This window comes from Thunnus thynnus, chromosome 21 (genome assembly GCF_963924715.1).
Source record: "Thunnus thynnus chromosome 21, fThuThy2.1, whole genome shotgun sequence".
Taxonomy (NCBI): domain Eukaryota; kingdom Metazoa; phylum Chordata; class Actinopteri; order Scombriformes; family Scombridae; genus Thunnus; species Thunnus thynnus.
In genome coordinates this window covers 22,156,541-22,290,291 of record NC_089537.1, presented here as the reverse complement: position 1 = coordinate 22,290,291, position 133,751 = coordinate 22,156,541, and the positions used below count along the sequence as shown (strand labels likewise).

At 40.7% G+C, this 133,751-nt stretch overlaps 1 protein-coding gene, 1 long non-coding RNA gene and 10 other non-coding genes across 37 annotated transcripts in view; 10 read left to right on the top strand and 2 right to left on the bottom strand.

Annotated features, from left to right (window-relative positions):
* The window catches only part of LOC137173411 (uncharacterized), a 6,530-nt gene extending 3,420 nt beyond the window's left edge, over positions 1–3,110 (bottom strand). For 3 of the 4 annotated variants that reach the window (XR_010925178.1, XR_010925180.1, XR_010925179.1), the window contains exon 1: positions 89–2,578. This is a non-coding gene — a long non-coding RNA (uncharacterized lncRNA). Of the gene's footprint in view, positions 1–88; positions 2,579–2,638 lie in introns of those variants that run through there. The other variant, XR_010925181.1, reaches the window with a different exon arrangement.
* Positions 3,111–16,630: 13,520 nt separating this feature from the next.
* Positions 16,631–102,141, bottom strand: svila (supervillin a). Of its 23 annotated transcripts, none has more exons than XM_067578323.1 (45): positions 101,989–102,141; positions 94,981–95,042; positions 62,133–62,196; positions 60,126–60,217; positions 58,462–58,525; positions 58,194–58,336; positions 57,363–58,092; positions 54,173–54,256; positions 51,720–52,610; positions 51,076–51,243; positions 50,296–50,330; positions 48,259–48,323; positions 47,450–47,586; positions 46,089–46,184; positions 45,303–45,621; positions 43,853–43,918; positions 42,497–43,022; positions 40,578–40,761; positions 38,119–38,251; positions 35,386–35,439; positions 33,697–33,777; positions 33,158–33,214; positions 32,114–32,273; positions 30,886–30,969; positions 30,211–30,237; positions 29,687–29,773; positions 28,815–28,992; positions 28,535–28,707; positions 27,491–27,646; positions 25,505–25,641; positions 24,852–24,999; positions 24,617–24,762; positions 24,336–24,511; positions 23,605–23,758; positions 23,228–23,507; positions 22,167–22,321; positions 21,962–22,067; positions 21,526–21,733; positions 21,272–21,405; positions 20,808–20,963; positions 19,906–20,049; positions 19,530–19,651; positions 19,096–19,251; positions 18,032–18,052; positions 16,631–17,626 (listed from the first exon to the last, which is right to left on the bottom strand). In XM_067578323.1, exons 5-45 carry the CDS (start codon positions 58,467–58,469, stop codon positions 17,540–17,542), a joined length of 6,972 nt encoding a protein of 2,323 aa, XP_067434424.1. In that variant the 5' UTR covers positions 58,470–58,525; positions 60,126–60,217; positions 62,133–62,196; positions 94,981–95,042; positions 101,989–102,141; the 3' UTR covers positions 16,631–17,539. The 23 variants fall into 23 exon arrangements, with proteins under 23 accessions (XP_067434424.1, XP_067434425.1, XP_067434426.1 ...); XM_067578324.1 differs by lacking the exons at positions 94,981–95,042; positions 101,989–102,141 and adding exons at positions 82,752–82,818; positions 83,104–83,276; XM_067578325.1 differs by lacking the exons at positions 94,981–95,042; positions 101,989–102,141 and adding an exon at positions 83,104–83,276.
* A 17,981-nt stretch (positions 102,142–120,122) lies between these two features.
* trnaa-ugc (transfer RNA alanine (anticodon UGC)) lies at positions 120,123–120,194 on the top strand. The gene has a single exon. It is a non-coding gene; the product is annotated as a tRNA-Ala (tRNA).
* A 353-nt stretch (positions 120,195–120,547) lies between these two features.
* On the top strand, positions 120,548–120,629 carry trnas-aga (transfer RNA serine (anticodon AGA)). Its single transcript has one exon. It is a non-coding gene; the product is annotated as a tRNA-Ser (tRNA).
* Positions 120,630–121,558: 929 nt separating this feature from the next.
* On the top strand, positions 121,559–121,630 carry trnaa-ugc (transfer RNA alanine (anticodon UGC)). Its single transcript has one exon. It is a non-coding gene; the product is annotated as a tRNA-Ala (tRNA).
* A 466-nt stretch (positions 121,631–122,096) lies between these two features.
* Positions 122,097–122,178, top strand: trnas-aga (transfer RNA serine (anticodon AGA)). The gene has a single exon. It is a non-coding gene; the product is annotated as a tRNA-Ser (tRNA).
* Positions 122,179–122,982: 804 nt separating this feature from the next.
* Positions 122,983–123,064, top strand: trnas-aga (transfer RNA serine (anticodon AGA)). Its single transcript has one exon. It is a non-coding gene; the product is annotated as a tRNA-Ser (tRNA).
* Positions 123,065–126,359: 3,295 nt separating this feature from the next.
* trnag-ucc (transfer RNA glycine (anticodon UCC)) lies at positions 126,360–126,431 on the top strand. Its single transcript has one exon. It is a non-coding gene; the product is annotated as a tRNA-Gly (tRNA).
* Positions 126,432–127,955: 1,524 nt separating this feature from the next.
* Positions 127,956–128,027, top strand: trnaa-ugc (transfer RNA alanine (anticodon UGC)). Its single transcript has one exon. It is a non-coding gene; the product is annotated as a tRNA-Ala (tRNA).
* A 2,792-nt stretch (positions 128,028–130,819) lies between these two features.
* On the top strand, positions 130,820–130,891 carry trnag-ucc (transfer RNA glycine (anticodon UCC)). Its single transcript has one exon. It is a non-coding gene; the product is annotated as a tRNA-Gly (tRNA).
* Positions 130,892–132,915: 2,024 nt separating this feature from the next.
* On the top strand, positions 132,916–132,997 carry trnas-aga (transfer RNA serine (anticodon AGA)). The gene has a single exon. It is a non-coding gene; the product is annotated as a tRNA-Ser (tRNA).
* A 683-nt stretch (positions 132,998–133,680) lies between these two features.
* trnas-cga (transfer RNA serine (anticodon CGA)) overlaps positions 133,681–133,751 on the top strand; it is an 82-nt gene continuing 11 nt past the window's right edge. Inside the window, exon 1 of the tRNA in view lies at positions 133,681–133,751. This exon is cut by the window's right edge and continues 11 nt beyond it. This is a non-coding gene — a tRNA (tRNA-Ser).

Sequence of the window (133,751 nt, the reverse complement as noted above, 5' to 3'; positions counted from 1 at the left end):
GTGAAAGACAGCACACACCTGGGCATGCATCTCTCTTTGAGTATGGTTGAATAAGATCTGTGCTGTGTATAATGGATTTTGGGGCTACCTGTGTGTGCTGATAAACAGCAGCAGACACAGGAAACGCAGCAGCGGCGGACCGTCAACTCCAACCTGCTCACAACGCCGACCGGCCTCCATCTGTTGCCACTTTTGAAAAGACCGGCTGAAAACACGTTTGTGTAATTTGGCATGTTCTTTCAAATGGAAATAATCCGCCTGTTTTTCTTTCCGAGGGGAGGCTCCCCTCTGTCGTGGCTTTCAAGGTAAGATTAAGAGGACGTTTTTATCGCGCGGGGTTTAGCTCTCTCTTCCTCTGGTGATTTCTCTGCCTTCAATCTGGCTGTTTGAAATACACAGAAGGCTTCTCTGAGCAGCACTCTTTTGCCCACTATCAACCTGTGAATGTAAAAACTGTTTTATCTACAAAGAAATAAATGAATAAAAGTAGATTACAAAGATGTTGCATAAAAATCAAAAGAAAATAAAAGACCTCCTTCACTATTCCTGCATCCAATTTTCTCTATCATGTGAATGGACAAAAAAATCTGCCTCCAGTCTTTTGAAGTATGGTACGCATGAATGGAAACATCTGAGCTGCAGCATTACAACTTAAATTCATCATTTTTAGGTGAATTTAGAGATATTAGTATAATTTTCATAACCAGACCATCACTGAAGACTGTTGTTCTATTGTATAATCTGGGATAGATTTAGAAGAAAAATGCAAGATTTCTTTAGGGCACAAAAGGACATTGTTTTACATAGTGTTTTTCCAGCTCCACTTTTAGTTTACTGATAGCATATCATTTAATATCAAATCTGTTACTGCTCTTAACCTTAATTTTGAGGAACACAAAATGCCACAAGTTGCACCTTCAGAACAAGAAATGTCGACCTGGAGACATTTTTTTTCCACCTCCTGGCTTGAAAAGAGGCTGAACAGATTGGAGCTCTGTTCCTCTGGCCAACATAACCAGCAGTGCAAACAAGTGTGACTCAGATAGGACCATATGATAAACAGTCTGATCCCACTGATGAGGAAAGTGGAGGTCAAACTCTGTGTATGTGTGTGTGTGCTGTCCTCACAGCTATGCTTTAAACGCTGTGTAAGGAAATATTTTCATTGAACACACAAGCACAGAAAGCGTCATGTCTGCAGTAAGTGAACATGACTCTTTTGCATCCCATTAGAGGCTCTCAGTGTCAGCACTGAGCCTCCATCACATTAGCATTTTGTTTCCAGGGCAGCTGAATACAACAGCACGCAATGTGATGTTACACCATATTCTGTGACCTGTCAGATTCTGTGACTAAACTGAATTTAATTTTAATTATAATAGCACAGTAATTAGATTGGGCAACAAATTGTGATAGCTGCAATAGCAGGAAGTTACAGTAGTGTATAAGTGTATGTACTCTATAGAGCTGTAACTACTCACCTATCAATATTAGATCAACCAGTCTTTTTTCCATCGTTGACCCTCCAATGTCAGAGAATCTGAAAGGTCATAGATGATCTTAGTGAAACACCACCTTTGTTTAAACCACTATTTTTTAAACTGGGGACATTTTCACAGAAGAATTTCCCAAATTTGATCATTAAAATAGCGAGTCTTTCTAGACCTCAACCAACATATTGACTGTATTAATTTATTGCAGGTACGTCATTATCAACATATATAGTGGCCATACTGTAAGTAACAAGAAATGTCAGAAATAAAGATATGTAGATTGAGGTTGTATAGTGCAGTGACTAGTTTGTTGTTGTTTTCTTAGCTTAAAATGTCCTGTTTGGAACTTATCTTGGTAGCAACTCTTTAGAAACAAATTGAAATGATCCTTATCAAAATGTTCCTGTGTGTTATTTATTATATTAAGTTTAAAAGAATGTATATCGGCCAATAAATAGTGGATTTTTTTTAAAACTATCAAATATCTGTGTTGGTATCTACTTTACAAAATCTGTATTGGTCAGGCTGTAATTCCCTCTTACAAGTGTAATGCTGGAAAAACATACAATCCTTTGCCACTAATGCTTCTGATTAGCACACTCTTATGAAAGTACTCCAGTGTGCAAACACTGGAGTACTTTCCTAAAGTTAAAAGAATGATCAGAATTAAAGCAGCAGAGGCCTGAGTTTTTCTCCCTTGTATGGTTAAAGTTAAAAAAACAAATGTGGTGCAACTGCGTCTTCCATTACAGGCTGCCTACTAAGTTTCACCCACGTTTTTACTTGTTTGTTTCACACCTGCCTAACGGAACAGATACGCCTCATTTTTAATCAATACATCTGTCTAGACAGACGTGTAATAGTTCACTCACGCTTCATGGGGTTACGTGTAACAAAAATGTTTGTGGATATTGTAGGTTTGTGAGCACACTGTAGCTACTGTGGCTGCACACATTTGTACATATATTATTCTGAATGAAGCTATAAGTGGGCCTGCTAGCAGCTACAGTCACATTTCTGCTACAACAGTGTAAGTTTAATCCCTATTTTAACATAATATCTGAACATTCCAGAAGTCAGATGTAAAATCATTGCCCAACTGTATCTTTTCTAACTAAATGGTTTGGAATGCAGGAGGTTCTCACCGCCGGTCATTCATGTCCAGGATGTGCAGCTGCTGACACGTAGCGGCAAACATCACAGCTTACAGTATTCAGGAACACACACAAGCATTCACACATGGACAAACACTCAAATCTCAGACAGCTGAGTCTGTGTGGGAAAACGCCAGCGTGTTCTACCTCTGTATCACAACCACATCACACACCGGACCCACGATAACACTACAGCAAGACTCTGGCGGAACGACACACACTCACGCTACGCTTCTCAGGGGTTTGGAAGAGAACCTGGGCTCCAGTCTAACCCAGTCAGCCGGTTCTGACCACGCTGCTGGAGCAGATGGGAAACAGCAACACTCAAAGTTCAAAATATAACTTTTCCAAATCAGTGCCTGTGTTTGCCTGTACCAATGGGATGCTGAGGTTTACTTTCTGAACTAATACGACGCTTCCATTCATTGATTGAGTTGCAAAAGTGCCTTTCAAGTACATTTCTGGTTTATTCAGGACACAACCTTGTCATTTTTTGTTCTTTAACCAAGGAAAAAAAGATATTGTTACCATTTAGTGATGGTCATGTTCACACTGTCTTATTACAAATGATGTGAGAGGAGTAAACATGAAGTCATGTGAACCAACAGGTAAATCATTAATTGGACAGTTTTGTCATCCTGCATCATCAGCACCACATGACATTTCACTTTCTGTTTATTGAGGCTTTGCTAATTGCAATGACTCTGACCTCCTTGCTATGACTTTATATATAAGGATATCAATCACACTTTCTGGAGAAAAAACAGCAATTACATTTCCCTCAAAACCTAAAACAAAAGCAAGGTAGTAGTTTATAAGCATATTTTAAAGGAGACAGCTGCAGTAGTGCCACTGTAGTTTGCCTGGGTGCCCTTCTTTCAGTTTGGCCCTTTGCCCCTTACAAACTTTGTGTACACCACTGGACTTGACAATGATGAACTGAGATGTTTTGTAGAATGCTGTTTACTGTGGCCATGACCAGTGTTGAGGTTGTGGCTAGCAAACAGACTATGAACGTCTTAGCAACAGCGATGACAGAAACAAAACAAACCTGTTCAAAACCACACTGACCATCAGTCTTGCTTTTTAGAATGTTTCTGTTGTGCAGATTGTCTGTGTTTTCCATCTGTTTCTAGAAAATCTACAGAGGCTTTTGCCTCAGCCTCATGTCAGATGACAGCTTGTCAAGTTGAGTGACAGGTGCAGGGGTGCTTTAACATGTGGACGCATGCACAGAATATGTAAACAAGCTGTTAACACACATTCTCATGCACGCACACAAACACACACACGCATGCTCCTGCACCTCTATTACTCCTCACCTTCTGGTCCCTGCAGGACAGTTGGATATGAGCCTTCATCTTCACCTAGTAAACACACACTCTCACTGTCAGGGTAACATGCTTTCCAAAATCCATGCTGAGCCTGAACTAATGCACACGGCCTCACAAACGAACACTCACAACACCCTACAGACAGGCGTACAAGTGCACACACGTTGTGAACCCCACAGAGGAAGTGAGATTAGCTTTTTGCTGCTACTGTAATTCAGTTATCCCTCACTGCTGGAGGCCAAATGGTGGGCAGGGAGTAGGATTCTGCTGTGTCTGTACTTTGTGTTGCTGGCGGCTTGCTTATCCCTCCTGTACACAGGTGAATGCCTTTTTGCCTGCCTGTCTACTATACACCTCATCCCCCACTGTCTTCCCACAAACCTTGGGACACCACGGGTGCCCCCTCACTGTTAAGCTGCCATCTTTAATCCACTGTTGTGACGGGGAATTTCTGACATGGTTTCCCCTCAGGAATTTTACCATCGGCAGGGTGTGTTCTCTCATGCCACCTCTGCTTCCAAACAAGCGCCACAAATGCTGAAACATAAGTCTAACTTGGCAGAAGGGGGGATTTTTTCAACCAAGACGGTGGTGGCGACACTGTGACAAGGCCCACCAATGCTTCACAGTAAAATAAAAGGAGCCAGAGAGTGCTTGCCATGCCATAACCAGCGTCATTAAGCTGCAAACTTGCACGCAAAAGCTCACATACCATCCGAGTAGTGAGTCACACATATGCATGCATGCAGACAGTGGGAGGCAGCTTTCTGGCGCAGGTTAGCCACAATCCGGGGATTTTCCTCCCCCCACTGTGGACCCCTTGCCAGGCCAGGCTTGGAAAGAGGTCACATTCTCCAAGGTGTGTCTAAACAGAGATGACATGTGGATGTGCTGGCACGAGACACCGCTCTCGGCTCCCTACCACCGCATCAAACACCACTGCCAGAAAAGCAGCCGCGGTTGTTTTCTTTCCCCCTTCTTTTTTCTTCTCTATTTCTTCTCTTTCCCCCCGAACAGCAGCTCTCTGCCAGAGAAAACAGAATCATTGTTTGCTTTAATGGTTGTTCCATTCCTCAGGTTTATCCTGATTTAAAAATACCAATAAAGTGGAGGACGGGCTTGACAACTGGAATGATGCTTATGTTAATTCGGGTACGCTATTGCTTCTATTGCCTGAGGAGTTCTCTCTGTCATTTTTCATTAAACAGTTTTTCTACTGACTGACATGTTTGTGGAAGGCGTTCGCCTCAGAACATGACAGCGTAGTATTTACAGCATATGATGTATCTGATCTTTCTCAGGGCAAACATCTAATTACACATTGACAGACAGATATAATAACACATGCATGAATTAGTAAAATGTGTCAAGAAAACACAAACTGTTCTTCACAAAAAAAAAAAAAAGGATTTTAAAAATGATCTGAATGGGTGGATGTTGATACTGGCCAGATTCCCGATTCATGAGAGCAGTGTGATTTGCGAGTGGCACCTTTCTGTGAAACAGGATGTCTCAATTTAGACTGACTAAAAACACAAGATGAGCAGCACATATCACAGCTAAGATGCTCCTTACAAGCGCCTACATTCAGGGCACAAAATTACCATCAACCACCAGACAAATGCTGGTAAAATATGCAAGTGGCTGGTAGATTTGCTTCACTCACCAGCCAAAAAACAATGATAATCTATTGAGTGGCTGGTAAAATTTGAACATTCACTAGCCATTTGGCTGGTGGCATCCTGCCTACATTTTTCTAAATTGTATTTACTTCTTTGATCTCAAGTACATTTCTGAAGTCTTTTATCATTGGCACATTTTGCTACTAAACCAGCTCTTATGTGGGTAAATATCACTTATCGTCTCCTTTTCTTATCACTCTCATCAGCATTAGACTTTTAAAGGTTGAATTATCTTAAAGCAGCATTAATAGATTTTGTTTTTGGTCAAGTGGGGGCATCTCAACAAGCTGTAAACTCAGACGTGACACCTTATTAAGTTGATGTTGTGAACATCTTATAGCATGTGGCTGCAGTTGGTACTCACTAGCAGACATGGAGCTACATTAGCATTCATTTGGAGTTGTGGTTCTGCCCAACTGGCAAATATCCAATATCCACTCTACTTTTATCTCTGGTTATCTCCATCAACTCATGAGTGAATAAAGGGCTCTTTAGCTGCTAAATGTTCTTATGTTCATTAGGTAGTTGCTAACTTTGACTGTGTGCCATTTGGTGCTGGGCAGGTAATGTACAGTGGATTTATGTATATGGTATATATGGTATATATATTTTTTTTTCTGCTGGTTGCTGCTGTTGTTGAAAACAGGGTAGATGAGAGCAGTAAGACTCAACCAAAACAGTAAAGTTTCACACCATAAAACCAAAACAATGAGCTGAAAGATACTAAAACACAAGAAAGCTGAGATGAACTGCAGAGTTAGGTGATAATTCTCTGAGGCTTCATCACTATGAGGGACGCCATTCATATTACACATAGATCCATTGTTAATATAAATATATTGATTAGTTCAGCTTTAAAGGTAAAAATAAAACAGCTATTCTCTCTCTATCCCTGATATTTCAATCAGGCAAAGAATGACAGGGACATCAACATATACACAATTCTGGATGCTAAAAGAAAGCATCCTCAAAAACTACAACATTAAACACTATTAAAATAAGTAATAAGTATCTTAATTTTTTGAGTCTCAAGCCCAACACTGCTCCTGTACCTTCCTTGCTGATAAGCTTTATAAAGCTGACAAGGCAGGATCACAGCTATCTGGTAAATGGAAATGTGACAAACACTACCCACACTCAGCGGATTGCTTTGGCTTGCATCATTTTGCGTCTCTGGCTGAATTAGTGCTTACTGGGTGGTAATAAAGCAACTGCGAGCTGTAACATTGACTTCAGGATGAAGACAGCACAGCGTGGACTCCAGGGAACCTATAGCCCTAAGCCCACAGGTATGTCTACAGGTCCTGGCCAAGACCTGAGTGGGTGTCAGGTTCGTCGCAGATCTCATCAGATTCAGCCCTGTCCTGGTTTTGATTTACTATATCCCTGGAAGAGAGCACGAAACTTCACCTGCATTTGGTTTACACTGACAAATCAAACCCAGTTGTGGTGGGAGGGCACGGAGTTAACCAAAATAGGGACTTTAATCATTTTTATGGATGGTAGGAGTTTACAGGTTTTAAATATATATTTATGTGTTCTGGCCCTCAGGCACTGAGGATAAATCACAGCAGTGATCAGGCTGTGAGGAGGCCGGAGCTACAGTGAGCACACCAGGCTAGGTAGCACACAGAGCTGAACACACAGAGTAGAGATGCGGTGTGGCTGAGATGAGGTCACTGATGATAGCATGGCAGTGGACAGGATCAGGTTTAACTGTATATACTGTATTTCATAGAACTGCAATAGATGCAGAAACTGAAAGATGAGATGTAATTTGATATCTTAATAGTCAATAACTTGGATTTTATTTTACGGACAATGACGAACAAAAAGCAGCTTTAGTTGAAGTGTTTGTGAGGCTGGGACTGTGGCCATATAGTCGCAGAGAATAGGACACTGTAGTGTACTGCAATTAATATAAGTGACTCATACTGATACACAGATAAGAGAAATCTTAAATCAGTGTGAACATGTCCACAAAAAAACCCAAAAAACAGCAAGGAGTATCACAAAAATGAAGCTGAGATGAAAGACTGTGTAGATTTATATCATAGTGACTAAAATAAGTACATAAGTACAGATCACAATATGTTAAAAATAACAGCCATGTGCTGACATTGTGACACGAGGGGGATTTCAGTCTTATGGTTTTTAATAATTATTTGCTTTATAAATAAGAATCACTGATTTTACTTGAATGCTTACTGTACTTTACAGACCCAGAACCATATTACACCCAGTCTTATTCCTTCATTTAATTCAGTTAAGCCCTCAACTCCCCTTTATTACTCAAACTGTTCATTTTTTGTTAGAAGTGTTTTTGTGTCAATGTCAAAATCTTTATTTCTCAAAAAAGTTTATAGCACCTACCTCAACTCCTGAGCTATGTGGGAGTGTCGTGATTTTCGTGAACATTATGCAGTTAGCAGGTGATAGCAAATGATGTGTTTTCCTCTTTGAAGCAATTGATCAAGAGCATTATGTTTTGTGACAAGTGATCAGTGAGATAATTCAGAGGCAGATTTGGACAGTGAGTATATCATGCCAGCTCAGAGATCGTCAGTTTGATTGCAGTGCACACATCCATGTTGCAATGATTACAAGACAGTGATTGTATTTTGCAGTTACTGTACTTTTGTGTTTGGTAAATGCAAGTCATTGAGCAGTTACAGTGGTCTACATGTATGTGTGACACAAGAATATATGTAGAGAAACATCAAGTACAAAAAACTCTGGAAGATATCAATACGTTTACAATAAGTTTTGAAAACGACAAATCATCAAAGTTATTACAATTCATCCTGAGGGAACATGTATTTGTGCACAAAATTTCATGACAAGCCATCCAATAACATGTTGAGATATTTCAATCACAATTGCAAAACTCATGGTGGTGCTAGAGGAGCCAAAGCCACTAGAATTCACCCTCTGGGCACCAAGAATGTCTGTATAAGATTTCAATCCATCCAGTAACTGTTGAGTACAAAGTGATGGTCAGACTGAGAAGCCATGCTGGTAGTATGAATAAAAAGTATTACGGAGAATGAAATGAACCCTGTGTTTGAATAACGTGATTTTACTTTCTTACATTGTATGTTGCATTATAGTGCAACTCCACAGAAATTACATTCAACGTTCTGTCAGAACATTTAATTTCCACTTCTTTAACACAAAAAGTTTCCTCCTGTCCTCCAACTGCTTTGGAGGACAAGTGGAGGTCACACATTTTATCAGTCCAATCAACCTCCCAGACACTGCTGATCCTCTCCTCTTCTCTGATTAATTTCATTTAGCTATTGACTATTGAAGGTAAGTCCTTATTAGCCTCTTTTATTAACCACTAATTATGCTTCAGACAGCAGCCAGCTGTTTGCACACTGCAGCATTCCCTCCAGTTAGCATGCGAGTGTGTTGATGTGTATGTGTGGGTCGGAGGTGGGGGGGGGGATTAAATGAGCCTGTTTGTCACCTGAGGGTGAACTGTGCTGTAACAGTGATGGAAATGTGGGCCCAAGAGTTTTCACCTTGTCTCCTCATCACTCTAAGCAGTTGGAACAGGATAACAGGCGTCCATTTGGAGTTGAAATAAAGAGAGGAGCAGTGTTTTTGTTTCCCCGGCTTTGGGTTTTTGGAGAGCACGACAGCAAGGAAAGCGAGTCTTGAGGCACTGAGTCACTCTCTCCTCTTGGTTACGCCGCTTTGTGTTTTTGTTTGGATCTCTCAAATTATACACCTGATCCTCCTCTTTTCCTTGCAAATACACACCAAAAACGTTTGATGTCGAACTCATTTGAGTTCTGACCGGCAAACTCCACATGTGCATGTTTTCTACATGACACAAGCAACCTCTTCCTGCTTCACAAATCCAAACCTCTGGCTTACTAGTCTAGCAGAAAATAACCTCTGGAGTAAGCTTGTGAACGGAAAACAACCACACATGTCACGTATGCCAGTGGAGAAGCAATTTTAGTCAACTGCTCCCCTTCTGTAAATCTTCTCCAAATCCCCACCACCACCCAGCATGCTGTCTGCAGAAGAGCAGCCCAGTCCACTCTCATCATCACCCACCTGGTTAGCAGCCCATAACCCCACCCTCCCCCATCCCCAAAATAACCATCAACTAGTCTGCTCTCCACAGCAGGCTGCCAGACCCGGGGGCTGGGCCACAGGATGGAGAGGTGGAGGAGAGGATGGATGGAGGGGCAAGAGGAGGGAGGGGAGTGTGTTTGTTGGGGTTGATTAGAGGATCAGAGGCTCTAATGATGCCAGGTGGCGGAGGGAGGGCAGTCTCTTGACTCCGGTCCAAAGGCTTCGATTTGGAGGTGTGGTGCGCACTTGGAAGTGCACACACACACAAACACACAGCACCTCTCACTGTAAAAGGCCGAGGTACTTTTGATTGATTCTGTGATTGGCAGAATCTTCAAGAACAGCAGTTACACTTCATCAGTCTGGATGGAGGAAATAATATAACCCAGACTGCTGCCTCCCAACTTTCATCCAAATTTCATAGTAAATGCTCTAACCAGGATGTGTGCTCACACTGGAACAACAAAACAGGAAATGAATGCCAACACGCTCAGCTTTTGAGAGTGCCTACGCATGGACAGTAAAACTCTTGCCAAGAGTTTGTCAACACTAAGACGGTTAATAACAATTTTAAAATGATTAATTTATAAAATAATAACTTTATTTGTATAGCGCTTTTTAAAACAATAGTTACAAGTGCTGCACAGAGCAACGGAGCACAGAGAGATAATGAATAAAAGATAAAATATTAAATTGAACATAAGAGGAAAACACTAAAATGAATATTTAAAAAAGCATTTAAGTTAAATAAAGGATAAATAAAGCACTCAGTATTAAGTATTTAGTCATTTGACAGTAAATTATTTGCCAAATATTTTGAATGTTCCAGCTCCTCAAATGTGAGTATTATTGTTTTACATTTTTGTAAACTGAATGTCTTTCGATTTTGTTGGATAAAGCCAGCAATTTGGTGATGTTACACATGTTCACAAATGTCTGACATTTTATAGACTAAATGATTTGATTCATCATTTAAAAAAACAAATTAACTGATCAACATGAAAATAATCCTTAATCATTAAGTGTAAAGTAAGAATCAAGAACATTGGAAATAGTAGTTTGACAAAGTGATCGTACAACTCAAAGTTCACTTACTAGGTTTGTGCTTTTGAGCTTTGTCTTCATCAGTAGATTGATCATCATGGTCTTCAGTAATTGAAGGTTTATGGTATTTTTTGGGTCCACAATGTTGTGATAACTTTTCTGGAAAGACTATGTAATATGGTACTAATTATGGGAAAAAGAGACAGTGCTGAGTTGGTACACTTCCAGGTAATTAACTACAATTAGTTGCTAACATAGCCAATAATAAATGAATCATGAATGAAAATGTACTTTACATGGTTCTCTTGGAATCTTCCTAAAAGATTATTAGGATTATTATTGTCCGTGGTGGACATCTCATTTAGGTTTATATACATAGGGATAGAACCAGTTTAGAAGACATGTATTCATGAAAAAAATAATCTGTGTATTTAGCAGCAGCTGCCAAGATTGTATATAAAAAATAATCATTGACTGCAGTTCTACCCTTGTCTACTGTATTATTTTCCATGTAGATGTCACAAGTGGCTGCAGAGACAGAAGGTTAATTCCATCATAAACCTGTAGAGTGAATCTAAACTTCAGTAGAGCTCAAACTGTAGTGTGTGGTCCCTTTCTCCTTCAGCTGAGGAGCCTCAGGTGGTGCAGAGACTCCATCCAGCTTTAAAAGGGTCCGTCCAGGTCTAAATTGGACAGGAGACAGGAGAGAAAAAGCAAGCGAGGGGACCTGAGGCACGTGGCTGTGCTCCACATTATATAAATCCACACCACTTTTATGGGCTCCATCAGGGTAGAGATCTAAATCTGGGTTAACAAGCAGAGCTTACCACTAAGAGCCCAGGGCACCAGAAAAGAAAAAAAAAAGTAAAATTCATTTCCCATAAATCATCTCGGTCCAGAGTCCTTGAAGTGGCTTTCTTAGACTTTGGACAGGAAGTGTGAGGCTTAGAGTTTTTTTCCAACCTAAAGAGGGAGAGAGGAGAGGAGGGGGGGCAGGGGGTTAGAGGAGGGGAGAGGTGTGGAGAGGAGAGAAGAGGAGAGGAGAGAAGAGGAGAGGAGAGAAGAGAGGAGGAACCCATGGCCCTATTGTGATATTGTGATGCTGAGAGCAAGTGATAATCTTCACATAAATAGAAACTCTGAACAAAACTGAAACACAGCATGCAGAAGAATATGTGCTAAGCCTTATTTGGACTCTCATTGTTCGCTGCTTGTCATATTCTGTGGATTGAGGAGAGCAGGAGAGGGGAGGAGTGTTGTTGGGCAGGCACACTGCCAAATGCAAATACTGCAGACTAAATGATGCTAAAGCTCAACTGTGCCACTTCGCACCTAAGCCTGTGTTGAATTAACACTGTTATCATAAACAAAACATTATGTTACAGTGGAAGTAGGCTGAGCGTCGACAGATGGTTAAGAGCATTAGGGAGATACCTGCCAAAGGGCGCTTTTCACCCCCTGTTTGGGCTATTAGAATTCACAGGCGAGCCACGGCTGCAAAAGCGCCCGTGGCATATGGCCCAGTAAATATTGACTGATATTTTAATTACCCTTTGCATAATCTAATAATTAATCTCAAACATTACAGTTTCACCTTTACCCAGCGCTGCTGCATAGGTGCAGAGCTCCACTCTGAGAGTCTCAGTATGAATGGCTGTCACATACTATCAAGGATGTTTTTGTCCAGCTTCCATTTACTTTGATAGTATGCTCCAGTATTCAGATCATTCACTTCAGTACAAGGTGCAATACTACAGTATAAACATTCAAAAATGTACTTATATGTACTTAAATATTATCATAAAAAAGGCATGAGAGCGAATAAGCTTATTGCCCAAAACGTTGAACTATTGCTTTAAATCAAATTAAAAGAAGTATCATATTACAACTGATTAAGGAAGAGACAATTTTACAACTATTTTATATAATGTTATATAATGTGTAGTTAAGGCTATAGTATTGCATCATATTTTATAAACTCGTCACATATTTTGTATGTAACTAGAAACTATACGGAAGTTATGAAACTCAGAGTTATTTTGGTCTCTTGTCATAAATTAGAAACTAAAGTTAGGATTTATATCTCAACCATGCTGGACTACTGTAATGCTATCTTTTCTGGGTTACCCAAACAAAACACTAATACAATACAGAATCAACTTCAAAATCCCACCTAAGGTGGATGTGCACGTGGTTTTCTAATCGGACCAAGAATACTGGAAGCTCCAGATGTTGTGAAGGGGCTTTTGTTTACTTTGGTCGTGTTCTCTAACCAACTGCATGATGAACTCATATCTGTGTTCTCAGGCTCTTGAGAGTTACAGTTCATGCGTACACTACCTGTGTCTGTGGGTTTTTGCAGATGTATTTTAATGTAAAGTGATATGTAATGGATAATATTTCCCCCCAAAATGTAGTGGAGTAAACGTATGAACTACCATGGGAAACACTCAAATACTTAAAGTACAAGTATCTCAGAACTATACTGGGGCTGGTTCATCCAATTTAGAAAAACATATTTACACGAGACAATGGAGGAGGTGTTGCATAACCAAGTCATAAAATTTCACATCTTAGAGGAATATGATGAAATTATTTAACTGGTTACTACCAAAGAAGTAATCCCTTTAACAACTGTTGACAGTGTGTTCTGTGCTGATCCAGAGAATCCAGGACATTGTTTAGAGAAAAACATGAGCAGAACAAATGGAGGCAGAAATCTCAAAAACCTGAGCAACTAAAACCAAAACTATCCGCATGGTTAGATATCACATGAGGTACAGTGAGAAAAGTGAGAAAATATGTTTTTTTTGTAATTTGGGTGAACTGACCCTGTAAGTAGAGCACTTACAATAAATGTTCTTGATTACTTTCCACCACTGATGACAAGATTACAATTTCCCTGTTTTTCAAGTTTTCTTTGTGATTCTTATCAGACATGTACCTCGTAAAGTAATACTAACTTAAAAAACTCAGCCAATCAGCAGACGACAACTGCAATACAAAGAGCAATTTTCAGTCAGTGATATAAAAAAGTCAAAATGTGCTCTTTGTTTTTCATGATTAACATTTACTTTGCACTGTATTCTATTATTATTATTCATATTAATATGTCTACTATATACATACCGCACTGTAGGAATATAACAGCAGGAATTGTGTGTATGTATTTACATATTGTACTGTACATGTGTGTTTGTTTTATAGTGTTTTGCATTCATGTATTTGCCTCATGTAAAGGGATTGTATCAAAGGAAAAGCTGGTTGGAGCTGAGCGCAGAAACTGGGATCCGAGTCAAAATGGGCTCACAGATACTACACACACCTGGCAGAGTGTGTGTGTGTGTGTATATGTGTGTGTGTGTGTGTGTGTGCGTGTGCAGCAACGTACTGTACATCCCACTGTCTTCCTGGAGACAGAGAGGGGAGGGATGGAGAGAGCAGGGGAGGGGGGGTTGGTTGGTTGGGGGGTTGTAGCATGTTGCACTGAGTGGGTGGGGAGGAGTGGGTGGGCGGATACGCACCGTGTCGCACATCAAACTCCTCGCAGGCCAGAGGAGTTCAGAGGAGGCATGTGTAACAGAATAATCCAGCACAGGCTCAGCATCCAACAATTTAGCATGCAAGAGAGGGCGAGCAGATGAAAAACAGCGAGAACCACGCAGTGCCTTGCCAACCTTTTTGGAAAAAAAAGGCAACAGCTTCTTCTTTCTCTTGTTGCTGTTTCGGGACAGGCTTTCAGTGAGGCTGTTAAGATATTGAGCAACACTGGAGCAACAGTTGGATGAACAGAGCAGTGCTCGATCGACAGAAACCTGCTGTGTATATTGTTCTACTGTGATTGCATGAAATTCCCCTCTAATTGCTCTTGTTCCTTGACACAGGCCAACGGCTGATATTGAGAACATCTGAGAGCTTTCAGCATGTGTGTGTGTGTGTGTGTGAGTGTGAGTGTGTGTGTGTGTGTGGAGTTGGAGGACGGCCTGGAAAATGAGGCCGTGAGCTTTGACAGGTTGGACGGCTGATTGTAGCTTTCACCTGTGTGTATGTGACTTCACATAAGGTAATTGAGCTTTTACATCCTTTCAACTGAATCCATAATGCAGCCATATGGGGCCCATACACATCAAATGGTAGGTTGTTACTGCATATAAAAACCCATAGCAGCAGTGGTGATCACAGCCACTTACAGAGGTGTTAATAAGAGAATAACATGAACTCATAGTGACTCAGTATTACTGCTGCAGCAGCACAGAGAAAATGAGTAAAGGCCTGCACTGACTTGGTAAATGGACTGTATTTATAAAACCATCGTAACATTGAGTAATTTGGGGTTCAACGTCTTGCCCGTGGACACTTCCATATGTGGACAGAGGGCAGCCGATGGATGACCGGCTCTACCTGCTCAGCTCATTTATACAGATAGGTATGACTTTCTCTTCTCATCATGTTCCAAAGTCACTGGAAGAAATAATAGACCAGTGGTTTTCTTACATGGAAGAGGAAAAAATGTTAAGCCTCCTCCATTCCTCTTCCCTCCCCAATTGAATTTTTATCAACTGGTAATGAAACTGGAGTAAAAAAAACAAACAACTTGAATTCTATTTAAAGTCAAAACATTACCAGAAAAGTGAAATGTTTCTTTTTTGTGCATGTTCCTTATTTATTGAAAAGTTAAAGTTTGCAAAAAAAGCTGGAGTTTTTAAAAGCAAACGACACAAAGCTCTTCCTCCATACTGACAGCAAACATATTTTGGATTTGACTGTTGTGCTTGATCTATGAATATGACTGCTTTTCCATTTTGTACATTTGGTAACTGCATGTTGATTGCTAGCATCAGAACACTTTTGTTTCTTTATCGTTCTGAAGCAGTCCTTTTCCCCAGAAGACCTTTTGACATGTCACAGTAAGCAAAGGTGTAATAACAGAACAAACGATGGCTGAATTCTATTTAGCTGCTTATAGAGCAGAGTCCTTGTTACACCTGTGCTTTCCCTACTATGACAAGTAGAATTGTCTGCTGTGAATCAGTTTCATTCTCATTTTGTTCTGCTCTGCGTCTTTCCTCTCTGCTCATGTGAGTGCTACAATGGCTCAGTACCCTGCGGTTTGGGAAGCAGTGACCCAGACGGTAGTTTTAAAGGAGTGGACAGAAAAATACATTTTCCCCATACAGTGTGTTCTACACTGACAAACATGAGCCGCACCAGTAGTTTCCAACCTACAGTATTTGGCTCGCAACCCCTAAGAATGAAGTGATGTCTATTTTCCCCCCGCTCTGACCATGGAGTGACTTTTTTTCCTTGTTTCGTTTAAATGATGTTGAGGTAAAGTCAATTTCATAACCCCTCAAATTTGTCTTGCGACCCTGACCTCCTGGTTACTGTTACTATATATCTTATATTGTATATTCCTATTAATACTATATATATCATGTGTAATATGAGCTCTATTTAGTCAATCTTCAATGGTGAACCACAGAAAAAGATTAGTCTACATCATGCATGCGGTATTTGACTATAGAATACCGGTGCAAATACAGTGTGTTCAGTGTTGTTGAGTAATATAGTTACGTTATGTAAACCTGACTCACTATGAATCTATCTCACCATCTGAGTTTCTGTATCAGTCCACAGAAATTAGTGCTATACTGCCCTCTACTGGTGCTCACTGCTACCAGACAGTAGTAGCAGTGAATCTAAAGACTATAAACCATAATAATGCATAGAAGAGTGATGCATGAAATGAATTTTGTACAGTGAGGAGATTGTCAGTACTATGTAGAATAGCTAACTGTATGACAGATAAAGATGACGAAATGCAACAAGTATTCTGATATCCAACTTGCAGGGTTTATTCCTCTAATAGTTATTTATATCACAAAGAGTCTTCAAAATGCAGACTAGGGTCTGTATATAAACTGTACACAAGCAAGGCACTATACACTGTAGGATTTAAAAATCAAATACATTTCAGAATCACTGCCTATCTTTGCCTTTAATCAAGCCTACGTCCTTTCTTCTATCTGAAACAATGACACTAGCGGCATCCAAATGAAGCTGCATCATGTTGATTTGTAAGTGGCAAATGGTGAACTGTACAGCAAGAGAGGATTACCTTCATATCCAATATTTAACAACATATGACACAAGTTTCCTCAATATTAATTATACAATTTATTTAGCTCAGTGATTATTCAGGAAGCTTTTAAAAAAAAAAACTCCTATATGGATTTGATATAAATATAAATTATTTTTAATGCACAAACCTACATACAGGTATAGCAGAGAGTCTGATGAGGAGTGTGTCAAACAGGCTAGCAGACCTGCTGCAACTCCAACAGATGGCTGCATGACAATGTAAGGGCACTGGCTGTCCTGGGTATGGTACATATGTACAATACATTAATAGTGTAACTTTAAAGAAGCGCTATTAACACATCCACTCAGAGTTGCATCCACTTACATTTGTCTCCAACTTGCAGAACCAAAACACCAACACCAAAAGCAGAGGAGACAGAAACTGAGACGAGAAGCTGGCACACCTCTCGTCTTCTGATCGTCTCCTCCGCGCCTTCGTAACTCCTCTCGTCCCATCCTCAACCCTCCAATACAGGGTCGACTCAGGAGAGGCAGCCCCTGAGCCTTTGTTGTGACCCGTAAACAAAAGAGGAGACAGAACAACATCTTGGTGGCTTTTTTTTCCTGATGTCTTCAGGTCAGCTCTCTGTTTCAAACCTTTAGAAAAGTCCTTTAGCTTTCTTCAAGTTCACCTGCTTCCAGCTGGGCAAACCCCCGTACTCTTCTCTGGTCATGTCCAGGGCTTTCTGTTGGAACAGCCATGCACACAATCAGCATCAAGCATACGACACTGTAAGCAAACAAATCCTGCAGCCTGCATGGTGAGGAATAAGTCATCTCGAGAACACACTCATGCGTCAGTAGGATTAAAAACAAATCCATCATTCTTCAATTCACATCCCCAAAAAATAATAGTCTGTTTCAAGTTTGACTCATATGTCCAGGTCTCAGTATGATGTCCACACCAGCTTATAGATTGTGAGTGAACAGCATGCTGAACAAATCGGAGAAGTTAGATGTTTTATTACTGAGAAAATTTTTAAAAAAGTGATGAAGTAGAGTTGGACAATGGATTATGGTAAAGTTGAGTAAGGATGCTGTACAACATGAGCAATAATTCAGGTCATCCATGCTCATGTCAGACAACTCACCTCTCCATACGCCCCTACACCCTGGAGGGTGGAATGAATCAAACAGATAAGTTTACAAAAAGACAAGAGGATGAAGATAGGATGACAGCACATAATGAAAAACGTCTGCACAAGATGAAGAAAAGAGGAAGGGAGGGATGAAAACGAAGGTAATCGGAGGGCTGAATGATCAATACAAGTTAGAATGAACATACGAGATTTTCCAGAAAGCGACGGAGAAACACCATAAAGTCTGACACTGTTTCACTGGGTGACTGATGTCTCTTCATTACCATGAGCACACACACTGTAGTTTATTTTGACTTAATCCCACATACACTGTCCTGCTGCAGTAAACACTCACTAGAGCAGTAAATGAGTATTAATCCACTGCTGAAAAGAGTCCCATACAAATGCACTATTTACTCCTGTTTGAGCAACGCTTACTAAAAACTACAGTGCTCACCTGTTTCAGGAAATGATTTAACCTTTTTACGAAATGAAACTATATTCGTGAGCCAATTTTAAAGATGTATGTCTTCAGTAGGAACAAATGGGCTTAGGGCTGGGTGTCAGACAGGATATGGATTATTTGCAATAAGAAAATACAGAATAACACCAGCCTTAACCTTTAAAGGTGCCAAACGTATCATTTTTTAAAATAATATATCACATGTAGAAATGTTTTCTAATATCGAATTACTGAGATGTTGGCGCTAGATCAAAAAACTACTGAAAGTACATAGTGGATCTACATGTGGCAAAAAACACGACTCCAAATAAATGCTAATGTTGCTCCATGTCGGCTTGATGTGTAAATAGGCTAACGCGTAAGCCAAAACAACTTTATTAGATGACAATAATGTCATTTGTGTTTACAACTTAATGGTCAGCTCCAAGTGGACAAAAAAATTGATTTATGCTGCTTTAAAATGCAAATTCCCACATAATCTGTAGTGTCTGGCTGTGTCTGTTCAAAACGTCTCTTCATTTTACTAGCTAAAAACATGTTTGTATGACTATCTGTGTTAAAGAGAAACATGTAGCACCTTTAAAGTCACATTAGAGACACTTCAGCTTCTTACCTCAAAGTCCTCATCAGACAGGTAGACCTCCAGGCGAAGAGGGTCGACACCCTCGGGCAGCGGCCGGGCTACAAGATCTGCCAGAGGGTATGTGGTCTTACACAGCCTGGCCAACACATCCTCCACCAGGATAATCTGGTTACACACCTCTGCCTCCTGACAGCACACACACACACACACAACACGGTTTCAATAGAAAAAGCATGCAGAGAGTTGGATAGTAGATAATAAATCTAATTAGGAAAACCAATAAGAGATAATGGCTTACACCTGGGCAGACCTGTACTTCATGAAAAGAATAAGTCTGCTGTTTTGCACAATACTGTACTGTAAGTGCACGTGTATGAGTGTATACTGATGGCTTCAAGCAGACACTGCTTCATATCAGATTATGGAGCTGGGAGTAATCAGATAATAGAATTTCTACCACACACCCTCTCAGTGATCTCAGCGATGTCCTCTCTGTGCTCCCAGCTGGGGAACATGTTGGTGAAGGTGAGCGGCTCCAGACCAGCGTGGATCAGATACGCTTTGGGAGGCTTTTTGTCATTCTTTTCTGTGGAAACAAAGCAAGAGCAGATCAGTAAATCAGCAATAATTTTGTCTTTTTTTAATTAATTTAAAAAAAAATTCAAGTCTGGTCATTGCTGTAGTTGTTTTGAATGAATGATAGTGTGGTCTGAGAATGTTCCACATCTAACATGAACTGGTAATGGAAGGAATAACTACAATGTTTTATTCATCAGTGACAGAGAGCAACAAAAATAGTGCTTGTGTGTATCAAGTCATATTAAGAATGAAGTGGAATACCTCTACAGTACTGCAGCACTGTCTCCATGGCACACTTCCTGTCTGAGTCCCAGCGGATTTGAGCGGAGCCGGTGCTTTCGCTGTCCTGAGGCCACCAGCCCTGCCACAAGTACACCTCATGGTGGTTGTCCACCAGGAACAGGGCTGAACAGAGGACAGAGAGAACAAGATAATGACGCTGTACATGCAGTAGATTAACATATTTTTAAGGTTTATAGAGATCTCTTTTCTCTTTTTTTTTTTTACACTGTAAAGCTAAGAGACAAACATTATGTGTCTGTGCTCTTGCACTTCTTTCTGTTGGTCTCAGATTTAATTGGCCTCTCATTTGTTTTTTTAAGTGGCTACGTTATGGTTAGAATTTGTTTTGGTTATGGTCGGAGATAATTATGTAGTTCTGAGGGTTTATGGAAAACAAATCCTCCCAAAAGCTTTAATTTCTTTAAGATTAAGATTAGTTTTAAGAAACTGGTTTAGTCAATAGGACATAAGTGTCTTGTTTCATTTTTTGCTTGCTATGAAAAGCATGTTGGAGTATCTTACTCATGGTAACACTTTATTTTATGGGTCCATAGCTTTCCAATAATTTTCAAATAATTTTGCAGGGAGCTTCCTGAAAAGAAATGTGTCATGTGGTAGTAATCACAGGGACAACATGTTTTTCCTTGAAATAAATCCATTTAAACCAAGTAAATATATTCATTATTCTTCCTGGGTTCCTTATAAATTTTAAGTTATAAGTTAGACTAGCAATTAACTGCTTCTAATTAATCAGAAGTGCTGAACACAGTCTCCATTTTCCTTATAATTAGTACCAAATTTTATAGTTCTTTCCAGGAAATGTTTGGAAATTACAGACCCATAAAGTAAAGCGTTACCACACTCACATCTGCACTATGTACCTGGTTGGGAAGCTGCATACAGGTCCTCCTGCAGGAAAGGCATACTGTTGACCTGCCTGGGATCTCTGGCCGGATAGAGAAACTCCACAGCTGCAAACTCTCCAGAGCTGCTGCTCAGCTGGTACAGACGAGGTGTGAAGTTAAACCTGCCTGGGTCTGAGGGTCAAACACATAACCAAGGACACTAGTTAATTACATCATCCACAGCCTTTACAGAACAGATACACAGCTGAGGTGTCTGTGACTGAAGTTAGACGTAAGAATATTTTGAAGTTAGATTTATGTTTCTCATACAGTGCTACTATTTGTACTCAGTGCCATAAAATGTCATTTGATCATTTGTTGAACCCAAATAACAGATGTCAAACAGAAATTTGTAACTACTGAAAAATAAAGTTTCTGATGTAAAACAGGTCTTTGGTAAAGTTAACTGAGTCGAGTTTGATGCTCTTTGCTTCACCCACCTTGCAGCATGCAGTCATACGCTTTTCTGTCCCTCCTCCCAAGGGCTTCCCAGAATCCTGTGGGCTCTGCTCCCTCATCACATTCCCGGATGGTCACCTTGCTGCTGCTGTGGAGACCTGCTTCCAGAGGACAACTGCACAAAGACAAAGGTGTCACACTGATTGATGATGATGGTGATATGAACACAAAACAAAACAAAAAAAAGAAAACCCTCTTGTACTCACTAAATACTTTTTTGGGATAAAACACTCACTGTTCTTTGATCTTGTTGGCGGCGGTGTGCGCAACCTCCCGTGTGTGAGTCTGAGACTTGCAGCCGTGCCAAAGGTAGATGAGGGCCTGGCTGACACTCAGCAGCACCATTGAGACCCTTGAGCGCAGGCTGCTGCAGTGACAGGCCACCTCCAGCAGGTGGCCCTCCACATCCACCTCCCCCCTCACACAATACAGACGCCAGTCATCTGGAAAGAAGAGGAGATGGGAATTTTTGGGCATTTAGCTGATGCTCAAAAATGTAGAGGAAGAAAACTGCCTAACAGCCTAAGATGTGTTTATCCCTTCAGATGGTTTCTATTCTTCACATCCAATTCCACCATTCTTCATCTAAGCTACACTAAAGAGCAGCAGAGAACACACACAGCCTTTAATTGTCACATTGAGGACATGTTAAAGCAGTACTGTGGACTTACTCGGTGAGTTTTCCTCCTCCTCTTCTCTCTTCCCTGAGTGAACGACCATCCCTCCTTTGAAGCACTGCAGGAAACATGGAGGCTCCTTGCCTTGCTGAACTTGAACCTGGAGGATGATGAAAGAAGCAGGAGGAGATGTGAAGCTTACGGAATTATGTACAGACAAATATGGACACATGAAGAGACGCATTGTGCTTTCATGTACCTGTGCTCCCCGCTCCTCATCCAGCTCCACTGTCATTAATGCCGATGTTCCTTTCTCGCTGATAGTAGCGTTGCGGCCCTGCCAGAAGAAGTAGCAGCACTTCTCCTTCCCAGGCCCCGCCGTCTTCAGCTGATCCGGGTTCTGTCTCCTCCCAACTGATAGAGAGAGATTGGAAGAAAGATAATAAAGTAAGAGACTATAACTCTCGAAAACTTGTTCTGCAGATTTGCATACTCTAGTTATTTTATTGTGTCTATAGTGGCAAAGTACTGGTGTCAAGAAAATTAAAACAATCAATGGTCAATCTAAGTCAATCAACTGCTAAAGCTTGATGAATACAGAGAGGTTTTGTAATTAACCACTCAAACTCTCAACATTTTCCTCAAATTTCCTCTCAAAAGGATAGGACCTGCTGTTACTGACAACAAATCCAATAAAAAGATCAAAACCAACATGTTCCTACTGAAGTCATACATTTTTAAAAATGCGTAACAAATATTAAGTTTCATTTTTTAAAAAGGCTAAATATTATCCTAAAACAGGTGGGCACTGTAGTTTTTAGCAAACATTTCTCAGACGGGAGTAAATGGTATATTTGTTGGGAACTATTTTCAGCTGCGGATTAATACACATTTTGTGTTCCAGTGTTTTAATAGTTTTGGAGCTCCACGGCACAGGGGAATAAGATTTATCAGGCTTTGTTTATACAGACAATACTTTTTAGTAGATCAATTCATTGATGGTTTGGTCATTTCATGGCATTTGTTGACATTAAGAAACATTCCTTAAATATAATATTATATACTGTGCATTATATTTTGTATCTTCTTATTCTTACACTTCACTGCAGCTGGGCTTGAAGTGTGTTTAAAACACAGCCCTATAAAGTTCACAACAGGTGTCATTAAAGACTGAAATAAGCATAAGCAAATAGCATAAGAGGAGACTAAAAACAACATGTAGCAATGGGATCCTCAAATGTGTGTGTTGACAAGAATGTGTATAAGTGACAATGCATACATGAAAATATCCCACGTACAACACAGGAACTCAGGACTGACCTGCAGTGCTGACCATGTACTTCCACTTCACCACGTAGGTGTCGCCCTCGTGGAACTGGCCGATGCTCTGGCGTGGCAGGCGGCTGTAGTCAAACTCCAGGATGTGCCACACCTCCACCGCCAGCGTGCTGACCTCATAGCTCCGCCACTCCTCCCCCTCCACCAGGCCATAGCCTCGCCCCACATTGAACCCGTCCAATATGGTGCAGACTGGTGCTTGATGGAGGGGCAGCATCAGGGAGGCGTCGTATGCACGGGGCTGATCGGAGGTGGACTGCTCCTGAGATGAGGGTTAAAGTGAAGGGCAGAAGTAAGCGACAGCTTTGTGCAAAATACTATAATACCATATTTTATGGTTCTGAAGTACTTTTTGATACCTTCTGATCAGTGACGTGGTCGTTGATGTTTTTTGTGGGGCTGGGTGTTTTCCTGGAGTCGCTCCAGTCCAGGAACTTTTCTTTGAACAGTGTGGTTTCATTGTGTTGAGTCAGTCTGCCGAACACTGCCCAGTCAGGACGACCCTGGCCTTTCCTACAGGTGAAGAAGATACAATAAGTCAACAACACAATAACAGTAACTCAATCCATGACAATGTTCTTGCTGCACTGTTCTAGTTTCAGTGATTATCTGTAGTATTTTCTTGCAAAGGACAAATATCAAAAGAGATCAAAGGTGACTGAAACACTAAAACTAATGACTAATGACATTCTTTTGAGTGGCTTAGTAGCATCTTTACCAGCTTATTCAATTGTAGGGTGAACTATTGCATGCATAACTGCATTTAAGTTAAAGCTAATCAATCAAAATGTGCCAGTGTTGTAAAAATACACTGAATACATTACAGATAATTGCGCTAATTTGTATAGATGTTTGATATTGAGGCTTGTGCAGAGGATGGACCTTTTGTACAGCATATTTTGCCTTGGCATAACAGGAAAAGCACAGGCGTTAAGGAGATTTGTAATAGCAGCATCCCATTTAGTTTTGCCAGTTCCAGGGTGTATGCTGTTTGTGGATGTTGGTTCACCATCATCATTTCCTGGGCCATTTAAATGTAACTGAGATATTGTTAATGTTATTAGTTTAATCTGCGAATGTGCTTCCATACTTAGGAATGAGTGGGTTGCACTCTCCCGGGTCGAGCGGGTTGATGTCACAGTTTGTGTAGTCGAAGGTGCCGTTCCACAGGTGCTTCGCAAGCTGGAAGGCCACCTTCCTCTGTGCCAGCGTCACTTCCTTCCCGTGCCAGATGTACATCTCACTGCCAAAGTCAAAAACCAAAACCTGCACAGAAAAAATTGAAAGTTTTCAACCTACGATGATGAATATTGAATGTCTATTTTGAAATAGACTTTTGTTTAGTGAGAAGTGAGAAGGAGGAATTCTGACCTCCTTTGGGTTGAGCAGGGAGCAGCGGGGCATCTTGGCCCAAAAATCATCATCTGGGACCAGTTTGTCATCCATCAGACGGTAAATGCAGTTCGTCTCCACGATGGCACCTTCATACAGCTCATCTTCATCTGGTGTTCCTGCCGCTACAGTGAGAATGACACAGAGGCAACTACTGTTATACTGGCATTTAGATAGGCATCAGCTTGTTTAGATGTCAGATATTAACCCTTACACTGATAACTCGTCTGGCCTCCCAGGATCTTCCAGAACTCTTTGGCGGTGTGGTTGTGCGTGTTGTTGCCCTCCTCGATGATCTGGACGTAGTTAGAACGGCAACCCAAATCTCTCTTGCTCTGGATGAAATTGGCCAATTCTGAAGCCTGAAAGAACAACATAATACTGATGAATTCTGTTCATCTTATTCCAAAAACACATTAGATTCTTGAAACCTAAATATAATTTTGGGGGAAATAAATTTCTCAGTATCTCTAAAGTAAGAGAATGTCTGCATAAACTTTCTGTCAACCAAGGGACGAAACTTTATAATGAGCTGAACAAACAAGCCCTCATAAGTAATGTGGGTCATGACTCAGAGTTTTTCTTTTTGTCAGATTGAGGTCAGCGCTCTGTTCGGCCAATTAAAGGTCATCAGACCAGTCTGGGCTTTGAACAATAGCTTTGTTTTGTGTCAGTTTCCTGCAGCAACCTCTAGCCACACACACACTCCTTTCCTCTGTATCCTCACACTATTCTTCCTGTGCTGTGCCACTGTTGCTTCCTCCCAACGCTGTGTTTACATCCTGCACGTGAAGCCTGCCCCATGTAACAGCACCCTTACTCCAATCAGCTGTTGTCGAGAACCGGTGCTCCAGAGCCAAGACTCACCTTGTTCTTCTCGATGACGTTGGCAAACTCTCCGGTCCAGATGAAGCAGAAGTGAGGAGTGATGAGCAGGAAACAATCGCCACTGTTCAAGGAGGACGCTCTGGGCTCCACCAGCCTGGTCTGGACGTGCCGTCGGCCTGGTGTCGCACACACGCACACAAACACACAGACAGGTGACTTATCATTGACAGCTCTGATTATCACTATCAGCATGCCTGGATTATCATGCTAGGGGTGTCGGTGGTGACGATGTGCCAGCCATCACCATTTAACCCTGGACATATATGTACATGCATCAGCCCTGTCACGTACCAACATCTTTGAATTAAATATGTCTTAATTTCCAACATCATGAAAGGAGCCGGGACAGCTTAGCAGCAGTTTATCATAAATTTGTCTAAAAACAAACTCAAGGGGCCTTGTTGGCTCAGGATCTCATTGGCTCTTCAGGTGATCCAAGAAGAAACCAGTAGAAGCTATTCTAAAAGCAACACTGTCAGGTTGGAACAGTTAACCTCCTAACAGAGCAGTACCCCTGCTTTAGTGGATTTGGTCTGGATTACACACAGTGGGGTATGGAGGAGAGGATCAGCCCAGGATAGCGTGAGGTGACCTGGGGAGAATGATTTAAAACCACAGCTGTCACCAACAGACGCGTGGAGGAGGTGCAAAGACACCAAAATAGACCGTCTCTCGTCTCCCATTTTAGATATCCTCTGGAAAGGACAACACTGAAGCAGCATCCTCCAAAGCTTTGTGTAAAACGATAGCTATTTGTTTTTACAACCTGTTGCACAACTGAATGTAACTGCTGCTGAAGACACCTGGCAGATTGTATGTCTTCAAAAAACAAACATGATAGTTTAAAAGATTAGAAAAAAGTCGACTGAGGTTTTGTACTTTTCTGCTTGGCTTGGTATCCTAAAGTGTTTGTATTGGAGGAAGGTGCCTTCAGTTTTACTTTCTAAGAACAACACTTTCAGCATCAAGGTATAATATGATAGCCTCAGAATGAACTCTCTGAGAAAAAAGGCTCATCAGCTGCCCACCAGACAGCACGTGTACCACTGTATGTGTTCTGTAAGGTGCCTGTCTGACATCTGGCCGAAGTCTAAACCAGTGGTTCCCAACTGGTGGGTCACAAGCATTTGTTTCAAAAATGACATTTTGAAAAGCAAGAACCTTAAATTACCTGCTGCAGAGTAAGTAGTGAATGTTAAGTCATCCCAAAACATGGCTGCAGTATAACACAGGATGAATTACATGTGGTTTTATTTACACTACAACCGTTTTTAAAAATAATTCAATATCTTTCATGCAGTGAAGTACAGGACGGCTTGAAACCTTCTTAGACAATGACTTCTCTTTTTCAGAAAAGCAGCTGTTCTTTTTATTAGACCAACTGACTTGTTATGTTGTAAAAACTGTTAAAATCTGAATGAGCCTTAATTTATTAACTACTGTATATATGCCTTTAATGTTTTTTGACTGATTTTAAAGTCTCTGGTCTTAATTAGTAGATATATAGATATACTGTCTACTGGAGATAGAGTATTTTATTAATACCAAAGGGAAATCTCAGTGTTACAGCAGCTATTTCATACAAATCATAATAAACAAATGGAGGTAGTTGAGAAACAATTACAATTAAAAGGCCACATTTAAAACCATAACTAAAATAGACTAGATAATATATAATGGTATAAAATAAGAAACAATAAAAAGGAAAAAAACATCCTAATGTAATATTATAGGAGTTTCACACTCAGATAACTTGCTTCATCAGGATTTAAATATTGCCAAATCCTGATAGGCGGTATATGGAGTTACTGTGCGTGACATCATCTTTTTCCCACTGAGCTGAACCCACTTCAAACCAGTGAGACGAGCACAGACAGAATACACAATTCTCTCATAAGACAACAACCACAACTGTTGAACCAACTGTTTGTGTATGGTCAGAGAGGCCCTATTGACTCAACTGACCTTTGATCTGCAAGAGCATGAGTTTCTTGTAAGGCACAGCGCTGTTGTTGGACATGTGCTCGGAGATGTTGACGCTGCGCAGGTTGACATTGCTGAAGTTCTCCTTACTGGCGAGACCAGCCAGGGCCACCTCAGAGAAACCAGAGTTCTTATTCACTGCAGTGAACAGAACAGAGCACAGAGAGAGGGGACGTGAGACAGAAAGAACAGGACATACAGTACTGTAATTCATTACATTTAACCCCTATATGCAGATAAGTAAGGAGACAACAGCCAGACACATTGTGTAAATGACCTTCCAGTTCCGACACTAAAGGTCTCTATATAACCGCAACTAATATAGAACACTCCAGAGATAGTTTAAGTGGTTTCATGCTGTCAGACACCACGAGGGAGGAAGTTAGAGGAGTAACTTCGTTGGTTCTCTGATGTCACTCTCAAAACAAGCTGCAGACTACGTGCAGCTTAAAAACAATGCATAGATTTTGAAGACTACACTGTACAAAGGCAGGAAACTGTCTGCAGTCCCAGATGTAGGTCAGGTAAAGTCCCAAAGTAGCTTGTGTAAGTTAATTCACAGCTGTGTGATATCATTGACAGTTACTTATGTATCTGTGATTAAGACGTATGTTCTTCCTCCCTATTTCACAGTGGAAGTGGAAACCATTAGTTCCAAACACTGGATGTCAGTATGAAGGGTCAATACATCTTTATGCCAGTATCATAAAGACAGAAATTTATTGCACTCAGTGATTACAATGATTCTCATTCTGCTGTCACAAGAAGCTCAAGCTGTTCATCACTGTATTTCTGCAGGGTCACATCCACAGAAGTGTGTACAGCAGTTCAGTGAAAATGTGCAAACTGCTCCATGTGATTGGCCAGATTGGGAGCAACAATTTGAACACTTTTACACAAATTGGACCGAATACACATGGCTTGAAAGCATACAGATTTCACATGAAAGGTTTAATAATATAAAGAGTTGTAACCCTGAGTGTTTTCGTCTCATACACTCTCCAGCTCCTCATCATCCTCACTCACTCTTCTCTGCCTTCATCCTCTTGCTCTCCAGCAGGCCAATGTTGAGCCTCTGCTCTGTGTACTCGTGTCTGATGTCTTCTCTGGCAGCCAGCATCTTCAGAGGGTTCCTGGATGCCTGGACGTTACGCGCCGGGCGCACCGCTCGCTTGTGCTGCACCATCTCTGATGTCAGCCTGAGGGGAGGCCAGAGGTGATGGGTTATAGTTCACACAATCATGACTCAGTCAGGGTTGTTGCTTTAAAAAGAACAAACAAAAAAACTCTGGCAGGGAGAGCTTACTTTGCCACCTGGGGACCAAAGATGGCATCAAAGTTGTCATCTATCTCCACCTTGTTGGTGATGGTGGGCAGCTCCTCCATGTGGCGGTAGAACTTGGAGAAGGTTTCATCTTCGAGGCTCATCACTTCCTTTACCTTCTTCTCTGTCACTGTGATGGTAGCTTCTGGAAGTCCAGGCACTGTAGAGGGACAAGACAGGGTGGTGTCAGGATCAGATATAATCGAGAATACATTCTAGTTACTTCTATGAACTATTTTCCAAAGCCTGTGCAAGTATCACTGGGCTCATGTATTGAAGTCAAAGTACTAAGAACTGCTTATTTATTGCAGCATTAGTGTTCATTTGGAGTCGTGCTTTAGTTAAAGATTCTCTCTCATTTTTGCTCTGGTTGGGTCTCCACCAACTCCTGAAGGAAACATCTGAATTTTTAGCTTCCAAATGTTCCAATAGGTTCACCTTTTGCAGACTTTGCTGTGCTGGGCACATAGCGTACATTGTGTTTATTAGTGTTTTATCACCACAACAGCTGCCAGCTTTGTCTGGAAAGAAGGTTAATGAGAGTGATGAGAGTGAACCCAAAAAAGTAAGCTGTAAGTCGTAAAATGAAAACAGTGAGCTGAGAGACGCTCAAACATTGTGATTATAGCTAATTCTATTTCCCATTACACTTATGAATGTTAATGTAAAATTACTGACCAGTGCAGCTTTAAGGATCAGAACAGAAGCAAACACATCAGTTAAGAAAGAGATGGAAGCATTTTCCTCATCATGTAATCATGTGTGTGAAAGGCCCGTTTCCGCACCCAGTGAGCAACTATAGTGCCAAGCTGAAGTATGGTGAACTTGTAGACAGCGTGCCGAACAAGACTGACCTTTACTGTTGAGCTTGCCCAGGAATGACTCCAGTTTATCCAGCTTCAAGTCTGACTCCAGGTTCAGATCTGGTACGGCCTTGATCTCTGCACAATCGCACACCCACACACCCACACACCCACACACAGCTGTTAGAGGCATAAATTTATACTGTGTTTGATTTTAGCACAGATCCCATCTCTGGACAGGCAGAGCAGCTTGAGGTTCTGTCACACACGTCACCACTGATGCTGTTGTTGACTTTGAACGGCCACAATGAAGCTAACCTGAATATATTTATTCATGACCACAGCTGTCAGTCACAAGCATTCAACAGTTAACAGCCACTAAATATTAATTCTTCTGCACTTCAGACTCATGCATTTGCATCCAAGTAAACACTATCCCATGATTAATATTCTATTAGGCTTTGACCTAATAGAAGAATCACAGCAACATCAGCCACATTAGTGTTGATGATGTTTGTGGTTTTGATGATGATGGACATTGCAGAGTGCAACACCAAAAAAAAAAGGGAATACACCTTCGATATCAGACATCTCGTCCATGTCTTTTGAAAGAGAAGCAAAGACAATCAATTACACAGTGTCCAAATGGACAAACCTTCAGCTCAGTGACTCAGAATCAGATATTATGTTACACAAGAATCCAACTACATTCCTGCCAAAATTTCAGTTATTTAACCATATGTGCAGTTGGTTTTGGAGAATGTTTGTGACAGTTAAAGATGTAAGAAAGTCATGTCATTAAGCAGGGGTGTACTGAGAAAGAACTTCAGCCCTGACTTATTCGCTGGGACCGGCCGTGAGCCCAGTCCAGGGACACGCACGCAGCATGCTCTCATGTGCACCCCGGGCACACAGAAAGGGCTGGTAAGGAGACAGACAGGGCCGGTGAATACTCTATGGATTTTTCTGACGGTCCACTGGCCCACCAATGCGGTGGCCCATCGGGATTTGTCCCGGTACGCCCTATGACCAGTACACCACTGTCATTAAGTCTAAATCAGATTGCTACTGCTGAGCCCTCTAGTCTTCATTACTCCTGCCAAATGAACTTAAGTGCTCCACATGATAGCAGTGTGACATAACAGGTAACAAGAGGATACAAGGGTGTAGTGAGTATAAGGGAGTATAAAAAGTAGATATAGAGGAGTATAAAGCAGAGTAAAGGAATAAGACAGCAGGACAGAACTGACCTTCTTGTGGTTTGGAGATGGCAGGGCTGCTGTTCTTGGGTTTGGACAGCACTGGAGACTGCAGGGCAGTAGGGGAGGCCAAACCTGATGCATGAAAACAGAAAGGCATTAACCACCCATAGCCCAAAAAGCATAACATGGATATTCTGATCTCTATCTGGTACAACATTTACAATATGTGAAATATCCAAATATGTCATTACTGATTCTCCAGTTTCATTTCATTGGTTCAGACAAGTGTTGCAGAACATTTACACCACTGAACAGGTCAATTACTGTCGTTAGGCTTACTAGGCCTGTACAGACAGATGAAGTAGTCATGGAGCATTAGTGGGATGTGCCAATCCAGAGAGCAAGTGTGATAAAATGTTTCAGTAACACTTTATGTTAAAGGTCCTTTCATTTTATTTATTATTTATTATTATTTTCCACTCATTTCTTATCATTTGTACCAAATTACACCACCCTAAAGATTAATCGTTAAATACCTTCATATTACTCAGGAAATTTCCAGGAAATTAATACAAAATTAAAGGACCTGTAAAATAAAGCGGTACCAGTGTTTTCTTCTCTGATACATTGATGTGTGTCGATGATGGTAAAAAGGCCAGTGGCGTGTCTTGATGTCACCTTGTGCGTTTCAACAGGTGTCATATGCTCTATAAATGAGACACTATCTCACTGATAGCACTTCCACAGTAGTAAAGGTCTCCTTATGTTCAATTTTGTAGTTAAGATGTAGTAAAGACTCAGTGGAACTAGTGTCATCATTAGCCTCAAAGGCTGCCAAACCTACAGAGGCACTGTAAGACATCTGTGAAGCTAGTTTAAGGATGCTAATCCTTCCCATGCCACTCTCCATTAGCTATAATCTGGCCCAACCCACCGACTTCACCAAAACACAAAGGAAACCCTCCATCAGCCGCCCCCTCTGGACCAGCTAATAGGGGAAAAACAGCAACCATTAAATCATTTTCTGCCTGAGCAGAGACCTCTGAGCTGCTACTCTGGCCCGATGTGTCTGGGCTTGATGGAGGGAAAAGCAGAGTCATTTTCCCTAAACTGCTCACTGAGAAAGAGGCTTTGGAGGATTTGGGGTACAGAGCTGAGACTGAACTGAAGGCTAAACTCTTATGAGAGATGGAGAAAGAGGACTGTAGAGAATGTGTATATGTTTGTGTTTATGTGTGTGTTTGTGTGTGTGTGTGTACACAGGCTGTCCTCTGACCTTTCTTCACCATGCGTGCAGCCACAGTGAACTGGGTGGAGTCGTTGGCGGCTCCATGGCCTTTACTTTTCCAGGCCTCCTCTTGGGCTACTATCTGCTGTTTCCTCTCCTGGATGGACATGTGAGCATCGATCTGCTGACACTCCATCTCAGCAATTCTCTGGAAAAACAGAAGAGAAGACAGAGAAGTTATGTCAGTCGTTCTGAATTCTTCATTTGGACTGAATGTTAAAGGAACAATCCACTCTAAGGGAACTTGTACACTGTAATATATCATCAGTTTGTGATGTTAGATGCATTCCAGGAATTAATTTGTGAGTAGGCAATGTGATTTAATTTAGAATTTTCCTGAACTAACATTGGCAGGAAGCACAAAAATACATAAAACAAACTTGTCTCTCTGATTTTTGTGTGATTCGTTTTTCTCTACAAGACTATTGAATCTTGAGCTTGCATCATATATGACGTTAGCTCTATCATGGAAATACTTGACCAATTAACCACAGGGAAAAGAAAAATGCACCACCAACATTCACAAAATAGAATCAGGATTGCATGTTACATTGATAACAGTTCTTTTTGAACCGTGTTAAAGTGTTTAAAGTGGACTTTTCCTTTAACAGTGGGATACATTCACAAACAGACAAAGTAGCCAAGCAAAACAAGGACATCAATGGGGGGTAACTAATACACATGAAGCACATTAATCCCTGCCTCACATTGAAAACACACCCATTACTAACAACCAAAGCAAAACTGATTGACTGTGGGTGCACATGACTTCAGAGATGTGTCACCCATGAGGTTAAAATAAAAGAAATATTAGTTAAAGTGAAACCAAAGAAAAAGAACAATAGCAGACGATGACAAATGTTTAGTCAGCAACTATATTGTGACTCATTTGGTGCAAATTCTGAGGAGCAAAATACAGCTGTAAAGTGTGCAAAGGCAGCCACTGGGTGAGGGGGGTTGGAGGGTGGGGGGGGGGGGGGGGGGGGGGGGGGGGGTTTGCATGAGCGCTGTACACAGTATTGACAGGGTCACCTTCCGTCTCCAGGGGTGTCTCTCATCCACCTGCATGGGTCTGGGAGATCTGGTGGCCTTCACAACCAGAGGGAGGGAATGAGGAAAGTAAGACAGGTTGAAGGTGAAGAGATGAGGATTGAATGATGCGACAGTAGAAAACTCTCCACGAGCTGGAAGCTGCAGCGGCTGCTATGCTGGCAGTGACAAACTGACTAAGTGACAAAGCTTTGGGAAAGGGGTGAATATTTTGTGGCATGAAATAGGAGCAGAATGGCTGTTGCTGTAACTGTTTTGGCAGCTAAGAAAGCAGAAAGGCTTGAAGTGAAGGGCTCTTTAACATGAGAGGGTGCAGGATGGGGGATGGGGCTTTGTCAGAGCACTGTACACAGTATTGACAGTGCCGATTAACCACCAGCCATGGCTACAGAGTCTCCATAAACTAGTAATTTAAAATCAATGAATGACTGTGCATGTTCAAAAATAGGGGTTTGTGATTTGTGTGTAGGCGGGCAAAGGGCAAGCAGTGCAGGCAGCAAAGACCTGATGCAACTTCCTACCTGGCTGGCTGACTCATCGGGGGAAGGAGTATGGAAAGGAGGTTCAGGAGGAGGGGAGAAAGTAGAGGAAAAGACTGGCTCCTATAGAGGCACGGCCATGAGCAGAAGAGAGACAGAGGACATAATCAAGTGTACAGCAGCTGTAGGGTCACGGCCAGGATTTTAGAAATAGTGAGGAATATGTCAGCACTTTTAAAGGGTCACTTCACCAATTTTACACATGAAGATCGATGGGCCTCCATTACAAACTGGGGGTGTGGGGCCAGGAGGTTTTAATGAAAGACACTATAGAGTTGCATTATGGGAAGTGTAGGATTCAGTGGTTTTGAAGTTTTATTCATGCTAGGAACTAAATGTCAAAACATCTCCTGCTGCTTTGATTTTGACCTTTCCTCACAATAATAAATCACCACAGAACCCCTTCAAAACAATCACATTTTATTAATTCTTTTAACTGTTAATTTATATTTTATCTAAACTATCACCCTACATTCTGGTTAAACTGGTGCAAATGTGGTTTTTAAAGCCTTGTCTATCCCGCCAGAATACAATGATTTTTTTTCCTGCCATCTTGAGGCAGCGAAACAAGTTGTGAACAGAACATTGACATATTGTAACATATTTGCCATTAACTTGTTATGGTGAATGTGTTAGCAAACAACTGCCTATTGACACATCCAGCAGATGCAGAACAACATTAGCATTCATTTGGAGTCATGCTTCTGTCCACCTGACAAATACAAGTCCAATATTCATGCTCCTATAGCTGTTTTGGTCTCCTAAGAAAAATATCTGGCTCTTTAGCTGCTCTAAGTGTTCCACTATGTTCACCAGCTAGTTACTTACTTTGTCTGTCTGTTGTCTGGGCTTGTCCAGGTAATGTACAGTGGGTTTATGAGAGAGGAACTGCAGAGTCAGGTGATAATTCTCTGGGTTTGTCACTATGAGGAGCTCGCTTTACATTACACATAGTCATTTGATCCATTTTTCATATAAAATATCACTTAGTGCCACTTTAATTTATTTAGTTTTTCTCAAAAAAGGTCAAATTTTATATCACCCTAAATTTCCAGAAATATTACAGAGGATATGACCCAAGTGTCCTCAATAGTAGCTGTGGCCCTGAGCAGCTGGAATGGAGAGGAAACGGGAAGCAGAGTAGAGATGTGTGCCAAATGTCATTAATCAACTACAATTTTAGACCTTGAGATTTCGGAAATGGGATAAGTAGTATAACCCTACTCTGACTTTCAATGACTTCTCACATTACCAATAAATCATTCTGGCAGAGTCTTGTTGATTAAAGACAAATTAAGTTTAAACTTCACAACCAAAAATGAAACTTTAAAAACATATACACATAAAAAAACCACATTCACAGATTGTGAGATCATAAATCTGAAACCCAACGAGCAGAGGTGGGATGGATTAGAGAAGCACACACCATCAGCACACCATCACCATGATCGTAAAATAGACAAACACAGTACCACCACCAATACCACCACATGACACACACACTAACAGTTTACTGCAGGGTGGATTTATCAAGAGGGCGTGTTACTGTAGCAGCCAGAAAACACAGTTAAGGATGTAAAATTTAGATCACTAATCCAATTTAAATGCACTTGATAAATACCACAGCTGAGCGTGTGTGTGTGTGATTCTGGCCTTGCACACTGGCCTTACCCATAGCTGGTCGGAAACAGCAAAGTCATCAATCATCATCAGTGCTTCATCGTCCTGCAGACAAGCAGCCGCAGGAGAGAAGGGACATGTTTTTTTGAAGGCTCAAGTGTTGCGACAATCATATCTTGAAGTTTTGATACACCATTTGGACCTCTCTAAACTTCCCTTCCTTTCAAGACTCCCTCAAGAGACGGTACTTTTCGGATAAATATCAAGTCTACAGCATGGGTGGTGTAACACGAACGGCACTTTCATCAAAAAAACAGTGTCCTTGGGTGGAACAATGGGAGTCTTTATGTGTTCTGCTGCTGGCATTTGCTTGACTGTGCAGTTATGGCTCTGCCTGATCTTTAGTGTTGCACCTCTTTGATCAAAAACAGGAAATTGACTGAATTGTGTCGACGGACTGATGAATGGGAGGATGAAAACATGACGAGCAACATCAACTGTCCTTCCCCCTGACCTCCACTTAGCCAGCCTTTCAACTTGAGTAAAGGAACTTTTGTTTTTCCTGATTTGATATTTTGTGCAAAAAAAATACAGAAAGGGCAATTGAAACACAGCAGATCTGACCATTCAAAATGGTATCAAAGAAATCAAAGCAAAGCTCTTCCTGACCTTAAATAACCTGAAAACCCAAAATGAGAATATGCATGGGCAGAGCTGTGGAGTGAGGCTGAACAAACTCTGATAAGCAGCTGGAAATAAAAACAGCTGGATAGTAGCTGTTGTGAATATGTCTAAACAGAGAGGTATGTGTAGCGTCCCACCCAACCCCTGTTAAAAACACACCCTGGATGCAAACATAGAGACACGTTCCACATGCAGAGGATGAAATGAGGTTTATTTTTTTTTAAGGAAAGGGACATGCAAACAGAGACAAAGGCAAACAGAAGAATGAAAGATTACATGTAACATGCAGTTCAGTGGAAAGAAAGGTTGAAGCCAGACACCAGACAGTTAGTAATTACTGTCACTGACACTTGACAGTTGGTTGAACAGTTGTTGTCTCAAAGGTGCACATACAGTAATTAACTAAACTAAACTTTACATCTCAATGTATGTGTAATTTAGGCAGAATTAGGCTTTAAAGTTTGGCTTAATGTACTTAAATCTTGATTGTCTCAAAACAACCATAACAAATATACATCAGATACTAAAGAGACAAATAAAGCTGCTATGTATGGAAGTTTATGGCTGCCAATATTTAAATGAAATCATTTAAACTCCCCTCAATTTAAAAATATGTTTTGCTTATTGTTACTTTACTTGGATGTTTTACCATGTAGAATGAAATATGTGCAGTTTGTTTTCACATTCATCTACTGAAGGAGAAAAGTTTAAGATGTGTACATACAAGATGATTTTGTCCATTTGTCACGACTAGTTTGGACCAGTATGCAACTTATACAAGTGTTATATGGAAACTTGATACCCCAGCGTACATACATCGATAATGGACTTTACAGTGAAATAGGAGATATCTTGTGTCTAGTAGTTAGTACTCTAGTACTTTCGAAATTTAAAATATTTGCATCTTCATAGATTGTGGATATTTTTTTTATGATGGAGAAGGACAAGAATGGATGTCTAACATGGTAATTCAACTTTTTTTGTGTAAATTATAAAAATGTGTGTAAATGCAATGTGTGCAATGTGTGTGCATTATGAACAAAATGTATAAATAATAAAATTTCAATTTTCATTCTCATGTGTCATGGATGCCACATTATGAATTGAACTGTTATTAGAAATTAGCTTAAAATTGTGAGGTAATTCAAATTCAAAGCAAAAGTCCAGTTTGCCATTTCATTTTCAAGTTTAGGTTGCATGTTGTCCTCCAGTTTTTAAATTAAGTCCATTTCACATTCATATACATTATCATTGTCAGTAACAGAATTTTACATTAATTTTGGCAGTAATTATGCAAATGCAGAAACTGGATTTTAAGTTGTGACCTAAATGTAATTTTTCTGCAGACAGGAATGGAAAACAACTTTTCAGTTTCATTAAATTGTGTCATTTAAATCTTGACAGCCAAAGACTTCCATACAAATGAAAACAGTGTGCACCATAAAAAATGTGCAACTGATCCAGATACTACAGTATTATTCTACAGCCATGACTAGAATAAATGCAGAAAAACTCTTGATAGAGTCCAAGCACAAAACATGCAACAGATGTTTATCAGGCAGAACAGAGAAAAGAGACAAAGAGCTCAAAAGATACAGACATTGACAATACACAACCTCTCTGTTTAGAGATATTCAAAGCTTATTATTTATTGGCTTCTGATTGTCTTCTGATATCCCTCTAGAGTTACATGTCAGCCACAGAAAAGATCAAGAACACCTCCAAAACTTGATACAGGAAATACTTGCTATTATAAAGCCACACTGTCAGTGGCATGTCGCTCCCTCTGTATTAGTGTTGCATTAAAGTCTGATGGGCATAAAATGCTGGTGTGACTTGACCGTTCAAAGCAATTCCTTGGAGGTTCATGTGTTTAAAATTGTTTGAAGATGCAATTATTCGAGTCTAAAGTACAGTTTGGTTGCTCCTGATAAGCAGGGAGTAAATAACATATCTACCATCTTTTCAACATGATCTGAATGCAGCGTAGTGCCATAACTATACATGACGTGAGAAAACATAACCGCCACAGGCAGACGACTGTGTGTCTTGTCTGTTGATGTGTTCAGTCAGCAGTGAGTGTGCAGGTCAGGTGGTTACCTTCTTCTTGAAGCTCTGCTCCACCTCCCAGAGCTGAGCGTGCTGTTCGCCCACAGCAGTCTTCACCACATCCTGCTTCTTATTGATCCTGTTCCTCCAGTCCTCCTCGCCGCTCTTCTTTAACAAGGCCACTCTGAGAGAAAGCGAGGAGGGAAGAGGTTCAAACAAAATAAAAATAAATATAAACACAATTTAAATTAAATAGTGATTAAAAGTAAAATGTATTAATATTAAATTAACCAAATTATTATTATTGTTTTTATTACTGAGCTTAAGTGAGTTAGATTTACAGAAGTGGCAATGTTCAGTGAGTTAATTATTTACATTGTCTGTTTGTATGTGTATAAAACAGAACTGAAACAATTAATTAACCTTATTTTTAGAAAAACATTTACTGGTTCCAGCTTCTCAATGATGAGTTTTTTCTGAGTCCCGCACTCCAGTAAGCCACAGCTTTACTTTTGAGAACAAGGAAGACGTACAATGCAAACCTCATTTTTGCCAAAACATAGTTTTTGTGGCTTTTATCTGACGATGACAATGTAATAACGTGAGCCATTTCTAAATTGAAAAAGAATCTGTTGTTGTTATCTGTTGTTAGTTACACCACCAATCAACTTCTAGAACTCCTATAAAAGATCTTTGGTGTCCATAAAACTCACCAAACTATTAAAATCTCATATACTTAACAGCACCTATAAATCTTAATGTTGTAATTAACAGATTGTTCTTGTTTGTTTGATCTGTACACAAACCAAAACGTAAAATCTTGGGCTACTCAGCAAAAAAGCAAATGAGCGTATTTCCCAAAATGGGCTCTTGTCATCACATTCAGATACTTTGGTGTAGAGCTGATATAACACTGCATGAAATAAGACAGACTGTGCTCGGCACAAGGTTACTGCTAGGTTAGAAAGTGCCTCAGCCTTGCTTCCCTGAAGCTTTTAACACAACCTGTCACAACCCTGAACGACAACAAACAGTATTGTTTCCAAGCCTCCTTTCAGTCTCATCTAGTGTTTGCAGTGAAGACACTAAGCAGAGGCAGCCACTGTGTCATTTAGCAGCCACACTTAGAAATAATGTTCAGTTCTGGATAATGGATAAACAGATTGGTGACAGCCAGAGTACAATTAGACGTAATCATCACTTGGAGATGTCAGTCGGTGTAAATGGAGCTGAGACTGTATTTGACAGGCTTTGGATTAAACAGGGAATTAAAGCAATAGAAAAAGGTGCTGTAACAGTGATGCAAGAGGAATATTTTGATTTATAGTCTTTTAAATGAGTAGTTGTGGAAAACTGTGATTACATATAAAGCACATGGAGGATTATGAAACCACATATTGAAGTGTGGTGCAACAAGAACAGAGATTCAATTATGAATCTCTCATGTCTCAGAGGGCAGCAGATCAGACCCATAGGGGAGGGGTCTGGGTGCCCCTCAGTGCCCTCTGACCCTCTCACAACCACTCCTCTGTGACCCAGTGAGGGAAAGTCCTGTTCTGCCCCGAGGGCTCCATTACAATGCCAACAAACAGGATGAAAATGACACTGAATAGAAGTGGCCAATTGTATCTGCCATACAGATACTGCATCTAGTAAAATCATTTGAAAATGGGAGAGGCTCAAAGACGTCAGCATACACCCTTTAACACAAGTTTACATGTGTTTCCATTATGTCATCAATCAATATAGAATGTCATCACTATCTGGTGTGTTTACCAGTCGAACCAGCAGGCTACAAAATGTGACATAACTTGATTTATGTAACCCTTTCATTGTTGGGAATCCAATACTGAGCTTCGGTTAGAAGTCAAACTTGAATTCCACTGAAATGATGAACAAGCACATTTAAAAAGCGCAGAAAACTGTGCTTTGCTTTGATGTTTATGTGTCATCCCTTGTGTTGGCACACAGGACCACCTGGGAGATGTTATTATATTAAATTTATTATTTATTTAATTATTATATTAAATTAGTTTTTGAACCTCATGCATCAGAGTCCAAAAGCAAATCAAGAGCTTCAGTATGAATGGAAATGTTCGTTCTATCCATCTCTGTGATTTAAGATCCCGAGTACACTGTGCTGCTGTTATGGCTGAAAATAACAAGCCCTAAAAACCCACTAACTCACTCTGTCTCCTCCTCATGATCTCATTTCCTTTTCCCCATTTAACCCACATTTCAAGCCAAGACAATGAAAGTGACTCTCCTTTTCATTCAGCTTTGATTTCGTTGGCTTTATTTACTGACCAGCTGATCCAAAAAGGAGTATATTTTAAGCCAAGCTGATGTAAACTGCATTCAGATCAAATGAGAAGTTGAGTGGTACTTGCACATAGTCATACGTGCGGTAAAACAACATCCTGAATACACAATATGTAAAGAAAACAACAATTCTACCCACTCCAATTAAGCTTCAAATCAATGACTGCTGACCACACCACCAGCCTCACCTCTCTTTGATGGACATGTGTCTGGCCGTCATCATGTCGCTTAGCTCGTCGTCCAACTCAGGCTGAAACAGGCTGGCTGTTTGTCCACCGCCGTCCGCGTATGTGTCCGCTGCCGGAGGCTGACACACACTCCTGGGCGAACCAGATGGTGCTCTGGGTGTCACCACAGTGGGCTCCGGCAGCTCTGCAACAGACAGACACACATAGGACGAGTATGAGTGAGCAAAATCAATAACCGGACAGCAACTGTATAAAAAGGTTCCCACAGTGGCTTAGATGTGAAATTACATTAGGAAGAGCTGAAATGAAGAAAAAAAAAGTGAGACAAATAAATTATGCTATTATTCTGTAAAATGATTCCTCTATCCAGTCTAGGGTAAACCCCTCTAGAAAGAACAATATTCCAGAAATTCCATAACTAAGGGGCTTTGCATAAAAGTACAGTCATTGCTCTCAAAGTGCAAACTAAGCAGCACAAAACGGCGTGGGAGCAAACATCTTTCATGCTTACCAAGAGGCTCTCATCGGCCTGTGAGAAGCAGTTTTCACAGCTTTAAACCTCCCTTCCACAGTTGTAATCAAATAACCCACAGTGGAGCTCTTTGGCTGAAGCACAACTGCCTGTTCTTTGTCTGTTCATCTATTCTGCTCTATCATCACCCACTCCATAAACCAGCAATGACAGATTTGAATTTGTTGTTCATCCGACTAATTTCTGTGCTTTCCCAGACAGGTTGTGCACTGATATAGACACAATCAAAGCGTTTGGTTCAGAGTAACTGCCGCTCAGACGAAAAGGAAGCCTGAAAACCACAAACTGAATGTAACATTTTCACAGACAGGAAATGTGGTTGAATGAGAAATTTTTGACTGTCGACTGAAATTAACTGTGGTGTTTATTAAGTCTTACAGTCGCCTCTTTAAACATATCTCATCAGTTGTTTTTGTTTCGTTTTTTGGGTTGGTTTTTTTTTTTTTAAATTTAAGATTTTGTCCCGTTAAAGAAAGCTAACATCTTGCAACCATTTATCACAAAATTCCTTGTACTTTTTTGTGGAAAAATTACATGAAAAACCTGATATATAAATGCTACATGCTAACATGACAGTAATGATCATGACAACACCAACATGTTGACCATGTTTGTCATCTTAGTATAGCGTGTTAGCATGCTAACATTTGCTATACGTAGCACAAAACATGGTGATTTTCATCAGGTATATGTTCACCATCTTAGTTTAGCATGTTAGCATCCAATATTATGAAAAAAAAAATCCTTGTATTGTTATGTGAATAAAATACATGAGAAATCTGATTTTTAAATGCTAAGCTAAATGCTAACATGAGAATAATGATAATGGCAATGCTAATGTTGCTAAAGTTTAGTGGGTATAATGTTTACCATGTTCACTATCTTAGTGTGTCAGCAAGCCAAAGTTAGTGAATTATCAGACATATTTCAAAAGATTTGTTCTTGCAGATACATGAAAACACAGATTTTTACAAACATCTCCCTATATGCATAAAGCAATAATGCATAATAACAGTAATAATAATGATCTATATTAAAAAAAAGATAATGCTACATTAAAAATAAATGTAGAACTTCTGCAAATACATCAACAATGACTAAATCTGAAAACAGATGAGGTCAGTGTTGTATTTTCTAGTGTCAAAGTCTGATGTTGTAATAGTGACTGTGATTTATAAGTCTGCAAAGTGAGACTGATGTGAGATGATATTGAATAACTAGTGGAAAAGCGGAATATCACTTTCAAATAATGCAATTTGTTAAACTCTCAAAGAGATATCAATAGTTCACAATTGTTCACAGCGAACAAGTAAACTAGAAAAAAGTAAATGAACCTCTAACAAAAAAATAAACTGTTCTATAAGCTGAGTCCCTTCTCTGTCCTCACCTCCACTGATGGTCCTGGCTGGGTAGTGTGCCTCCTCCCTCAGATACTCCCTCTGCTCCTGCCTCTCCTCTACCATGTGGCTCTCTGAGCTCTGCAAGGCTCTGTCTCCCCTCTGTCTGGCCAGCCACTGCTCCACCTCCACCACCTCCTCCTCCTCCTCCTCCTCCTCCCTCCTCTCTCTTCCAGACTGAGGCTGGGGCAGAGCTGCCTGCCTGATTGCTCCCTCAGGAGAGGCCAGCTTCCTCTTCCCTCCTCCCAGATCAGCTCCTTCTTCTTCCTGGGGCACTATCTGGTAAGGCTGCTTCTGCTGCTCCGCGGACTCCTGGGGCCTCCAGGCCAGGCCGTCTGCTTGGGGAGGGGGCAGAGACCTGTCAGAGCTAGGAGGGGCGACCTCAACCCGGGCTGCTGCTCGGGGTATGTGGATGTCTCCGGCGTGGTCAGTAGAGACAGTGCCTCCGGCTCTCAGAGCAGAGGAGGATGATGAAGAGGGGAGATGTCCAAACCGAGAGCCGGCACTGTTTTGAAGCTGTGGAACAGGGAGGTAAAGAGACGCAGACAAGGAAAGAAGTGGGTCAGTCGGCCACAGAGGCTGAGAAACAGCTCGGGCAAAGTGCACACAGACATACACACAAAATTGCAGAGAATCATGCTGACTAATCACCGCCTGCCTGACTCACTGCACTTCCTGAGCATCAAAGGGCAGCCTATCTTGCCGGTCAGCATCAGCCCACATCACAAAGCCATGCCAGCTTACCCCCCTACACACAATGCATCCAGCTGTAGCCTAAAAACACACAGTCTGAAAATGACTTTACATTAAATACACGTGAACTAACCTTACACTCTTGTTGAGTAATGAATGAGAAGCAACATTTAACATCCATGGAAAGCACAAAACTGTTGAGAAAAATCTTGCAATATCTTTTATATAAATACTGTAGAGTCCTTTTACTCCTTTAAACTTTTGCTTCCATCTTCGTCCTCATGCTTGCTCTCCCTCAAACAGTTGCTGGTTTCCAGTAAGCTAATGACAAATAGCTGCTTTCAGTCCATGTAGTGGTGAACAAGAGTTGGACCGCTTTTGTTCTCCTCTCCTCCACCACCACAACCCCCCGCAGCCTCCTCACTGACACAGCGGGATGATGAGCACTGAGTCACAACTCACTCAGAAGCCGGGCCATGCACTGTACATTCATAATGAAATCACACAACGCGGAGATGGGCCCAAACATGAGATGCCATACACACAGCACGTGATGTTCACAGAAATGTATGGCCATTTCTGAGAAGTGCCGCAGCTGCGTCAGCCTCCACTGTCTCAGGCAAGTGCGTGGTGATTGTTCAGAGGAACCTTACTTGTGGGTGTTCTACCGGTCTCTCACATAGCTCCTGTTCATCTCTGATGTCTATGTCTGAGGGCTCCTGGAGCAGAGACACGCACATGCTACAATGCTTGATTCATGTATTTTCTGTCTTGATAAAAGGAACGGATTATTTTGTACCGGCCTGAAATTTAGTACACATTTACTTATCATATGTTCGACACTTTATTTACTTTATATTTTATTCAGTTACCATAGCTACTTCTGTCTAGTCTGTATATATCTATTGCATGTGTCTGTCGTAGAAAAGATATCCCTCTTGTGTTGCTCTTTCCATTCCTCCATTTTTCCCCCCATTAAAGTTTTTTTTGTGAGCTTATCTTATTGTGGACTTTTCTCTTTCTTTTTCTTATTGAACAGTCTAAAGAAAGACGTGGAATACAGTAAGTTGTAAAGCCAAGTGTATACAGCATAAAAAGACATACTGTGGCCACAAAATGTGGCGATATGTTGAAATTACCCTAAAATTTAACAAACAAAAGAAAAAAGAGACATGTTCACATTAGTGCAAAGGTGTCAGTATGCTTCAAATGAAGTGCTAATCGGTTCATGGGACGGCTTTTGAAACCCACTCCCACCAGACCCCTGTGATGGTGCAATTGGGTCAATTGCACTGACCATAGTAGTATATTCAGACCACAATCCACTTGTATTCTTGACTCAGAGACAAACAGTGTAACATGCTAGCATTATCAATTTAATTAACTTAATTAAAAAGATATTTTCTTCTTTTAAAGAAAAATTAACATTCCACAACTACTAATTCACAGCACCACTAAATTCCTTGTAACCTTTTGTGGATAACGTTAATGAGAAGTGCTAAATACCAACAAGACAGAATGATAATACCAGTGCTCATGGTGATGTTAAGCAGGTGTAATGTCAACCACGTTCACTATTTTAGTTAAGCATGCTAAAAATGTCTAATTAGCGGGATTCGATATCTGATGTACTGCTCCCTGATGTTTCAGGGCTTTAATATTGACATTTGTTACAAGAAAAGAGTGAAATGTCGATGCTCTGTCACACTTACGTTGAGTAAACATTTATGCCAGGGAGAACTTCTCAGTGTCATCTTGAGGCTGACTTATGCACACAGCCTTTAATAGACTTTTGCAGTTATCTGCGCTTCTGTGCTACTACTGCATCTGACGATTTTTGCAACTTTCAAAAACTGATAATCAGAAAATCATGACCATTTTACACAGCAATTGGCCATATGTACAGAGGTGAGAGGGTGGAGAGTTATAAACACTTTCCTGTTAGATGTGGTCAGATGATACTGTACAAAGTAGTTTGTTTCAAGCATACCGCAGCCTTAAGGTACACAGAATTACAATGAGTAAGTTTAGATTCAAACTTCAAGTTAACTACATACCTATAGAAAGAAAAGAAAACTGTTAATCATCCTGCTTCTGCCCCACCTGCTCCATATCTCCCAGTGTGATGGGTTGCGTCTGGTAGCGAGCGTTGGCCCTGCGCTGGCGTGTGTCCCCTCTGGTGCGAGTAACCCTGCTGGGAGGCTGAGCCAGCCGGTTAAACAGCGCCATCTTCTCTGCCAGGCTGAGGGTGCAGAGGTCAGGCTCATCTTGACTCTGACCCTGACTCTGACCCTGACTCTGGTCTTTTCCCTCCATTTTGGACACCTGCTTGGAGCCCTGAGCCTCCTGGGGTTCCTGCGCCTGCCGGGCCTCCCGCGCCTGCTCCCTGGCGGCGGCGTTCTGCTGCGAGGATGCCTGCAGGCTGATGGGAGGATGACACCCAGTAGACAAAGAGGTAGAAGAAATGGAGACTTCTGGTAAGCTCATGCAAGCTAGCAAGTGGCATGCTGCATATCAGGCAGCTTTGTGGAGCTAATTATGACAAGGACATCTAACAGAAGTTTAAACCTTCAGCTTAAATGTGTTGTTACACATGCAGGATGAGTCATGCCCACTACAAACAGAACTGTGACATCAAGTGGAGTTGAAGTCATATTGGTGTAAAGGTCATGTAGTTTCCTCCAGTCACACAGGAGGGCACCAAAACGTCAAAAAACTGTGCATTAGGACTCTATTCATTACTTAAAGGAAAACCTCATCATACATCAATACCACTCTGGGATGACAACTATGCTGTGGTGAATGAGCAGCATTCAGGGAAGATCAATCATGTTAGTCACACACTGGTAGCTCGGTGTGAGCGTTCGTGCACACGCATGTGCCGTGTACCTGTTTGGTGGGAGAGTACTGCAAACTAGGGTGGGGCTAGGGACGCGTGCTACAGCAGTGTGAACAGTCACCGTTTGTGGCACGTGAGAGGGGATGCTACAATAGTCAAGGACAGGGACATAATCACACACACACATACAGATAGGTGACAGAGAGAACACAGGTGACAGGGGGAATGAACCAGATGACCTCTAGGTGATGAAGAAAAAGGGTAATTCAAGCAGACACAAGAATATAAAAGGATGTTGAGGTGTTCAGAGAGATGGCTGGAGGCTTTAAACCAAAAATTTCATTTCAGTATTCATGGAGAATTTCACACAAAAATGAAACTTTGAATCACTTCCAGGACAGACAGGGTGATGGATTATGTTTCAGGTTGACAAAGTGAGGAAATGTTGCTACATCAAAGAGCTTGTTCATAAGTTTCAAATACTTAGAGGGTAGGTTCAAGTAATCCAAATTCTAAAAAACATTTTGTCTCCCTTAATCCCACTGGTGTCTAGTCACTGCAGATAGTTTATTAGTCTTAGATTTCTGCCTCCAGAAGCAAGTTGCCAAAAGCAACTTGTCTTTCCACAGTTAGTGTCACCTTTTACTATGAGTAATCTGGGAAAACTAAAAATCAAACCAATCTGGAAGGTTAGATACCAGTTAAGGTAAACTAGAATATCTATGTTTTTCTTTTGGTGAACTGACCCCTTTAAAGCACCATAGGTGTGCTTGATTTAAAAGAATACTTGCCATTTTGGGAAATACACTTGACAAGAGATAGTGATTGGATGAGTTTAGACTGTAAACAGGGAAACAACTAGCCTGACTCTGTCCAAAGATCAAAAATATGCCTACTAGCTCTAAAGCTCACTAGTTCACATGTTATGTCTCATTTGTTTAACTGATACACAACTAGAAATATAAAAAGAAGTACATTTACTCAAGTACTGCACTTAAGTACAAATTTGAGGTACTTTACTTGAGTATTTCCATTTTATGCCATTTCCCACTACAGAGGGAAATATTGTACATTTTACTCCACTACACCTATTTGATAGCTATAGCTACTTCTTTTCAGATTAGGATTTTACATTAAAAACAAATATGTTAAGCTTATAAAATACAGCACTTGGACTTTTACTTGTAAAATTGCAGTATTTTTACATTGTGGTACTTTTACTCAAGCAAAGGATCTGAGTACTTCTTCCACCACTGATCAGGAGTTACGTGCTGTATCTATTTTTTGGCAAGGCCATTGACTTCCAGTTTTCCAGTGTTTATACTAAACTAAGCTAACCAATTTCCAAACATGTCAAATTATTCCTTTAACTTACTTAACTTAACTTAACAGCATTAAATAAAAGACTTACGTGGCAGCGATGACCACCTCCTCAGTGGTGACTGGCTGAGTTCTGGATCGGTCTTGTGTACGTCTTAGCCTCCTGTCCACCGCTGCATTCCTAGACCGCGGTTTAGGAGCTCCACCATCAATGCTCTTCTCCAGCTCCTGGACGGGAATGTTGGGGTAAACATGGAAAATCATTATAAATCACTGTAATATGTAAGTTCACCTTAACCCTAGAATAATCCCGGGGGAGAGTTAACTCAGTTGCTCTGTGGTTGGGTCAATACTGAAACATGAGTACAAACTTTTGACAAGGGAATATTTGCATGCAAAGAGACAGAGGGTTTGATGACTGAATTGGCTACTAGAGGAGATGAATGTGTCATAAAATTTGCATAACTGTGATTAAAGACAGATGACTGAGCACATTAAGATCACATCTGTTACCAAAGCTGTTTGGAAATTTAAGTATCGACTGAATTGAGCTCAAGCAATCAGGACTACAGAGCATGCTTGGGGTCAATTTCACACATGTGCAGAACTGAAATGTGTTCCAATAAAACACTTGTTGTATAGTTTGTGTAGTCTGATCCACGCTTGCGATGAAACTAAATCATTTCCAAGTTTTTAGCTCCTCGCAGTGACGAGAGGGCAGAAAAGAAAAATCAGTCCTTGATTAGAAGCACATTTTTCTGGTGCTTAGTGTCCAGAACCAGCATGTGATCAGCTGACATACTGTATGCGGTGGAAGAGGAATGCTCACTCACCACCTGTATGCATGTGCGTAAAAGGTCAAAGAAATGAGAGGACAACCAGGCTGAAACTGAAGCTCACCCTGAAGAGAGAGCGCTTGGCTGCCACGCTCAGCTTGGCCCGGTCATCTAGCTTCTCTTCATCAGCTACAGAGAGAGAGAGGCAGAGAAGAAAGGAAGCATGAAACCAAAACGCACAGAGCACAAAACAAAAACTCTTGATCTTATAAGTCTTGTGATCTCTTTTTTTTTTTTTTGTCCCTGTTTTATGATTTAATTATGATGCTGAAATGTATGTGCAGAAGTGTGTCCATTCTCCTGTTCTGATTAATCAAAGTTGTAAAAAAAAAAAAAAATCTCAGCCTCCACGGTGTTGATTTTGACAATCTCTTGTGAGTTCCTCAACATTATGGATGGTGCAATACCAAATCTCTGGAGAACTCCTTAAAATACAAATAAAAAAGGTACAGTACATACTCCTTGCTTAAAACACAACTTATTAGAACAAGTAGACACAATACATTTATTAATTTTCTTTTTTTTTTAAGTTTTAACTGTAACACCCTCTTTTGGGCAACTTGAATTATACCAATACATAACAGCAAATGAATTTTGGAGTGTTGCACCTCAACTGTGCAAGAAATGTTTAATCTATTGTGATACAAGAAGACTTTCTTTCCCTTGAGCAACAATTGTTAAGTGTAATGTAGTAAAAAAAACCTCTGATCACCATCATTGTGTTCACTTCATCATTAGACACCATCTGGCTTCATAGCTGGGAGCAAAGATAAACCACCAAACCTGTGACTGGCGTCATTGGGGAGACTATACAGAGCTAGACAGGTGTGAGAGGCACGATTGCACTTGCACTCACGCTCTCACTCACACACACACACACACACACACACACACACACTCACTCTGTGTGTGCAAGACATCTCTGCAAGACATATGACATGACATCATCAAACAACTATTCCCTTTGACTGACGCCGCTGTGCTGAGCTCTGCCCCCTCTAATTCTCAGTACAAAAAGCGGCCCAGCTGAGTGTGTGCTTATAAAAAGCAGATGAGTTGGTTCTGCCCTCTGTGGAGCTGCGCTGTTATGCTACTGTGAGCACCAGTAATGACTCTATAAACACCACTACAAATGTTGTGCTTTCCTGTTAAAAAAAATAATGCTTTAAAAAAGGAGATTTGAGTCATTTGGCCTCAACCCTCAAGTCTATTTGTGGAGCTTTGATATAAGGCTGCTGGAAAGTCACATTTTATTCATTTGTGGTCGACTTTAACTGTGAGGCTCAAGATAATCATGTCAGTCATGTTGTTTTTAATCGGCAAATGTACAATCTAGATATTATTAAGCATAGTTGAAGTACTGACCTTTGAACAGATGATATCCCTGACATACTGCGAGTATGATTCAGAGTAGTAAGTGGTAAGCAACAAAACTGAAGCATAAACTTAATGAGATGCTTTTAACATCACCGTGATCTCATAGACTCGTCCAAAGACAAAAGGCTGATGAAACTCAATTTTCTCAGAGAGCTGTGGTAATATCTGAGAGTTACGAGTCCTCCAGTTGGGTTTTGGTGACATTCTTACCCTTTAAAAGAACTTAAATATAGTGTGAATGTTTGCTTTTGTTAGCATTAGCTCATAAGTCAAAATTATACCATAAAACTAAAAACATACTCCCCATATGATTCACTATCCCCAAACATAACTGTAGCACTTTTCACTGCTATAAATATGCCACCATCCATTACGCAACTGCAATCTGATTGGTCAAACACATAAAACAGTAATGCTAATAATTCCACTAAAGCTAGCTGTACTTAATCCATTACTTAACACACATGTAAGGAGGGAGGCTACAGCAGCTCATGATCTGTACTTCTTACTTGATGTATGTACACTACATGTGTTTGTGGAAAAAGTGTTTAGTGCAATAAATCTAAATGTCTATAACCAAAAAATATGCTTGCATTCTACCTATTTATGTCAATGTGTTAGTGTTTTATGTCCACTTACTGCTACAGCTATATATTCTGAAAATCAAGTTCTATCCTAAAACTGTCAAATCTTTGCGAGTCACAGTAAAAAGAAAACTACTTACCTTCAGTGGAAACAAACTCTGAACTCACACAGGACCTTCAAAAAGTGCAAAAAAAGAAAAAGATAATCAGTAAAACCTGCAAATATCCATGCAACAATACATACCTGATTATTATCAAAGGGTGACGAGTTGTTAGGAACAGGAGCGAGAGAAAGCTAGGGCACAGAGAGAGCTGAAGAGTTTCAGTAAGAAGCAGTCGTTTATGGTTTGGAGTATGGAGTGTTAGGAGAAGAAATGAAAAAAAAAAGGGAAACAGTCGGTAAAGCAGACTAAGCTGGAGAATTAGACAGCATTACAGAAGTCTGTTCAGCTCCATGGTCTCAGGGAGTGATTACCAACAAAGGCCAATTCATGCTTCATTGGTATGGTCACATGTGATGACCACTGCCAAGGCCCAATCAGAGGGACCTTTGGCCTTTAAGCTTCCCTGTTTGCTAATGTTGTTAAAGCGAGGGGCAAAATCAAGGATAAAGTGAGTGTGTCCATGTACATATATGTGTGCATGTTTGTGTGCATGTTTGTGTGAGTGTGTGTGTGTGTGTATGTATGTATGTGTATGTGTGTCACAGCAATCGGCCTGTGTTAAACTATGATCCAGCTTGTGGTATTAATCTGATTACGGACTTAATGCATACTATAGAATTATTTATTGTATACTAAAAAGCAAACATTTATACTAAAATTACCACTGTGTGATGATTTCCTTGACATGCATGATCATATGGACATTTTATAGCATTCTTCACTCTCAGCCATGCATTCCTGAATCCAGAGCAGTACCTATCAGTCTCCTGGCGCTCAGCAGAAGTGATGGGCTGTGTCCTAAACCTCTCTGAAGTCTTTCTACTCTCCCCTGGATAGATATACTGTCGGGGCCTACGCCCCTTGTCCCTCTCCCCTCTCCATGGGGCCTCGTAGCCTGCAAGTGCCCTGTCGCCCTCCATCTCACTGGAGAGCCCACACAGGAGAGAGACCAACAGATAGAGTACCCAAAGGAAAGAGAAAATACAGTGCGGTGAGGGAGAGATAGAGAGAGATGGGTAACAACAATGGAACTGTTAAAAAACAGAGGTGAAAAGTTTGAATATTCAGTCACACCCCTGGTTTTTAAGCCAAGTATGTGAGCATGACCAAGCAAATTTATTAGCGGTTAAGGCATGTGCATGTTCACTGGCCTCCCAGAGAAGTCACAGTGCCAGTAAAGAACAAAAAACAAACATCATAGGAAGCTTAGAGTTAGGCAATTAATGCATGAATGCCATTTCTACTGATTAGCAACTGATAGAATCATTGCGCTTTGATGTTAACGTAACACCAGACTTGGTTGCTTGTTAGTCATTCAGTAGCAGCCCATGTTAGGTAACAAGCATCAGTGTGAGTTCCACAGCAGCCAGCCAGCGAGCATCGGAGGTGCAGTGTCTTACTTTGCAACGTACAGTTCAGACCTGCGGCTGGTTGGGGGGGTGGTGGTGCTCTCCATGTAGGAATGTCTGAGCTGGGCCACAGACACTCGTGCGTCCTGGTGACTCTCTCCATTACTGAAACCTTCACCCTCCTTGACCTCTCGGGGATCCTGGGTCTGCTGGTGCAGGTTCCTCTGACTGGGCGCTCGTGGACCTCCAGCATCTGACAAAGAGCGGTTCAACACTGTGCTGGAGGTGGAGCTTCCTTGGCCTGCATGTGCCGCTCTGGGTTGGATGTGGGTGGTGGTGACCCCTTTGTGGATATAAATGGCATTTTCCCGCTCTCTTGGCCTGTTCTCCGCTGGTTGCAGATGGGTGGTGTGCTCCGTGTGCCTGGGCGGCTCAGCTGTTTCCTCCCACCTGCCTCTGCGTCCTCCTCTTACAGGGTCTTCCGTCTCAGCCTGCAGCCTGGACATCCCCAACTCCTCTTCACCCCTTCCTCTCCGTGGGTCGTCAATGCTCCTCTCCCTGCGGCGGATCTCTGAGGGCAGCACTGCTTTCCTACTCTTCAGAAGGCCCTCTGTCTTCACACCCTCTGACTCCTCAGTCTCTTCCTCCTGCTGCTGCCCGGTTCTGGTTGGAGCTCCAGAGGTCATGGACAGGTAACTGGGATAACCGCCAACTTCTTGTCCTCCTGGTGGCCCAGATCGGGTGATCTGAGACTGGGGGTGATGGTGGGGTTGGTGGTGAGAGTAGACCTGCTGGGGGCTTGGAGGGTCTGTGTGGTAGCGTGCAGAAGTCTGGGACGGGTGTTGAAATTGTCTGCGGTACACTGGGGCTTCTGTAACGTTTCCCAGCTCTGGGCTCCTCTGGCGACCTTCCTCCCTCACAAACCTCTCCCTAACTCTGATTCTTCAGGGAGACAAAGTGTGGGTTAACATTTGTACTACATAAACATACACAGCTTAATTGTCTTCAACTCAAAATGATTACAATCAAAATTGGCTTACAAAACAAAAAAAGAGCAAAACACAGCACTCAACTCGTACTCTTGACCATCTCTTGTTATTATGCCTATTAGCATGAAGAGGGGAACTGATTCTGTGCTTTGTTTGATATTAGAGCTGGGTATTGAACCTCAATACGTTTTGAGTAAGATCAGTAATGCATCTGTAGAACAGAGTATCAAGAACTGTCAAGTCAAGTCAATTTTATTTATTCAGCCCAAAACCACAATTCTGCCTCAAAGGGGAAATACTGAAAGTTTTCATTGAATGCTTGGTCAGATTTTTAGCCTTGTTTGATCAAACAATGATTTAAATCCTAACTTTTCTGAGTCCAAACTAAGTGTTTACAAGAAAACTCCACAGGGCATCTTTAAATGCTGATGCACTGCAAAAATTGGTAGAAAAACATGTTTTTATTTTCATTGTCAATTAACCCTTTGGATCCTAGGCTTTTTTGAGGCTACAAAAGCCTCAGTACAGTCCATTAAAAACAACTAATTTTAATGAATTTTGTTATTCCTGTTAATTATTCCTTTGCTTACTTCTATTTGGGATACTCATACTCTAGTTTTGGAACTACAGTCTATTTAGCCCATATTTGTTCAAGTTTTGAAAAATTTTCACCCTGAAAACTCTGCTGAATTAGCTATTGGCAGTTCCTGTTTGTACTTTAACCATGGATGTACAGATAACTATAACTGCATTACTTTTGATATTGAAAAAAACTGCCAAACATGATGAGTTTCAGCTATAATTGAAACAAGTGAATTTCAGCCTAGGTATCAAAAGCTCATTGTGTATTAGCACTAGTACTGAACATATTTAAATGACACCCAGCCGTATTTGAGATAGCATCTACCTCACCTGATTCTTGATAAATAAATAGAGTGGCAGAGAAAGAAAGAAGAGAATCAAAGAAGAGAACAGAGTGGAAGATGCATACTTTAAGCATAAGCCCCAAAACTACAGTCAATGATATGAAGCCACTGTTAATCTTGGAAAAGAAACAACACAGCAACTTTACTATTTGTTTTATCCTGCGTTTATTACATTATGTTTAATATGATATGCTGCTTAAATTAAATTTTAACACAGGGATTAAATTGAACACAGCAACATGTGCATGGGAAATTAAGTTATGGTCTGAAGCCAAGGGAAGTTGAGCTTGTGACAATGAGGATGAGGATAATGTCAGCTGACTGCCAAAGCTTAAAAGCAGAGGTTCTTAAACACGCATGTCTTTCAATCAGCTCAGGACCCCCGACTCAGTAAATGTATTTTCACCCTAAAAGATAAGGTAATTAAAAGAGAGAAAATATGGTGGTGTTGTGGGGAATAGTACTGGGTCCTGTCCTGATCTGTGGTTTAAGAAGCACTGCTCATAAGGCTTGACAGGTTTTGCGAAATCCAGCCGAATGGGAACATGGCAAGTGATTTTGGGGTGAGACACGACCAGCCTGGTTGTACCTCGATGGCCAGTTGATGAGAGAGTGGGTGTCGCCCTCAGCATCAGTCTGGAGGAACCAATCAGTGTTCATTTTCGCTCTGGCACTGTACCAATGGAAACCCGGTGGGAGATGTGAGTGAGTGACTATGTGAGTGAGTGAGTGAGTGAGTGTGTGTAATAGTTTAGATTCAGCTTTTTTTTTTCTTGGTGCACACACACAGACACATAACTGCATTACACACACCACTGACTTCACATTGAGCTTGACCAGAATGAGAATAGGCTTGGCCACCAGCAGGATCCTGCTAAGAATACAAGTTCAACTCTCTGGTGAGACATTTCATTGTTATTGTGGTGTTGGGAGAGGCATCACATGCAATGAAATATGAATAATAAATCTCTTGTTTAATGTTTATTAAATGAAGAGAAATGGCTACAAAAACACAATATCTCAGTTACTTATATTACGTCAGATTTGGCAACAGACTGCACTTATGTTATCAGTGCATCGTTATATCTAGAAAAAATGTTCACTAAAGTCAGAGTGAGGTCTTATCCACTGAAGCAGATATTCAGAGGAAATGCCATCTAACACCACCAGAGCCAAAAGACAGATGGGTCATGCTGGGCCTCTGATGCTGTATAAAGACAAATAGCTGGAGTTGTTCTGCACAAGCCTGGGTTCAACAAAATCAAGGAGAAACGTCCTCTGCCATAAATACAGAAAGAGGCTGCTGGGAGGAAGCAACATATCTGCATTTCACAATGGCAAATATAGGACTTTAAATTTAAGACCAAATTAAAATCAAACAACACCAAAAGGTATGCATCATGTGAGCATAACTGAATAAAGCAATAAAAAGGTTTTGTTTACTCTTTTCTATGACTAGTTTCTACCAGTAATTTTAAAATGCATGCTACATGCTGTCTTTTGTTATGCTTTTAAAATATCAGGGTAGCGATAATGAACTACAGTCTCCAGGCGGAGAGCTTTTCTTTTCCTAGAAACTCTTAATTCTGTGCATGCAAGCTGCTTCTAAAAAAAGCCTGGATCTCCCAACTACACTACACACAGCTAATAAATGGACTTTGAGGTGAGATTGTTTTGTCAACTGCTGTTTCTAAGGTCAAGATTGAGCTTAGGAACTCGAGGGCAAAAGTGTGACTTTTGTTCATGACATTTTATTATTGCTCAAATATAACCATTCATGTCAGACTTGTCAGACTGAAAATTGTTAAGGACCAGGAGATACCCTCAAAAGACGGAACTCTCTCCTATTTGTTTCTTCCCCTCAGGCCTCACTGGGCTTGATCAGGCCCAGCTGTGGGTCAGAGATGTGACCGTGGAGTCACACTGAGCCACCCTTCCTGCACCACCGACACACACCCAGCCAAGTTTTGAAACCTGAGAGAGGGACTGAGGAAGAGAGAGTGGGGGTGATGCATACAGGAACAGAGGCCGATAGGGAATGACAGCCTGGTCGGGTGTAGAGTCGAGAACACATCTTATCTGTTCGTTAGCAACAGCAGACCACAAGGCCATAGCCTGTAGCTGACCTGGGCTCGACCAGCTGGTTGATGCATTAAAAATAAGGAAGAGAGATATACAGTAAAGAGGTGCATGTGCTGATACTATGTATTATCAGCACTGGAGCCAAAACACTTCTTAGTACTCATCCTCTGCAGCAGATAACTTCACTTACTTTTTCATACAATCCCTTTACAGTTATAAACATCTGCTGCTGTCTGTCTTTCCGATGCCACAATCAGATGCTACTAAGTATGAAGCAAGGGCTCTTTGTCAGCGTGAGCTAAGTATAATTTAGATTTAATCTCTCATTGCTCAGGAAACTGTGTGGCTTTTGCCAGAGCCAAAGTTGAACCAGGGTAATAAAAACTACACAAACAGGACTAAACTTGTAATAAACTAAAACTACTCTCTAAGGTAGCACTTAGTGCTCTGATCAGCCCTGGTGAACTTCAAGGAGTCTGTAGGTGTTGTAAGACCTGTGTTGTTTAGTCCGGTTGCATTGGACTCTTGTTCATTTTCCTTCTTGGTGTGATTTGTTTGGCCAGATCTGGACACCGCAATCATACTTGGGTGCGGACCAAAACAAACACAAGCCCCTTTTGAGGAAGTGGTCTCAGTCCGGATACAAACAAATTCTGGAGTGGTTTGTCTGTAGGGAGAACATGATCCAACCTCAATCTGACCCAACTAAAAGGCCTTCTCTGTAAGTTTGAGCTAAAAGGCTCATGCAGCCAGATTCAAATGAGCTGGGATATGGATGAGCGAAATTTGTAGTCGCTAGCAGCTAGCCAGAGAGTGAATCGAAATCCGAACTGGACTAACAACCAAGTACGTTACCTTGATAGGACCTTCTTCAGAACCTTCTTCCAGTGTTTACATTCTCATTCCCACCCCAGATACAACTAACCAATAACCCGAGTGAACATTCTCATGTGGAATTTAGTCCTGCATTTTGCTTTGCTTGAATATTTTAATTTACTCATCCACTGATTCAGACCACAGCAAACCACTTATAGGTTTGAAAACTCCTGAGGAGCAATTCTGTTTCAGAATGTGGGATTAACTACATAGCCAGTTACTTCATCCAAACAGCCTCTGAGATAGCTCTTAGCAAAGAGTTCCTTTTATTTTTTATTTATTTTATTTTATTTATAAACACAAATATTTTGTATTAATCTCCCTGTTTTCTGCAAGCCCAGCTGTAGGTCTCAGTGGGACTTGGCCTAACTCAAGGATAGTTCCAGAACAAGCTCAGGTTGCCTGACCTGGTATGAAACCACAGTCCTGCCAACAGGTTGACCTTGGACATGCATGACCGAGAAAAGGGACAGAGACAGAGATAGAGCATGGGAGGGTGAGTCAGTCAGACGCATAACGCTGTCACAGCGAGTCAATCTTTTAAAAGACAATGATACAGCAGTGTTCTGGTCCACGTGGAAACCATGTTTGAACCCTGTGTATATGAATTTGAAGGGAAGCTGGGGCCTGGACCCTAGAACAAAAATGATCTGCTAATGAGATATCAAATACACAAATTGAGGACTGACCATTTTTCCATAAAGACTTAATATGTACTCTACTATGTTTGAGATTTTGTAAAGCCAGACAGAGAAAACTACTTGGGGGACAATTATAGATCAAAAAAGGCCAAAAAGGAAAAAAGCATCAAGACCACTTACCCCTGTCTGCTGAGGATGTTGTGAGCCTGTTGCTCGATGAATAGGTCCCCAGGAGACACACCATGTTTAGGTGAGGAGAGGGAAGCATGCCTGCTCAGCTTCGGTGAACTGGGTGGCACCCCTGTGACTGAATAGTCCTTAGCAGGCACCCTAGCAGTGGAGGACTGTGATGTCACATCCATGTATGAGGAAGAGGCTGGCAGCTCAGGAGGAGCAGCCCTGCGTTGATTTTCCAGGTTCATCAACCTCTCTCTCTCTGAGAATGAGTCCACTCTTACTCTACCCATCTCATAGCCTGGGTCAAAGTGGCCTTGCTGGGGCACTGTGCGTCCTGCCCTTGGGCTAGTGGCAGAGGTGCTGTTGTAGGAACTCAGGGTGATGTCTCTCCCTTCCTCCTCAACTGACTCCCCTCTATTACGTCTCTCTGAGCCTTCAAACTCTTTTTGGGTGCGAGTGTAGCGGGAGGGAATATCCACATCTGGTTCGTGATCCAAAGAGATGCCATAGCGCTCAGCTAGCTGCCGGCGCCGCTCCGCCTTGTAGCGGGCAATGCGTTCGGCCTTGGACTCCAGCTCCGGGGCACTGTTGGTGGAGCCTGAACGGTAGACCGGCTCTGTGTGGATGGAGGACTGAGGATCGGGCCTGCATCGAGCTCTGGACTGACGCTCTGGAGCAGTCACCTGCATTTCTGGGCTTTCAAATCCCTCCATGCCATACCGCTGGACTGTGACTATACGGCAGACAAAAGAACAGAAAGTAGTTATTTGGTTATTCCCATACAAGCACACAAAATAAATAAAAAATACTGCCTCAGTACTCTACGAGTCTCACCACCACAGGGCTCAAAGGGGTCAGAGGCCCTGGTGTATCGTGGTGTATCCTCCTCCAGAAGCCGGTTGGCCACCAAGCTAGGCAGCAAAGATGGATGCACCTCGCCTTCTATGCCCTCCAGGCGTCGAGCAATACGCTCCTTTCTACACACACACACACACACAGGCAGGAAGGAAGAAGTAGTCAGCCTCAGACATGTTATTATCCTCCTTAACATTATCATTATCAAGAACGCTTGCAGCCTTTTTATACACAATCATCACCTCACCTGTTCATTTCCCAGTCACTTGCGCTTGTGGTAATGCCTTCAAATCGTTTCCTCAACTCAGAGACTAAAGGGAGAATACATAAAATACTTCTATCAGTAAAACAAAAAAAACAATCTCTCAGCTGTGCTGTCTTATGAAAATAAAAATACTGTTCCATAAAAGACAATTATGAGTATTCACAGGTGACAAGCACAGGCATTCTCACAATAATGCAGGTTGTAAAACAGCCAGCAGTTTAGCCAGATTTTGTAACCACCTTATTTTTAGGTAAACCTGAAGGTGAGCACAACTGTAACAACGCTAATAATCCTTCATTGCTCAGTAAAACCATGAGTGTGCACAACTATAGAGAGTATGGTAGATTAAAGTTGAACCACAAAGTCGGTCCCCAGGAACAACACTGGGGTATAGTTTTGGTGAAGTGGCCACAGTCAGTATTGCAGGTCACATGACACACGCTGGCCAAAAATAAGCCAGATGAAGATTCTTCTGTGCATGTTCTATGGGTCCAATAACGCAGAAGCCCAAAGGACTCAATGATACTTATTAAGAAAAACGGTATCCGACATGACGGCATGGATTCACATTAAATACACCTTTTTTGGCAGTGTCATTATAAAATTAAATTTCCACCATCAGTTACATTCATTCAGTTGCAGTTTTTAGGGACACAGCGATCCCTTGTGTCATGTTACATCACATAAAAACAATTCCAAAAAGTTCCATGCAATGAAGTATACAAATCTCAAATTTTGGAAAAGAGAGTGTTGGTATCAAAATGGTATCAATAGATAGCCAGAGTTTAGATAGCCAGCAGTTCACTTGTTGCTGCTGCTGCTGATTGGCTAAACATGCTGCTCACACTATGTTTGCTCCAAATATTTGTGCTTTGTCTGTAGTGGCACTTCACAATCACCACAATCTCAGAACATATGAGACAAACTGGTTTTGAACTGCCCGTGGAAAGTATTTGCTCCGTTTTATGTGCGTGACTACAGTCATTGTACACAATGCACCTGAACTCCTCCTATGTAATCACTTGCTGCTGATCTGCTAAACGTGCTGTTAACACTATGCTTTCTGTCTAGACATGGGGTAAGAATGTCCATTCTTGATCAAAAGCTCTGTTTTTGCTGTCTACTTTTCTCTCTTTAGAGCACTTTTCTCTGACTTGTGTCCCACCTCGTCTCTGGTCTCTCCCTGACATGCTTGTTTAATTCAGCAGAGCCCTGAAGTTCCGCCCTGCAACTGCACAGAGAAGAGCGGCTCGCTGATCACTGGTTTATTCAAAGTTTATTAATATTAAACACATCACGTGTCAAAATTGCACCAAAACACTGCACTCCCTTGGGTCCCCAGCCATATGTGGAGTCATTTGGATGAACGGTTCAAGAGATACGTGAAGGACATACATACAGACAGACATACAGACAGAGATTCCTTCCTTTAGTAGATAGAGCCTGTCAAGACAATAAAAACTGCAGTCATATTGTACAATATGTGAGGACTGTTCTTGTAGAAAAAGTGATTTAAGACAAATCTGGACATGAATCCACCTGGCAAAGAGGCTGCTGTTGCACAACAGCAACTTTCATAAACCCTGAGAAAGGTGACATGGTGAGGGTCATCTGCAAGCAAGCACAAATAAAACTTACAAACTCACCTTTGGGGAGATTGGACAAGAGACTAACATCTATATCCTTGGTGCTTTTGGCTGGGTCGTCTTTTTCGTCAAAGGAGAATTCTTTCTGGAAGCTGAGGGGTGCAGGAAAAATACCAACTGTTATTGAAACAGGGCTTAACTGTGGGAAACTGGGTTTGTTTATAGACTGACAGTGTAAGCAGTTGTAAAGGGCTCACTGAATCAATCTGAATTTGATCAAATAGTCCAAATAAAATTCTGCTTGGAAACAGGATAATTTAAATGACAGTCAAGAATCTAGTTAATCATCCAATAGATTATGGAGGAAGCTACAAAAACAAGCAATCAATCATCCAAACAATACATTTTGGTATTCAATCTGTAAATTTCATCATGTTTTGAATCCCCAAATATTTATCTAGAAATTATGAGGTTTTAATGCTGATACACCCTCCTACACAGATGCACAACAAATCTCTCTCTCTCAGAAACATACTGAAGTCATTTATGGATTTAATTCAAAACCACAATGTTACAAGACAACTATAAAAAAAAGAACTGGCAGTAGATTATTGGTGTGAAGAAACAGTCAAGAATTGGGAAAATATGACTTTGTGGTTTTGTCCATTCCAGCAACCACAGAGTTGTGAACACACTGATATACAAAGACATTGTAGATCCTTCTCTATCATAACAGAATCAGTTTTCATGACAAAATATTTTCCAACATCTGATTCCTACATGACACACTCAGAGTTTGGCATCAAATTGGAGTCACTATGCCTGATGTCCTCACTGCTACTAAAGGAAACTTCATAGATTAGAGGCTAACATGTAGGCCTGGTGGAGTGTTTGACACCCAGCCAACAAAATGATGCTGAGCAATCCTGCTAATTCTGCAGCACGGCGGTTTTACACTGGCAAGCAGCTAAGTGAGCTTATCTTTTACTATCTCACTAAGCTTGGACACTTGACCTGTTCAAAGCACCCAAGCTTTGTCTGATACCTTGCTATCTGTTTATTTCCGCAGTCAAAGTATTACAGTAAGGATGTGTTTAACAGATATCTCTATTCAGTATTGTTTTCGTCCCAGATAGGACTTAATTCCTGTCAAGGAAACCAGCCTTAAAGTGAGACTATGTGTCTTTTGAAAAATAAATAGCACATTCTTTATGTTACAAATAAAATGCTGAGTTCATAAGCAATAAAACGTACCCTTGCTCAGTTCAACTCGTTCAAGGGTTTGCTGTTAAAATGTTCAGCATTTACCATTATTCCATACCACTTATCCTTTATCACTTGTGGCTACAGGGACTGCTATCTGGCAAAGGTTACTAAGTATTGCTATATATATATATATATATATATATATATATATATATATATATATATATATATACATACATACATACACACATACACATTTCTACTATTGGTGCATTTGTTTTCTCTGCATTTGTTTTCTCTTCCCCTCTTTACTTTACTTCCACTATCCACCTTTGCAAGATCCTCTTAGACTTTTAGGTTGGTTTGTGCAGGACATTGATCGTCCTTTTCTTCATGTCCTTTCCATCTTTTGCCTTCAAAATCTCATCTCTAGTTCTTTGTTCAGCAGATTCCCCACCCAGTCACATCAGTTGCCACACAATGTATTTATACAGAGAAGGCAGTAAAAGAGGGTCACCCTTCTTGGAAATGATCTCATCTCATCCGTTTATGGTGCTTAGACTAACATTTCAAAATTAAAGCCCCCATGTGTACAATTTTGTCAGTCTTTTGTTTTGTTTTTACGATATTGTCAAGACCCTGGACAGAGATGTTGAGCCATCTCATCTGTGTTTTGATGAGATTGTATGCTAATATAAAATTTTTGAGTGCATTGTATGGGGGCATTCAGTCTCTTTTGGGTTCTGTTCCTTTAACCTCATCAAACTAAATGAGAAAGAGAAATAGAAAAGTTGGTCACAAAAAAAAAGGAATGAAAACATGATGAAATGTGTAACAACCATGTCTTTTTGAACATCTTACCTCAGAGCTCTCTTCTGTAGCAATCTGGGATTGCCAAGTTTAATGGGGGTGTCACTCCCAAGTCCTGAGAACACAAGAAAAGAGTGTAATATTTAGTCACATCACACTGCTCACTGACTGACTCCAACTCTGTTCATTAAAACCTGAAACTGAAGGCGCTGCTGTCCAGACACACACTGCAACTCAGCATCTAAAGGTGAACCAGCCAGTCTGTCTGCAGGTCCTTGGCACAGAACCACATTAATTAAGTGGACTTCAACAGAGAAAACAAATGATGTGGAAAACAATAATCTGCCTGCCTTAATGAATCACATCAAACAATAAGTGATCTGTAGAGTTAAAAGGCTTGCAGCTCCCCCAACCTCCACCCCCACCCATCCCCACAATTGCAACAGACACACAAATCATTACTGCGCATACATCCAGAGACACTGACTGTCTCCATCTTAAGTATCAGTCTATGTGCCGTGAATGAGGTCATAGCTCAAAGCGTTTGATAGAGGAGTGACTGTCTGTGTGTCACAGGCGCTGTAAAGTCTGATCACACGTCAAGGTTGCCTTGCAGTGCAGCTGGGACGATGCCAGGAAGAGCCAAGCACATCATTGTCGCTGGGCAGCACTTCTATACCCGGCATGAATACAGATAGGGGACAGCATGAAGAGACAGAGAAACCATACTGTCCAATTCCTAAAACCACGCACTATTATGAAGCTATGTGATAAATCTCAATTAGACACGAGAGTTAACAAACCTATTAAAGTCTGGTGTCTATTAGGAAAACGGCCAAAGTCAGTAAACGAAGAAAAAACAGGACATAAACACCTGCCTACAGAGAAATACAGCCTCATTACCAAGAAAAAGACATTAGTGGGTATTAAGCATCATAAACAGTCATGCAAAGAATGCGGGTTCTGTAGAATATCTCTTTAAAGAATGTCTGCGTCTGCTTTACTTATTGACTCCAAACCTCAAACGTGCAGTTTTGGCTGCCCTGGACCTAAGAATGGCCATAGCTGTGCAATTTTGGGACAAACATGTGGTCCCACTTCCATCCCCTCTAAGTTCACCTCAGGGCCGAGTGACGCCCCAGCTCCCCCACTGCTCCACCCAAACTCCTAACCTCTCCCCCGAGGCTGCCCACCCCTAACCCCCCATTCCAGATCTGTTAGTCCTTATTAAGGATGTTTGGGTTGATGCTTTAAATCCCTCCTACTTAAGCAAAACATAATTTGAGAAGAAAGAAGGCTTATTTGGAGAGAGCAGTATGCCTGGATGTGTTTGGGGATAGTCGTGTATTGTTTCAGCTGGGTGGAATATAGCTGGTGAAAACACGGCTCATTCCTTGCAAGCCTTGAATGATAATCCTGGTTATCTAAGCTGATTGTGTTTCCCTTTGACAACGATCCAAAGATTAGGTTGACACCATTCTAGTAGATATTTCAAAGTACAAAAAAAAAGTTAGAGAAAACCGGAGCACACATCTTTTCTAACTGAGACAACAACATATTACGCAGCAACCTCAAACACTTACCCATGTGTTCATAACAGATGAAAATCTCATCTCTGTGAGGAATTGTCTTACTAAGAATTGAAAAAAAGTATCTGCTACCAGAATGAGTCTCATAAGCCCCAGGCAAACAAAACTTCCTCTGCATAAATTAACATATAAATTTCAAATATAAATATTTCAAATGTATCTATTTATCCTTAATTGACATCTCAGATCTAAAACTAGAAAGAGTAAGTCAAGCTGATTCCAGCAAATTTTGACACAAATTGCATCAATCTGGTTGAAGGACAAAATAGGACCTAAGCAGACTTGCATGAGAAATTCTGGTATTTGTCAACCTGTTTCTAATTCTCATATTTTTGGCCATTATAACAATTAGTCACGATAACATTTCACTTTCCATGACCTTTGCAGGCTTTGAAGTTAGTATAGGCACAACAGATCCACTTATTTGACAACTTAGCAGGTGATTTACCTGCCTTCATGCATGCACACTGGTCTGTTTATGTTAATGTGAAGCAGCTATATAGCTTGTGTGCCTGTTAGAGAAGTAGCAGATGCAACAAGATGACTCTTGTTTGCAAGTTTCGAAGTTGGAAAAAATTCAATGATAAAATATACAGTTTTTAAACCATTATACAATAAATGAAGACCTCCAGTTGTGGCTAATTGGGATGCAATTCCTGTGCAGTTTTCAAGCTACAGCTTTCCAGGGGATAACTTTCTTTACTTCTAGTAAAAGGACTCAGAGTGTTTGATATGAATTCTGCTGAATTAAAAAGGTCTTTGGAAAGCAGTAAGAGGCTCATGCTCCTTGCCAGAGGCCGTGTTTCCCAGATCTCTACAATGCAGGTGGCAAGTAGAATGTTATCATGACCAATACTCATAAATGTCAAAAAATGTAAAAACAACACACAAGTTGGCAAATACCAGAATGTCCCTTTAATTGGTAGTTGAGTGTGAAACAAAACCAGATGCCAAAGTAAAGGTTAATTAGTTGCTAGTGTCAAAATAACAAAAGTATTTGTCCCTCGGGGGGGCAGCTGTCTGAGGCTTTTGTAAGGTCTAACGTTATCCAAAACCCAGACCTGTATTCCTTTTACACCTCATACAGCCTATATGTAGCGGCATGTGAGCCATCAGGGGCGACCCTTCAGAAAGCCCAAGTGCCCCAATACATTCATCATTCCAGACACAGGCATAAAAACCTTCACAATGATCACAGATGTCGCAGAGCCTTTGATGCTGGCTGTAATCTACAGAAAAACTATGGTTGCTATAGCTGCAAGGGAATGTGTCAGGAATTCCTCTGCACCGTGCCCTGGTGTGTGTTGATGAGGCTGTAAAAGCGGCTTGACACTGATAAAACATGGGGATAAAATGATTTAATGATTCAGTGGAGGGTCATTCAGGCTCTGAAGTGAGGAAAGCCTTTTATGTGATGGTATCAAAGGTGTGAAGCACAAAGAATGTATTACACTGTCTGTACACAAAGAAACAAAGTTGTCTTTGGGAACGCTCTGCTCCGATAAACTCAACTTTCACTTAAAGCTAAGGTCAAACAGGTTAACTACATTATTAATAACTGGGGGCCCAATTTCAAGAAAATACCAATCAAACACAGAGGCTTATTCCAACGTCTTAAAAGGTGCAGTGTGTGGAATTTAATGGCATCTAGCAGAACGGAATTGGCAGAAATGGAATTGAATATTCATAAGTATGTTTTAATTAGTTTATAATCACCTGAAAATAAGAATTGTTGTGTTTTCGTTACCTTAGATGAGCCCTTTATATCTACATAGGGAGTGGGTCCCCTTCCACAGAGCCTGCCATGTCGCACCGCCATGTTTCTACAGTAGCCCAGAACGGACAAACCAAACACTGGCTCTAGAGAGGGCCTTTCACGTTTTTCGCAAGGTTTGCGGCCACTGTACGTTGTCCTGTATGCTTGGAAGGGGCGGGCGGCTGGGGGTGTGGTGTGGTGTGGTGGGGTGGGGTGGGGTGGGGTGGGGGCATTCAGTTCCTTGCAATCTGCAACCTCATCGCTAGATGTCACTGAATCCTATACACTGGTCCTTTAACACACAAACACACCCAGAGTGGTAACCAAAGAGGCATCAGGGGCTGAGCATATGTCCAAATTGAGATACAGGATTAACTTCGATGCCTGGGATTACAGCAGGCCCAAAAGGAAATGTGTCACTCTTTAACCGTCTGCATTACATCACACTGTGTGTGTGTGTGTGTGTGTGTGTGTGTGTGTGTGTGTTTGTGCATGTGTAAATCTCTACTACTCCTAAAGTTGCCCACCTACTCTGCCTTCACCCTGCTTTCTAGGAGAATCAAGTTGTGACTAAAGCCTCACTGAGAGAGGCTTAAGAAGTAAAGCATTGAAAAACAGATGGGGAATCAGAAATTAGGTAAGACCAAGACTACAAACAGTGGACTTAACAAAAGGATGTGACAATAAGCCAATTATGTCTTTAACACTAATATCAATGAGTAGTATACAAGCAGCTCAGTCTCAAACTGAATCCTGTGGAGGAAACTCAGGGCAAAGGACAGGTACGCTGGCGTAGCTATGACTTAAACTCCCAAACACGCTTCAATACACAACCCCTTCCCCCAAAAGGTCTCCATGCTCACATAAAAGCCTGGAACTGTGGGCCACCTGTTGTGGATTCCCAGCCAGTTAAGCATGGAGAAGCCAGATCTCAACACTCACTTCTCACTCACAAAATATTACAGAGAATGGTGGGAATTAGAAGCATTTACAGAGAAGCAGACATGGACCTGTGGCAAGTCAGCACTGTATAATCAGTAGACACACAGAAAGGTTGGTAACACTGGGGCTGGATGACAGATAAATGATGTTAGATTTACCTCAGTAACCATGAAGTCATGATATTTCCTTTCTCATGCTGACTCACCTCTGATGTGTTTGCTCTGATTAATGAATGTAATGAATAAAAATAATTGGCGTGTCTTCATGAAATAGAAGCTCTAGAAGCTCGGTGACACAGGGACTACTCACAGGGCTAGTTTATGAATTACTGTAGCTGTTGAGCTAACAACATGCTAGCAAACCGAGAATAAGCTAGTCAGTCACAGTAAGTCTCCTGGCCTCTTTCTAGTGCGCCATTTACTCTCCCCAGGCATTTTATTCTCAGGATTTTACATCATTTCATTCAATGGAGAGTTTTTGAAAAGGGGGTGAAACTAGCTAGCTTGCTCCTGTCTCCTAACTGTCTAAAACTACGCCTCTTTTGTGGAGTGGGGGTAAAATAAAAGTGGATGGTGCGACACAGCTAACAAGCTACGATAAGTTCATTAATTTAAGCATTTCGGACTCAGGACTGTTGACTTGAACCTGACGCAAAAATTTCAGATTTACTTTGTTCCCGCAAGTCAAACTATTGAAATTAACAGATTTCATTGCCAATTTTTGCCATTTTAAAAAACTGGTGTGACCAGCCCTTTAGATTTTTTATTATAAACTGCAATGAGAGTAAATTTAGGTCATTAAGACATTCATAATGTCGCTCATCCAGCCCCAGTGCACACATACACAGCCATGAGGGCAACAAAGTCTGAGAATACATCCATACATGCATCTACACTTTCCTAACTAAGTCTGAGTCCAAGTAGCTGTGGGGCTCAGAAATAGTCGCCTCCCTGAAACAGCAGCCTGAACTGTTAAGAGTCCCTTATCTCTGCTTCGTTGTGTCCTTGGAGGCTACAGCTGCAGTGCAAGGACAGCTGGCTGGAAAGCAGGACAGTGAGCAGAGAGGAAGGGAGTCTGCAGTTTGTTGCCTGCCAACTCCCAAGAGCTCAGATTCCTAGCTCCACAACACGAGTAACCTGTCCCCAGCTCTCAGCTTGAGCTCCAAATCTCAGCTCTGCCCCAAGCTGCAGAGTCCCAAGTCTCTGCTCTTACCTTGGCTGCAAAACTTGACGTGACTCAGGTAATTTGAGATCCACGGGTTCCGGTACATTTTGGCAATAAAGTCAGGGGGAGAGGATAAGACAGGAAAGAAGTGAAAGAGATGGAAACACAGGGTAGAAAAGAAGGGTAGCAGAAAGGCAGCTGCGCAAGAGGTGATGCAGCTACAAAAGCAGTTTGTCAGTGCTCTGGGACAGGCAGGGAGGGAGAGAGAAGGGAGTCAGGTAGCGTTAGAGAGAGGCAGAGGAGGGAGGGAGGGAGGAGAGAGAGAAAGCAAGAGAGAGTAAGAGTGAGTCCCAGCCGCAGTGCTGGTACAAGCAGAGGTGGTCCTGGTAGGCAAACAGAGGAGTGGTGAAGCTGTGGCTGCAGCTCTGCCCCTTTGATATCCACTCCTCCGCTCTGGTTCCTCTCACTAGACGAGAGCTAACCAGTGCCCACTACAACAACAACCTGCAGGGCTAAAAGCTGCTCAGAACTGGGTAAGCTCATTAACCAAGACAAGCAAATTAGGCCCCATCCTTACTATGCTACCAGATTGGAGCAAAGTGTCCTGCATGCTACAGAATGAGCCTCACAGACACAGAGAAAGGAAAAAAGATTGTGTGTGTGTTTAAGAGACAGAGATAGTTAGTGAGTGTCCCAGGAGAGTGCTGCCTTCCCTTGGCTCACACACACGAGCGGGATGCCAAAGAAACCGGTGCAGAGCATCAGAAAAGGGAGGTGGGGGGGGGGGATGGCATGGGCGGTGAGAGAAAAGTGCGCAGGGTGGGTGGATGGGAGTGGAAATAAAGTGAGCAGGGGGAAGAGGAGAAAGTTAAAATGACCCTCTCAGCAAGATGAGAAATTCCAGTCATCTCTCAGAAGGGACAAAATAAAAGGAACAGAGCACAGAGAGAGAAAGAGAGAGAGAGAGAGAGAGGGAGCGAGCAAGAGAGAGAGAGAGAGAGGAGGCGGGAGGGACAAAGAGAAGGTAAGAAAGATAGCAATAGTGAAACCAATGCAGCAAGAGGGAGCATGCACCGATAATGAGGGAAACAGAATGCCAGTTCTGGTACGGCTGCTTGAGAGTAACGCTATCAATATGCTAAACACTGTGGTTCTTCCTAGAACAGCTGAAAAGGGGTAGAAGGGGAAGAAAAACAGGCTGATTTATAGACAGTCCTTTTAACACACTCATCAAAAGTGTTTGCGCGTCCCAAAGCACACATAAACCGATATTCCCCGTGAGTCATGGTGTGTATAAACCCATTTCCTAGTGTGATTATGCTGCGAGTGAACACCAAGAACAAGACACGAGCACACGCACACACACACACACACACACACTTCACCTATGCATCAATGTGACGATGATGCGTTTATCATTGTACTGAGAGGGCACTGCAGGGAGGCTGGCGCAGAGCCCGACGCTGTTTTTCAGACACTGCTGGGAAAACAGTGAGCAGTATCTTATCTTTCTGCAGCATACAGAGGGAAAAACCTGTCACCGCCAAACATGCAGGCATAAACATAAAGCAGATCTAGTGGAGAGAAGCGGTCGCAAATGTCAGTTTGTCAATTCAGTGGCTGCAGAATGACAAGAATAGCAGTCAGAGAAAGGCAGAAAACATTGATCTCAGCGGACTTCTTCTAAACTTCCTATAAATGTGAGCCAGGTTGTTGGACTATTTCAAAAGCACCAACGCAGAACAGACTTATTACATCATAACATTTGTTAAATCTCATAAATCTATCAAGCCTCACCATCAAGGGCTACCCAGGTGTATCAAGATGCAACCTGCCTGACTCACTCACTGGGGTGTGTAAACTTCAGAGATGGCATGTTTGGATCCTTCTCTGAGATGAGCTCATCTGGCTCAGCATGTGAACTGTGTGCATTCACACACTTATGCACACACATAGAGAATACATCACAAACCTGTCATTTCACACCGAGGGTGAGCGGACGGGAAGAGCGCTACCTGCACGCAACACTATAACTCTGTTACTTTCAACACAAGCCTTCGAGGGATAACAGCGTAAATCATCAAACTATAGTCAGACTAACAGCAGATGATTCATAATGTAATGTGTAGTTATTGATTATCATTTGAGTCTATCTGGTGCTTAATGCAAATTGGAGTAGTTTGTAAATGGTATATCAATACAATTCAATTCAAATTTGCTTAATTGGCATGAATGTCACAACAACAATATTGCCAAAGCATCAAGAATCAATAAAACAAAAATACATTTCATAAAATAAAACAAGAAAAGAGTAGCACAGTATCATTAAAACTTGCTCTGTGTGTTTGTGTTGCGTGTGTGATTTTGCATCTGTGTGTACATAAGCAAGAAATAATCATTAAAAGAACAAATAATAATAATAATAATCATGATTATTATCACAAATAAGTTATTAATGGGTCTTGTTTTGATGTAAATAAATGAGAACAAAATTCAATTCAACTTTCAACTTTTCAAATTCAGGATACATTTTGGTTATATTTGGGAAATGTTTCTCCCTTAAAGTTTGGAACTTTGAACATGAGGTGAGAAAGTGTAGCTCTGTCTCTACCTGTCCTGTGTCACACTGGGAGCAGAGTCTCTCTTCCTCTGGCAGCCAGCTCTGTCTATGGCTGCTGTTCACTTACTCTGTACATTGTCGAGACTTTTCATAATTTAAGAGTTTTTAATTGTGATTAGGTAACTTGCTAATGTGAATTCTCTTTTGAGGGCCAGATAACATTGTAATTTACTCTGTATTTTGGGATATATCATTGAAGATCTGGTTCAAATTAATTGTGGAAAATGACTTGAAAACTCAAAGTAGATTATTAAGATGGATTGGGTTTGATTCTGAATTTATGCCAAATAGACTAGATAAGAGTTTTAAAAATTGGGAAAGGGGACCTACAATATTCCTGGAGCTCTTAAGTAAGAAGAAAATCAAAAGTTTTCAGGAGCTAAAAGACCAATATCACCTAACAAATTCGGATCAATATAGGTATTTGCAATTACGGAACTATCTGGAGCAAACAATGAGGGGGGTTATAGGCGGGAGGAGGACAGAAATTATTGAGATGTTTACTGCAACATATGAATCAAAATTGGGAACGAAGCTTATCTCAAGACTATATAAGGCAGTGGAGGACTTAAAGGGAACAGACACAGTGTATATAAAAGAGAGGTGGGAGAGGGATGCAAATATTGTTATATCAATGGATGAATGGGAAGAGATAAATGAACAGCAATGGAGAACAACCTGTTCTTTATCTTGGAGAGAACATGGGTGGAAGAATATTATAAGATTTTTTAGAACACCAGCACAGTCAAAGTATCACGATACAAAGTGCTGGAGATTGTGTGGAGCTGAGAAAGCTGACCACTTCCATGTGTTCTGGAGTTGTCCCTCCATCCGCACCTACTGGCAGGAGCTTAAAAAGTGTATGGATAAAGTATTAAAGGTAAATCTTCCACTTACATTTGAGGTGTTATACTTGGGGATATTGGGCATAGATTTAACAAGATTTGGGGACAAATATATTTACAGAATAATGCTGATTGCAAGTAAAAAAGCGATTACCAGAAAGTGGTTGAAGAATGAGGTACCTAAGGTCGAGGACTGGGTTGAGGTTATGCACAATATATATGGGATGGAAAAGTTAACTTTCTCTGTGAGACTGGAGAGGGACAGATTCGAAAGAATTTGGGAAAATTGGATAGAGTACATAAAACCAACTAGATCAGACTTTATTTGAGATGTACATCATAGGAACTAAGACCCCTAGTTCATATTTCATAGCTACAGATGTTGAAAGGTTCTGTTTTCTTTTATGGTTCGTTTGTTTTTTTTTTTTTTTTTTTTTTTTTTTTTTTTTTTTTAAATTTTATTCTATTTCACAATATATGCATAATCGATCACATGGTAGAACTCTGTTAATTCAACTGGCTATGAGGTATGGAAGATTGTGAATAACTGTTGTGCTTTGAACATGTGTATATGTATCCATGTATGGATATATAGCCAGAGGTATATGAATAATATATTCTATATTTTATTTTATTTTACTTTTTCTCTTGATAGGTATGAGTAGGCACAGTTGTTCTCTATCTGGATCCAAAGTAAAAAACTAAGGAAGACTGTTATGTTTAAATGAATAATATTATAATATTAGGAATGGAGAAAAGAATACGACATTGTGTACCAGTTGTAAGCAGAATGTATGTGAAAACGGCAAATAAAAAGAAAATTTAAAAAAAAAAAATTTACTCTGTATTTTGGCTGTTTCTTTCCAATATGCAATATATTTTTCTTTTTGATTGTTTATAATTTGGTTTGGTCTGATTGAGTTGATGGTGCTGTCCAGAGGTGGTCTGGGACATATTGAGTTGTCTCTATCTGCAAAGTTAAATTCAATCTTTTTGGCTTGCAACCATTTAACACAACTTTTGCTTGTGACCAAATCACCACAGGCAGCTCATGTAGACAACCTGTGTTTACCTTTTCTGATGGTTACATTTGAATTTCAACTGTTTTTTTCCCCAAAAACTTTCATCTCCAGCTCTTCCTGCTCTTCTAAACTTCAACTGACATTTCAGCTGCTTTCATCTCTTACACTTCACAGTTCAACTGCTTTAACATATAAACTGACACCTGCATCAGATTTACACTTGAAATTTCTAACACTTGACATGTTAGCTTCATAATACATCCTAATAGCCTTTATTAAATTTAACATTTTATTAACATTTGTTCAGCTGTCACTGCTTACATACCAACTGACACTTACTTTGACATTTCAGCTGCTTTGGGTGCTTACATGTGGACTGACATTTCAACTGCTTTCATCTCCTACTGTTTTAAGTGTTAGTTACTTGTTCAGGGCATTTACAGACTAACCACTCAACTACCAACAAGGCTTAAACTCAAAACTTTCAGCAAATGCAAAACTTTCAGCAAATGCACTTATGCATTTCAAACTATTTCAGTGCTTCAACTTAAACCACATCTCCAAAATACAATATTTCACATGCAAAAATTTACATTTTAAGACATTTTAACTTTTTTACACTGGTTTGTTTGCATCTCTTCAGCAAAGACAAGCACATTTAAATTTTCCTCATAAGACATAAGCCTTTATGAGCAGTAAAACTATACTTGGAGTACAGAAAAGTATCTTTAAAAAATGTTATTTTATGTGGCAGCAATACGTTTTGTCATCTTTTCTATCCCAATTCTCTCACCCCTGGGTGGCAAAATGATTGACGAAGCACCTTTAATGGCATAAAATATGATCACTGATGATTTTAAGTAAACCCAAACCAAAGCAGGGCTTACAATCCAAGCTGTCATCATCGCCTCTGCACCTACCACCGTCTACCATCTGGCCGGCTGATTTGTAGGTAATGTTTGTTTCTTTGACTCATCTGTCACAGGGATGAGATCAGACCTACAAAACCACGGTTACTACCCTGTTATTAACAATGATGAGACTTTACTGCTAAGGATGGACAAGACCTTACAGGTTGCTGCAATGATGTAACGCTGTTCTTGTTCTCTAATCTTTGTGGTGGATTGTAGGATTTATGCAGACAGTAATATGGGCTCCCCGGAGAAAAGACATGGACATAAGCAAACAAGCAAATGGACTTAAAATAACTGGTATACTATATATTTCACATTCATCCCTTTGCTCACATAATGAGTGACAATTAGCGACTCCGCTGCTGCAGGTATGAGGAATGTGAGCATGTGGGGTACTGCATTAAGAGGGATTACGTTTGCTTCACATCACAGCCAAAGAGTCAAACAGGAAACCATTTGCAAACAAACTGAGGCCCTGATATTAACTGTGCAATTGAAAACAAATGGTGCAAATTTACATCTAACTGGGTAGAGTTTAGCTGTGAAGTGGAGCTTTCAAACACTCCTTTTTTAACAGTTTGAGATCCTTTAAATCCAATGCATCTTATTAACCCCAGACAAACCTTTCCATAAGGGCACCATAGACTTTATTTAGGGACTCTGTGGGAATTGATGTACATTTGCTTGTGTAAGTGCTTATACATTTGACCAACCTAAAATGGTTAGAGGAATGAAAGCACAGAGACCAGAAACTGGATCAAAGGTCAATGAAAATGAAAGCTGAAGCCATCTCTGTTGGCAAACTACACAACTTGACAAAGTGGTGAAACGGATATATCCCAGGAAAACTATATCCATTTAAGGAGAGCTTTCCAAGAAACTAGAGTGAGACCCATATAGGTTTTGAAGGCCTTTACAGTACCAATATGTTTGGGTTAAAACTGCCAGTTGACAATAACTTATGTTGATGTTCAAAGGCTTTAGCAGTGAAATTTTCATGCCAGTACATGCAAGCATTCAGTGTTTGCCCCAGGCTTTTGTTCTTTTCAGTCTTTGAAACAACATTTAGATGATGTGACAATAAAATGCAACATTGAAACCAAAGGTCAAAGCAATACATTCATGCATTCTTATGTGGGATTTAACTGTGTTTTGATGATTTCCTAACCTAACCTAATTTTTTGAACTTCCCAAACACAACATACAACTACAGCTTACACTGAAAATGTCTTAAAATGTTAATTGTTTATATGTTAGATATTGAATGAGAGTTATAACGTAAGTTAAAACACTTAAAGGGGACCTAACATGCTTTTTGTGAATTTCTGTCAATTATATACTGTTATTATGTCAGATGTCTATGTTAAACATAGTCAAAGTTCCAAAACTTGAGCATGTAAAAATGCCAACTTCATGTCAAAAGCCAGGGCTCAGCTTGCTCTGGGTGCTTCATGTGCAATCTTTCCTCTATTTCCCCAAGAAACTGACAGATTGTTTGCCCATGCCCACAATTGGCTGTCCGTTCTGTAGCTTTTGTTGCTTTGGTTGTTCCACGGGCTGTTTGCGTTGCCCATTCGAATATTTCAGATTGGATTCAGGCTCTACCATGTATGTATGTATGTATTTATGTATGTGAGAAGTATATATGCTGAGGGGCAGCCTCCAGGAGCTGACCAATCAGAACAGAGTGGGCTCATCAGGAGGGGGGCCTCCTCAAACAGGAGCTATAACAGCCTGTTTCAGACAGATGCTGAACTGAGGGCCTTCATAAAAAGGACCAGTATAAGATAAATAAGGATTTTTTTTTTATTTTAAACTGTAAATCCAAAGATATTCCAGTAGAGCCCCAGTATATAAATATAGACCTGAAAATGTGCATGATACATCATTTTAAGCAGTTGAAGTGTCAGTTCAAATTGAAGTACTGAAAGGGTTTGAAGTGTCAGTTATACAGCTAAAAGCAGCTGAAATCAGTGTAATACATGAAAGCATTTAGGGTGTCAGTTTGTATGCCGGCACTGAAAATAGTTAAATTAGCATTTGAAAAGTAAGAGCTGAAAGCAGCTGAACCATCAGTGAATGTCTAAGCCAAGAAAAGAACTGAACTGTCAGCTGATATCTAAGCACTGACAGCAGTAGAATCATCAGATAAAGTTGTAAAATCTGAAAGCAGTTAACATAAGTTGAAGTGTACTCACTGAGTATTTGAAAGTGCAAGCGGTTGCATTCTTAGTTTGTACATAAGAACTGAATGTGGTTGAACAGTTAAAGAACAAGAGATGAAAGTAGTTGAACTGTCATTGTAAGAGTGAGATGAAAGCAGTTAAAAGGTGTCAGTTGGACTATAAACAATAAAAGAATTTGAAAATTAAATTTAGGTTAAAGCACCAAAGATACTTTAAGAGTGCACACTGTAAATATTTGAAGTGTCAGTTTGTACAGTGTATAAATCAGTCAAATATTAATTTGTTAATATAATGATAATTCTAATAACAATGTCAGTATCAGGCTAATATATCGTAAGCTAACATGTCAAACACTGCAAGAAAGGCATTCAGGATGATGAAATTAAACAGCACCAAGAGCCAGGCAGGTTATGTTTAATATCATAATAACAGAGCCACACCTCTCCACTAATCATCCCCCCAGATGTTCAGTCAGCTCCACATTCAAAGTGGATGCTATTTCAGCCTGGACAAGCTCACATGTGCAGCCAGTCAGTGGGTCATTATTAGATAAACACTTCCAGACAGTCCATGTTTGCACTTAAAATGACCTCTAGCGCGTAAAGGCATCCCGACAGGTCTGCTAGGAGAAATGTCCTAAATGGCTGCATCACCTCCACAGTTGGAAAAGTCTCTCAGAAAAGAGGGAGAACACAGAGAAATAAATGAAGAAAGAAGCATTAGCAGGGCTCATCTTCTGCTCCAGGCTCTTTCACAGCTCTCTTAGAAATAAACTTCAGATTTATGGCATCCCTCAGGATAGATATCCGTCTTGTCTGGCGAGAGAGTGGCGGAGGGATCCAGTGCGTGCGGCCATGCTGTCTCTGCAGACACATAACAGAGCCCAAGTCTCTGCTCCACGGCCATAAATTCAGACAGGGGGGTAGAGAATGAAAGGTAAAGATATTCATATGCACACATAAAGGGAGTTTGAGGGAGGGAAACTGAGGCTAAAACTCCATTTGCAATGTTGTTTGATGTCTTTTACTAGACATGATGGGATTTCAGTACGCAGCAAACAGATTCTTCTATGTGCCCTTTGACCTTTAAGAGTAAAAATGGTGTGTTCAGAAACACTATGTTCTTCACAATATGTCAGTGACAACTCAGCAGATTTGAATATGGAGTTGCTGCTTTACTGCTGAGACGACGTTTGAAAAGCCACAGAGGGACAGGTATGCTGAGTTTTAAGGGTTGGGATTTGATAGCGTTTTATAGAATATGAATCAAGCATCCAATCCACTCATCAAACTTGGGCTCTTTCCAAGCAGCAACTACTAAGACTTGAGGCAGAAGCCAATGTGGAAGTACCTTACAGTGCAATGCCACTGACAGCCGTTCGATGCTGGCTCCAAAAGATCCTTGGCTTCAACTGACTCCTTTTCAAAAAGCATCAATTCTCTCTAGAAATATTAAGTCTTTTTTTTTTTTCAACAAGTCATTCTGGTCTCACTCGCTAAATTCAGGCCCTCTAATAAATGTATTGGTGGTCATTTTGGAAATTACTGCTCTGTTAAGATTTGATGAGCCTGAAGCTTTGAAGGTATTGATTGACAGCTGTGACTGACAGTTGGCTCACCTGTGGCTGATACAGTATGTATAATAATAATTATAGTATAATATAAAGTATGCATAATATATCATATCGATTTTTTAAACCCAAATCTGGTTGATACAAACACTGTGATTATTTTTACTATAAAAGTGAAAACTGTTGTTTTGCACTGCCCAAAGAAAATTCTTGAATGATAATCTGTTACACATGTATTACCACTGCTCAAAAATACGAAACTGTTCAAATTCAGGTTTGTGTGTTTGGTTGTCTTAATACAGGGGCCTATAAATACATTATGACTGGTAAACGGTTGAAGCCATTGCAGTTTCCTTTTTGTGATTATGTATGGTGTGGATAGGACCTCTCACAACCAAGTATACACACTTGCATTTTTTAGTTATATCTTTACATAAGTCTACTACTGAAGGGTAATGCAGGTGTAAGACCTGTCGTCTTGGACAAAATGAGCATTATACATTAAACAAATACTTGTTATAGGTCCACAGTAGTCAGAGCTCCTCAGTCTAAACCTCACACTCAACCCGCTCTCCTTATTTGGAAGGTCCTGGGTACAACAGAAAGATGGTGCCAACCATAAGCAGTAACTCTGGGCTTCAACCTGGCTCCAATGCAAACCAACATGTGACGTCACACCTTGCTACATCCATCTTTATATACTGTCTATGATTCTTTCAAATCCCTTCAAGAAATGTATAAATGACTTAATACTTATGAACTAAAACACAAAGAATGATATTCAGGGTGCTTTCACACCAAACCTGTTGTGTGTGATTTAAACTAACTGTGGTATGTTTGCTTAGTTTAGTTTAGGGTTATTTAGGCTGGTGGGAAAGCTATCATTTAAACTTCAATGTAGACTAAACAACTGCACAGAGACCATTTGAAAAGGTGGGTCTTGGTCTGGTTCTAACCAAACTCTGGTGTGCAAGACAACCACAGGATAGTAAGATGAATTTAAAGAAAGCTTTATTACAATACTTACATAAGCCATGTGCTTATCAAGAAAACTGTCAAGAAAGCAATCTGGATAGTTATGCAAAAGCATTTGGTACCACTGACCATTAATTAATTAATTTATTAACCATTACTTACACGTATAACTACGGTTAAACATGTGCACATCGGTACATGTGCAGGGCTTTTACAAGATACATCAAAAAGTCAAAAGTGTGTAGAACAGAAATCTCAGTTGAGCTGTAAATCATAAGACTAATTGAAGTTTCAGCTGAAGCTGAAGTGCAGGGGAAAGTTGAAGTGTAAACAGTTGAAGTGTCTGTTGGTATGTAACCAGTGACAGCAGTTGAAATGTTAACTTGTTAAGTGGTTAAAAAAAAGAGGTGTGTTGAGAGTGAAACAGAAACAGACCAGAATTATAATGAAATATATTTGCCTTGGTCTGGATGAAAATTATATGAAAAATATAAATAATTGTAATCATTTCAAAAACTGTACATGCAATTTGAAACAACAAATCCAGATATTTTACAAATGCGGAGCCAGATCCAAAAGGATACAGTCTATCATAACCAAACCCTAGTCTCAACAGATGGCCAATTTGAAATTTGCTCAGGCAATGTGTCCTCCTATAAGAGGGGTGAGTGTTAAACAGAGTAAGCTAGCTTCCTTAAATATCATCGTGCATATGTACCTTTATTGGCACCCTGACTCCTGCAGGTCCTCTGAGGTCACTTATGATTGACCTCAAACTTCAAGCAACACTCAAGGGACAAGAGTTTCAAACCTCGTTATCAACTTCCTTTCATGACTTCCTCAAGTCTTTGAAACTTTACAGTCGCACCGCAAATGGAGGCACCAAGACAACGCTGACCTTCTCTGGCAAATGTACAGTGTATTAACACCCAGAAACACACACACGCCTCAGCATGGCTTTCCCAAAATAAAACAGATAAGAAGTCTTAAGTTGGAACCCCAGTGACTCCATGTGAAGTGCTCCAAGAGGCACAGCAGTCTCTGTGCCTCTCAGCCTATCGCAGAGCTTAAACCTGGCCCTGGGTATCAGCTACACCTCAGTTACACTGGTGCAAGAACTGAGGTGGCTCACTTGTCCAAAAATACCAATCTGTGATGTTCAATGCTGTTGAGAATTTTTTACAATGCCTTGGAAGCTCTAGGAAGAAGTTTTGCTTTTTTGATTTTATGATGCTGACACCAAAACCTGACATTTACTATGAACATTTTCTTTCTGCTGATAAACCAAGGCTGCTGTGGTGATCACATGTGAAGTCACGTTGTCTGCTTTGGGAGTAAAAAGAACACCAAACAACAAAAACAGACCAAAAAGCTCAGCATGCCAAAAACCATTTTTCACACTGATTTTTATGGCTTTTCCTTTTCCTGCCACTAAATAAGCAAGTAACTAAAATACCAACAGTGAGTGGACTGCACACTTTCCATCCCTATAATTGTAATCATGATTAATTTGTAACTATACAAGCCGATATAGCACCATCTGCTCCTCAGTGATGATGCGACCCTTGAGGCATGTGATGCACCTGAAATCCTCGAGTACACGTCTACACTGTCTGATTCAAACGGAGCCCTGGGGAAAGATCTATACCCAAGTCAGCTAGCACACACACATACAGAGCTTTCAGCTGTTAAATAAGCACATATGTGCATGTGTGTGTGTTTCAGTGTGATACACACTGCACATCTGGTCAAGAGAGAGCTACAGCACCAGAATTCTTCATCGATCCTGCTTGCCAGGGAATTTCTTTCCATCCCCGGGTGCCGCGGACACCTTCCCAACTGGAGCTGTCATCCTGGAGGACGGGAGCACTAAAAGGGATGGAGAGACACTGGCGGAAAGCTTGTGTCTCTCATTTCCCTCCAGGGTCGACACAGTGTGAGGTGAGCCAGCGGAGTGGAGCCTGCCATTGGCGAAGTGAACCAAATGTAGCTGCAGTGATCAGAGCCTGGCAGGATACACCTATTTCCAGAGCAAGAGCTGGGAACTCAATGAACTATGAGTTCTGTAGTGTAGATCTGCTATCTTTAAACAAACATAATGTCAATGACACAGCTACTAATCCATTGATAAATTAAGAGCATTTGATCAGCCAGAGACATCAGAATATGAAAAACAGTGTGATGTGATCATTTATGGCTGTTCTTTCTCCTCAAATTTACATTTTTTCCCTTGACAAATTTTTCGCCAAAGGATCCAAACCATGATGATTCGTCCTTTTCACAGTTACGTCCCATCCAAGGTTGTATGAGTCCGTCTACAAAGACTTGTCGACAGGTTGTCAACACACAGCTGGCAGTGTGGTCCCACAGCATGGCCAGATATGGTCTGTTCTCTCTCACTGTAGGTCTTTTTCTTCCAACTTCTTTTCATCTACTGTACCAAATACTGAATCTCACTGCTGCAGATAGAAAAAAAGTCCAAAGCCTCAATAGAAAATGACAAAGAAGCCCAGCCAGACTTCATACAAAATAGAGACAGTTCTAAGGGAAGGTCCAAAATCCAGTCAACATGAAACATGTCACTTTGCTGCACCCGTCTTCAATGCCACAGCTCGGTTTGGAAAAGGCTCATGAGGACAACAACACATATGGCATAAGACCAATGGATTGTGGGTAGAAAAACACTTTCAACAGGCAGAGCAAGTCACTAAATAGATATTCAGAAATGTTTATAAAATATTTTGTTATGCATTTGTTTTCTGATTATTTTAAGCCTATCCACAGTGAGCCTATCCACAGTCTGCATCTTAGCCACAGCATCTTGTGTCAGAGCTCAAGTCTGAGGTCAACGCCAAGGGCAGAGACCCCAGCTCAAAGTCCTACATGCTATTAGTGGCTCATCATAAATCACCACTAATTCGATTTTAAACTGGGGCTGGTGGGTTTTAAATAAAGGAAAAGCTGCCATGGAAGGGTAAATATGCACTTAAGACCCACCACGTGAGACCACCAGGACTAAGCCTCCTGCAAGACTTTGGGCGCTACATAAAGCCTGGAGCAGGTCCATGTGGGTCTGCAGATAGCTGAGACACTTCTTCGCTTTAAACTCATCTGCTCCTCTTGGTCTCAGACAGACCAGTGAGGGCTGAGGATCCAGTTACTGTAGACAGGTCATTACCCTAAATCTAACATTTGTCTATAGTGAGTCCACTAGTGTTGCAAAAGCAAGAATATGCTGCTTTTATATGTTTTATACAGTATTGTGGGGTTTTGGAAATGTCAATCAGCAGGGCTGGAATGACTTGCTAGTTGGTCCTGGGGTAAAAATGAGCTGCGGCCACAGCTGTTTATACAGAAAAAACACATATATAAATAAATACATATGTAAACTAATTCATATTGCTTTAACACAAATGTCATTTGAAATGCACGATATCAAAACACAGTGAAATACAGGGGTTTTAAGGTCCTGCTGGGAAATGAATGAAAGGTATTTAATTGAATCAAATGAATCAAATTACCACAAACCAGACACTAAACCGTGGGCCTTCAGGGCCTCTGAGGGTCTGGGGCTCCGGTTTCCCATTTTGGTAATCCCTAGTTGGTAATCCAGCCTTGTTGCCTGGACAAGACATCAAATTTGAAGATTTCTCCTTCGGCTCTGGGAAACTGTGCATTTTTCACTATTGTCTGACATTGTAGTTGTGGTGAAATTAATGGGATGGGACATCTACCACAGAAAAAACTGAGTTGAGGAACACTTCAAATGCTCATCTATGGAGACAGAACAATAACAAAGAGTGTGAGGTCAGTCTAAACCCTATTTAAGTTGTCAGCCCTGTGTTTTTTCAACCCTGGGTGTTGACAAGAGGACGTTCAAGCTAAAATAAGGCTTTGAGCAGCAGTATGAGACATGTGTAGTCATGGTGCTTCTATCAGTGAGACATTAATCCACATATAGGTTCCACTAATGCCTGTTTCTCTGTTCTGTGAAGGCTGCAAACACACTCTACGCTGCTGTAGGTCTTATGTGTCATTTGATATAGCAGCTGCTAGTAAACTAACAAAAACTACTATCCATCTTGACAGGTGAAGAAGCCATCAGAGGCTGAGCTCAACTCCCAAAAAGGAAATAAAAAATACCGACTGTAGCTCTCAAAATGATTACCTGAACCCAAACACAAGACAGACACATCCATACTCTGACAAATGAACACAGTGCACTTCCCCTAATCCCCAGTAGGAAATTAGTAGCTCAGTATCTAAGCCAATCAAATCATGGCAATCCCCCTCTGGCAAGTCTGACACCATGACAAACAGCTGAGGAAGGTAACAGTCAGCCACTGACAATGTGTAACAGAAGACAGTCACAACATCACCACTCCGTTTCACCTCCTCCCACGCTGGAAATCAGATCAGACCTCAGCCAATTAAGTAAGTGTGAAGTAGGGCTCATGTATATTTGGAGCACACTATAAAAATAAACTCAGTTCCCAGGGCATCATGATTAAATGATGCATACAGTGCATACAGTGTGTGCATAAATCTTGAGTTATTATAAACATTTAAACAGAAATACATCCTGTTTTGTTGTTTTTTCCCCTGACAATAACCAATCCCAGGGTAAATTTAAATAAGTTTTCACAGTAATTGGAGGCTGCTGCTAAATGTTCATGAATTTTACCTGTTAAGTTATAGCACTATGCTCAACAGGCGAGTGGACATAACTACTGATTAAAGACAGGGCTTGTTTAAATTTAAATGGAAAAACTTTCAGTGTATTTGTGTGTTGCCCTGTTAGGCAGCACTCTATTTTTGTCTATGTGTCCTGACAGAGCGAGAGCAGGTGCAGCACAATGAACAACTGTAGTTCCTCAGCCAGTCACTCACCACTGAATGAATCACACATGAAGGAACTCGGCAGCCCCCAAAATCCAAACCTCACATTGACTATTCGTTTCCTCAACTCACATCCAAATAAATGCACTTACGGAGGTATGGTTATCCATTAAATCACATCCTGTCAAGAGATTGGAGCAAACTCCACATTTTAACAGAAATATCTGAACACATAATCAATTACTTACAAAAGGAGAATTTGCTGTATTTGTTGCTGAGTTGCTTCTAGTTCAAAACACAGAATCCAACGTGGATCTGAAAGTTTTATCAGAAACATTCAAATGAACCAGACTATAATTAAATCTTTACAACCATAATACACAACAGATTTTTCCCCAAACACATAATTTAAAAACAAAAAAATTTAGATCACTTCTCCTAAAACCTTTAAAATCCATACTAAGGCCATCCAACATGTGATCCAATTGATAGAACAATTAAAAAACAAACTTTGAAGCACAACGTTACACCACCAAAGTCATTCAACAACTCTGACGGAGAACTAAACCTGTAGTCAGTCATCAAATGAAAGCCACATACCTTTCTAATGTTGATTATCTTCTCAAAGAGCCATTGAGTCTTAGAGATGAAGTGTTTCAGGGAGGTAAAAGGTTTTTAAGAAGTCTTTGCTGTTTTTTTCAGTCTACAGGTCCTACAGTCCTGGAGAAGGTCAGAGCTCTGGAGGCTTGTGGAACAAGACCACTGGGACATAAAGGATAGAGTGACAGGTCCACAGGCCCTGCCAGCAAACACCCGCCAACCCCCCCCCCAACCACTTTCTATGTACAACCCTCCTTTAGGGGTGCATGTGTTGTGGCTAGATCAACAGCAGGCATGGACCATAGGGGTGGGGGTGGGGGTGGGTGGGGGGGGGGGGGGGGGGGGTGAGCAGTGGTGATAAATTTAGAACGGTGCTTTCCCACTCCATCAGCGCCAGGCCAGATCAATCAAATAGCGAAAGTGACAAGTGGTGGTCATGAGAGGCCAGGAGCAGTGGTGGATGGAGACAGAATGACAAGAAAGCAGAGATGAAAAGGGCCTGAAAAGGAATTCTGAGTGTACAAAAGTAATAAATAATGGAATTACATCCATCAAAAGTCACTGTAAAATACTGTGTATAGTGGCAGTTGTGTAGCAACAGCTATGCAAATATTTCTTCTTGACCTCAACATGAGTCACAGTAATTTGAAATTTATGTACAGAGCCATGGCTATTTGTTCTATTTATCCTAATTCAACCAGTACAGTCACCACTCACGCCCTTAAGTGCTGAAATGATAACTTGATCTAGAAAAAACAATCACTGAGAATTGTTGTGAACAGTTACTTATTTTAGTCCTACAATGTAAGTCATTTGGTTGTTCCAGCTTTCATAAATGTCACAATAAACCTTGTTTATCTGTGACTGATGAACTTAATACTGGGATTTTTTTTTAATCAGACTAAAAATTAAATCTATCAAAAAGATAGAACTCTTGCCTTCTTTGGGTATTCATGACTTTAAGAAAAAATAAACCATTTCTCACTAAAATGGTTACAATTTCTACAATTATTTGTGGTCCCACATTAGACATGTCATACAGTACAAAATGCAATAATTGAGCTACAGTACAGTTTAGTGTGTTGGCATGGCAACATTTGCCATTTAGCACTAAACACAAAGTACACCTGAGACTGATGGGAATGTCATTAATTTCACAGGTATGTAGGCATCAACCAAAGTATTGGACAATATTTCATGGCAATCTAACAAATTGTTGTTGGGACATTTCAGTAAAAGATAAAAACATCAACCTGCTGGTGGCACAAGAAGAAAGTCAGGTAATTACCAAAGTCAGTATGATTCATCCTTTGTGGACCATGACTGTCTGTATCAAATTTCATGGCAATTCATCCAATAGTTGAGATATATCAATCTGAACCAAAGTGCTGGACCGATCGACAGAGCCATCCATAGAGCCATGTTGTTAACATAGCTAAAGAAAATGGTCAAAAACGATGCAGCTAAAGCCAAGATGTCCTGACTTCAAGTCCAAAGTATGGGCCAAGCCTCAACAAACTGGATCCTACATTTCCCATAATGCAACTTAATAGCATCTTTGGTTAGGTCTCCCCTGCCTGATAAATCCCCATTATTTTCAATACCCTCAGTTTCTAAAAATGTGTAGTCTGCAAGTTGAAGCCGAGATAATCCTGATGACATCATCAGGGATGTTTTATCAGACTCATAATGCTATACAAACTCTTTTCACAAGCTGTGTAGCACCATTTAAGGATCTGGACAAGTTTTGTTAGCACTCAATTTGTCAAAATAGACCTCCAAAATAAACCTCTGCATCTCTCTTGGCCCATATTCAGCTGTCAGCCAAATTATCCCTCCAATATATACTAACTGGCTACATACAAATAAGCTGTGTACCACTGACAGAAGGATGTTTGTATAAAACCTGAAGCTACTTGTTGATGACTGTGTGCGAATCATCTTGGATGGCAAGCTTACCTTTACCAACACTGATTTTACTTTTCAAAAAGGCAAACAAAAATAATTTCTTTAATGACTCAGTTCTGATAAGTGTCATGGTCAACTCAGTCTGAAAACAAAAACCCACTGGGAAAATTTGTGAATGTGTGCCATTTGTGTGCAAATTTAGAAGATGATTGCCACTTGTATGAAGTCAGAGACACACCTGACGAGGTTAGAGGTGGCACTAACAGATATGAGGTCTTTTATTCCATCAACTATTGGCTTTTTAAACAAAATGTAATTAGGCCTGTTTCCAGCTGTGGATTTGACAGTTACATACTTTCTGGCTGCTTCTTCTTTTGGGGACAAGGGACAATGACAAAAGGTCACTGGCATTAACCTGTGTACTTGCATTGTTGTTTTTATCCAGTGCTTAATATTTCTACATTTATTATATACTGACTGCTGCCTGTAAGTCAAATTACCCCTCGGGAACATTGAAGCTTTACTCTACCCTACATACATGCACGACTGAAATTATAATAGAGATGGGGAACCAGGTCAGACTTGCACCACATGAATCAAGGTCAACCAACATGGAAGTAGCAGCAAAGATCAGTAGACACTAGACTGTCATGGTAAAAAAACAACAACAAAAGGGAAATGAAAATACTTAAAACAGTCGGTTCAACAAGCAGATAAACCTCTCATTCATTATGCTGATTACACATTTGAGATTCAAAAGCACAGTGAAGGACAACACCAGACAGATGGAGAGGAAGGAAGGGAATCATACATGCACAAAGCCCCAATGGTAAGGATGGGGCTCCATTTCAGCTGGCCACTGAACAAAGGACACAGTGGGCAAAGGAGAGGACACTGGGACACTGCCAGTCACATGGAAGAGGGAAGAGGTAGACACAGAGGACAACGTAGAGATACATCAGATGCTTGTTTAATAGAGGGCAATCTATTAAACATATGGGCTACATAGTCATTAGAGTAACTGGCAAGTACTCACCATCATTAGGAACAAACACTGAACTCCACATTAGTTTTGAGCTTCACAGCAAACAGCACCATCTAGTGTAGACAATGAGGTACAACCACAGTGTTCACTCTGGCTTCTGCTCTGCTTTGTTGACTTTTTAGGCCTCAACACCACCACACTCCTTAAGATATCACACTGACTGATTTGTTTATGGCTGCGTGAAAAGGTAAAAACCTAAGGTTGATTCATGTTTTTCCTCAGCTGGTTGAGAAAGCAGGCCCGGGCACAAGGCCAAGCTGTGAGGTTGTTCAGCAAGGGAAAGGCAGGGCTTTGTACTTTGAATAAGCTTTGAAAGCGACAGGGTTCAGCCACTCCAGAGCTAATTAGCAGTGCAGAAACATTAGTTCGTCCAAAGCCAGCACAGAAATGTCAGAGCAAATGTGATTTCAATTTAAGCCTTGTTAGAAGAGAGTTGAATGTTGATTGCTAGCATGCCCCAACCATACTGTACTGTCAGCACAACAGAGACAACTGAGGGCAAAAGCTTGCCTCCCGTTTTTCCATAAACAGTTGCAGATAGACCACAACAATGTCCCGGGATGCAGAAAAACCGGAAATATTTGCACTATTAAACCCTCTCCCTGCCTTCCCTACCTTGCTTTGATGGAGGTCAGCCATGCAGGCAAACTCACACTCAGCAGCTTTGGTTAATAGGAATATTCTGTACAACATGCAGTAGGGCTGAACAAATTGAAATTTTACTGAAATTGCAATACGGCCTACTAAAATTTTCAAATCGCAGGAGGCACAATATTTGTTAAAAGTGAAATGTCAAAATACCATTTTAAATTAAATACTGTCGTGCTGCAGATGAGTCCTGTCCTGGCTTACACATCATATTCTACAGATTTAGAAAACATCTTTGTTTTGTACAGATCCTCGCAAAAAATCACACCATACTCATTTAATACGTTTTCCAGTGATGACGCAAAAATTATCACTCTCTCTAATATCGCAAATCATATTGCACTATCAGTCAAAATGATCACAATGAGATTTTTCCTTCAAAATCATTCTGCCCTAACGTGCAAAGCCCTCACACCCATGAATTGGACGGCGCCTGAGACAGCAGAACACACCAGACTGGGCCTGTTCAGCCCTGAAACCATCCAACAGCATGCGACGCTATTCACACAGAGCACTGAGCATGAACTGCCAGTGCCAATTAAACTGAGACACAATAAAAGTCTGTTTCAAGTGTTGTGAAAGAAACAGATGGGGAGAAAAGCAAGAACAGAAGAACAGGTTGGAGAGAGAAACAGAGCAAGAACTACTGTTTATTTAAAGCTAATTCATTTCATCATTACCATTATCTTTTAGATTACTTTTATATTTTTTAATTAATAATTACTATTAATTTGGAGATTTCTTAGGTTATCAGGATCAAAAGCTAGTTCAAAAGAATAGTCATGTGTTCTGCACATGCTTTAGGACGAACAAACATTGCTGCTCTTCAAGAAAAAGAGTTGTCATATATATACACAACACTCAAGTGTGTAGGAGCAGAAGTAATGTTTAGTTAGAATGAAAAGGCTTGAGTGTCATTTGAAAATACTTGCCTAATCTCAAGTATCATATAAAAAAACAAAACAAAACCATGAAAGTCAAACATGTTCTATTTTGTTTTCTTTTTCACACATCTGGAAAACAGCACTCTCCAAGGTCTAACAGCAATGATGATTGCTTTTCATGCTTAACAAATGAAAAAGAAGGTACTGAGTTCACCCAATCTTGGTGAGGCGACACCCAATTAGTTTATGAGCGAAAAGACTCTTTTCCCTTTTCCTGTCATTCACCTTTATGACTGCTTTTGCTGTTACAGGTGACCTCAGCCTGTGTGATGGCTCAGAAATTTCACAAAGTAAGATGTGGACTAGGTTCAGTTGGTTGAGAAATGATGCCAAACTTATGTGACTGGCCCCCCCTTGATCTTCTAAGTTGTAACGACATTAATGCACACAAATTTCATTGGCCAAAAAAAAAAATTAAGACAGAAAACACTTTTAGTTTAGATTTTGGAATCACGAGAACACTGCATGTTGCAACCTAAAATTTGTGAGGGGCTTCCAATCATAAAACCCTCTCCATAAAAGTGAAATAGCTGAGCTCGTTCTGTTAATCACATCTTGAGTAGCTGTTGGCATCCAAAGCGGCACCCAAAAACTTTAAACCTCACCTCGACTTTCATGCTCTTTCACTCACCATTAGTTGATTCAAAGAAGCTGTGCTCTCCCCTAACTACATGGTAAGCAGCCAGATGTGCCTGTGGTTTTCAAAGTTTGTGCTTGCTAAACACCCCACAAACTCCTCTTTGCACCCTTGATACAGTGCACATTAGGCCCTCACACAAGGTAAGACCTCAGAAGGGGGAAAAGTTTACCCATGAGCACCTTTTAGTGCAGCACAAAACACAAGATTTCAAGGCGTCATTCAGTGGCCACAAATAGCGAGTGCAAAAGCAGATAGGAGCTTCAGAGAGGGTAGATAAAGAGGTGATTGGGTGAAAGAAAGAAGAGAAAAAGAAGTGGAAAGTAGAAGAGGCTGCATGAGTGTGATATAAGCCATCAAAACAAGTGAAGAAAGAGAAAGATAAGACAATAAAAGGTGTACTTTTATTGAAAGCTGTGTTCATAAAGCAAACACCTTATCTTGACAGCACCCATCCATGACAACTCCAGCTCCTCCATTCCTTCCAACCATCCATCCATCCCCGGGTGCTATCAGCCTTTCCATTCTTCTCTCTACCATCCTACACTGCCATGACCTACATGTCTACTCAACGGCAGCAAAATTGCTGTTACACAAACCAGACTCCCTTTTCCATCAAAGCTTGCCGCCCAGGCTCCTGGCAGATAAATAGGCTTTCAAAGCTCATTAATGAGCGGATATGTCCACCTCAGAGAGCAATGAGAGCAAGCATACAGCTCAAATAAGACAAAATGGGAAACACAAATGAGGGGGTGAGATTTAGAGATTAGATGATGGACCTCAGGAGAAACAGAAGATAAACAGTGAACTGTACCTTTCATAGCTCCTCTGCTTCCGTTTGTTATTTGCCGAATAGATGATCTCCACAAGGAGTCAATATCCACAGTCAGAACACTTAAGAAACACTTGGAGAGCAGAAAGAGATAACAAGAACATAGTAGAGGAGCAGAAGACAGAGACAGAGTGGGACTGCCAGAGGGTAGGACTGGAGTTACGTGAACAGACTGGAAGCAACTGGCTCACCAACAACCACGGCCCACAAAACCACAGGGTGGGTTTGGCGGTGACACGAGCAGTGGCCCATTTAGGCAACATGACAAACACCGTTAGAGAGTCAGCCTGGCATCTGGGAGTCACCAGGATCCCAGCCAATCTTTTATCACCAAGAAGGAGACGTACACCTGGAGTGTGTCTAACGGTGCTAACGGACATTATGACAGCAATGAATACTGTAGAAATGGGAACTGTCATTTGCCCTAATGAGCTCTGAAGAGGGATCAGGATAAAGGGGTGGGAGGGGGGGTTGAACCGAGTCACCCAGCAGAGATAGGAGGAATCCCTTTTTGTTCCTTCCAGCGGCCCTGATGAGTCAAACAGAGGGCCAGTAAACCAGAAAAGGCAACAGCTCAGAGGCAGAGGGAACAACTTTCCCACATGGCTGAAGACCAACAGCCATAACTGACAAACGCAGACACAAACTTGATTCCTGGGTGTGCTGTATTACTCTCTCTGACAGTTTGAGAGGTAGCTTTCTTTCAGGTCAGAGTTCAAGACTTCAGACATCAGACTTCAAGGCTGACTAAAAGCAACTTCTGACATTCAATAAAACTTCTTTAAAGAGCATAAAAGAAACATAAAATCCCCTGGACTGAAGACCTAATTTCTTTTGAAAAGCCTGCAAGCAATATAGATATCTGGAGGCAAACTACTGACACAAAAGGCTTAGATGAAAAGGAGGTAATGCTGTCAGTTTCATAATATTACACTTTTGTACCAAAAATTTCCAAGGTTTTATCAGCATAGAAAAACCTATAAAAGTTATTAAAATTTAATAAAGAAGCACCAATTAAATTCAAGTTAGTAGTTTCTAAATGCAGAATGACCCAAACAACTAATCAAAGACCTTAGTTACTGCCTTCAAATTCAGTTGTAATTTACAAAACATATTAAGCTTTTGGCCAGTTGGGGGCAGTGGAACAAGCTGAAAGTTAGCAGCAATTCCACCCTGAAACCATTATGTTTAGCAGATAGTTGGTAACTTTGTCTGACACTTGCTGCTTGGCTGGCAGTAATCAGTGGGTTCAATGCTTGCTCGCTTAAAAAACAGCTGCCTTCTAATGAGAGCAGTAAGACTGAACCAAAACAGTAAAGTTGCTGGCTGTAAAACCAAAACAATGAGCTGAAAGAAGCTATAAAGCTCTGCGCAGCTGAGGAAACTGCAGAGTCAGGGGATACTTCTCTGTGGGTTCATTACTACGAGCAGTGCCTGTAACATTAAACAGTAATATGATCAACTGGTGACAAGTATATTGATTACTGCAGCTTTAAAGACAACCTAAAAAATGTACAATGAAAATCAAACTTCAGTGCAGGCTTTATAGTTTGTCTGCGTGGCCATCGTCAGGGAATTACCTCCACTTCTACTATGTTGGAATAGCAGAGCAGTGACCAGATGTTACATGATATTAAAAAGGCATGTTGTGTTTATTTCATGTTAGTCTTGTGTACTCACACAAGGACGCACATGCATGCAAGGGCAGGTGAAAGAAGACCATGAGCTAGTAAACATGGCTTTGCAAAAGTTATGAAGAAAATGCATTCAACACATTTGTTAGACCTCAAGGATACACGCAGTGCATTTTGGTAACACTCAATATAAACATTAGTTTTGTTTGTTTACAAGAAGACTCCACATGGCGCCTTTAAATGACCAATATCCACCAGATGTTGCAGTAAACAAACCAAAACCAGTTCGATTCTTTTAAGAACATTTCTGGCAAGTGATTATTGTGTGGGGAAAACATGCAAACAGAGCAGTTTATCGCCTCAGTCAGACTAACCCGACCAACGGTCCCAAGACGATAGCAGCCTAAAGTAAGCCAGAAGAGAGTGAACAAGGCAGGCACAAGTAAAGGGGCCAAAGAGTGGTAAGTATCCATTTTATAAATTGCTCCATATCTACATACACTACTTGGGCTTATTTTGGTCAGAAGAACAAATATCCTTCAGAACTTCTTGATGCTGACTTATAAAGTCTGTTTATAGCTTCTCTGTCTAGTAGCCTAATCAAGTTTTGACATGAAATGCTTTACTTTTATCAGATAATAACAGATAAACTGCTATCATTGATGAGATGGGAAGTATTCAGCAGCTCTGTGAGGTCTCAAGGTTATTTCACACAAGTACACACAAACATGTGTGCACATAGACTGACGCAACACATGCGCTCCTACCACCCAGGCATCCTGTGCAAATACTTTCCTATAAAAGGCCAGCCGTTAGGTCCAGCATGGCACCAGATCAAGGCCAGACTACCAGACCAATGATGAGCAGCACCAGGTGTAGGTGTGTGTTCATGCAAGTCTGTCACCTCAAAGTTATCCTGACAGACTTTGGCACTTCATGATGACTCTTTAACTCATCACCCACCTCTGATCAGTGCTAACTGGCTAGAGATGAGGGGGGATGAACAGTACCTGGAACCAACTGATGACCTCACACACTCGGCGACGTCAGGGTCTCATGTTTGGATCAGGCATGCGTCAAACATTATGTTGCAGATATTTTCATTGGATGATTAAACCCTTACCAAGTATCAGATGGGTGGGGTTTCCCTTCCCAGCACAGGACTAACAAGCAACAGGCCGTCAATCAGATGTGACTACGTAAACTGAATTTCAAATATTTGTATTGAAACAACCAGCAGGACCCATTTGCAACCTCTATTTGATTCAAGCCTGCTGTCACTGTATGTATCCTGTTTCAGCATGAGTCATGTCTTTCTCATAAGAGCAATAAGGTTACTCAGAAACCAATTAATCCATCTCGAGCACAAAAAACACACTCCAGTGTAAGATTGATGAGTAAATGCCTAAAATTGTTATAAGAATGTACAGTAGACACACAGCACACACATGTTCCTAATTTATAGAGGGAAAACTGTGGGTGGATTTTGTTTATTTGTCTCAGAGGTGTGTCAGTGTATGTATAGTGTCTTGAGGAGCTCAGGGGGGATGAGGAGTAAATTATAGTGTGAGCAAACAGCAGGATCCTGTAAGAAGCTCGTGAGTAGATCTTACTCTCCTAAACATTTTGGCCTCAAAAAGGATCTGTTTTTACCCACAAAATGCAGGAGATTGAACAAAGAAGTTGAACAAAGAAGTCAGTCTGGTCTGTAAACTGTGATGGAGGTTTACAAAAGACAGTTTGGGTAATAATTTTACCCATTCACCTTCTCTCTTCCAAAGAAGCCTGGCTAACTTGGGAGTTTGTTTAAACAATCCTACCACCGGAAAAGAATGTTAATATAAAACCCTGGATGCCAAAGTTTTTAAATGTATTTCTTTCTACAACATCTGCGCATGGAAACCCTTGTATGGTGAAGGTTAAGGAATGTCTGTGGGAATGTTTTTTGAAAAAGCTAACGTTACGTGTTGGATTGTGACAGGACGCACAACCTCTCTCTGCTTCGCTACACTACTTCTATTGGATTGGCACTAACTGTAAATCGTGCTCCGCAGACTCGTTCAATATGAACATGAGGATGTTGAGGTATGAGACCGCTTGTGTTTGTTGGCCCTTCTGAATCCTCTTAGGGGTGCTGCTGTGTTCCCAGAACAACGTATAATATTATTATTACTACAGGAATAATGGCAACAACTACAAAAGCAAGACCAAAGTTGTAATAAACTGGAATTATCCAGTTATTATGCTTTAAAAGAACCCCCACAGGTGTTTTCAATAATAACTGCTGCTAGGAAATACATGAAGTCACTTGACTCCATATGCAGTACTAATAGGATTCATTAATGTGTCATTTTCCCCGCCCTAACAGGTGCAACAAAACTAACAGGGGAATGAGGGAGATGTCAATCAAACACAGTCTGTACATGTCCACACACTCCCAAGAAGAGGTCATTTCAGCCAAAACAAGTGTAATCACCTGTGTGGGTTTACAATGACCCTCTAACCCACCACTCCTTTCTTCCATAAATGCCAATATTGTGATATTGTTGAATATAAAACTTTCAGACATGCCTATTTAACTCATGTCTAGTCAGCTGAGGACAAAACATATGAGAAGTATTGATGAAGAATCTGGCATCATAGTTGCTGAAGTAAGAATAAACATGTTGGTGAGTAGATCAAAGTCCATCAGGGTCTCTGCTAAAGTACTCAGCACTCTCTACCACTCACTGACACAATTAGGCCACTCAAGCGTCAGTGTGTGTGTGTGTGTGTGTGTGTACTTGGCAACACCCTGCCTATTGTGTCAACACAACAGCTGCTGCGGTCTAATCTTTCTAACATCTAAAAAGACATAAAACACAAACAGCGGAAAGTTTGCCCATCAGTGCCAGTGAGTGTGTTGGATTATCTATATTAGTGTGAGCTGCCCGTATTATTACGTCTGTTTTGGAATTACCTGCAACAACAAACACGCTCAGTGTACACACGCCCAACCTCACACAACTTCATCCACAAATACTAGCAGTAGCATGAGATATGGCACTCTAAACTCTAACTAGCTGATGTGATGTACATCACCCAGGTATCCATGTATACGAGTAAGAATGTCAGCTCTGCAGAGAGGAGGGGTTGTTGTTTGTGTGCACCAAACTCTCCTCAGCTCAGAGGAAGGCGGGGAGGGAAGAAACTGACGGAGGAGACCGGCTAATCGCCAACAATAAAAAACAAACACACTGCCGGGTCCAGTTCCTCCAGGTTGTTAAAGACTAACAGACCTTTAGAAAGCAGGGAGAGAAATCTTGAGGTCTTCTGGCAGGAGATTCCTCCCCTCAGGCAAGGAGCTAGAAACAACTAACAGGGGCCTGATGGGAAAATATATTTACAAATGACCACAATGCTGAGATGCTTCTAAATTATTCAAGTTTGCCAGTTTTCCAATTAACACGCTGTATCACATATGTTTAATCTGTACACGTACCAAGAGGTTACAACGACAATTTGTGGGGGTTTTTTTCTTTTTTTTGGAAAAAAGTTATGAGCTGTAACTGTTTCTCTTCAAGTGCATCCTCACAGCGACAACCAGAAAGATTTCTGGATAGGGATTTATTTGGCCATTTGAGGTCACAGTTAATGTTAATAAAACTATCTTCAAAAGATTTTACGATCTGAGGTTCTATCATTAGATTATAAAAATATACAACCCCTAATAAAATACTACATGTAGAACAAAGCTATAACTTTAAGTTAACATTTGCAAAACTAATGCAACCAAAACCATACTTAGAAAACATGAAGCAAAAATAACCACAAACAACACAAACACACACAAACCAAACAAGATGTAGTTGCCATGGCGAGGAGTGTTAAGTTTGGCATTGTCTGCGCAGCCGGGGTCTGTTGTTGATTCACCCAATCATAGCTGCACATGATGTCATTGACAAATGGTTACCACTGACTTGTGGACATGAACCAGCAAAACAGAGTGAGGCCTTGTAAGGGTCAGCTCACGTCTGACTGACCCCAGGAAAGGCAGTGTACGTGTGTGTGTGTGTGTGTGTGAAGAAAAACACTGATATCCTCACTTCCTACTGCCATGCTCTTTGTAATCAGTGATTTATGTCCTCATGGGCGTCTTTTTTGCTGAAACTGCCATGAAACCTTGAGGAACCCTCAGATAACAATCTGCTTTTATGTGAGGAACAAATGGACTCAGCTGATGTACTTACAAGATGACAGAAGAGTTCAACTTTCTTCCTCCAGTGTCCGGGCCTCTGAACGCCAGTGGTTTCTAAAAACAAATGCTTAAGTTAGTATGATACTATGCAAAACATGTGGGGAAATGAAAGCACAGAATGGACATTGTTCTTTTAAAAAGGAAATAATAAATAAAACTCTATTAACCCCTGCCTGCATGACAAGGAACCAAAAAAGTGTTGCACAACAAGCTGCATTCTTACATATTCATTAATGTATCTGATAGGGATGCACGATATTATCGGCATGTCATCGGTATCAGCCGATAATAGCTCTAAAATGAAATATCGGCATCAGCGAATTCTGTCGATTATGAGAGGCCAATATGTTGCCTTCTCCTCCGCCGCCTGACTGCGCTTCCCTCCACGGACTTTGTCACCCTGGCGGTCCCGGTGCTTCTGGGTGCTACCGTGTTGGATCCACACGGAGAGCCAAGGCTAACGTTAGCTGGGAGGCTAGCTGGCTGTGCTTCCCTCCGGTCATGCTGTGGCTAACGCTCCGCTAGCCTCTCAGCTAACGTTAGCCTTGGCTCTCCATGTGGATCCAACCAGAGCGCCGAGCCCCGGTTTGTTATTCAGGTTAAAGTGGGAAGAAGCAGCGGGTCTGATGGGCAGTTGAGTAAAGTGGAGCCTGCGGAGGAAGCACCGGGACCGTCAGGGTGATACAGTCCGTCGAGGAGCTGCTATGTTCGGTTGCACAGATAGGAAACACTTCGGCTGACAGGATGTACCACTCTGTGCAAAAAAAAAAAAAAAACAACAAAAAACTTCTTTTTGGTTTATAACGGCGGTTGGCAACCAGTGTATTAGGTACATTACTGCCACCTTCTGCTCCGGAGTGTGGACCAGAGATTAAATCCTACACATTAATCCTGTCTGTCTAATAAACTCAATGAAAACTCATATATTGTCTTTCTTGATCATACTTAGTACAATCTAAGCTTGCATGCATAATAGTCTCCTCAGCCAGCTGGAAAAAAATATATGCATATATCGGCATCGGCAATCGGCCACAATGAGTTGGAAATATCAGCATATCGAATATTGGCAAAAAAATCCAATATCGTGCATCCCTAGTATCTGATGTACACAATATAACTGCTGGACTGAAAGGTGATTATGTTCCAATTAAATCAACTACTACTGAGTATTTTCATGTCAAAAAAGCATGGATCTGGATGAGTGAACCAAGCTTTTACACAAGCTATTAAAACATCAAATATCTGTCAATTAATAGACAACACTGCAGCATTGTCTCTGTCACCTACAGTACATCTGTCACATACACATATGACAGATGCCACAGGTCTGTGAATACAGTCTCTCTGCAGCCTTGTTGCAATACACTAATGACCAGAATGTATCTAAGACATGCTAACAGTACCTCAGGAGTGTTATTAACCTTTGAATGCATGGGCATTTTGCACGCACACACACACACACCAGCACTATATCACATTATTGTGATAGTTAACAGTTAACATAAACTTCCTCCTTATGTCTTTTTTACACGCAAAAAACACTATGGCTGAAAAATTTTCATTATCAATGAATCTCAATTATTTTATTGATCAATCATTTGGTCCATAAAATGTCAGAAAATAGTGAAAAATGCCATCACTATTAAAGCCAGAGGTGAAATTGCTTGATTTGTACTAAAATCCAAAAGGTATCCTGTTTATTGATATGACACAGAAAAGAAGTAAATCCTCATAATTAGGAAGCTGAAAACAATGCATTTTTGGCATTTTTGCCAGAACTATATATCAAAATAGTTTCTGATTAATTTTCTGCGGATGGCCTAATTGATTCAATTGATTAATGAAGCCACTTCAGTTCTACACAACACTCATCCTCACTTTGGGTCTTTAAAGACCCCATAAACAAACTGAAACAATGACTTTTAACAATTTTCATGTTTTGACACCAGAATATTGTTAAAAACAAAAAACTAAAAGTTTTCAAAAGGTCAGCTTTGAGAAACTTCTTGATCATAGAGAGATCAGAGCAGTGACAGATGTATTTGAGGAGAAAGTTCCAGAGGGGAGGGAGGGGGCAGCTATGGAAAAGGTCCTGTCACCCCAGGTCAGGTGCTCGGTCCACATTGGTGGTAAATATCCCATTCCATTGTTCAAGGACACAGGAGTCCTGAAAATAAGGTTATAACTTACTAAAAGCCCTTTTATTAAGACTTTTTAAAGAAGAGTAAAGATTAGGAAATAAAGCTGGTGCCCTGCAACAAATAACCTGCATCAGAATTATGTCCAACCTGTTGTGTTTACATAGTCCACACCTTCAACCACGAAGCATTAGACGCTCTTAAAGTAGCTATTTTGTGGCTCTTTATGTGTAAAGGAAGAAATTGGAGGGTGATGCATGAGCTTGTTTTCACAAAGCAGTGATCTGGAACACAATATGGGTGCAGATCCAAAGAGGACAAACAGCCACTAAAAAACCAGCCGTTCCAGGCAAATGGGCGTCATGGTTTCTCTGTGTTTGTTCACAGAAATACCAAAGAGCACACACATGTACGATATCCTTTGAATGTGACATTTTAGAGATTTTATTCACGAGTTTGCTGGAGATTGATTTACTGGCGGTGAACAAAAGAGGTGGGGTCGTTATGAGGATTATGGGCCAATAAATCATTCCTGTTTTGCATGTTTTCCCTTCAAAGTCATGGCAACCGAGCCCACCCAAACCATTCTTCCAACATGCGTCAGCAAACAATGATCGACAAAAAACACAGAACACATGCAAAGATCTCCATTCTCCATGTTCTCCATCTATGTTACAGGTGGAGCCTCATTTCATCACCAGCACTGAGCACTGTCTCCCAGCGGGGGAGACTCACTGAGCATCTGCTTCCAATAGCTTCTCTGCCTCCCCCTTCTCCTCTGAGGGGCTCTGTGGGAGGCAGCGGACCCATCGGACCCATCTGAAGCCTGAGCCCCAGCTCTCCGGACCGGGGCCCCCAAAACAATGATGTAACACCCAACAGGCTTATGTAACTAACCTCTGCTGGCAGTCTCTCACTCTGAAATACAGAACGTGGAAATCCTGGGAACACTCACACCGGAGGAAAGCACTGTGCGTACATGCACTGTGACTGCACTTGCACACACATACGGTGATACAGTGGAGCGTAAACCTCATCTCAGTCAGTTCACCCAATATTACATCCATCTAGCCATGCAGATAGATTGGGTTTATTTTTCCATCTCTGAGACTTTGGCCTCCATCACAATACAATGCAGGTGAATGGAATTTGTTTTTTGATGCTCAAAGCATTGCGATATTCATTTAAATGACATTTTATATATTCATCAGCAACTGTGTCCCTCCTTGATAATCCACTGGCTTCACTGTGAATAGACCTAAATTCTATCAAAAGGAAGAGTCTCTGAGAAACTTTAGACAGCATGTTCCTTTGGGTTATCCAGAGTGTCCCTGACATTGTTTCTGAAAAGAGTTTCTGCTAATGAAAGTTTAAAATGGAATTTTTCAATGCTGCGAGCACCAGATACAAAATTGCATTTGCCTCCATTGTTTTGAGGTGGAGGCAGAAGTCTCAGGGACAGATATCTCAAAACCTGGACAAATAACATTAAAACTACCTGCATGGTTATATACCACCAGAGGTAAGTATGAAATATGTTTTTTTAGAGCTAGACTGATAAATTGAACAGGCCAATATATAGGCCAATAGTATCTTATTGCAGACATATCTGTGTCGGCATATATGTTTGCAGATAAATAACAAGAACTGCAGTTGAAAAGTGCCAGAAGATATGTCTGCGGTAGAAACAACCTCACCATTACACAGTTTGTCCGCCAGACAGCACTGACAAGTTTATTTTTCAGCCATAAAGTGTCCTGCTCAGTATACATCTTGGTCATTAAAAATCTCAAATATCGATATCAGAACTGGCTTGAAAAATCTAGTATTGGTTGGGCTATATTATTTAATATTTGGGTGAACTGACCCTTTAAGTAACATTAAACAGATGTAAAAGCAAATACATGTTTGCTACATGTCTGCGTGACATAAATGTTGTCTTCCACCGATGTCCACATGGACCCCTGTGCAGACACCAACTGTGCATGTGCTAAAATAGCAATGTGGAGGCATGTTTGGTGTATTGTATGCATGTGCTGAATTCCCCATCCTGGGTCCTATTCTCATTAACACCACTTCCTTTTTTTAGACTTTTTCTTGTTGCTCAGCAAATACAAAATATAAAGGAGCTCTTCTTCCTGTCATGAGGTTGCCATCTTGTTTTCTAGTGTCCATGTGTGTAACACGTGTACAGAAGTGCTTGCAAGTCTGCAGCTATTCACAACCATACAGCAGTATGGATGAAACCCTGTTAAACCATATGAAAATTGGGTCATTCTTAGAAAAAGGTGCATGCTGCAACAAGCTAATGCAAGAATGAATTCTCATCATACTGAAAATCAAAAAGACATGTCAAATCAAAAAGATCATCTCTACTATCGCAGACCTTGTGACTCTACATGACTTTCCCTTTGGCATCTTTAGGTTTAGAACATCACATGCACGACAAATTTCCAAACAAGCAAGCATGCTCTGTGTGTGGCTTCTAATATGATGCTGCTGTCACCACCATAATGTCAAGTCATCTTCCTATAAAAGACAATTGATTATCTGACAGCAAAACTGATAAAACACTAGTTGATGTTTGTCTTGTGGTGAGTTGACCCACCTTCTTATTTAGTACCACCACCACGGGACACACACACACACACAGACTACAATAAGGTGTGAAGACGAGACATCTGACTGGAGATGAGCTTCATGGGCCAGCAGTCTGCTGGAGTGGAGATAATGCACACCCACAGCTTAAAGCCATTGCTGCACAGCTAATCACCACAGACAATTACAAAATCCAACAACAGCACACAGGTTGGAGGCTTAATCATCACTTTGATCCCACTCCGCTGGGATCATCCATTATTATTTCTCTGCCCAAAAGGATACAGACACTAATTGCCAAAAACTGCACTTCACGGGATACTGTTGTCAAAGGATAATGATAATAAGTGTTTTCCCCACAAGGAATGTTTTAGGTAGTTGTTCCTTGTTTTGCGGCTAGGCTCAGAGCATGTGGGCCTCAGGGTCAGGCTGATAAGTTGACCTTCAACTTGGAAAAGGAAATGTGCCTGTTTTCACTAAAACTGTGGCCAAAGCAGACATGTCACATTTAAGAGACAAAAGCTATGAATTCACATTTTATGAGCTTAAAACTTTTGCGAAATTGTCAAAATACTGTGCTGAATTTTGATCGGATGTTGATGTAACTGAAAAGTTTCCTGTTGAACACACCTGAAAGTTGTTAAAACACATCAATACATGATCCATCATGGGAAAACACAGTACCAAGAGCTGGCATAAAGAAGTGACTCAGAAGTTTTGAGTTAAAAATCTGAGGGAAAGAGCAAAATGCAAGTGAATAGGCCTGATCATCTAAAGTCATGCCTCTCTCTAGCCATTAAAATGATCAAGCACAGAGTACTCAAGTTTTGTCACAATCCCTCTGGGTTCGCTGACCTTACATCTTGAAGGTTTGGCGGAGGGGAATGGTGGCTAATTAGCTTCCCTAATGCACTTCCAAGTGTGGAGAAAAACATAGAAGTAGCCATCCTAATTACCCACAGGTTATTTATTTTGGCAGGTTATGAGCACCAGACTACCTGCCAAACAAGAAGGAAAGTAAAACACTTGAACAGCACCATGTGTGAGGGTGTGTGGGTGTGTGTTCGCAAATGGTGTGCGATATAATTTGACCAAATATGTATTTACTCAAATTTTCAGTTCTTGGCTTTAACAGATACGATGACTTACCGTACAAACTTGCAGTGCAATGATGTGTTTGTCAGAAACTACTGCGAGTCATGATAAGATGCAGTTTGTTTTAAAGATAAATATTAACTTTGGCAAGGAAACAATTTGCACTGAGTACGCCAAACACCATATGAAAAACTCAAATTTTAACCTGTTTCCCTCACCATCATGAGCACATAACTAGCAGAAGGTAACTTGAGACATTTAAGCAGTCATGAGTGTCTTATGGTATGTTCGGCAGGCAGATGGTCCTCCAAGCTGCATTTCTCTTTAGAATATCCCCCATTTCAGCATTTATTTAAAGCTGCAATGACGGCCGACCGCTGCGTACTAGAGTAGACAAAACAGCGGAGATAACTTGCGTGCCAAATATAAAAGTCGACATTTGAAAACAAAAACGCTGCATATTGTGTTGGAATACAGGCCGAAATAAAAACAACATGCGACTGATTGCTGTTCAACCTCAAGCTATGTTTTAATTGCTATGTATACTTAGCGATGGTCACTGCAACAATCAAGTACCAAATTTTTCAACGAGGTTTGGCATCGCACACTCTCCTTATCTAAGCGCACACCTATGTCCTCTCTGCTGTATTGGATGTCATGTACAGTGTAACATAATATATATCTGGCGCCGTCGGCTGCGTTCAGAGATAATAAAATAGTCTATTGTGGCCTTGAGTCTCTCCTTTCACAAGCCGTCTAAACGCGGACTCATTACTTCACCTTTTACTTTTCTGGTGGAGGTGATGTAAACCAGCCTTATATGGATAGTCTCCACCTGTCGGGAGGAGGATGTGCTCACCTGGATGGACACTATCACTACATGTGTTAAGATTCACACGATAAACAGCATTTAACATTTCCATACCAGACGTAACGTGCGTAAAGGCGCCACATATAACCGCTGCAAAGTTTCCTCAAGCATCTAACACGATTCCTCAGTCAAGTGATACATTATCAAAATGTTTTGCTTCAGGTTATTAGGATTGACAAACTTTAAAACACGCAGAACTTGTCTTGCCCGTTGTTTGAAAGTTTCAGTCCTCTCTCCCGTTAAGAAACAGCATGAACCTGGATTTTACACGCACAAACATTCAGTCACACGGACTCACCAACGCTGTCCTGGGGTCGAACACCTCCAGTGAGGATCCTGCGGTACCAGCAGCGAACAACCAAATACAAACTCTTGTAATATCGCGCGGACACACGCCCGCGCACACACGCACGTATCCACACCTCACTGTCATTCACAGCGACCCGCCGCCTGCCGCAAACTTCTTCACTTCTATCAAGTTCACCACTATAACACAAAGAGTTTCCGGTTTGAGTTTTCAAATTGAAAGCCTCATTGATGAGCTGTAGTCCAATCTTCTTTCAGGAGCAACTGACATTTTGCTGAAATTGTCTTGTCTTTAAAGAATTATAGCTCTGTGTTCTGGTGAGTTTTAAACAGTATAGTTTACAATGCTGATTTATATGCAATATTATTCTTGCTCTTCCTCTATATGTGTATTTCTACTTGTGGTCTCGGAATATGCTCACATCAATTTTCAAATTTCAACTATCTGTATTTTAAAGTCACAGCTCGCTTCAAAATAAAGATTATTTTTCAACTGAGCTTATTGCCGTCATCTCTACCTTTCTCACAGTACAAAGATTACAAAATGTATGAGCAAGATATACGCAATCTTAACTTTCTTTAACTAAATATATGAATAAACACATTTCAGTGACTTGCAATTAATACGTGAGTGTGAATTTGATCCACAGTTGTCCTCATTATTCCACTGATTCTAGCTGAGTCTTGATATTTTTCTCCAGTGACTCATTTTAGACTTTTATTTGGAAGGCAAGATCGCATTACTATTGATCTTAATATTGTGGTTGAACTGATCTGACTTGACTCAGCCTTTTTCCTCTTAAAGGAGCTGCATCCTTTCTGTTCAGCTACAGTGTATTCACCTGCGGTCAGAGGAACCAGAGCCAGCAGCATATGTCTGCTGAACCTTTGCACGTTGTGAATTTACTTTGCTCTTTGCATTAAACCCAAATATAGGTTACTGCAGTAGTTGTAGTTTTTCTGGAGTAGGTGTAATTTGAAAGTGCTTTCATCGGTATAGTTTTCTCCTCATTTGTCTATTAAATATTCTCCAGCCTGACAGTCATCTCTCTGATAAGCATGCACATATGCAAACACATTTAAAATGTTTTTTTTTTCCTGCAGTGTTTTATGGGGTCAGCCTCGGTGCAACGGACAATCAATTTCCAGTCTGCTCTAATGGCAGAGTTAACAGTCCACATATCCTGTCCATTAAAAACAAGCCCAGATAAACATTCAATTTGACCACAGTAAGAGCTGCTCCCATCTCTGTGGCTCCAACATTTATTAGGCTTGTAAAACACAAAATGTTGGAGGTGAATAGATTGTCCTCACTTGCTGTCAAGCCCTATTGAAAGAGGATACATTATTTGGAGGTTTAGGGCTCAGTGTTCCAGCAGATGCGAGTCACCAAGATGGAAAAGGTAACCATGTGACTGTTTGACTGACTTGTCACCTCTGCTCTTTGTTCACTTTGCCTCTTTTGAATAGTCTTCACAGGGGCGAGTTTCAAGGCATGTTGCTAAGGGAAACAGTCCAATGGCAAACAAATGATCCCCGACCGCAGTCAGAATAGTTGATGAGCCTGCGGTAAACATGAAACTCACCAGGAGCCATATGGAAAACACAGAGGAGGAGTCAATTTGGAGGAGAGGGAGGACCTGTAGGTTGACAACAAGGCCCACATATTTCAGCCCATCCCTTATCCTCTGTGATGATATTCTAAGTTATGCAGCATTGCAGTTGCAAATGTATTCTCTATCTTGGCATCTCAATCATGTGTTAACCATGAAAGATAAAGGATGCTTTGTTTAGAAAGAAGAATCTCATACACAATGCTTTTGTTTCTGCTGAGCTGCTACCAAATACCTTAAACAATGCTAAAAACGATGACAGTTATGTTGTTAAATAATGCATTCCATAAATACCACTAAGATATTAAAGTTGTAAATCAGACACACAGAAGGCAGACAGGCAGACGTACCTCAGGCTGCCAATCGACTTTCTGCTGTTACTCTGCCCATAACAGATGATCAGATTCTTACTTTTCTCTGAGTACAAATAGACTAGAAAACTGAGCTAATGGTGAACACACTGCACTGCATGTATCAGGGCAGAACAAAAAATAAGACAAAAAAACATCAACTTGCTACCCTTTGGAAAGAAATCTGTAGTATGTCTTCTTACACTGGTACCTATACAGAGTCTCTCAGATGTTGGCTGCAGACAAGATGATGAATCTCAACCATGAATATATGAAGGTGGATGGTTTGTGTGTATTTATTTTATGCAGGACGGAGAGAGATGCAACAACTAGCCCCCAGCCAGATTTGAACTGGGGACATTGCAGTTCATGGTCAGGATCTTAACCTCTTAGCTGCTGGGTTTGTGTTTATTTAAAAGAAATAGCAGCAAAGAGGTTCATCAAATTTTTTTCAGTTAAGATTTTTAGAAAAAACAAAACTAGATAAAAACAGAAGAAATGGTTCAACCCCTTCTGTTGAGGTCATGTGATGTTGTGGTGGCTGCACCGCATGTGAACACCAAGTGTTAGTGGTTTTACAGTTAACATACAAATATTTACAGTACACATAGTCTTTTGTTTTCATACAGCACTCACTTGATTATTGACAGTTTGTTTGCTAATTGGAGTGCACACATTTTGGTTAACATTCTGTCATTAATATTTCATGCTTTAAATCATGCTTTACCTTTGTCTTTTCATGGATCTGGTGAGTCCTCCCTCTGGCCAAAAGAATCGGTGCCCATAAAGATGGCCTCTTATACTGTAGCAGGCAGGAAGTGGAAGAGGACAACTGAGAGTCTGCCTTTCAGGATCCAGTTAACTTTAATTACTTTGGGACTTTAAGTTTTGTTGTTTTTCTTGTGTTGACAGTTAGTTTGGTTGTAAATAATTTCTTGATTTAAATCTTTGTTGATATTAAGGTTAATGTGTGATATAGAGTTAATCGTTTATTCCTGCCTGCTTGTGTGTCTGTGTAGGCTTGCCTGTGTGTATATAAGCCCTCCTTTTGTGTCATTTGTCAGGTCTGTTACAATCAGTTCAGTTTAAGTTGCTGTTTGTTTAGTTGACCTCAATTTGAGTTAAAGGGCCCTAGTTTGTGAAATGACTTTTTTCTAGTTTTCCTATTTTTGTATTTTGTAAAATATAATTTGTTAAGTTGAAATTAAGCTGTAATAAATTATTATTTTTTGCTTGATACACCTGGTGTTCTTGAGCCTTACTGCTTGGTCCCTGACAGACATCTTGCAGACAATTGATTCAGCTAGCACCTACATTAACAATACTAACAATAGTTAGAGACTCAAACAGTTTAGATAATAGAGAAAAACATTAAACCAGAACTTCCTTTTCCTGCTCCAGAAGTTGAAAAAATAACACTGACATTTGTAACATGACATTTGTGACGTTGTCCATGGGCGAATCATGAGGCCATGGTTAGTTCAGACATGTCTGCAACAACAGCAGTGCTGAGGACTGAGAGGTGTGGACATTTTTAGACAGCAGAGATTACAGCTAGAATGCTTTAAAAAATGACATTTGAAAAGAGTGTTGGTGGATATTATGTTAATGGATGAAACCAAGTTATGATGGCGTAAGTGCCATGTTGGTAAGTTTTCATGGGAGCTGTGGTTTTTTGTGTGCTTTTGTGTGCTCTATTTTGCTAGCCACTAACTCATGCGCTAAAATGCTCCAAAATGTTCACCAGCTAGTGGCTATTATTTGTTTGTCTGCCATCTGGTGCTGGGCAGGTAGTGACAGCTGCCCGTTGTCTGGAAACAAGGCTGATGAGAGCGATGAGACTGAACCAAAACAATAAAGGTGCAGGCTGTAAAACCAAAACAATTAGCTGAAAGGTGCTAAAAAGCTCTGTAGAGCTGACTCCTTTCACATTACACACAGTCATTTGATACATCGTTGACAGAAAGATATTGATTGTGATTTTTGATATTGATTGAAGTTTCTCCCTTTTTTCCTTTATGAGTCTTTTGTTCTTATCTGAATCAGGGTCTAAAGACAGAGGATGTTGTATGTTGCATGGATTGTAAAGTCCTCTGATGCAAACTTATAATTTTGGACCATATAAAAAAAATCAGACTTGACTAACACAGTGTACCAGCAGGTTTTAAAACAGTTTATACAGAACATTTTCACAGCAAGTCATATGAGGTTACAATTTTCTTATCTCATCCGCCTTGTGGCATATTATATTTCAAACCAACAGAGTTGTGTGGGGTTGTGAATGTGCATGCACTTTTGACCCATGGTCAATATCTGGTAAAACGTCCGTTAATGGTTTCTTGGAGTAAGATGAAGGCCAGTAATACTTATTTACTTTCTCTGGGAAAGCGTATCATGAGATCCATATTGTTGTTCTGACTGCAGCCCCTTGGTCTGACAAAAATACAGTCTGTTATGCATTCTAAACAGGACCAGCTTCTCCAGTACTTCAGGAGTGGTTTGATGGCAATTCCATTTGGCACTTGATGCACGAGTAACACATGTGGCTCCAGCGGGCCTTTGAGGCTGTGACGTTGTACACAGGGGTTTGGCATCTACTGAACAGTGCGGGCAACCACAAGGTTCACAACATCTTATGAAACACAGACAGGCTGAGTGAAAGTTTTCCTGAAAAACATCATCACATCATCATCGAAGTGCATAGTGGTGTCATTTCCATTTGATGCATCAGCCACTTTAACCTTTACAGCCCAACAGGCTGCCACTTTATTACATCCCGTAATCGGATGTGGATTATATGATCGGATGCAGTGAACAATGATTTTGCCATTCTCAGAGCTTCACCAGCAGCAGGGCTAAAAATAGGGCTAAAAGTATAATGCTTTTCCTCAGGGTGTCTCTAGAGGAAATACCATAGGATCATAAAAGTCAAAAGGGGTTTTCAGCTTACCAGCATGAATGTGCTCAACAAATGCTGTATCTATCTATGCCTAGGAGATTAAATACTGTGTGTCATTTTGGCCTGAATGTAGCACCAGTGGAAAGTTCATGGAGTGGGCAAAATAGAAAGGGTTCATCCTCTGGGGACAATACATGTGCTCAGTAAGTTTCATGGTAATCTGTCCCTCAGAGTCTGATATGTCTCGTGTACAAGTGGAAATGTGGTGGAGGTCATGGCCCTGGTTGTGGCAGATGAAGTGTTGATGAAAGAGGAAATTTGAACTGCTGGAAAATGCTATATAAAAGGTCACAGGTTCACTAAAACACTGAAGGCTGGGGAGCAAGAGTGTCCATAACATATTTCATGGCAATCTGACCATGTGATATCTTGCACTGGACTGATTTACCAACCCATATTTAGGCTCCACTGCTAGCAGGAGAAAGTAGCCTTTATAACAGTTTTGCCAGATGGTCTATACATCATGTCTCAGAACTGCACTCCACCCAAAGACTTATAATTTTAAAACTGTAATGCTTTAATTTTATTCATCTGACGCTTTGTTTAAAGATCCCCTCCAGACATGTATTAAGACATAAAAAAAATACTCGGCTTGGAACAATAATGTCTCATATGGTTGTTCCACAAGAAATGTAGAATTACCACATTAAAATCCTTAAGATGGCATCCACTCCTTCTGCGTCATTAAAAATTAATGAATTTATGAATACGCAAATTTATTTTGTTTCAGAAGTTTAACTGTTGGACAAAAGATGTCTCCCCTGTAAAGTCCATTTTCAGTGTTTGCGCACTGGAGTGTAAGTTGCATACAGGATGAGGATTGGCTTCCAAACTGATTGTGATGTCACAAATCATGCTCAGAGGCCTACCTCTTAAAATTGGAAGTTCAAACATCCAACTGTGGGAACAAGAAGAAAAACATATTTCTGAGTGGATGGCGACTTTAACCATTGCCAGTGGTGCATTGCACAATATTGTTCTGTTTTTATATATGGAAAGGACTATTTTATTTGATCATGGAAGTTTAATCTTGACATCTCCGAACGGTATATGCAAATTAAATAATGTTAGATCAAATGTCCACTAGTAAGTAGACCTTTCAAGTATGAATATTTTAGGTTTTGTTGTTGTTATATACACTATTTCATTCACTGTGCACATGGCGGACTGAGCTCTACAGAGAAAAATTGAACTGAATGAAATTATCTTGTAGCTTTGCAAGAGACATGTTGTCCATATCCAGACTATTTGTTGGCACATAAAAAGTTTACAACCAGCTTAACTTAGAAAGCAGGCAGTACGCTTATCTGGTTCATTTCACATCGCACAAAGATGCCGGTAAGATGAAGAACTTCTGTCACAACCAACGCTTGAAATGTACCCTGCTGCCCCAGAACTATTATCACTTGTTGCAGAGGCAACAACAACGCTGATCTAAGTCTACCTGGATGATGCATCTGCTACTTCTTCATATAACAATCAACACAATCACTCTGATGAAGAATATGATCAAACAACAAAGCTATTTATTTCTCTTGTTTGAAGCAAGTTCTTCATGCCTGAAATGCAAATAGCCCTCATGCCTGCTTTTGTTCACTACCTTTGTTCCCAGTCTTGCATACCATTCAGTGAAATTTCATGTCTTTGTTGAACATACTGATGTTTGGGAGGATATAGGGCAATAGGCGAGCTGGTTTTGCGTGGGTCTGCCTCATTGCTGCATGCCAAATGAGTGTGCATTCTTAGAGGGCATTTAACTGTGCTGCTCCGCCTGCTCGTCAACTCTGTGACTAGTATAAGCCCCAGTAATGAGGTCAAACTAGCGGTGTACTCTGGCAGCTCTAGATACACTAACAAGACCTCTTTTATTCCATTGTTCTTCATATTTCAGGGCAGACTGGGCTGGACTCTGATGATGTTTTCCTTGTAACCATGTTTCTTCCTGCAGAGCTGATATTTCAGACCCCTCGCCATTAAGTTTAATAGCATTTTTCATTGTCAATTATGAGCAGCAGTGTCTTTTGTGTTTCCTGATGAAAAGATGCGATGCATGTCGGAAAGTGCTCATAATGGCCATCAGAGAGAACATGCGTAAAAGGTTTGCTGAAAAACTTTCTTCATCATCCACGTGTCTAATAATGGACTTCATCAACCTCAGAGATGGAAATGACCTGCTGAAAATTGCAGAGTTGTCAACAATGCACCATTTAAGTGCTGGAGAATTCACCCACATCTATATCTGGTGTTTTAATTACAGTGGATGCCCAAGATAGCTAAATGAGATGTTATTCAAGGCCAACAAGGGTCTCTAATAAGTATAATTTTGGACGACAGACACGCTGTGATTGTACAGCGCTTCGCCTGGATTTGAACTGTGTCCTTCTCACTGTGGTGAAGGCCAGCTGAGGTCCTGTATGTTTCAGAAGAAGAAGAAAGCTCAGTTTTCAGAGTTTAGTTTCCCACAGCAATCATATACCATTCTCTCCACGGGGGCTTGTACGCCCCTGAGAGAAACTATTGGATGTAAGCGGTATAGTGTGACCCTGAACCAACATACGTAACCAGGTGAACTTCGCCTCGCTTTGATTCAAACCATGAAACTGAGATCTCTGGAGGCACCACAGTTAAGCAGTTTAATGTGTTTTAAACCATAACAGCATGTGCTGTAGGTTATATATCTGACCCAAAATGGACCACCTTGTGCTTTAAAAAGGCACCCTACTGTATGTGTAGAATTGAAGGCTTAAATGGTCGGTTCATTCAAATGACAAAAAAACAATTTTTTTTTACTTACAGTGTGCTTTACCTCTAAAGCAATACAGACAGTTTTGGTTTTATTTTTCAAAGTTTAGATTCTCGCACCACCAGAATACAGTAGTGAAAGTTGTTTGTGGTGGTCAAAATTGTATTAAAACAATTCATAAATGATATCTCATCTGGTGTCATATGTATGTAATTACAATGGAGAAAACACACCAGTGAAGTTAAGTGAGCAAATATATCTTTTTGTAATTTGGGTGAACTGACATTTTAAAGCTGTCAGATGTGTCAGGAGTAGCGCAGTTGTTCCTGTTCCTGTTTGAGTTTACATAATGTTAGCCTGAAAAATGCTTTGCATTTGGGGAAATGATAGTTACGACATTTTACTACTGAGTTTGGCAGACATTAAGTTGATGGGTCCTTTCCTTAAATGAGTATGACTCTGACTGGGATGTTTGGAATGGCCAGTTTAGACACGTTATAATTCTCACTGCATGAAAAAGACAGGGTTGAAAGACTGCTATAGTACAATGATGTGTATGTGTGTGTGTGCCTGTGTATCTGTGTGTGTGGGATGACCTATTGCAGGATGGATGTGATCCTGGTACAATTAAATTCCAGACTGACCCCATAAATTTCTTCAGTATATTAAATCCTTGCTAATTACAAGTGCCTGCTTTCAGCAGCCTCTGGAAACAGCTATGGTTGGATACCAACATAAAAAATGTCCAAGTTAACATGTTGTTCAGGCCAAGCCAGGTGAGATTATTTCACTTGTTTGCTTAGCAGATCCACTTCTTCTTTTGAGTCAAGTGACATCACACAACATTACTGTACTGGAGAGGTAATTTATGTCACAATATATGCTGATATTTTACTTGTGTTGCAGAAAATAGGTCAATACTAGACTAAATGACATTGCACAAGTATTTATGCTGACATCTATAATCAGTTTAGATGTGTTTATATATAGAAATGTAAGTATAAATGTTTATTTGGCTTTAGTGTAAAGGAATAGTCTGACATCTTAGGAAATTAGCTTATTCGCTTTGTTGTCTAGACTTAGACGAGAAAATTGATACCACTCTCATGTCTGTCTGTTAAATATGAAGCTGGAGCTAGTTTCTCTTAGCATAAAACACACACACACACATGTAAAACTGTACAAACATGTCTTTGTACACTTCACACACTTTGGAGAGTAGTCAAGTCCAAGTCTAATGACTACATAGCCATAACTGATGGAATTTACTGATGGTACAGCACGGTCAGCACAGCTCAGCCACATGGACACATGATACACATCCACAGTAGCGTACTGTACATTGTGCAAAGATGTGGAAACTGTTACAAAGACAGTATACATACAGTCTTTGTATACTTCACACACTTTGTACAGATTAAACAAAATGAGATATAAGGTGTTCATTAGTGGGCTTTAGAGGTGCTGGATTTTTTTTTTTTTTTTGTTTCCCCCTGTTTCCAGTCTTCATGCTAAGCTAAGCTAAGCTAAGCTAAGCTAAGATAATCAATTGCTGGCTGTAGCTTCATATTTAACTGACAGAAAGTTTGTTCCATTTAGATTCTGCTCCTGATGTGATTTTAGAAACACTAGAATGTTCACAATAATGTCATGAACATCACAATGTGACCTCACGCACATGGTTTTGTTAGCTTGTCATCCTTTTGTGGGAGTAAAATGAAAAACAGGTGTAAAAATGCTGTGAGTCTCATGTGCTATTGAATTAAGGAAAATGTATGTCAGAGAGGGGTTTTTTTCTAGGTTCTGTTTTTCTAAGATTACTGGGACCTGTGATGAGGCCAGACATTCACATCTGCAACTGATTATTGTGAAATAACAACAAATTATATGAGACGGTTTGGACGTGGGCCAGTGAGAATGATATAACACACAGTAATTTTTAATAAGGTCATGGTTCATGGATAATCATAGACTTTTGAGCAGCAACTGTGGCAGAACATTTACTATATCTTTCAGCAATTGCAACAAAAATACATTTAAATCAACTATAAACCAAACATATTCACAAAAAAAGCAGGGTGGATGTAAAGTGTTCAACAAAATGTTGGCTTTATCTGAAGAAAAAGTGTGCTCCTTTTTGTGCTTAAACAACATTTTTCAGACTAATGTGATGCAGCTGGGTATACTTTTAGTCTGATATAATGCAAACGGGTGTATGGAATTAATCATCTGTGCCATTTCTGCACCATACACAACCTTTTCTGCCTTTGTGACCCTGCAGACATGCCATGGTGTATCAATATCTATCCAACCACGCCTGTTATTCCACTCCAGCCATAGCAAAGTCACATGGACAAGTGAACAATATTTGGGAAAAGCATGTGCCTCCACAGTACAAAGGAAGAATAATGACAAACATATAAATAATGTAACAGCTCAGCAGGCTGTGCAGATTAGAGAGAAAACAGAAAACAATCTGCTTGTTGCTTACAAGTCGGTCTTGTGTTGATGGAGGAGGCTTTGCACGCAACAGACAGAGGAAAAGAGAAAACATGAAAGAATGGAGGGGATAACAAGATGAGAACAAGAAAAGAGGAGAGGAAAACACAAGTGAGAGATGGCTTTCTGAGCTGATGATCAAAACAGTGTGCGAATCTGTATTCTGGTATTTCTATAAGTGTGAGAATGAAACCTGAGATTACACAAGTCATTAAAGTGAGACCTTTTTCTCTTTCCCTTGGCCATTTCTAGGGATAATGGTTAAGTTTGGTCATGTAGCTGTGAGGGTCAAGGTTACTGTTCTGACTGTCAAAGAAAACTCCTCACAAACACACCAGTAGGGGTTATTTTGTGCTAACCAATCAGTAGCCTCATCTGTCTCGCAAAGGTCATTTTCAGTTGCAAATAGCTCTCTGTGATGTGAAAGGTGTCTCACATAATGATAAAACCATAGAGAATTTTCACTGAACAGCCCTCAGCTCCCCTCAGCTATAACAATATTTTATCATCTTTCTTAGCTTAGTGTTTCTGTTTTTACTGTTCAAAACCAGTCTGTTTTCTTTACCCTCACAGTTCTCATCAATCTCATTTCCATTTTCAGCAAAAAAAAGTTGAGATAAACTCACTGACTGCTACATGACCACACGACAGACAACATTAGCGACTAGTTTGTGCATAGTGGAGCATTTAGCAGCTAGAGAGACACATTGTTCCCCCAGGAGTTGGTGGAGAACATAACAGAGCTCCCACCAAGTGGTCAAAAAGTCAATTAATGCAGGTGCAAAGAATTGTCAGTCAGTGCTATCTGGTGGACAAACAATGTAATTGGAACACTGTTTCTAAATGACCACAAGCATATCAGTTATGCAGTTTTTTGTTAATTTTTGACCACCAGCCCCACACTCACGATCCTGTTTATTTGTACTTTCAAATAGGATCATATGAAAACAAAAAAATGGCCACCAGAAATGCCAGTACAACGATATAACTGTGACAAGCCAATATTGACTAAAATATCGGCCAATTTGTCAGTCAAGCTCTAACAGCAAAACAACCCCAGTGAGTGGGTGTGTTTCAGCCTGATAATCAGTAGTGATAAGCAATTTTGTTTCACTTCATTATCTAGTCTTACAAGTTATTTTTAGCAGTTTCTGTTAAGGTGGGGTTGTTATTTTGCCATAACCAATGAGTAATGAGTGACCGACGTATATCTTGTGCAGCTGCATCGATCTCATACAGACTTATTGCCATTTTTGTGGCAATTTTTCTCCTTTCAGTTTTCTGGCTCTGGTCCCATATTTCAATGCTCTGATTGGCTTAGTAGTTTTTCCCACTGGAGATATTGCTGAAAAATTAAAATACAGACAGCGATTCAGAGGTCTGGAACAATGCTAGGTGTGTAAGTGCACTAATGCATCTTTTTATCAGTGTGTGAGTGTTTGTCTGGATCTATTTTTGCATTGTTTGTGTCTCAGTAGCTCTGATTGTGTGAGCTTGTCTCCTCTGCCTGTGTTTGTGTGTAAGACTGTGTGTGTATGTTCACAAAAATTCAACTGTCTGGCTCCACAGCTGCTCTGTCACTGTCAGATCTTGTCAACAACACAGTGGCGGCCCTGCCTCTCTGCTGCTGACTCTCTGTCTGTTGGGTTGCCAGATCCAGGGTGGTCCGTACCATCGCACTCATTCCGCCCTGCACATCCGTCCTTGTTGTCAGGGGGATTATGCAGATTTAGAAGCACTACCTCACTCCTTCGCTCCTCCTCCTCTTGATGCATCCATCCATCCTCTCATCATTCTCCCCTTCTCATCCCTCTCTGCCGTCACTCATGCCAGTCCTGGAAATGCCCTTTTCACAAATGTCTCATCAGCTGGCTCTTCACTGAAAGATAAAGTTCTCATTCTGCCTAAGATAAATGTCAAACATAAGCATGATAAGCTACTTTCCTGTACTTCTACTGATACATAGCAGCAGTACAGGTCAGATTATAAGACAACCTTTAAGTCCATGAAACATTTTTACATAATTTGTAGTGAGACAAATACAAATGGAGCCATAATTCTTGAATGGTACACTACAACACTAAAAGAGAACTCTTTTGAGTAAAGGAAATGTTTGGGGTTTGGTAAAGATCAGAAACTTCTTGCTGAGCTGTTTCCCTGGCAAGAGAAGACTGGAGAAGGTCATGGTTGTAACTTAATTGTAACTTAGCCAAACCTATTGTGGCCAGACACAGACAACACTTGAATCTTCCACCAGCCAAATTAGAAGGCTTTCAGATGAAAAGAAAACAGTATTCTTGGCTCTTGTTGTCCTTACGAAGGTTCCTTATAGATTAGTTTTAGGATTGCCAGTCTGTTGCTAGTGATTCACAAACAGGATCACAACATTCGGTTTTCTGAGCTTTGGTGCTTTTTTGAGTAGTCTCTGGAGTGCAGCAGACAGGAACAGGTCATATGATCAACCTAAGGACGGCTCAGACTGTCAACCCAGATATTGGCCAGTTATGTGGAAAGCAGTCAAGTCCAAGTCTAATGACTACATAGCCACAAATGGTGGAATTCACTCATGGTACAGCCCGGTCAGCACAGCTCACCCACATGGACACATGATGCACATCCACAGTAGCGTACTGTACATTGTGCAAAGATGTGGAAACTGTTATGAAGGACTCTGTTGAATGAATTTAGTGTCCACATAGAGTATACATACAGTAGTAGTGTGGGGGAAGCTGTTTTTGATGCAGGTTGTAGCTATGAGTGGGAACTGAGCTGTAGTGTCTAACAGGGTCGGTCAACCTAAAAAACATCATCTGCTGGCAGCCTGACTGCTGTATAAATCACACACTAATCAACACTAAGACAAAGAGCCCAAATTGTTCGATATTAAATACATTTAGAAAAAGAGAAAAGAGATTGTGAAATAAATAAATCTATTAACAAATGCAGACCAAAACTGTAATATAATCGTTAAATTGTGAAATAATTCAACAGATCTTTCAAACTCAGCTTGTCAGGTCAGCAGATTATTGTTATTCAATTCCAGCACGTTTTATTTCCAAATGTTCTTTACCAAAGTCTGTTTTTATTTCACAATGTAATTTTCTCCAAAGACCATTTCATACCATAATGGCACTTTTCAACAGGGCAGAGCCTGTCATGTGATTGGCTGTTGCTTTGGTCTGAGTGAGCGGCTCTGTCCTGGTTTTTCTTGATTGACAGACAGAGACTTATGAAGGAGGCCTTATGAACTAAAACAGTGAAAGGACATTTTGAAATAAAAATTGCTGTACTTTAATAAAATAACCTGCAATAAACTCTTTGTTTTGAGAAGAGGCAGGAAATAATCACATTTCATAATAAGGAGCTGAGTTTTCAAAATTGATTGAATTATTTTACTATTTCACGTTATATTATATATTTTGTCTGTTTTTACTGAAATTGTTATTCATTTCATCATCTCTTTTTCATTCATTTAAAACAGAACACTTTGAGTCTCCATACATTTAATGTAAATGTATTTACCATTAAGTGTAGCTTGACTACAGCAGATGTTTTTGGAATTAAGTATGTATTATTCATGGAAGAATTGCTTTTATGCAATAAAAACAGGACCAGAACATACAGATCTAACACATTTCCTGTTTCTCCAAGCCAACAAAATGCTTTAAGCTGTTAAACCAATTTAGGAAGTTTAACACAGTACTATGTGTAGTACACTACACATTAGTACACTATGTGTAATGTGCACCACTATCCTGGTTATAATCTGAGATTTGGAGTATTTTGATTATGTGTTGCACATGTAACAACCTGGATTAGCCCTTATCCTGGTTTTGAGTACCCTCGATATGCTAAATGGAGTATTCTGATAGAAACCAGGATACTGTGGCATGTAATCACCTTATCCAGATTTCTGATCATCCTGTGCCATTTTTAGAGGTGTCGTCAACTCAAGGTACTCAGTGGTTAGTCAGTAAAACAAAGATATAACAGTAAATGATGTAATAGTGACTAACATGCTGAAATAAAAGAGATGCTCAGATCGATCATATTGTCACTCTTGGGTTCCATCATGAAGAGAGAAGCTGTTAGAGTAGCTAAATCCAGCTCAGTGGTGAATCCTGCAGAGTAATAAAAACAGCAGAGCTCACACAACCAGAAGTGTGTTCATACTCAACTGTTCAGGTAACTTAATCAAGACACACCTGCACATAGATGATCAGAAACCTGGATACTGTTATGGTCATGTATACAGGGGTATGAATAACCACGTTTGTCATGTTCCATGTGAACACCATTACTTATTTTATCATGCAATATGTAAAGCACTTTGAGCTGCCACTCTGTATGGAATGTGCTGTATAAATAAATGAACTTACCTTACATCTGAAGTCTCTATTACTGGCTATAAAGCAACACAGCATGACAGTAACATGGTAGTTGTTTTTTTCTTGAGCGGTTGTGGGACTTGTTCCTTTGGGGGTAAGAAAAGTCATGTACATTAATTTAAGAAGCTATGAATTAATAGTGTTGGGAAACCACAGTACTTTCTTTATGGGAAATTCCTTAAGCTGTGACATACGCATTCATTGAAACTCGTTTCAGATGTGTAAAAGGCCAACATTATGGTTTAAGCATGTCACGACTTTGCATGTTATAATTTTGGGAAAAAGAAAAAAGAGACTGAGTGATTTGGTCCATCTCCATGTACTGCTGCTCCTGCCACAGGTCTCTCTACTTCATCCATAATTCATGGTTAAGCCCATGCTGGCTGGCTGGCAGACTGTTTGTGGCCCACTGTTAGCCAAGCTGAATAATTAAAAGCAGAGGTTTCCTCTCCATAGCCATACAGTGTGTACCTTGGTAATTTACATAATTAGTCAGGTGGAGATACAAAGGGAGGGTTCTTACAAAGTAGCAGCTGGCCACGCAGGACTTGGGTTCCACCAAGCAGTGTATTCTTAAGAATGTGGCAGCTGGTGTTGGTACAAGGTATGTTACATAAAGTTTCTCAGCTGGCCAGGCATTCGTGCATTCATGTTGCTCATCTGGGTGTACTTTCCTAAAGTGAGGTAATGTTTTTCAAACCCCTCTCCCAAAACTCTCAGAGCTAATAATTTTGCAATGTCATTTCAAGTGAAGCTGTTTTGTGAGCTTTCATTCCAGAAAATTGAAACAACTCTGTCCTCCGTTTTCTACATCTGATCTGTGCCAGATGTTGCCCTCACTCTGTATTTTCTCCTCTGCTCAGTCTGTCCAGCTAATAAAAAATGCTGCTTTCTGCTCTCACCAGGGCAGCAGACTCTGTGTCGCGTTGCTTAGCCATGGTGAAGACCAAACAAAAACAAGTTATCTGATTTTTGGCCACATGTGAGAGAAAGGGTGGAGAAGAAGGTAATGATGTCAGTTAAGGGGGTTGGATTGCTTCTTCCTCGGGCCCTTGACCCCTCTCATTGAGACGCTGGAAACATTCAGTCAAATTCCTCGGTGGAAAGACACAGTGGTTTAACAACAGCTGGATCACTGTGGTCAGCCGGCACACTGGAGCTGAAACATCATGTGGAGAGACAGATTGTGCAACACTGAGGATGTAGCTTTAATAAACAAATAAAATGATCCTGCTATTAGCTACAAACTCCATGTGATGCACTATCATCCTTGCTTTTGAAATTGTCAACAGACACGCAAAGTTATTGGAGCGTCCTCAGCATCAGCGCTCCCCTCAGTGAAACTAGACTTGCAGCCAGCTGCTTGCTGTCCAGGTGTTTGGCAGTAAGGGAGTGTTCTCACCACAAGCTTACTGTTTTTCTCTGATTCTCCAGGCGAAACAAGGGTTTACATCTGGAATCATATTGCCAACACCAGCATTGGTGGATGGGTGAAGACCACCATCCTATGGGAGTGTGTCAGGAGAGGACATAACATTGTGTTTATGAACACAAACCTGTGCCCATTGAAGCGTGATTGCACTACAAGATTAGAGGTTAAGATAATTGAACCTCAGTGTTTTCAGCCCTTTCAAAGTGCCTCATAAATTTAAATTGGAGGTTGTAATTCTTGCCAAATTACGGTGATTGTTGCTCAGATTTGGACAGGTAGAAAGCGGAGGCAAAATATTTTTTCCTAGGACAGCGAAGTCTTAACCCGCCCTACTCTGCCTCTGATTGGTTTACCCTGACATGCCTATCCTAACCAATCTCAGTTCTCATGTCTACACCTATGGTCTACACCCATAGACTGTATAAAAGTCTACACCCTATGTCTACACCTAACCAACCCAACCAACGAAAGCAACGAGTACTAGCCAATCAGTGGCAGTGTAGGGCGGGTCATGACCTCGCCTTCCCAGGAAAAAAAAATTGACCCCGAGCACCATGGATGTAGGCTATAATAAGAGCTGGATAGGGCGTCGCCGCGCAGCCTTGCAGCCAATTTTTCCCTGTGGCCACTCGCGGTATTGCAGCGAAAAATCCCCCTGCGGCCCAAAAAGGATTTTCCCCATAAACCACCATTGTAAAAGAGACGTCTGTAAAACTGTTGACAGGACGCCTCGAACTGCAAACAACGTCAATTATGACTCTTTCTATTATGAACTTTTGATCCATGGAGGTTTTATGTTTGTAAAACTTTCCTCGAGCCGAGAAAAGCGATTTAAAAACACGTGACGTCATCACAATGTAAAGTCTTTGGGCCGCGCAGGAGCTCGTGGGCGGGGCCAGCGGGGAAACACAACTGCGCATATTCAGTGGGCCGCACAACGCGGAAGCAAACCCGAGGCTAGAAACTTCTTTAGGCGTATGCGCCAGTCGAGTAGTTCCTATAGTACTGAATGGGCGCCGTTTTCAGTCCGGTATCCAGCTCTTACAATACATCCATACCGCGCACACATTTCCACGCTTGTGTTAATTAAAAAGTAACGGCGTCGAAAGTCAACTAAATAAAACAAATAAAACATTAATTTTACAGCCAAAACAACCGACTAGTGGCGGCCCTTTCGAAAGGCTAAGCCTGTGTGTAAAAACCAGAGCTTGCAAGCAGGTAAGTTAACACTGCGTGGAAGCTAGCGAACTAGCTTGAAAGTTAGCGAGCTAATATTTGCTCATGCTTATTTCAGCCTGTTATCTCCTGTATGTGTTTACTCTGCTGCTCACTGGACTAGGGTTAAGGCCCACTTTGTTGTTGTAATGGAAGGCTTGGGATAAGAAAGAAGCTTTGAAGGTTTAATATAGGCCATGTTCATTAATTGTGATAGAAAGTTTGCAAGCCCCCTAAGAGCAAATAACTGTTTTTCCACATCTTCTACATCAGCATATGGGCACATAGTCATAAAGAAAAGCCCCTGAGTCCGCAATAAAAATGCATCATTACCAGTGAACTGGTTGACATTGTGCTTATTTCCCATTTATCTTCTTTTACATGTGCAAGTTCTGCAGTAATGGCAACACGAGGAAGACTTCTGGAGGATGGCTCTAAATTTGTTTAAGAGAAGAGGCCTGGGAGACTCGTAACTTCGTCACTCTACAGATCTGTGAGGTACACTTCATCATACACCCGTCTCCTTTCGTCCCCTCCCGTCCCCTTTCTTCTTGTTTTCATCTGCTGTAAATGAATGTGCATGTATTAGTGGTGGGTTGACTTTTAGAGGAATGTGAACCACTGCCATCTTGTGGCGGTGTACTAGAAACCCATTGGGGTCTCCCCGCGCAGGATTTCCTTCCGACAATGTTTTTATGTGATGGATTGTTCAGAGCGTGCTCATAAAAAACACTTCAGCTTCAAACAATGCCATCCTCCCTACTCATATCTGTTTACTTCTTTAAAACTTTAGTTTTTTTGCAGGACAGGTTCTACAGTGTTTGATACTGCTATTAATTAGTTACCACTAACTTAAAGTACTTCTCCTTGTTCATTCCTCCCTTAACTCTGATGTCAGTGTCTACTGTCACCTCCAAACTCCCCACAGGGGATGTAGCTCAGTGGTAGAGCGCATGCTTTGCATGTATGAGGCCCCGGGTTCAATCCCCGGCATCTCCAATAAGTTTTGTGTTGACAACATGTGGTGTGGTTGTCAGTTGCAAGAGTTTGTAAAGATCAAAGTAGTTGACACTAAAAAGAAGCAAGCATGTGCGCTTTGCATGTCAAAACTTCTGTGTGTGTGTAAGTGGGACAGAAAATAAAGACCGGCACACAGACTGGTTAAACATTTCTTAATAAGTAAACATTCTTAAACCAAAATGGATGAGTAATGCTCATACAAACAGAAAGCTGTCACACTTAATGCACTGTGAAGTTGTTTGTGAGATTATCAAATTAAGGTTATACTATAGTGAGGTATAGGTGTCAAATGTATACATTTCACAACCCAACAAAAGCATGTTGATAGAGTAGTTGTCGTGGCCGAGTGGTTAAGGCGATGGACTAGAAATCCATTGGGGTCTCCCCGCGCAGGTTCGAATCCTGCCGACAACGGCAGGCTATTTTGAGCTGTTGCAGTCAAAAGTATATGTATAAATAAGAAGCATGATAAACCAGTCACACCCTCCAAGTTGATCCAAGGATTTCCTTCATTAATATTAGACTTAAATATGTCTTAATTGTAGCACATTGTCAATAAGTCTGATTTTATCATTCATTGTTACACGTCATTGTATCATCTGCACCTGTGTGTGTGTGTGTGTGTGTGTGTGTGTGTGTGTGTATATATATATATATATATATATATATATATATATATATATATATATATATATATATATATATATAAAATGCTAAAGTAACCCACTGCTAGGTGCACTCACTTCATTGTCTCATTCTTCACTGGTGGGGCAGACAGCAGGTGTCAATCATGTAGGTTGTTGTGTCGAATGGTTATGGCAAAAGACTAGAAATCGTAGGGATCTCCCTGCATAGGTTTAAATCCTTCTGACAATGATTAATGTCATGTTCTGTCTGCTGAATTCAGTGTGATCATTAGAAACAGCTAACGAATTACAATGTTCTCCTGATGCTCCTTCCAAATCACTTTTATTGCAGTTCACACCCCTGCTGATGTCAGACTGATGACTCCCATAGGCCCTGAAATGATCAACAGAAAATCCTTTTCTTTGCTTAAGTAATCAATAGGGCAAACTGCCAAACATTTGCTGGTTTTACTTTGTCGTTGTGAAGGTTTGCTGCTCGTTTTAGTTTGACATGATTTCAAACAGAATTTTTGGGGTTCTGGACTTTTGGATCATTTGTAGTGTAGCCTACGTTGTGGTTTCAGGGCCTACACATGTAGCTGCTGTAGTCATAGTGTATCCCCTTTACAGTGAAGTAGATATCCAGCCTAAGTTGTGCTACATCCCTTTGTTCAATCTCTTCTCATATCTCTGCTGTCTTTATCTGCTGTACCCACAGGGGATGTAGCTCAGTGGTAGAGCGCATGCTTTGCATGTATGAGGCCCCGGGTTCAATCCCCGGCATCTCCAACAGGTTTTATGATGACAACAAACTTGTAGACATCACATCACATCACCTCAGCAGAGACAAAAAATCAAAAGGCTTCACACTGAAAAAATATGCACGTGCAATTTGTATATTAGAGCTTGTGTATGAATGGGATGGAACATTGAGAACACTCCCTAATAGAAAAGCGTAATAAGACAGGACAGAGAAACTTGTGGAATACTTCTCACTAAGTTAAACAAAGACAATAGTGTTTTTTATTTGTAGGTGATGGTGATGTGACATATCCGTGACATGGTTGCTTTTCTTTTATTACCTGTCAGATCTCTATCGAGACACAGTCATACACCAAAACTGAAGAGTAATACTGCCCTTACAAACTGTCTGTGAGGCGATGATATGAATGTTGTACTGTAGTGTGGTATTGGTGGAACACCACGTGTGACACATATGCTTTTGACACCCCAACAACAGTTTCATATCAGGGTGGTTGTCGTGGCCGAGTGGTTAAGGCGATGGACTAGAAATCCATTGGGGTCTCCCCGCGCAGGTTCGAATCCTGCCGACAACGATGCCTTAATCTTGTTCACACACTGCCTGATGGAATTCTGAGAAGCCACCAGCCAGGAGAACCGTAGGGGGCACCTCTTGATGAGTAGTGGAATGCCTTCAAGAATGAAACAGTGAATCTGGTCGCTTTCAAATGAGTGATGCTTTGCATGTATGAGGCCTTGGGTTCAATCGCCAGCATCTCCAACAGGTTTTATGATGACAACAAACTTGTAGTGATCACATTACGTCATCTTAGACAATACCTCACACTGCGAAGAGGCATATGCACACACAATTTGTATGTTGCAGCTTGTGTATTTGCATGAAGGAGACAAAAAATAATAGAAAAGTGTAATAAAAAAAAGGACACAGAAACTTGTTTCTCGCTGGGTAAAACAAAGACAATAGTGTTTTTGATTTGGTGGTGATGAGGTTGATGTGACATACCTGCATTGTGATTGCTTGACATGATAAGGACAGTTTGTTTGAATACACAGTTACAGACAGCACTGTAAAACAGCTGCTCAAAGATATTATCCGAGAGTAAACATTAGGTACAGAACTTTGAGTTAAACCGTATCATCATTTTCTCTTCTGGTGATGTGACATATCTGTAACATGCTGGCTTGTCGTTTATTACCAGATCTCTATTGAGACAGTCATACACTAAAACTGATAAGTAACACTGGCCTTTCAAAACCATCTGTGAAATTGTTTGGTGTGAGGTGATTATGTAAATGTAGTACTCTAGCATAGTATTGGTGGACCAACACATGTGACATGCATGCATTTGACATCCCAACAACAGGTTCTTATCAGGGTGGTTGTCGTGGCCGAGTGGTTAAGGCGATGGACTAGAAATCCATTGGGGTCTCCCCGCGCAGGTTCGAATCCTGCCGACAACGATGCCTTAATCTTGTTCACGCGCTGCCTAATGGAATTCTGAGGAGACAGAAACTACCAGCCAGGAGAACCGTAGGGGGCACCTCTTGATGAGTAGTGAAATGCCTTCAAGAATGAAACAGTGAATCTGGTTGCTTTCAAATGAGTCATTCTAGATGTTGGACTGGACCTGTGCTACTTGCTCAGATACTGGAGCTGATGACAATTGGATAAGATTGTTCTTTGTTCTTTCAAAATGTGTCCATGTAGAGAAGAATGGAATATTGTTGTGACTTAAGCATTTAGTTATTAAAAATGTTGCAGTAAAACAACATGGAAAATCATCACAGAAATACCTATAGAGTGATTGTGCAAGAATATGCTGAGGTTTGCTGATAACAGCTGCTAACAATTTGATGATTATTTTATGGAATTTTGAAGATTGGAATCTATTGGAATCTCCTTTCGAGTATAAATTTCTGAGTTTACAAGATGCACTTGAATGCACCTTGAAGTCTCACACGCTTTGCCATACAAAGTGCACCAGATACGCTCTCATTTTAATCTATGCAGCTGTCTGCCCCAGCTCCGTGCAGGCTTGCATCTCAGCCATGACTCACAGGCGTAACTGTGACCTGAAACATTCATTTACGCTTCAAGTCTATTTACCTCCATTTTACGCATGTCACTACAGTCATGTGTATTGGGCTCTGAACACCTCCAACACGTGGGTGACCTACGCTCAACACTGCACCTGAACACCTCCAGTGTAGACACACAAACGGAGAACTTCGTGCTGCTGCTGCTCTGCTGATGTGCTGCTCATACTGCCTTTGCTGTCTAGACACAGGGTTTAAGTTTATAAGTGGAGATAGCGTGAATGTCCCTCTCAAGTGTAGATGGCGTGACGTGACTGCAGGATAAAAGCTCAGAGGAGGGTGTTTGTGTGCAGTGCGGGGAGAACGAGTCATGGTGCAGATGCGTCTGCATCTGTTTGGGAGTGTATTTGAGAGAGAGAGAGAGAGAGAGAGAGCGCAAGAGCGGGATGTGCAATCCAAAAATAGAAAATCAATTTGTGGTGGGCCGCCACAAATAAATGAATGTATGGGAAACACTGTAGTTAAAGAGGTACTGCACACTAAAACATGTTTTTTGAGCTGTAAACTAAATTATATGACTGCACTGTTGATAAAACACATCAGTGCTGCTGTTAATATTGACATTGACACCAAATTCATAAAAATCAATCAATTCATGGGTTGAAAATGGCTCAACCTGTCATCTGCTGTTTAAAATCAGCCCTGAAAAGACTGGGCCAATGCTGATGTAGAGTCAACCATTTGGGGGGTCTCTACGTCATGAAATTTGTATAAATGGTAGAATGTTAACGCCCACCTCCCCTAGCCCTGCGCTTATTTTCAAATATATGCTGACCGAGACAGTTTTAGCTTCGGCAGTTAACAGTGGTGCTAACCTGCTGGAGGAAATCTCTCCGTCTGTGACTGTCCATGGGATGAAGAGCTGCTGGCAGCCACACAAACAACAGAAATCCTCCTCACATCTTGCCCTGCAGCTCTTCAACTCTCTGGCTCTCTGTTCCTGTGGTTGTCAGCTGGTAAAATCTTGAGTTCTAAGTTTTAAAACGTTAAATCGCAGAGCAGTGCTGTAGAGCTGCGGTCAGACAGGTTTAGTAACAGCTCTGGTTACACTGTGTTTTAATGTTTTAAATGTTTTAAAACACACTGCCGCTGAATGGGTATAATATTACTGTGAATGAAACTTGGCGTGTATGTGCAAGACTTAGTGATGGATGTTTCAGGCACATTCAGAAAAATATAAAAATACCTCATAAACAACGTTACTACTGCTTCTTCTGCACGTGGATTCAAGGAGCAGGAATACAGACAGTGCCACTCTGCCGTTGCAACCCACATTGTGGTCAGAGATGGGATCACATCCAGAGTGGTGAGAACTACCATAGAGAATGAATTGAAAAATTTCAGAGAGTTAAAATCTATTCCCGCTCCTTGCACTCGGGAACTTTGTAAGTATGTTCAAGTCATAGTGCAGGATGTCTCAGGCACAACGGGCACTACAGTACATCCGATCAACTTCAGCTCAACTCAAAATTGTAGTCTTCAAATATTCCGCATGTGAGGTGTTTAGGGAGCTTTGGTAATTTGTAGCATCTATCGATATGCTGCATATTAGGCATTTAGGGAACATGAGTAAATTATAGTGTCTACTGGTAGCCTGCCTGTGAGGCGTTTAGGGAACATCAGTATATTGTAGTGTCAACCGATGGTCTGCACGAGAGGCATTTAGGGGAGGGGCACTGTTCTCTCTAGGTATTGAGAAATCGGCCCGTTTCAAACAGGCACATTTTGAATGGGCACTGTCTTAGTGCACCAAGAAATGCAGCAATGCACAAGCAAAGGCAGGGAATAAAAATGTAAAATGCCACCACCCCTCCCCATCCAAATGATTTTTACACAAATACAATTTGAAAGTGTTCAAATTATTGAAATATATATTAATTAACTGTACAATGGAGCATTATCACCACACACGCTTGGGGTGATTAGCTGCCAGCAAAACCATACAAATACTCATTCAACATTGAACGCAGGCATCATTTGATTGGAGAAATTTTGATACTACTTGGTACTGGCTTATTTCGGTCGATGCCTTAAAGGTATTGAGTACCGATACCCAGGCCTAGTTTTGAGTTAGAAATAGCACTGTGCTTCTCCACATTTGTGGAAAAGGTGGAAGGAGCACCTCTTGTGGGTTGTCGTGGCTGAGTGGTTAAGGGAATGGACTAGGAATCCATTGGGGTCTCCCCATATAGTTCTGAATCCTGCTGACAACGTTTGACTGTTTTTTGAGTTGTGTCAGTCAAGAGCAGTTTGTAGAAAACACTACTGAGACTTTAGGAATGTCAGATTCTGAATCATCCTGTTTAAACCTGGCATTAACATGCGGTCTGAGTAAGAACGAACGCATGATAATGAAAGTTCCAGCAGACCCATCTGTGTGGTAATTTGGTGCCCAGCTCAGCACGCATGGTGCACAGGTTGGAAGTTCAAACAAATTGTTGTACCACTGTGCGCCGTCCAGTGTTTTCTCTTCTCTTCTCTTCTCTTCTCTTCTCTTCTCTTCTCTTCTCTTCTCTTCTCTTCTCTTCTCTTCTCTTCTCTGTGTACCTCCCTCTTCCTCTCTTCTGCTCCTCCTCCACTCACTCTCCTCCCCCTCTCCCAGTAGATTCTTATGCTGATGTAAACTGCTGAGTTGGCAGCAAATTCCTCCTTTTCCACAGCGATGGTGGTATAGTGGTGAGCATAGCTGCCTTCCAAGCAGTTGACCCGGGTTCGATTCCCGGCCATCGCAGTTCTTTCAGTTTTTTGTGCTTGTTACTTTTAGATTTTATTATTCAGATGTGTGTTTTCATCAGTCTGGTCAGAAAAACAGGTTTTTCTCAGCTCATTTTGAGTTGTACAGTAAAAGTAAGTAGTATGAAGATAATCTTTTACACCTGCGCTGTTCAAAATCATTTCAGAGGTTGCTAGCTCTGTGGTAGAGCATCATAATGTATTGCAGGACTGTTGTATTGAGTTCAGTAAGATTGTACATGTAAACTCCACAAAGTAAGTTCAAGTCCTAACATGAAGCCACTGCAGAATGTTTGGAGGATAATCTCTGTCTTCTTCCTGTAATTATGTCTAGAGCATTGTTGAGGACATCACGGCTATTATTAGTGTTTAAGTCATTTAAGTTCAATTGACAAACTTTCTCTGTGAAGAGTTTAACTCCTTTACTCATTTTATCAAGACTAATACAGGTTGATGTAATCACAAAAGGAAACTGAAAGCGTTAAGGTAGTTGTTGTGGCCGAGTGGTTAAGATGATGGACTTGGAATCCACTGGTGTCTCCCTGCCTACGTTCAGATCCTGCTGACAACACCAGACTGTTTTAAGCTGTGGAATTCAAAAGTAATGTAAAGAGTTCTCTACTAACAGATGCTATTGAGACTTTAGAAATGTCAGATGCTGAATCACAAAGGCAGGAAAAACAAAGTGGAGGTGTGCGAGAAGATGAGGTGATAGGTGAAAACTCATGTGTGATTTAGTTCTACTAAACCAGTCATAAACTGTGTATGTTAGGGTTTCCTTCATAAAGATCAGAACTAGGCCTCTTGTGTACATATATCTTAATTATAACAGATTCTCAATTAATCTGAGTTTATCTATTGTTTATCTTCAACATTATTGTATCAGCAAAAGTTAATAGATAAACTGTTAAAGTAACCCACTGCTGGGTTTAAAATTGTGGTTTTGGTGGCCAGACAGCAGCAGGACACAGTGAACCAGGTGAAGTGAAAGAAAGTTTTACTCAAGTTGACGACAGCAATGCTCATTTCTCCTAAGTGCAATAAAACCTTCATGAGTAAAACGCTGATAAGGGTATGTTGCTTTGCCTGCAGTCTCCCATCCACCACCAGTATGTTTTATACAAACACAGTGCTCTAGTTAGGCTAATAGCGAATTGTTATGAATAACTTAAAATCAAAGCAATCTGTATGTAGTCTAACTGTTTAGCTTAGTTTGCCACATGTCTTAAAACTAGTCAAATTCTTGTAAACTTATCTACTGGCTGAGACGGCGGCCCCCTGCTAAACACATTCCCTGCATAGGTTCAAATCCTTCTGACAATGATTAATTTCATGTTCTGTCTGCTGAATTGCTGAACTGTGATCATTAGAAACAGCTAACGAATTACAATGTTCTGATATTTCTCCAAATCACTTTTATTGCAGTTCACACCCCTGTTGATGTCAGACTGGTGACTCCCATAGGCCCTGAAATGATCAATCTCTTCTCATATCTCTGCTGTCTTTATCTACTGTAGCCACAGGGGATGTAGCTCAGTGGTAGAGCGCATGCTTTGCATGTATGAGGCCCCGGGTTCAATCCCCGGCATCTCCAACAAGCTTTATGGTGACAACTAACTTGTATTGATCACATTACATCATCTTAGAGAGTACTTCACACTGCAAAGAGGCATACACACACAATTTGTATGTCGCAGCTTGTGTATTTGCATGAAGGAGACAGAAAAAAATAATTGAAAAGTGTATAAAAAAAGGACACAGAAACTTGTTCTCGCTGGGTAAAACAAAGACATTAGTGTTTTTGATTTGGAGGTGATGTTGATGTGACACTTTGGGTTAAACTGTATCATCTTCTTCTCTTCTGGTGATGTATCATATCTGCAACATGCTGGCTTGTCTTTCATTACCTATCAGATCTCTATTGAGACAGTCATACACCAAAACTGAAAAGTAACACTGGCCTTTCCATCTGTGAAGTTGTTTATGAGGTGATTGTGTAAATGTTGTACTGTAGTGTAGTACTGATGGACCAACACATGTGACTTGTATGCATTTGACACTCCAACAACAGATTCTTATCAGGGTGGTTGTCGTCACTTCAGCACTTTCACCATATTTTTAAACCCTTTGTTTTCCACAACAGAGTATGGCCTCATGTCTGCAGTGATAAACATCCCAATAGATTTGGTAATATGGAAGAAGACCGCAACCAGCACAGCTTGCTAGTTTTAACATTGGTTAGGTTTAAAGATAAAGTGTATTGACTGTCTCTGTATAGTTAGTTAACATTAGCATAAATGATTTTATGACTTTGCTTTATGACAGTTGTTTTGTGCAGTATATTGTCTGTTAATGCTAGTCTGGTTAACAGCTCAAAACATAGCAAGTGGAGGCAGCGGCAGTGTCTACAGCAGCTTCATCAGTAACAGGAGTTTGGACCAAAACACGTAACCTGCAGGTAAGACGAGATGAAGCTGTATTAAAATATTAAAGATAATAATACTGCCTATTGTTTTACATCAAAACAGCGATGGTTCGGTGGCTGGTCAAACAGCAGCTAATGTAGTGAAGCAGTCTCTGTGTGACCAGTATTATAGCCTTTGATATTTTAAAACAGCGTCATCTTGTCTTACCTGGAGATGATGTGTTTTGGTCCAACCTCCTGTTTCTGATGATACCACTGTAGATGCTGCTGCTGCCTCTGCCATTGCTGTTTATGTTGAGAAGCTACAGCCGGATGTTCCGGACAGGTCAGCTCCTGCTAGGTATCGAAATTTGGTACCGAATGACAAGAATATTTTTGATGCTCAGTAGTATCGAAGCAATTTGGTCGGTGCCATAAAAGTATCAAAGTTAGGTACCCTACCCTATATAAGACTTGTGTACATCTTTATTTAGATATACAAGTCAAAGACTTTTAAATATCGTATGAAAAGGGCTTATAGATTGCAATAGTGAAAATGAAACTGATCCAGCAGGTCTTATATATCTTAAATTATATGTTAATATAACATATGTTTTTATATACATCACCACCAATAGTAAACTGTAGCCTGACAGTCATTGTAAGAATATGTAAAGATCAAAGCACTTCACACAGAAGTAAAATAAATATACACACTTGTATACAAAGCTTGTATTTGTGTGAGGAGAATGGAAAAGTATAAACATCCCACTATAGAATAAGACCATCAGAAAAGACATAGAAACTAGATCCTGATGTGTACCTCCCTCTTTCTCTCCTCACTCCCTCTCCTTCTTTCCCCTCCTTCCCCTCTGACACAAACAGCTGACTCTGCAGAAAAATCTTTTTTCTTCCAGGGCAATGGTGGTATAGTGGTGAACATAGCTCCCTTCCAAGCAGTTGACTTGAGTTTGATTCCCAGCCATTTTGGATGCTGTCTTACCAAGCTGTGTTTACAGTAATGTACAGTCCATATGTATATTCTGTAGGAACTTTGCTTGTGCTCTTGTTTTGCTGTCAGAGATGTGTGGCTCTATCATGATGGTTAACAGGTATATGTCGACAAACTACAGGCTCATGTTCAGGCTTCCTATAGAACAGGAGTGTTGTAGTTTAGAGGTTAAACTGATGAGCTGGACATTCATTGTTTTATTCTATGATTAATTGTTTCGGACTATTTAAGGAAACTTTCCTTGTTCTGTGGTCTTAGAGAACCAAAAAAAAAAATCCCACTGTTCCACTATGTAGAACAACTGGTGACCTATACACAAGCTTTGGTGTTGAGTGGGGCAGGGTATTTTTAAAAAAAAATACAATACCTTTACCCTGAAAATGACAATACAATACCAGTACCCTTAAAATGATACCGATACCAATGGAATACTTCATTCGATACCTTTTTTTTTCTACTGCATTCGATACCCATCATGTGAATGGAAGCATTCAGTTGCGTAAAATGCCACCACCCCTCCCCATCCAAATTATTTTTACACATATACAATTTGAAAGTGTTCAAATTATTGAAATATTTATTAAATAACTGTACAAAACTGTACAATGAAGCATTATCACCACACACGCTTGGGGCAAAACCATACAAATACTCATTTTTTTCTAGATCTGGGTACAAAAAGCATTGAATGCAGGCATCATTTGACTGGAGAAGTTTTGATACAACTTGGTACTGGCTTATTTCGGTCGATGCCTTAAAGGTATCAAGTACCGATACCCAGGCCTAGTCTTGAGTTAGTAATAGCAGTGTTTCTCCACATTTTTTCTTCTCTTCTCTTCTCTTTTCTTCTCTTCGTACCTCCCTCTTCCTCTCTTCAGCTCCTCCTCCACTCACTCTCCTCCCCCTCTCCCAGTAGATTCTTATGCTGATGTAAACTGCTGAGTTGGCAGCAAATTTTTCCTTTTCCACAGCGATGGTGGTATAGTGGTGAGCATAGCTGCCTTCCAAGCAGTTGACCCGGGTTCGATTCCCGGCCATCGCAGTTCAATCTTTTACACCTGCACTGTTCAAAATCATTTGAGAGGTTGCTAGCTCTGTGGTAGAGCATCATAATGTATTGCAGGACTGTTGTATTGAGTTTAGTAAGATTGTACATGTAAACTCCACAAGGTAAGTTCAAGTCCTAACATGAAGCTACTGCAGAATGTTTGGAGGATAATCTCTGTCTTCTTCCTGTAATTATGTCTAGAGCATTGTTGAGGACATCACGGCTATTATTAGTGTTTAAGTCATTTAAGTTCAATTGGCAAACTTTCTTTGTGAAAGGTTTAACTCCTTTACTCATTTTATCAAGACTAATACAGGTTGATGTAATCACAAAAGGAAACTGAAAGCGTTAAGGTAGTTGTTGTGGCCGAGTGGTTAAGATGATGGACTTGGAATCCACTGGTGTCTCCCTGCCTACGTTCAGATCCTGCTGACAACACCAGACTGTTTTAAGCTGTGGAATTCAAAAGTAATGTAAAGAGTTCTCTACTAACAGATGCTATTGAGACTTTAGAAATGTCAGATGCTGAATCACAAAGGCAGGAAAAACAAAGTGGAGGTGTGCATGAAGATGAGGTGATAGTTAATGACAGGTTTAGTAGAACCAATGTGTAGAAGATCCTGAATGATCCTGTGAAGTGAAAGAAAGTTTTACTCAAGTTGACGACAGCAATGCTCATTTCTCCTAAGTGCAATAAAACCTTCATGAGTAAAACGCTGATAAGGGTATGTTGCTTTGCCTGCAGTCTCCCATCCACCACCAGTATGTTTTATACAAACACAGTGCTCTAGTTAGGCTAATAGCGAATTGTTATGAATAACTTAAAATCAAAGCTGTCTGTATGTAGTCTAACTGTTTAGCTTAGTTTGCCACATGTCTTAAAACTAGTCAAGTTCTTGTAAACTTATCTACTGGCTGAGACGGCGGCCCCCCTCCTAAACCAGCCCCCCCTCCCTCTACCAGCAGTACCTGCAGCAGTGAATCACATCAGCATCAGAAAGAGGAGGACAGAGGACAGGATTATTGACTGATACTGACTGATGTCTGTGTTCTTCATTCTTTCTAAACTCCACTCAGTACTTTGATGTCAGAAATATTATTTATTTTATTGACATGTTATTTTTGTTTTCAGTGAGATATTATTGAGTTTATATAGTGACTTTGCTGTTGTAAACATTACTGTTGCTGCTCTAGAAAAAAATATTTGGTTTTATTTAAATTAAAAAATCAATTCTAATCCTCTAAATTTATTCTTCAGGACATAGAGTTTACTTCATCAGTGAGCATATTTGTTCCACTTTTCTTCTTGCTAATGTTTGAGTGTACGACAACCTGTGTTGTTTTTTAATAATAGTGGTTTACAATGATGTGAAAATGCATAGCCTAGCTTTTAGTCAAATAACATCAAATCTCCTTGGGAGAGAATGCCCCAACTGTGTTGAGGCCCTTCTGGTGTCAAAAGCTCCTGGTAAATTATCACACACGACTCGATGAACATGAATAAACCTATCTAGAACAATTCTATACTACACTGCCTTCCAAGCAGTTGACTCGGGTTTGATTCCTGGCCATCGCAGATGTTTCGTTCCCAAGCTGTGTTTACAGTAGAAGCATAGTTCATATGTTCTGTAGGAATAGTACTTTGCTTGTTTTGCTGTCAGAGATGTGTAGCTGTCATGATGGTTAACAGGTGTAAGTTGAGAAAAAACAGGTTCATGCTCAGGCTTCACATACAGGATACAGGAGTGTTGTAACTTAAAGATTAAATTGGTGAATTGGAAATCCAATGTCTTATTTTATGATTAATTCTTTTAGAAAGTTTAAGGAAACTTTCCTTTTTTTCTGCAGTCATAGAGCACCAGAATATATATATTTTTTAAAATTGTACATTTTCACTTTATAGAACAACCAATGTTCTATACATTAGCTTTGGCGTTGTTAGTAATAGCACTGTGTTTCTCAATCACTGAGAAAATTCTCCATGTTAATGGAAAAGAGGGAATGAGTTTGTTTTGTAGGTTGTCGTGGCCGAGTGGTTAAGGCGATGGACTAGAAATCCATTGGGGTTTCCCCGCGCAGGTTCGAATCCTGCCGACAACGTCAGACAGTTTTGAACTGTGGCGGTCAAAAGCCACAGATGCTACTTAGACTTGAGGAATGTCATATTCTCAATTACAAAGATAAAATCACTGAGAGTTAATGTCTGATTACAGGGCTGCCCCCTGAACTTCTATGATTCAAATCATCACTCGTGAAGCTCCTTACTTAACCTGCATTTTGTCAGTTGAATCACAGCTTTTTTTTTTTAGCTGCATCATTGTTCTAAATCTCGTTTCTAAATGACCTAAATACATAAGTGCGATGGAACAGAGAGGGATGATGGAAACGGAGGACAGCGTGCTCCTTTATACTCTGACTCTTGACGCTCTCAGCTCCGGCGTTGAATGGAAACAAAGTCGGCCAAACTTTTGAACCTGACGCTGGTACAACCTATCGTTGAGTATTTATAAGAATGAAAAATATGTATAAGAAGCATGAATAACAAGCCCCCCTCCCCTCCCCCATTTGTTACACATCATTGTATCATCTGCACCTGTTCCAGTGTACACAAAGGTTACTGTATAAAACATATAAGTAGTCTACCGCCAGGTGTACTCACTTGTTAATCACTAATTTAACTTGTGATAAACTTATGACAGTTTAAGTTTATGATAAAATGCTAATGAGCCACATTCGTCACCATGGGTTGGCAGACTGCAGATGCCAATCATATGGTGGCAAAGGTTGTTGTGGCCGAGTGGTTAAGGCGATGGACTCGAAATCCATTGGGGTCTCCCCGCGTAGGTTCGAATCC

What these genes read in the sequence shown, in the direction of transcription:
- svila (XM_067578326.1), bottom strand. Translation starts at nt 67,638, where the DNA reads ATGTACCGGAACCCGTGGATCTCAAATTACCTGAGTCACGTCAAGTTT. An exon ending in CTTGTCCAATCTCCCCAAAG is followed by an intron (nt 58,526 to 60,125) that starts GTGAGTTTGTAA and finishes TTCTCCCTTTAG; the next exon opens with TCTCTGAGTTGAGGAAACGA. An exon ending in GTGTAGGGGCGTATGGAGAG is followed by an intron (nt 17,627 to 18,031) that starts GTGAGTTGTCTG and finishes CTGTTCCAACAG; the next exon opens with AAAGCCCTGGACATGACCAG.